Source organism: Emys orbicularis, chromosome 16, assembly GCF_028017835.1.
Source record: "Emys orbicularis isolate rEmyOrb1 chromosome 16, rEmyOrb1.hap1, whole genome shotgun sequence".
NCBI classification, from domain to species: domain Eukaryota; kingdom Metazoa; phylum Chordata; order Testudines; family Emydidae; genus Emys; species Emys orbicularis.
In genome coordinates, this window is record NC_088698.1 from 33704130 (window position 1) to 33847762 (window position 143633).

Genomic DNA, 143633 nt, shown 5'->3' on the forward strand with positions numbered 1-143633 from the left:
AAGCTGATTTTCTAAGGGCTGGTTAGAAGCAATACATCAGCATGGTTAACAGGACACAAGGGGACATCCACCAAGGAAGCGGTGGGTCTGGCACCTCATTAGGTCCTAAGCATGAATACAGGTAATGTAGCTAAATCCATTCCTGCTGAGTACAAAAATCCTTCCAGGGCCTACACCAATAGCCCCTTAATAATGAATAAATCCTACCCATTTCTCTAGCACTCGTTGTAATGAAAGATCTGAGCATGTTCTAGATATAGAAACCACCTCCTCCATCAATGCAATGTGGCTATCTTTGGGGGTGGAGCATGCATGCTCTACAACAGTTTAAACCAGCAAGTGAAGTTGAATGTCATTTTCAGTTGAATGCAGGTGGAATTTAGATAGGTAGAATGCAATTAGCCAAATTGGAGTTAGACCAGGACATTTACAGCTAACACTAACAATCTTATGAAAGTTTCAGGGCCACAAGCAGTCAGAAGTTTAGTTTTACATTTCCTCTGAAAGACACCACCTCAAACAGCATTGCACCATGCCAAGGGAGCACTTCACTGTGATTCAAAAGAGAGCGTGTAACATACAGAGTCACCACCACTACTTACTGCAGCCTGCTAGGTTTTCCTTTAGTGTTTTCCAGCTAAGTACTGACCAGGCCAAAATCTAATTTTTTTTGTCACAGCCTAATGAGGAATACCTGTATTTCTGGTGGCTGCAGTCCAAGCAGGTACGGAAATATAGGTTAGGTTCTTCTCCTTACTTCAAGGGAATTAAAAGCTTGAGGGTGTCCACTCCATGTCTGAGACTAGTGAGGTAGTATTATTTATCATTAAATAATCCAGAACTAGGCTCTAGTGGCAAGAGACCACACGTTCTCGATGTTACCATGATAGGCATCTACATGGTAGCCAATACATTCTACCCGACCAGCTGCATGAGAGTGGGGATTTAGTCTTTCCTCAGACTCAGTGCTATACCATTTTAGTTGTTCTTTGGCTGCACCATTTTGTGTAATTTGCTAGCCAAGAGTAAGTCTTAAAATGGATTTTATGCTCACTTTGGAGTTCGATTGGTGGCTTCTTGATAAGCTAAAGATTCTAGGAAACCCTTTGATTTCTCTGCTGAATCAGTGCATCCACTGCTCTGGCTTGGGAACTACTGGCAAGGAAAGATTTAGCTACTCTATACGTAACCTGAGAAGAGGCAAGTTAAATCTCTGTTCTGACATGCTTTTTTTTCATATTTTCCTCAGGTTTTATGGCCAGGACAAGAGAACATCCTCACTGATTCTTTGGTCATGAGACTATCCATCCATCATCCCAGTTTCTTATGGTGCTTTTGCCTTGTTGTGCCTGACCTAGTGCTAGCTATTTGTCTGTTTCTGTTTATCCTTATATGTGACACACACACCCCCCATCACCATAGAATCTGAGTGCTGACAGTGCTTTTATTCCCTTGCTGGCACATAGCAGGCTCAGGGTGGGTTGGCTGGTTGGATTTTAACATGTCAGTATGAAAGTGAGTGTTCTTCAGGAAATCCTGGGTGAAGAAGTGGGGCTTGCAGTTAGCTCTGAAAAAGGGATGCTGGACCATTCTTATTTCTTCTGGGTCTGCTCCTAAGAAAGTTCTTTCTCCTGTAGTCACTGGCCTCCCTTCTGGGTCAAGATTTTCATTGTTCCAGTGAAAAGTAACTATCATGGGAAGTCATGGTTATGGAGAAAAAGCGAGAGATGGTCTCTCAAATTGTTGAGACCAATTTTATGCAGTGCTTTGAAAATCAGGACAGCAACCTTAGGGAAGCAGCAGAGCCGGGGGGATGGGGGGGGGGAATGGTACATGAAGCATCTTAATAATGAGAAACTAGACTGATGGAGGGGAGGAAAATATGTAAACCAAGGTTTAAAAAACCCACTTGAAATTGGTACACTTGTTCAGAATAAAATAGAAGAAAAAGCTTGCCTCTGAAGCACTTTCCACATGGAAGGAAATATTCATTATCATAGATCAATATGTTTAACTGCTCAAGAGTATTTGCTAGGACAAGAAAATGGAGCGTCTGCATGACCTACTTACAGCTGTAACATCTGGGTCACTAGCTTTACCTTCTACTGCCAGTCTCTGACTTCCTACTGCTTTACTCTCCAGTATTGTTCTATACTAAAATGTGATAATTTGTTTCCTATCTTGGCTGGGATTAGGGATGAGGAGAAACTCCATTGTTTTGCTATGAATCTGTTCAAGAGGAACCTCTCTACTCAAGGCACAAGCACTGACTATTCAAATTATTTTATTTGGAAAACAGATGCTTGCTTTTATCCAAGCTGTTGATGTTTAAGAGTTAACAGGTGCAATTAACCAACCTTCTCCCTCTCGTTAATTTTTCAGGTACTTAAACTGCCTTTTCCAGAGACCTTCTAGCAGGCTCACTCAAGAAGGTACCAACTGTGCTCATTGCATTTCCCTTTTACTGGAAACAATCTGGTAATTACTGTCTTAAAGTCTTTTGGCACAGTATATTTATTATAGAATTATTATGACACTTCTGAGATCCATCTATGGCAAATAAACATCGCTCTTATGGCATCATCTGCAGGTTACATCTTTTGTCCACCCTGCAGAACAGTGAAATGTAAATCTCCCTCAGATTCGGGAACAGACTGCGACTAGGACTGAGTAAAGAGGAATTTCCTCTCCACTGTCAACTGAGTCATAGAGACTTTGTATTGCACTACCTCTCTTGTTTTCTAGCTCCTGCTATGCTCTGAAAAGCAGCTATTCTAGTTGATTTGTCCATCTTAAATTCTTTATTTATTAACCAAGATACAAAGTGACTGTGCATGCCCAACAGCTTCAGATCAGAGACAGAAACCATTTTAGCTTTGCCAGTTGGGTGAAGTAGATGAAATTGGCAAAACCACATTTCTGAAATCTCCTTAGCTTCCAGTTTGTTTTCCTTTTTGGCTGATGTTACAGGGCTCTCCAGCATATTGTCTCCATTCCTCAGATGATTACATCAAGGGCATAAAGTATGCCAAGATAGCAGTCCCCATAAGCAGTGACCTAAACTAACAGCCAGTATAGAAGAGCTAGGGCTGGGACTTCAGGTTTAAGTGTACCCCATTTTTCTGGCTTTCTGAAGTTCTATAGCCCTATTCTCCTACACGCCTAGTCCCTGGAGATCTGAACAAATGCTGCTCCTCAGTAGCTTCATTAATTAAAAAAAAGAAAAATCCAAACATTCACTAGGAAGCCCTGAGTAGCATAACTGATCCTTTTCTTTCCCCCATCCCTCAAATACAAGCCTGAGAGCATCAGCCTGTCTGGGACTTCAGCTTTTTTTCTAATTAAGGTACCTTCTGGTTTGATTAGGTGATCTCTTGCCATCCCCATTCACCATATCTCTCTGCAGGCTGTCTCTTCCCCTCCTTTTTGCAGCAGTTGGTTGATGCAGATAGAAATTCTTTTTAAGGGACCATCTGTGAACATGTCAATTTTTATGATATTTTCTTTTTGTGAAGCCTGGAGCAATTATTCTTTTCTTCTAACTGGAGATTAATTTAGAAGGGACTCACTGAATTCTGTTTCGGTTTGAGCTGCTGTTTGTTCAATAGTCTTCACTGTTGTGAGTCGTAGTTTCTTTTGGGGGTATTTTGAGTTGTTTTTTTCCCTCCTTGTAAGTGGATTGGTACCTGAATTTAGTAGGAGACGTGTCATATTATTTGGCTTGCAGTATGATACTCACAGGGAAAAAAACTATTTTCTTGGCTTTGCATTTGTTGCTGCATGAACCTACTTATACATTCTGGCCAATACAGTGACGCAGCAGTGTGAAAATATTTTGGGGAATGCACAGGAAAGGCCTGTTTCCACCATATACTAGAGTCCTTAGGTCCACTTTGCTCTGTTTGGAAGCAAACGATCAAAATTAATTACCCAAGGCAAGGCTGGTCAGCACAGAACTCTTAGTGAAATGAGCCCTCTCTCTCAGCTACTGTAAATTGTCACAGAACCAGTAAAGTCAATGGAGCTATGGTAACACACTTGTTGAGGCTCTGCCCCGCCATGTTCAGACTTTTCATGGTGTAGGAAATCATGTAACAAATGATTCCACAAAAGAGCCTCATTATCAAGAGGACACAGGCTGGTCTTCTTGTGGCTGGTGTTAAGCCCTTGTTTGTATGAAAGCATCATTCCTGCTGTTCTAGTGAGAAACCCAGTGTCCCTTTTGTAACTCTCCTGAAGACTATTCTTGGCCATGTCTTTGTCATTCACCTGGCTCTGAGGTTAGAGCATGGATTCTATGGCAGCGTCGAACCGCCCGTGGTGGAGGATGAGCATATGTTGATACAAATCCAAAGGCTTCTGGAACAAGATACTTTCTCCAATACTGCAGGGTATGAAGACAGCTGCACTGGTGTAATCCCCTCTCCTGGATCAAAAAAATTGGAGTGAGAACACTCTTGGCCTTGATATTGTTGGCAAGAACATTCAAAACCACCTTTAACCGAAAGCAGCAGCTGTCACTTGTCTTGGCCTCAATTTTGCTTTGTTTGGGTAGATTTCCTGAGGGGTTGGTGTTTGTCTCCAGTGTTTCTCCTCCTCATTCTGTTGTCTAACTGGAGCTCTTCTTTGCTTTGATTACTCACATTTATACACTGTCACCTCTTAATGGAGACAAAATCCAGCTGTCCCATCACTTCCTTGTGTAGTTCTGCAGTCTGGAATGCACAGCAAGGCAGCTTGATTTAGCGTTGGGGTAAGGATTGGCTGCCACTATCCTAATCCTGGCCTCATGATTGCTGGGAAGTTTGTGGTGCACTTGAAATATGATGTTGACAAGGTCACAATAGAAACAGGTGCAAAGGCTGGAAGCATCAAGGAGTCCCCTGTACAGGGAAGTGGAGCCTGCTGTCCAGACACTAGCACAGGAATGTGTGGGAGTCTCAAGCCCTGAGCTATGGAAACTATTGCTGCTTTTTTCAGCTGCTCTCATTGCAGCAACTCCATTTTTAAATGGCAGATGAGTTGCTGAAGCATTTATAATGCTTAAACCCACAAACCTCAAACACTCCAGGTTAAACACACCCTCCCAACCCTCAGGTTGCAGTACAAGTGTCCCAGAGGTTACAGCTGCACACATATATTCAGGCATCTAGAGGACAGCAGGTTTGTCTCTCTGTCACATACATTTCTATTTGGTCACCTCTCTCTCACTCACACATACACATGCCCCTTACTGTTCCTTCCAACCTTCTAGTCAATTGATACTGATAATGCCATGCAGTCATTTACCAACTATTACAGATCCATTGTTTCATCCCCACCTTTTGCTGCTGTCAGTGATATCTTTAACTTTTGTTGCAGGAAATCTTGATTGTCAGCCTTACCATCTGAAGCTCACTGACTTAACAGTTTGACTGAAAGGTCATAGCTTTGTTAGGCAGCCCGATGTTCACATCCAGACTCGATGCAGGGCATAAGAATGGTATAGGTTTGTCATGACATGTCTCTTGCTACTACAAGTGACCTCTTAGAAAACAATTAGTAGGCATGGTGGCTCAGACGCACAAACTTTAAACTCTAAACATCCCATGTCGACTCTGAACCAGTGAGCACCACCTATTTAATTTGTTTGTAGCGCAGGCTTTGTTGAGCATTTTTCTCCTAATTTTACCTTTGAGACCTGATTGGTTCTCTATATTTGTACTTCTGAAAAGAGGCCATCCAAAAATAACAGAACACTGGCTATTAGGCAGATACCTTTTCAAAGTCTGCGACTCCCTCACCTTTGTACATTGCCAGCTAGAAACATCTACAGCAGAGGCAACTCAGCACCTGCTGCTGCAGCAGCTGAAAAGATGGTGTCATTTATATTTGTGCTTAACTTTGAGCTTAAAATGCCCTAAACTATTACAGCAGTCAAAGCAGACCCAAAGCCCTGATCTCCACAGGGTTCCCACATTCATCTCGTTTTGTGGTGTGCGGGACACCTACTGTTTTAGAGATTCTGTTTCTATTTTAAGCGAAGTGGTTTAAGACCATATTTAGAAGGATGAGAGAGCTGACAAGCTCCAGATACTTCAAAATGGTTATAGCAGCTGGTTTTCCCATGTCTGGTGTGCACCATGGAACTCCAGAAAAGGTCTGTCCAGATCCTTTGGAAAACAAGGAGAAGATAGAGGAAAAGGATTATCCCCAATACACTTTGAATTGCAGGAGAATATTGTGTCTCATGGCGTAACTGGCACTTTAGTTTCCCACAAGGAGGTTGCAATCATCTTGTTGGCTCTTAAATTTTTTCTTGAAGATGGAGATGGAGGTGGATGGCTTGTAAAAAATACTCCAGATCTCTCCTGCAGTAGTTGCTTGGTGAGAATCCCCTATCTCAGCTGAAGGAGGTGCCTGATGAGATCTAAGAAACAGTTATTTTACAATTATAGTCTTAATAACATGCTAAATTGTTTGGCGAGCTGCTATTTAATTATCTTATGTGTATTACAGTATGTCTGCAGGCCCCAAATGATTCATAGATTCTAGGACTGGAAGGGACCTCGAGAGGTCATCAAGTCCAGTCCCCTGCCCTCGTGGCAGGACCAAATACTGTCTAGACCATCCCTGATAGACATTTATCTAACCTACTCTTAAATATCTCCAGAGATGGAGATTCCACAACCTCCCTAGGCAATTTATTCCAGTGTTTAACCACCCTGACAGTTAGGAACTTTTTCCTAATGTCCAACCTAAACCTCCCTTGCTGCAGTTTAAGCCCATTGCTTCTTGTTCTATCCTTAGATGCTAAGGTGAACAAGTTTTCTCCCTCCTCCTTATGACACCCTTTTAGATACCTGAAAACTGCTATCATGTCCCCTCTCAGTCTTCTCTTTTCCAAACTAAACAAACCCAATTCTTTCAGCCTTCCTTCATAGGTCATGTTCTCAAGACCTTTAATCATTCTTGTTGCTCTTCTCTGGACCCTCTCCAATTTCTCCACATCTTTCTTGAAATGCGGTGCCCAGAACTGGACACAATACTCCAATTGAGGCCTAACCAGCGCAGAGTAGAGCGGAAGAATGACTTCTCGTGTCTTGCTCACAACACACCTGTTAATACATCCCAGAATCATGTTTGCTTTTTTTGCAACAGCATCACACTGTTGACTCAGATTTAGCTTGTGGTCCACTATAACCCCTAGATCCCTTTCTGCCGTACTCCTTCCTAGACAGTCTCTTCCAATTCTGTATGTGTGAAACTGATTGTTCCTTCCTAAGTGGAGCACTTTGCATTTGTCTTTGTTAAACTTCATCCTGTTTACCTCAGACCATTTCTCCAATTTGTCCAGATCATTTTGAATTATGACCCTGTCCTCCAAAGCAGTTACCTCCCAGTTTGGTATCATCTGCAAACTTAATAAGCATACTTTCTATGCCAATATCTAAGTCGTTAATGAAGATATTGAACAGAGCCGGTCCCAAAACAGACCCCTGCGGAACCCCACTTGTTATGCCTTTCCAGCAGGATTGGGAACCATTAATAACAACTCTCTGAGTACAGTTATCCAGCCAGTTATGCACCCACCTTTTAGTAGCCGATAAGAATATCATGCGAGACTGTATCAAATGCCTTACTAAAGTCTAGGTATACCACATCCACAGCTTCTCCCTTATCCACAAGACTCGTTATCCTGTCAAAGAAAGCTATCAGATTGGTTTGACACGATTTGTTCTTTACAAATCCATGCTGGCTATTCCCTATCACCTTACCACCTTCCAAGTGTTTGCAGATGATTTCCTTAATTACTTGCTCCATTATCTTCCCTGGCACAGAAGTTAAACTAACTGGTCTGTAGTTTCCTGGATTGTTTTTATTTCCCTTTTTATAGATGGGCACTATATTTGCCCTTTTCCAGTCTTCTGGAATCTCTCCCGTCTCCCATGATTTTCCAAAGATAATAGCTAGAGGCTCAGATACCTCCTCTATTAGCTCCTTGAGTATTCTAGGATGCATTTCATCAGGCCCTGGTGACTTGCAGGCATCTAACTTTTCTAAGTGATTTTTAACTTGTTCTTTTTTTATTTTATCTGCTAAACCTACCCCCTTCCCATTAGCATTCACTATGTTAGGCATTCCTTCAGACTTCTCGGTGAAGACCGAAACAAAGAAGTCATTAAGCATCTCTGCCATTTCCAAGTCTCCTGTTACTGTTTCTCCCTCTTCACTGAGCAGTGGGCCTACCCTGTCTTTGGTCTTCCTCTTGCTTCTAATGTATTGATAAGAAGTCTTCTTGTTTCCCTTTATTCCTGTAGCTAGTTTGAGCTCATTTTGTGCCTTTGCCTTTCTAATCTTGCCCCTGCATTCCTGTGTTGTTTGCCTATATTCATCCTTTGTAATCTGTCCTAGTTTCCATTTTTTATATGACTCCTTTTTATTTTTTAGATCATGCAAGATCTCGTGGTTAAGCCAAGGTGGTCTTTTGCCACATTTTCTATCTTTCCTAACCAGCGGAATAGCTTGCTTTTGGGCCCTTAATAGTGTCCCTTTGAAAAACTGCCAACTCTCCTCAGTTGTTTTTCCCCTCAGTCTTGATTTCCATGGGACCTTACCTATCAGCTCTCTGAGCTTACCAAAATCCGCCTTCCTGAAATCCATTGTCTCTATTTTGCTGTACTCCCTTCTACCCTTCCTTAGAATTGCAAACTCTATGATTTCATGATCACTTTCACCCAAGCTGCCTTCTACTTTCAAATTCTCAATGAGTTCCTCCCTATTTGTTAAAATCAAGTCTAGAACAGCTTCCCCCCAGTAGCTTTTTCAACCTTCTGAAATAAAAAGTTGTCTGCAATGCAGTCCAAGAATTTGTTGGATAGTCTGTGACCCGCTGTGTTATTTTCCCAACATATATTTGGATAGTTGAAGTCCCCCATCACCACCAAATCTTGGGCTTTGGATGATTTTGTTAGTTGTTTAAAAAAAGCCTCATCCACCTCTTCCACCTGGTTAGGTGGCCTGTAGTAGACTCCTAGCATGACATCACCCTTGTTTTTTACCCCTTTTAGTCTAACCCAGAGACTCTCAACACTTCTGTCTCCTATGTCCATCTCCACCTCAGTCCAAGTGTGTACATTTTTAATATATAAGGCAACACCTCCTCCCTTTTTCCCCTGTCTATCCTTCCTGAGCAAGCTGTACCCATCCACACCAACATTCCACGTTGAGAATGAGACTGGGGCAGCATTATGCTAGGCACTATACACCACATAGTAAGAAACCATCCCCTGCCCCATATGGTTTACAATCTAAATAAACTAGACAGAACAGGATGAAAGGAGAAACAGAAGGCACAAAGAAGTGACATAATAAGGTCACAGCAAGAGCTGGGAAAAGACCCGAGGTCTTCTGAGTCCAAAGCCACTGCCTTGTCCACTCGACCATGCTGCATTATTACTAAACAACGATCTGAAATATAATTAAAGCACCATTAAAACAACGCTATAAAATTGCTAAAAGGCTAGCTATTTGGGGACTATTTAAAAATGGGGAGAGGGTTCTATTCAGGAGCTAATCAATGTTAATAATGAAAATGCCTCTTAAAAAAAGTGTGTTTACAGATGCTTTCTGGAATGTAGAATAAATTTTACATGCCATGAGCTGCCACAGCCAAAGTGCAGTCATCCAGTGATCCATGTGCAAAAGTGGAACACCTATCAATAAGGTGTCAGAGTGCTAATACCTGTCAGGATGAGGCTCAGATAGGAAGTCACATATTCAGGGCATTAAAAGCTAACAATGCAAACTTAAAAATCAATCTGCCACTTTACAGGCAGATAATGTAAAAAGGGTAGTACATTGTGATCCTCGGTGCTCCAACCTGTTTTTTGTACTAGTTGCAAGTGCTAGTGAATCCTAACAGAAAGTAAATTACAACAATTGTGCCTCATTGGCACAAGGACAGGTGTTGCTTTTGCAAAGTGATGATGAGAGCACATAAAGCAAACTGCAACTGAAAAATTTTCATGTTGCTTCTGAGACACACAGGACTTTCCTATTTTAATATAGCCAAATACAAGGTCATACCTCTAGGAACAAAAGATGTAGGACATACTTACAGGATGGTGGATCCATAAAGAACATTGGGGTTATGGTAAATGATCAGTTAAAAATGCACTCTCAGTGTGATACTTGTGGCTAAAAAAGTTACCATGAGCTTTGACTATATAAACAGAGGAATATCAAATGGGAGTAGGGAAGGGATAACATCGCTTCATGGTTTGGTAAGACCGCAACTGGAATTCTGTGTTCAGTTCTGGTTGCCACACATTGAAAAAGGATGTTGAAAAATTGGAGAAGATTCAAAGAAGTGCTACAAGATTGATTTGACTCTGGAAAAACACACATTATGGTGAGAAACTTAAGATCAATCTGTTTAGCTCACTAAAGAGAAGATTAAGAGGTGTCTCGATTGCAATCTAGTTCTACCTACATATGTAGAATGTATCGGACAGTGGAGGCCTCTTTAATCTAGCCGACATAAGCATAAAAAGGTCCACTGGCTGAAATTTGAGTCTAGAAAAATTAAAACTAGAAATAAAATGCACATTTTTACCAAGAGGGTAATTAACAATCACAGCAGATTAACCAGGTGTGTGGTAAACCCTTGCTCACTTGAAGTCTTCAGCTCAAGACCAGATGTCTTTCTAAAAGGTATATTCTAGTTAAGCCATAAATTAAAAGCTTGATGCAGGAATTAATGGACAAAATTCTATGGCCTGTGTTCTTCAGGAGGACAGACTAGATGATTGTAATAGTATCTTTTAGGCATAAAAAAATCTTTGCATCAATAGTGAGTGGTGGTCAAAAATAATAACCATGTTCTCAGCCTGGTGCACTAATTCTTTTCATGCCCCTATTGCTAGCGAGAACACAAACGAAGAGCGCTCTTTCTTGTACTAATGACCACTACCCAGTAGGAAGACTTCAGTGACTCTGAAAAAGACATGAGGATTGTGGTGGATAATCAGCTGAACATGATGATAATACAGCAGGGCACAGATTATCCAACAAGTTCTTGAAATGCATTGGAGACAGCTTTTATTATAGAAGGTAGAGAAAGAGACTAGAGGAGAGGGTATTCTGCATTTAATTCTGACAAACAGGGAGGAGCTAGTTAAGAATCTGAAAGTGGAAGGCAGCTTGGATGAAGTGACCATGAAATGATAGAGTTCATGATTCTAAGGAATAGTAGGAGGGAAAACAGCAGAATAAAGGCAATGAACTTGAAGAAGGCAGACTTTAGCAAACTCAGACAATTGGTAGGTAAGATCCTGTGGGAAGCAAGTCTAAGAGCATGTTTATACTTACCTCCGGAGTGATCAATCCAGCAGGGGTCGATTTATCGCGTCTAGTGAAGACGCGCTAAATCGACTGCCGAGCGCTCTCCCGTTGACTCCGGTACTCCACTGGAGCGAGAGGCGCAGGCAGAGTCGACGGGGGAGCGTCAGCAGTTGACTTACCGCAGTGAAGACACCGCGGTAAGTAGTTCTAAGTACGTCGACTTCAGCTACATTATTCACGTAGCTGAAGTTGTGTAACTTAAATTGATCCCCCCCTAGTGTAGACCAGGCCTAAGGGAAAAAAGAGTTCAGGAGAGCTGGCAGTTTTTTAGAGAGACATTATTAAGGGCAAAAGAGCAAATTATTCCAATGTGTAGGAAAGATAAAAAGTATGATAAGAGGCCACCCTGGCTTTGCCAAGAGATCTTCAATGACCCCAGACCCAAAAAAGAGTCATAGGTTAAATTACAAAGGATGAATATATTTAAAAAATCAACACAAGCATGTAAGGACAAAATTAGAAAGGTTAAGGCACAAAATGAGATTAAATAAGCTAGGGATAAAAAATGGTAACAGAGCATTTTACAAATATGTGGGAAACAAGAGGCAGACCAAGGATCAGGTAGGCCCATTACCAAATGAGGAGGGAAAAACAATAACAGATAATATAGCAATGGCCGAAGTATTAAATGCCTTTTTTGTTTCAAGTTTTCACCAAAAAGTTTGCAGGGATCTGACGATTAACATAGAGAACAGTGTAAATGGGGTAGAATCTGAGGCTAAAATAAGAAAAGAACAAGTTAAGAATGACTCACACAAGTTAGATGTCTTCACATCGGTAGGGCCTGATGAAATATGTCCTAGAATACTTAAGGACCTAACTGAAGACATCTCTGAGCCATTAGTGATTATCTTTGCGAATGTATGGAGAATGGGAGACATACCAGAGGGCTGGAAAAGGGACAAACATAGTACCTTTCTACAAAAAAGGGAATAAGGACAACCCAGGGAATTGTAGACCAGTCAGCATAACTTTGGTACCGGAAAGATAATGGAGAAAATAATCAAACAATTAATTTATAAGCACTTAGAAGATAATAAGGTAATAAGTAGCAGTCAACATGGATTTGTCAAGAACAAATCATATCGAACCAACCTAATATCCTTCTTTGACAGGGTGACAAGCCTTGTCAATAGGGGGAAGCAGTGAATGTGATATAGTTTGACTTTAATGCTTTTGCTACTGTCTCACATGACCGTCTCGTAAACATACAAGAAAAATACAGCCTAGATGGAGCTACAATAAGGTGAGTACACAACTGGCTGGAAAACTGCTCAGAGAGTAGTTATCATTGGCTCACAATTAAGCTAGAAGGCACATCAAGTGGGGTCCCGCAGGGATCGGTCCTGAGTCCAGTTCTATTGAATATCTTCATAAATGATTTGGATAATGGCATATAGAGTACACTTATAAAGCTTGTGAATGATACCAATCTGGGAGGGTTTGCAAGCTCTTTGGAGGACAGGATTAAAATTCAAAATGATCTTGACAAACTGGAGAAATAGTCTGAATTAAATAGGATGAAATTCAATAAGGACAAATACAAAATACTATACTTGGTCGGGAATAATCAACTGCACAAATACAAAATAGGTAATGACTGCCTATGATGGAGTACTGCAGAAAAGGATATGGGGTCAACAACATAAGACTCTTGCAAAAAAAAAAAAAAAAAAAGCGTGAGACACAAGAAGTAATTATTTCACTCTACTAAGCACTGATAAGGCCTCATCTGGAATATTGTGTCTAATTCTGGGCACCACACTTCAGGAAAACGTGGGCAAATTACAGAAAGTCCAGAAGAGAGCAACAAAAATGATTAAAGGTCTAGAAAACATGACCTACAAGGAAAGATTGAAAAAATTGGGCTTGTGACATGCTGGAGAAGAGAGGACTAAGATGAGACATTACAGTCTTCGAGTACATGAAAGGTTGTTATAAAGAGGAGGGTGAAAATTGTTCTCCTTCACTACTGAGGACAGAACAAGTAATGGGTTTAAATTGCAGCAAGGGAGATTTAGTTTAGACATTAGGAAAAACGTCCTACCTGTCCGTGTAGTTAAGCAATGGAACAAATTACCAAGTGAAGTTGTGGAATCTCCATCATTGGAGGTTTTTAAGAGCAGGTTGGACAAACATCTGTCAGGGATGGTCTAGATAATACTTAGTCCTGCCTCAGTGCAAGGGATTGGACTAGATTACCAGTCCTACATTTCTATGGTTCTATGAGCTCCAAAGTAATGCTGTGGCCAAAAGAGCTAATGCAATCCTGGGATGCATAAATAGGGGAACCTCAAATAGGAGTAGGAAGGTGATTTCACCTCTGTATTTGATACTGGTGGGACCTCTGCTAGAATGTTGTGTCCAGATCTGGTGCCCACCATTCAGGAAGGATGTTGGAAATACTTGACAAGGGCTCAGAGAAGAGCCCTAAGTATGCTTAAAAGATTGGAAAACACGCCTTATAGTGAAAGACTCAAGGACCTCAATATATTGAGTTTATCAAAGAGAAGATTAAGGGGTGATTTGATTACAGTCTATAAGTACCTATATGGGGAACAAATATTTAATAATGGACTCTTCAGTCTAGCAGAGAAAGGTGTAACACGATCCAATGGCTTGAAGTTTGACAAATTCAGAATGGAAATAAGGTATATATTTTTAACAGTGAGAGTAATAAACCATTAATTGACATAATTTACCAAGGTCATGGTGGAGTCTGCCTTACTGACAATTTTAAAATCCAGATTGGATGTTTTCTCTAAAAGATCTGCTCTAGGAATTATTTTGGGGCAGTTCTCTGGCCTATGTTATACTAAGGTCAAATGAGATGATCATAATGGTCCCTTCTGGCCTTAGAATCTATGAATGGCTGAAAGTTGAAGCCTGATAAATTCAGACTGAAATAAGGCACACATTTTTAACAGTGAGGGTAATTAATTGGAACAATTTATCAGCTGTGGCGGTGTCTCCCTCACTGGCAATTTTAAAAGCATGATATGCTCTAAGTCATACACAAATTATTTCAGAGACGTTCTATGGCAGAGGTGGGCAAACTACGGCCCACGGGCCACAACCGGACAGGGGGCAGTCAGGGGACAGGGAGCGGGGGTGTGTGGATGGGGCACGGGTCCCAGAGGGGCCGTCAGGGAACAGGGAGGTTGGATGGGGCAGGAGTCCGGGGGGGGGCCACAACCCCCCTCCCCTAACCGGCCCTCCATACAATTTATGAAATCCGATGCGGCCCTCAGGCCAAAAAGTTTGCCTGCCCCTGTTCTATGGCCTGTGTTATATAGGGGATCAGATTAGATTATCTCACAATGGCCCTGCTAGCCTCAAAATCGATGGCTGTGAGTATGCATTTATTAATAACTTTTAGACAGACATAAAATCATTTAAAATCTTCAAATGTTGGCGAATCCACAATGTCCCTAGATAGGTTGTTCCAATGGTTAATTACCCTCACTGTTATGGAATTACACCTTATTTCTAGTCTGAATGTGTCTAGTTTCAGCTTCCAACTATTGGATTTAGTTTGCCTTTTTCTGTTAGATTTAAAGAGCTGTCTACTATCAGAAACCTCTTCCATGTGTAGGTACTTGTAGACTAAAATCAAGTCACCGCTTAACTTTCTCTGTCAATTAGGTAAATAGATTGAGCATCTTAAATCTCTTGCTATGACACGGATTTTCAAGACTTTGAATCACTTTTGTGGCTCTTTGCTGCTGAAAAATTAGAATGGGTACAGAAGAGAGAAAGAATATAGACTAGCTGATTCATCGCTGATGGAATGGGCTGCTCTTTAACATTTCATTAATACTTTTTGCATTAAATATTAAAATAATCAGCCTTCCTCCCAACCATGCTGAAAATCTTTGTTTAATTTCTTCTCCTCTGTAATTTTAGTCTTTATGAGAATCCTCTCACCCCTGGTAACATGAATGTCCATAAAATAAAAACAAAAGGGATCCTTCAATTGCAAATTTCATTGTACAAAGAGTGGAAAGGTAGAGATGTGCTTTATCTGGCAAGTGATTGAGGAGACACTGAAAACACTATATAACCCATGTTATTGAACATAACTAGTCACACAGTATAAGAAGGTGAGAGTGGTTCCCTCCAGGACACAAAGAATTCCATGCATGAGCCTGAATCAATATGTCCCAGGTACACCCAGGAAAACTTAATCGTATACTTACTTCATTATGAAATGCAGAAGTATCTTTGCCAATATGGCTGAGACAGTTAGGATGAGGAGAGCTGTGAGGCCATATACTGTCCACTCTATGAAAAAGAAAAAGGCATATCTTCTAGCACATTAATTTGCTTATAGTTTTAAAATAATGTATGTGCTTTCTGTTTTAACACACTTACTCTTGGACACTCAATTGAAAGCTTCCATTTCAAACAATGTTTAAATTAGAGCAATTCAAGCTGAAAGAGATCTTTTACATTCCAACCAGCCCATTCCCACTTGGCTAGTGCAAGATAGTTCGTTATAAAATTTCAAACTTCAGAAATTTTAGAGTAAATATCAGGAACTATTTCCTTACAGAGATTTTAAAGCTGTGCAATTGTCCATCTTTGAAAAGGATGGAAGCACATTCCTAGGGAATTTTAAAAATAAACTGAACAATGCTTATGGGAATGTACCATAAGAATCAATTCTCCATTTGCAAGGAGATTGGCTGATCTCACATCAGCATTTGCCCTGTTCTTTTCCCATTGCAGATTCTGCTCAGTGTTTGATCTGTGTTGTACTGTCCTGCTCGGTCTCATTGCATTCCTTTAGATTGTTGGCTCTTGGACATTGCACCAGATCCTTGACCCCTCTTTAGTTCCCTTCATCATTCCAGCAGCACAAAGGGGATTCAAAAATGCCTTGAAGCAGCAGCTGAAGATACTCCTAGTACAAAAGAGTTCTAAACTAGTGCAGCACAAGTGCCTCCTGGCCTTTCCTCCACACTCAGGCTTCAGCATGTCATGGGTGGGATAGTATGGTGCAACATGCTCTGGCAATCATGGCTGATAGAACAGCCCCAAGGGGGGTCTTGTATTTGAAAATGCAAGTTAGAGAAGCTCTGAGGCCCTCAGCAGTCTCAAGTATCAGGGTAACACAGAGGTAGAGTAAAACCACCTAATGACCCTCTGCTTCTCCCCATGTGCATTTAGCACCACTTCGTGTCACTCTGTGATCTAGCCTACTCTTATTTGTTCAATGCACTGTCTCATACAGTAAATGTACATCACTAATGCAGCACACAGAGAATGAAAAGACAAAGTAAGCCATTTCATAATCTGTATATCAGTGCATTTTCCCTGTTGTTTCTGCCCATCAATTCCCTTTGGATATTACCAGGCATGATGCTAGGGGGATGACTCGGGCTGGTTGTGATGACATAAAGTATCTTTGAAGACTGGGCTGCATTAATACGGAGATTTGCTTGTTCAGTTATCACCTCAGTAAATTTCTGATCGACTGTAGTAATGTCCTGGTGTAGCTTTTCTTTGGTAGCTGAAAATACAAGAAGTTATACAAACAAGACCTTAATTTACTTATTTGGGCATAGTTTTTGACTTTGTATTTTGTTACACAAGAACTGCGACTCTGTCTGTCTTATACTGGGAACATATACAATTATTTAATGGCTGATGCTAGGAAAGTCTTATCAGTCACTATGCTGCAAACAGCATGGATTTTCTGAATGTTAATTGTTCATAAGAACTCTATTGGACCTATTCAAGGACCAAAATGTTTTCCTTCTAAAACCTTAGATGATAAATAGAGACATATATAAAGGAGAATGGGCCAGATTCTGGACCCAACCCATATACTCTGCTTTGGAGGCATATAAGGGCCATAAAAGGGCTGCAACAGCCCAGGGGCAATTTTCTCCAGCACAGGAGCTATGTGAAGCTGGCATATGCGGCCTTGTGCCAGTCCCCTTTGCAGCACCAACTGTAGGGGGCTCGCCAAAGTAGGAGAGAGTGTAGCAATAAGCACTCAGTGATACAGTCCTTCTGGGCTATACAGCAGCCCATTAACAGCTGTAGGGAAGCTACCATACATTAGAGCAACCCTAGGGGGCCAAAGCAGCTCCCAGCAGAGACAGACTCTGCTTCTAGACTGTGCCGCTCAGGAGGCACAACTCTAAATCTAGCCTAATAATTCCAGAGGGTGTTTCTCCAATAATCACAGGTACATGAAAAAGCCAAACTCTCGCCAGGTGCCTCCTTAGGGTTATTGAATTGTTTTGAAGAAAAAGGCTGTGGCCCAGAAAAAGACAGGAAGATCCATATCAGTTAGAATACTATCTAATGCTTGCTCCCTACGATGCTGAAAAGGAGACTCTTCTACCGGTCTATAAACTGAGGCCAAGCAGCAGGGAGTGGGAGTGTCAGAAAAAGGAGAGGTTTCAGAGTAGCAGCCGTGTTAGTCTGTATCCGCAAAAAGAACAGGAGTACTTGTGGCACCTTAGAGACTAACAAATCTATTAGCGCATAAGCTTTCGTGGGCTACAGCCCACTTCTTCGGATGCATATAGAGTGCATCCGAAGAAGTGGGCTGTAGCCCACAAAAGCTTATGTTCTAATAAATTTGTTAGTCTCTAAGGTGCCACAAGTACTCCTGTTCTTTTTGAGAAAAAGGAGAGAGACCTTGCTTATCTTGAAGGATCAGAGAAAAGCAGCTGCACTGTGTCTCAGAGGGATAATATACATTGTTTTGTAATTAGGACAACAGAATGGCTTCTCCAGATCTCAGGAGATGATGCTAAGGATTGCAGTTAAATATTCAGCGTCTTTTGTTTAGCATGTGTTTTCCTTTTGTACAACCTACTTGCTATTAAAAAATCTAGTTTGCTTAGTGAAACTTAAAGTCGTGGCTCTAGTTAATCTGTTTTGGGGACAACACATTGCTTGAAGAGTTGAAGCATTCTATGATAGTTTCATTGCGGACTGGTAAAATTAGAATGAGTGGCCATCTGGTTACCGGCTGTCACTGAGGAGAGGTCCAGGTCTCTATCTACAAGACATACAATTAGAAACTCTGAAGATACAAGAGATACACTGAACAACAAAGGTTGTGTCTACACTATCATTTTCCAGAGGTGCTGGAACAATTTGTATAGCAGGGGTGCAAAGAGCCCTTGAACCAAACTGTAAACTGTACATGATGGAAGCCACTTTGAGCCAGCGGGTACCACAACGCCTCCAGCACCTATGCCTTTTTCCCTAAAATTTTCTTACACCAATACAGCTTTGCTGGCACGAGCAATGGTGAGTGTTCTAGCATAGACAAGATGAAAATGATCTGAGCAAAATGACTTGAATGTAATTGGTACAGTCACAGAATCCCAGGACACTTTCTGTCTGAGTGGAACATACAGGGAGTTGGAAAGAGCTAAGAAAAAACAGAAGGTGCAGCTAGACTACTGGCACCATTTTATTTAAACTTCAGTCTTTCTTTCAGCTCCACCATGTCAGGTGTGGGGGAGGGGGACGAGGGGCATGGGCTTTTGGGTTAGCCCATAGTTATTTGAGAAACAGCTGAAGGGCAGACTACTAAATCAAGACAGAAGTTTGGGTGGGAGGCCTTACCCCCGGAACTCCAACTACACTAAATGGAGGACCCTTAGATGTACAACATCAGTTAAAATATGTGCTTTCTCTGTGTCTGTAGGGCAAGTCTTTATGTGGCCTAAACACTTTAGAAAAATGGCCCATTGGGAGCTAGGTATGGAGCATTAGCCTCTTACCTCTGTACACGACAGCAAATCCCTGGGCCTGATTGATTTGATCTGAGAAAAAATACAAAATGACAAAATCCAAAGAGACATTAAAAGAGATGGGAGGCTGGTTCCTGCCATCAAAACGAGCCAGCACATGATAGGTGTAGCCATCCAGCACCTCCACCATGTCTGTGGAGTCCTTGATGTCAAAGAGAGTGAAGTCGAACTGGATCTGAGATGCTCCTGGAATTTGTATGGTCCAGTAGCAGACCCTGCCTGTGGCATAGGTGTCAGGGAAATCTGGGGAATAGATCACAGATGTTGGGGAGGTGTAGTTCCCTCCACAGGCACCAATGAGGGCTGTGGGGAAAAAAAGAAGAAAAAGGAGTGAAAATCAAATTTGTATAGGCTGTACTTCCACAGCATGTTTCATCTAAGAATAAATCTCACACGCTACAAACATCAAGGGCTCAATTGTGGCTTTAAGCTCCAGGGAAGCTCCAGGAGGTACTATGTCTCAGACCAAAGCAAGATGCCTATGTGGGTACCTGGGAGCATGGCCGTTGTGCTACCCTCTTCCAGGGTGCAATGTGCGCTTCTTTCACAGGAGGCCAACTCCACTGATATGGTGCAGAAGTGGGAGGGGCCATCAACCACTCTCATTTCTTTCAGAAAGCCTAATGCCAGTCTAGGCTGCAATTGTGCCTAGATCTTGTGCAAAATTGTAGCCAGAAATTTGTGCCCTCTCCTCCCTTGAGCATCCCTCCAGGGCTGGGGATAATCTGGTCATAATGAGCTAACCACTAAGCCTCACCAACTCCCTTCCTACCCCTGTGAGGGTGGTACGTGTAATAACGACTCTTGCTTATGGGATATTTCTCCACTTCCCTATAATTAAAGTATTCTTAGCAGAGTTTTATCTTTTTTATGTAATTGTTTTAAAATTTCAAGTGTTTTGTTTTTGTACAATTAATAAGTAGGTCTGACACATGGATAAGTGGAATTACTTGGCTAAGAATAACGCCCTATCACAGGATCCTTTGCAAACACCTTATCCATCAAGCTGAAAAGTTTCCAACATATGTTTTGTATGCAGTAATGCTTGAGGCTACTTTATTATCTTTTGTTCAATGCTGCTCTGGTGCTCACTGCTATCATTTATGTAAACTAATACATCCTTCTGGTACGTGATTTTGTACAGAAAGAGTCCATGGACAGTATATTGGCTGATTTTCAAAGACATTAATGCAGCACTCCACGACTTTGGAGGAAAAAAAACCCAGAAGATAAAATTTGCAAAGTAGCTCAGCTATACTGTTCCAGCATTATTGTTGGTAACATTACAATCAGATGCACTAATTCTTTTAATGGTTGTGCATGTATGTGTTGCTTCACATGTTTAAAGCCATGTATAAACAATTAATCTGCACAAATGCCCTGGGAGGCAGATATGTAAATAGTGTTATACTGCACCCTATTAATAAAATAGAACCTTACTGTCACCTTGGTCCCCTCTAACTCAGCTCTTGTCTGTGGCCATTAGGCATTTCCCATGTTAAAGGACAATTGGCTAGCACAGCCCAACAGAGAACTACTCAACACTAAACTGCAGAGCAGTGTTGCCAATTCAGCTTTATTGAGATTAATGTGACTTTGGCTGCGAAGAGTCTCATGATGATACTAAAAGCTCTATTGGTGTGTGTTGGGAGGGGGAGGGCTCTGTTTCCATATAATGTCCTATAGCCTAGTGGAAAGTCCAATGAATTACAAGCCGAGATACCACGAATTCTAGTCCCAGCTCTTCGACTGACAATACTTCTGTGTCCTTCATAACCCATATTATGAACAAGATCTCACACATGTAACCAAGAACTTACCCATGGTGACTAGTAGAACTGGGAATAGAACAGAATCGCTGATATAACAGCATCAAGTCTCATCCACTTTGCCAAACTCTTTCCAAGGGACATATCAGTTTAAGTGATTCTGTAACCCACCATGACTCTGTTACTTTTTAGTTGCTAGACCACATATAGAGACTTGAGTCTGTTACTACTTCCATGCCGAGAGCACTCTAAGGGTTCTTTAGCTCAAGTGGTAGCTCTTCACATTTTTACATCCAGAGATCCCAGGTTCAGGGTCTCATATGACCCAAACGGGGGGTTGTTACTTTTGGCTATGCTGGCTGTAACCACAATGTGCTCCCACACCGTGCAGTATAAACCAAAAGGTCCTGATGCCCAGTGTTCCATGGCTGTTTCAGAAAGTATGGTGTCTCCCTGTATAGGCTGGTCCACTTAGAGCAGTGGTTCTCAACACAGAGGTCTCCCAGGGGGTAAATCAACTCATCTAGATATTTGCCTAGTTTTACAACAGGATACATAAAAAACACTAGCGAAGTCAGTACAAACTAAAATTTCATACAGACAATTACTTGTTTATATTGCTGTATAGCCTATACACTGAAATGTAAGCACAATATTTGTATTCCAATTGATGTATTTTATAATTATATGGTAAAAATGAGAATGTAAGCAATTTTTCAATAATGTGCAGTGACACTTTTGTATTTTTATGTCTGATTTTTGTAAGCAAGTAGTTTTTAAGTGGGGTGAAACTTTGGGTATACAAGACAAATCAGACTCCCGAAAGGGGTACAGTAGTCTGGAAAGGTTGAGAGCCACTGACTTAGAGGACAAAAGCATGCTTTTCACCTATCAGTTGCTCCTAGAGCTGTCTGTGTTGTGGAGCTGAAGATTGAGGATTGATGACCCATGTGGGAGTGGGAAAATTTATATATTATAAAAGTTGATGTACAGATCTTGATGCAATAGTTGGAATGATCTGAAATTGCAAAACATTGTATTTAGAAGTGAATTCAGATGTTGTGCCAATATTTGTTTTACCATTGCATTTTTATTATGTGTATTTGTAAGAATAGGTGTAGCAGACTGAGTAGTTTTGAGCCTGAGCAATGTGGGAGATGTTGTCTGTGTTCCAGAGGGTGGGAGAGCATGCCTGTGCAAGCTTCAAAAGGTCAGACCTGATTTAATAAATTTATCTTCCCAGAAAGCAGTCTCATTTTCAAAAATGTAACATCAGCACCTGTGCAGGATTAGCTGTCTCAGAGAATTGCAAAGGAGCTACAGAGCCTCTCCCCTGTTGGGCAGCAGTATGAATCTTGCCCAGCTCAACAGGGATTAAGATTTGTTCCCAACTCATGGAAGTTTGATGGCCCCTTTATGAGATGAGTATGATTCCCAGTTCCAGTTCCCACATCACAAACTCACTACTTTGCTTTGCACTAATTGTAATCTACACAGAGCAGAGACTGTCCCTCACTTAGGGCTTCTCTATATGAACAGTTAGTGTGCGGCAAGATAGGGTCTAAATCTACCTCACATTAGCCAGCCATGCACTAACTGTCCGTCCAGACCCTGCTCCCACACGCTAAAAGCTCCGTAGTGCACTTCGATCTACCCCACTTTGAAACGGGAGTAGATCAAAGCGCATACTTCCCAACATTTCAAGTGACTAAAGCAGGACACAGTGCCACTCAGGTTTGGCCTGTCTGCCACTCCATAGCTGGAGACAGAAGGGCAGACAGGCCAAACCCTGGGCAGTCCTGAATGCAGGAAATGTTCTGCTCATTCGTGACAAGAGGTTTTTGAGGTTCAAAGTGGGACAGTCCCGCAAACCCCAGGACTGTTGTTAGGTCTAAGCGCGCCTTAGTGAACTTTTAGTGCACAGCCGCAAGGTCCACATGGACAGTTAATACGCAGCTGGCAAGTGCCCCTGGACTAACTGTTTATATAGACTTAAACACTTAAGGCTTGTCTATCATAAAGAGGTCCCAATGTGCATTGGACCCTCTAGTGAAGGCTCCTGCAGCAGGTGCCAAAATTGTCTCACTCACTATAAATATAAGAGAGTTGGTAACACTAATTGTATGAGCACATTGAAGGGAGGGGGGAGTTCAAAAATCAGAAGACAAACCAAAAACACATTCAATTTTAAAAACAAGATCTCATTATAGTTGAGCCAATCTCATGATTTTGGAGGGGTTACATCTGACTCATGATATTTGACTCATGGCTGAGCACCTTTGCCTCCTGGAGCTAGATCTCCCATAGCATCCATTTTGAATCACTTGGAGGAGAGGAAGGTGATCAGGAACAGTCAACATGGATTCACCAAGGCCAAGTCATGCCTGACCAACTTGATTGCCTTCTATGATGAGATAGCTGGCTCTGTAGATATGGGGAAAGCAGTGGATGTGATATAACATGACATTAGCAGTATTCTTGCCAGCAAGTTAAAGAAGTATGGATTGGATGATGGACTATAAGGTGGATAGAAAGCTGGCTAGATTGTCGGGCTCAATGGGTAGTGATCAACGGCTTAATGTCTAGTTGGCAGCTGGTATCAAGTGGAGTGCCTCAGGGATCGGTCCTGGGGTGGGTTTTGTTCAACCTCTTCATTAATGATCTGTATGATGGGATGGATTGCACTCTCAGCAAGTTTGTGGATGACACTAAACTGGGTGGGAGGGAGAGGTAGATATGCTGGAGGGTAGGGATAGGGTCCAGAGTGACCTAGACAAATTGGAGGATTGGACCAAAAGAAATCTGACAAGGTTCAACAAGGACACGTGCAGAGCCCTGCACTTAGGACGGAAGAATCCCATGCACTGCTACAGGCTGGGGACTGACTGGTGAAGTGGCAGAAAAGGACCTGGGGATTACAGTGGATGAGAAGCTGAATATGAGTGAACAGTGTGCCTTTGTTGCCAAGAAGGCTAATGACATATTGGGCTGCATTAGTAGAAGCATTGCCAGCAGATCAAGGGAAGTGATTATTCCCCTCTATTCGGCACTGGTGAGGCCACATCTGGAGTATTGCATCCAGTTTTGGGCCCTCCACTACAGAAAGGATGTGGACAAACTGGAAACAGTCCAGCGGAGGGCAATGAAAATGATTAGGGGGCTGAAACACATGATTTATGAGGAGAGGCTGAGGGAACTGGGCTTATTTAGTCTGCAGAAGAGAAGAGTGAGAGGGGATTTGATAGTAGCCTTCAACTACCTGAAGAGAAGTTCCAAAGAGGATGGAGCTAAGCTGTTCTCATTGGTGACAGATGACAGAACAAGAAGCAATGGTCTCAAGTTGCAATGGGGGAGGTTTAGGTTGGATACTAGGAAAAACTATTTCACTAGGAGGGTGATGAAGCACTGGAATGGTTACCTAGGGAGTTGGTGGAATCTCCATCCTTAGAGGTTTTTAAGGCCTGGCTTGACAAAGCCCTGGCAGGGTTGATTTAGTTGGGGTTGGTCCTGATTTGAGCAGGGGGTTGGACTAGATGACCTCCTGAGGTCTCTTCCAACCCTAATCTTCTATGATAGTTAACACCACCCCTACATTCAGTGTTAGAGCAAACTGTGGACTTAGTAACTTTTCAAACCCATACTCTGAAGAGAAGCAACTGTGTGGAGGTTTGTCCTAAGGTTTGGTGTCATTGTGTAGATGAAGAAAAAGGTTGTACCTTATACTGCAGTTATACACAAATTGAAGAGTCATGTATTCAGGACAGAATTCAGACCTTGTTTAATTGGTGCAACTCCATTGAAGTCAATGATACTACAATGCATACTACAGGTCTTAATTTCACTCTTAGTCTGTAAGGTTACGCAACTGGAACTGGTATTTATAGGGAGAGAGTGCAAGCGAGGAGTCCTCTGGGTGTGTAGAGTGTTAAGGAAATATAACCGGGGTGAAAGTGAGCCGGTACGGGCCGCACCGGCCCATAACCAGCCCACATTAAAGTGCTGCCGTGGCAGCACTTTAAGGATGGTCCTTTGCTGCAGCAGCGCTTTAATGTTGCTGCACCCCCCAGTTGGTGGGGTTGCCGATGGACGCGAGGGGGGGGGGGGAAGCAACGTTAAAGCACTGCCGTGGCAAAGGACCCTGCAGTGCTTTAACCCCTACCCCTTTTGCCTCCCCCGGCCACTGACGGGCGGCGGGGGGGGGGGGGAGGGGCAAAGGGAGCAGCTGCCCTGGGGCCGGTGATTTAAAAGGGCCCCTACCACAGCAGCGGTGTCCGGCGCTCTGGGCCCTTTAAATCAACACGGGAGCCCCGGGCAGCGCAGTCCAAGTGTTGGCTGGGGGATGCTGACCCCCAGCCCTGCCCCTACTGCTTGAGGCCCTGCCCCTTCCGGGGGCCAGAGCCAACCCCCCCCCGTACCGGTAAGTGTCCTCAGTTACTTTCACCCCTGAATATAACTCATTCCTTTGATGTAACATGCTGCTACACTGACACGTCTACTACATTTTGTTGTCTTGTATATTTGACATCCTCTTTTATTATGTAGTTAGGTCTATGGTCAACTATTCTGTTTTTCCTTTACTCAAAAATTAGTAACTAGATTTATAATTACATCTAATTATTTTTAATGTAAAAGGTGGAACTCCCTCCTCTTCCCACAGCTCCAGGTAAATCTCTGTTGGGTTCCCCTTTCTCCTTTACCAGACTGAACATAACACTATTTAGTAAAAGTTGAGCTGATGTGTACCAATTATGATGTCTGATGGGATGACTGAAGATGATCACTTACCTTAGTTGCACATGCATTCATCAATTAAGGGCAGATCTGAAAGTGCCCTTCAGTGCTGTGTTGCTGTGTCGTGGATGACAGCCACTTGAGAGCCCTTTGTGGAAAAGGGCACCATAGTATCTGGAGCATGAAGCAGTTGTCTGAGCAAGTATCATTTATTGGAAGAGATATGCCAGTCCATTCACAGAATTGGAATGAAGGTTAATTAATTTTACTCTGAATTCAGGTTCTCATTGTTCTAAGCCATACAGGACCTCAGCTGCCCTACAGTTGAGCCCTACTGTGAGTCTTACATTGTTTTGTGTTCAGTAGTTCCCAAATTCCTTGACAACTCTTTCCCCTGATTTGCTAAGTATTTGAAGCCTCCCTTTCAGAGATGCTCAGGCCATTTCAATACTTACTGTCAAAGAGGATGACCCTGCCATCGCCACCACAGGGTTGGGTATGGTCGCCAAAACAGACACTGTTGCATTCTGTGCTGACTGCCTCCCCATAGCGCCAATAGTCAGGGTTATTCCCACAGAAACAGGCATAGCCTGACTCCATGCCTGCCAACTGTGATAACAAAGAGACTTTAGACAGGAAGGGCTGACATTTGGGGAACACAGATAGCAGGTTGTCAGGGCATAGAGAGGACAGCAAGGAGTGTACCATTTGGAGAATGATTAGGAGCAGGGCCAGGAGAAAGCTGGCAGGGTGTTCTGCAGATGACTGAGCTGCACGGGTGCCATTTAAGGCTGGTGAGAAAGCCGGTGCAGAGGGAGGGAAGGGTTGTTTCATTAATGAAGTGTAAGCATACAAAAGCATTCACATGTCTGCAGGCACCTCCTCCTGGCAGTTAAAATATAACTTTTTTGGCTTATACCCAAGCTATCTTGGATAGCAGGAGAAAGGCTGGACTCCCTAGAGTGGGAGGAAGTGAGAGGCTGGGTTTCCGGGGCAAGAAAAGAAGGCACCAGAAATACAGCAGAGAACGGTGTGTGTCATCCTGTCCCATTTAAAAAAAAAACCTCTCTGTAAATGGCGAGCAAAGAAATTACCTTGAACTGCTGATTTCGGCAGAAGCTGATGCAGGTTTGGATAGTGAGTTTGTTTGAGGTCTCACTGATGCCAGTAAGAGGTGGATCTCCATAGTCCTTGTAACAGCCAAGATTCCCAGGCACTGGAAAGAATTATGGAGAACAAATATTCTAGACCTGTGCCCATGAGTGTACACTTTGATACAAATAATTTCAAGTGTAACCTTGAGGCCCCTGCACAGCTTTTAGCATAGATCTCATATTAGCAAGCTCCAGCTGTATGACACTGGCCTTTAGAAAATATGAAAAAGACCCAGCAAACATAGCAGAGGACAAGGAGACAGGAAGTGAGGTGAGCTTCATTCCTGAATACATACACACCATATTTTATAATAAGGTTCTGATACTATGGTAATAGGGGCCACATAAGTACCTAAGATAGATAATTTCATTATTCAGCATTCCTGATGTCAGCAATAATAAACAGGAAGATTACACTAGGTTTGAGTGAGATCAGGGTAAATTTGGATTTGGAATGAATGATGTATGTTGTAATGAGGCATTGTTAAGAAATATGGCTTCTATTCAAACTATTTTATTGAGTATGGACATACCCAAAGTGGAGTCCATAGAGCCATTGGATCTATGCTATTTGCCAGGATACTTCATTGCCAGTAATCATAAGCGGGTGCTGGGAGTACAAAGAATTAAAGTTGATACCTTGTTATAATGCAGTTGGCGGGGGGTGGGGAGGGGAGGTTCAGAGGATAGAACCTCCTAGTCCTTATCACTCAAAGACTAAAACCTTTAATAGTACAGATATTAGTTTAATAATAGACACTAGTGTTTTTGGAAGAAGAAAGTTACATTCCCCATATGGCATGTGTGTGATTCATTGGCAAATGAGATGTATCTGTATTTTTGTGGCTCCAGTGTGACTATCACATGTAGAAGATCTAAGCTAATAGAGACTTCTTTTCATCTAACATCAGCAAAGATTTCATTCTCATCTGCAGTACTGTATAGTGAACATCACATTGGAGTCAGCTTAGTACTATACACTACTCTTCACCCAGGCAGGCCCAGGACTGAAATAATAGCACCAGGTTCTGTCTGAGATCTGGTTGAATTCAGGATTGAGGGATGTTGCACATGGCAGAAAGCTGAATAGCACCTGCCAGCATTAGACCTGGCTGTAGCTCCAGTATAGTTAGAGCCTAATGCATGAGCACAAAACTCATCCTAGTAATTGAGATTATGGACCATGTCAACGTGGGGTGGACAAGGGACAAACCCTGTGACACTGTTTCCCTTTTAATTCCCTTGCATCTATTCAAGGTGAGCAACATTTGCTAAAAGAGTTTGTGCTGGTGCCCAACAGAGAGAGGAGTCCCTCCACCTGGGATTCCCCCTGTATGATACTTTTGCAGAGTTGTCTGAAGGAGGCATGGAGAACCCAGACAACTTGTGTGTCTGTGGATAACATACTGTATTTTCCAAGACACGCTCAACATAGTGCACATGACCATCAATTAGCAGTTCCAGATACCAAAATAACAGCTAAAGGCTAGCTGGCACAGTGGGATAAATCATTCCCCTGCTGATAGTAATAGAGCTTGTAAATCCAAGTGCGCTGCTCCAAATGCCATGCTGTTTGTGCCCTTTGGTGCTAAAGGGGTCAGTTTATACCTTCATTATTTCCTTTCTATAACTAGTTTGGACCAAATTTTCAGAGGTCCTAACTATTTTTGATTGCCTCAATTTCAGGGAGTTCAGCTTAAAATACCGTAAAATCTATTTATCAGAATGCGCTCATTGAAATCAATTGGAGGTAATGGTGTCCACCACCTCTGAAAATCAGGCTTAAGATGTCTTATAGCCAAAATATTGAAGATCTTTAGATTTGAATAAGACCTCTTCATACAGATCCATGCCCACAGTCATGGCCATTCTAGCCATTTGGCTGTTAAATTAGCAATGTAGCTGTCTAATACTCTGTGAAGATTTATCAAGCTGCATGAGTGGCACTAAGAAGGGTATCAAGCTACAGAACAAGTTACTTGGTTTTCTAAGTAGGTTGGAAGGAAGCCTTCTGCTAACCTAAATTCCTCTTCCTCCATCTCCCCTTACTCATGCAGAGAACTCTCCCTCTGCTAACTCAAAGCCCTATCCTTCCCTGCATCACTTACAAATCGTATAGCTCAGGGAGAATTAATGTGGTTCACAACATATTTGTGAAAATGCTTCTTTGAGAGACTTGCTTGATATCTGTAGTAGCAAATGCAAGTAGCAGTGTCTGTAGTCGGCCAGATGGCTTAGTATGTTACGTTTATGAGAAGTCCCAGGTATAAACCCCAGCTGATCATTCACTGCTGGGTTGCTTCCTGTTCTTGTTTCATCTGAACCACATTCCTATGCACATCAGAGTGTTTACTGTTATTAATTATCTGTGCTGCATTAGGACCCAATAGTCGCAGGATGCTTTCTGACCCCGGTTACTGCCCTGGAGAGTACACAATCAAAAGGTGGCGGTAGTCTAATCTGGAGGTGATAAACATAGTGATATATCATCTGAGAGAAAAAATGCAGTTTTCTGGCCACTTGAAGATGGTATAAATCATTTCTCATCATTGATGCAAATGTGTCCAGGAGCAGCGAGGAGTCCAACAAGACCCTGAGGCTTTATATTGCCTTGACAATCAATGGTCAGATGTCTTCAGTCAAGTGTGAAATCAGTGCACCTGCAAGTTTTTTAATTATGTTCCATTCTCCTAGCAGCACCACTAGTTTCCCCATACTCAGTTACAACCACTGCTCTTCATCCATCCAGGCTTTTATTTCTACCACTGGAAAACTGAGAGTTCTCTAATCACCATCTCATATGAAGGCAAGCAAAGTGCAATAGGGCCCTGTAACTGGCATCATCAATGCTTCAGTCAATGGCTCCTTATTAGCCACCTGGAAACCTGCAATAGTCTGGCTGATTCTGCACAAGTCTGCACTTTATGCAGGAGGCCTTGCAAACTACCACTCTGTTTCCAGCCCCCTGCCTGAACAAAGTTATGGAAAAGGTAGTATCAGTCAAACAAGCTCCAGCAGCATTTAACTTCCTCCAGCATCCTGAGCCCCTCAGGTTAGGCTTGAAGTCAGGACATGGCAAAAGGCTGGCCCTCTGCTCTGATGGATGACTGTACTGATGGCCTTGATCTGGGGGCCACACCTCCACGTTCACAGCCTTGATATCTCAGCAGTCTTCAACACTGTCTATTGTGAAGTGCTACTCCCACTATAGAGGAACTAGCAGGAGTGGATGTAGCAATGTCCTTTCTCTGACAGTTCACACAGAACTGAGATGGAGCATCACAAATAAGACACCTCCCTTCAGCCAATTAGTCCTTTGGGAGAAGAATCCAAACTGGATTTCAGTGTCTGATTTATACTGACCCTGATTCTAATGCCTCTTACTCCAGATATTTTCTATTCAATCCACATCTTTAGATGGGACTTTCAAAAGGTAAATCTTTAGCTGGTACTGACTTCAGTAGAGCACAGCAGTACTCAGACCTAATCACGCCCACAGTATTGGCAGAGTAATACAGTAGAGTAGCCAGGGCCGGCTCTAGGTTTTTTGCCACCCCAAGCAAAGAAATGTTTGGCTGACCCCACCCCAGCCCTGGGCTCCCCCACACACACCCCTGCCGCCCCAGCTCTGGGCCTCCCCCCACCTGCACCCCCCCTGCTGTCCCAGTCCTGGGCTCCCCCTTCCCCACATACCACCCACACACCCCCTGCTGCCCCAGCTCTGGGCTCTCCCCCTCCTCCACCCACACCCCCTGCTGCCCCCACCAACTGCACCCTCCTTCCGCCCCAGCCCTGGGTCACTGGTAACTCGCTCCCAGGGCGGGTCATTCAGCAGGAATTTTAGATGTGCACAGAACACAAACAGGATTGGTTCCCATATGGTTACAGAACTGCAGTAAAGTGGAACAATTTTCAGCTTGTGTGATTGGAGGATATCTGGATGCATATTATAAGACTCCTCCATAAATGAGGAAAAGTTGAGGTGCCTTTATTATTTTTTTGTTCCACTCTTTGTTTCTATGGGGAATTTGCCAATGGAATATCACTGTCTTCCTTTTAAACAAATAAAACTAAAAAAAAAAAAAAAATGGCAATGGCTGTTGAAAATAGCAATTCCAGTCCTAATAGCCACTGGGAAGCATTTCTTGCTCAATTTTAGCCTACTTTTTCTACAGCAAGTTACAGTGGATCAGTATATTTGATTTGGGAGAAATGAGGTAACAGCTGCCCAAACTGAGTTTGAGCACTCCTGAATTTTGAGGGTGTTCAAATCTGGAAGGCAGGTGCTAGATTCCCTTTCTGAATATTAGCTAAATCTGGAAAGGAGAAGTTAATTTCTGCTTCCATGGCTCAGAAGTGGAAATCCTCCTACGTGCCTGGTACTGTATCTAAAGCTGCCCAGGTCCAGTAGAGCCTCCCCTCCCTTACTTTTCATTTTAAATTCTAGTGGGATCCATGTACCTCCCTTGCTAGGCTTCAGATAGAGAGGGGCACTGTCCATTTAGTCCACCCAATTCTTTCTTTGGGGGCTGCAAGGTGAGGTCACAGCAGTATCCCTAATCCAGGCTGGGGATGTCTTCTGAAGGGGATGTCTTCTGAAGGGGATATCTGGGCCAAAAGCCTTCTACTCCTTGGCACTTGTTCCCCATTGACAGTGCCACCCCGTTCTAGCATTCTTAAAACTACAATACCCACCTGCTGAAGTGAAAAAACAGATTGACAGAGCCAGACGAGTACCCAGAAGTCACCTCCTACAAGACAGGCCCAACAAAGAAAATAACAGAACACCACTAGCTGTCACCTTCAGCCCCCAACTAAAACCTCTCCAGCGCATCATCAGAGATCTACAACCTATCCTGAAAGATGATCCTTTACTCTCGCAGATCTTGGGAGACAGACCTGTCCTCGCTTACAGACAACCCCCCAACCTAAAGCAAATACTCACCAGCAACCACACATCACTGAACAAAAACACTGACCCAGGAACCTATCCTTGTAACAAAGCCCGATGCCAACTCTGTCCACATATCTATTCAAGTGACATCATCATAGGACCTAATCACATCAGCCATACCATCAGAGGCTCGTTCACCTGCACATCTACCAACGTGATATATGCCATCATGTGCCAGCAATGCCCCTCTGCCATGTACATTGGCCAAACCGGACAGTCTCTACGCAAAAGAATTAATGGACACAAATCTGACATCAGGAATCATAATACTCAAAAACCAGTGGGAGAACACTTTAACCTGTCTGGCCATTCAATGACAGACCTGCGGGTGGCTATCTTACAACAGAAAAACTTCAAAAACAGACTCCAACGAGAGACTGCTGAGCTGGAATTGATATGCAAACTAGATACAATCAACTCAGGATTGAATAAGGACTGGGAATGGCTGAGCCATTACAAACATTGAATCTATCTCCCCTTGTAAGTATTCTCACACTTCTTATCAAACTGTCTGTACTGAGCTATCTTGATTATCACTTCAAAAGTTTTTTTCTCTTACTTAATTGGCCTCTCAGAGTTGGTAAGACAACTCCCACCTGTTCATGCTCTCTGTATGTGTGTATATATATCTCCTCAATATATGTTCCACTCTATATGCATCCGAAGAAGTGGGCTGTAGCCCACGAAAGCTTATGCTCTAATAAATTTGTTAGTCTCTAAGGTGCCACAAGTACTCCTGTTCTTTTTGCGGATACAGACTAACACGGCTGCTACTCTGAAACCCATTCTAGCAGTGAGCTCTCCATTCGCAGCAAGCTGCAGCATGAGGTTTCAGCTACAATACTCCCTCCCCCTCCTTTTCCTGTTGATAGCGGCCAAGGCAATGCTGGGAAATGTAGTTCTTTCCCTGCTCCAGGGCTGGCTCTATAGGCAGTGAGCTAACCAAGGAACTATAGCTCCCAGGGCCCCCTGCTGGTTCTCAGCTCCCATGCTGGATCCCTGCCGGCTGCCGCCCCTGCAAATGGGCTGCCCCAAGCACCTGCTTGCTTTGCTGGTGCCTAAAGCCGCCCCTGAGAGTAGAGGCATTTGAGCCCTTCCATGACTTGGGAAAATGGTAACATGAGTTTCCATTGCAGCTGGAGCCATTGTTGCAAGAGTAATATACTAAAGAGAGACAAAGCCGGAGTAGAATAGAGATAAGTCAGTTCAATTTGTCTTTCGGAAGGGCTCATAAGTGCAGGTGTTTTTGTTTAACCCCTTAATGCCAGGAGTCTGACATTCCTGACACAAGGCCCAGACCTACCAGTACTATTAGATTAATGATAAAAAATGTCAGTGCTGGGCTGCACAATAGCTTTCTATGCTTTAAGGATGCTGATAGAGATAAATAGATACATAAGTTAGACTGAGCCCCAGTGTCCATGGTGCAGAGTTCTCTCTGCTGAAGAGTGGAACCCTCGTTTGTTGTTTGCATAATGTGCAGACAATAAGACATTTTTATTCTAGTTTTCTTGTTGCCATCTCAATGAGTCCAAAGAAACACTGATTCATCTACTTTACAAATCCCTTATAACAGGCCAAACTGGGAACAATATAGTTTTAGGATGCAGCTATAATACAGATTGATGCCTGGTTTCTTCATGGAGTTTTTAATATTCATTAGTAAAAGCAAAAAAAAAAAAAAAAAAAAAACAGATGAAAACATTCCAGGTCCCACAAAAACTGACAAGAGCATGTCAATCCAGTAATTATTCAGGTAACAAAACATTGAAACTTTATATTCTTTGGACCTGATCAAACACCAGACACAAAAGAGGCAGTATATAGTAAGTTTAATGCTGACACAAGCGGAGCAAAGCTACATGACAGTAAGGCAGAAAGGGATGAATACAAGTAAAAAACAGAAGGCAAAGGATGAACACTTCTTAATTTGTAGGGGCTGGTTTAGTGTAGCTGTTAGTGATTAATGAATATACTGAATTTTATATTGCCATATTCTTCACAAAAACAATTATGTCTATGTCTAGTATGTTTCACTATAGGAGAGAGATTAAGAAAACAGGAGATTTGGGGAGAAGAACATTCTAGTATGTATAGTTTTGTTTGAGTAATTAATGCTGCTCTGGTCTAGTGTTCATAAAAAATACTGTTTTAAGTCTTAAAATACAGCTAAAGTTTCCAGTGTTAATGCTGTATATAGATAAGTACACTAGCTAGGGCTATGAAGTACCATGCACCAATCAAGCTTGCAGCAATGAACATATAATTACTGAGACTTCAAGATACTGTCTGAATTAATGTATCATAGGTAATTTTCACCTGGAGCTCTTCTCCACCTGAGTCCAGATTGACAGAACACCTGCAGAGACCGCTCAAATTTCTGTAGGGTGCATTATTACATTGTCCAACAACTACTTTCTGTAATACCATCCTAGCCCACTTCACCCATGGGACTTTGGGAATTCCTAAAACAGCACATTAAAAATATGCTTTGAGTTAGCTTTAATGGTGGGACCCTCCCGGTTGGTAAATTATTAAATTCTCTAACTAAAAAACAAAAAACAAACATGCCACTAGGGTAACATTGTATAGCTAGGGAGCCCCCTGTAGGGTCCTATCATACCTCAGCACTCCAATCTCTGACAAACAAAAGGAATGTGATGGATTTGGAGCCAACTGTGGCTCATTGAGAGGCATCAATCTAGTCTAGGACTGGGCAGTTAATCCTAAATGAGGCTTCAATTCCTCAAGGTGCTGAGCATTCTGGCCCCAATCCAGCAAACCACTTAAGCATATTCTTAACTAGAAGCATGTGAGGAGTCTTACTGAATTCAGTGGGACTATCATTTGCTTCTCGTACACTGAAATGCTTTGGGATCTCAGTGCTCGGCCCTTTGAAGAACAGAGCCCTACGTGTCAAATATCATTTTAGTATGACCATCCAATCTATGGTTGTCATTGGGGTTCCCCCCCAGCCATAGGCTACCATTGAATTGCTGTGGTAGGGTCACCACAGAGTGTTCGATATGGAAATAACAACACACAAGGCTGTGTGTTTTCCCCTGGGGACTCTGATTTGGAAACAATGTTTTTTTACCAAATCTGTAGTGGCTAAGTGACAGATCACAGAACGTGGTTCTTAGTACAGTGTCTCTATTTTAGCAAATTGCAATTGTTTGAAAGTACCTTTTTAATATACACTTGTTTATATTGTATTGGGATGAAGTGGTGTGAGACTCCCAAGGTAAACACCAATATGTGACAGTTTTTCTGATGATCTAACATGCACTGACAGCTGCAAGCATAATGCAAAGAATTGCTTATATTGAGAAACACTGTAAAGTTATGCATCATTAATGAAGACCATCCCTGCATTGTGAGGCCCTAGCTACATTAGGGAATGGGTGGAAACTTTGCATCATTGCCCTAGTGTAGACAGGGCCTGAATGACTAAAGCAACTCAATTTCAGATGTTAAACAAGTGTCATTCTTAGTTCTTCCAGCATGAATTTGTGTCTCTACCAATTAGAGAAGCTAATAAATGTAATGGGAGGTCAAACTGGTCCACTTCTTTTACATAAGAATTAATTGGGACATCACAACAGACAACAACCAAACAGTGCTAGCTAAAAAGCAAATGTGGTTGATAAAATGACAGACAGACTACAGAGTCTTGACTTTTGGGATTTGTAGTCAGGCTCATTCACAGTAGGTATTACTGGTGGTACAAGACCATCAGATAAAGATTCATAGATTTTTAAGGCCAGACAGGACCATTATGCTAATCTAATGTGACCTCCTGCATAACACAGGCTACAGAAAGTCTGCATCAGGACCATAACTCCTGTTAGAGCAGGAGCATAGCTTTTAGAAAGATAGTCAGTCTTGATTTAAAGCGATACAAAATTCATCATGTTCCTAGGTAGGTTCCATGGGTTATTTACCCTCACCATTAAAAATTGGCATCTATTTTTAGTTTCAATTTGTCTAGTTTCCATGATTTCAGGATTGCGATGAGCCTTTTAGCCACAGCATTGGACTTGGAGCTCATGTTCAATTAACTATCTACCCTGACCCCTAAAAACATAAGAATGGTCATACTGGGTCAAACCAATGGTCCATCCAGCCAGTGGTCCCTCTAATTTTTCTCACCCATGTGCAGAATGAATTTTGTTATGTGCACCAATATGGAAGTAATGTGTGACACATTACTTCCATATTGGTGCACATAACAAAATTCATGTGGCGGGGTGGGGCCGAGACATTTGGAGTGTTGGAGGGGGCTCAGGGCTGGAACTGAGAGTTGGGGTGCAAAGGGATGAGGGCTCTGGCTTGGGGTGTGGGCTCTGGGGGTGGGGCTGGGCATAAGGGGATTGGGGTGCAGTGGGGCTCCCTGGGGCTACGATGGGGAGAGAGGACTCCTCCCCACCTCACTCTCCCTGCAGCAGCACCTGGGGGTAAGGCGCCTCTCCCCGCTGTGGCAGGTCTAGGTCAGGCTGGGTTGGGGGATGGGTGCCTGTCCCCTGGCCACGGCAGGTTCGGTGCTGGGCTGGGTCGGGGTAGGGGCGCTTGTCCCCCGGCCACAGCTGAGCTAGGTCGGGGACAGGGAGAGGGGCACCATGGCAGGTCTGGAGCTTGGGGAGCGGCATCTCTCCCTGCCGCAGCCCTGAGCGTCTGTGCAGCGCTTAATAGGCAGCTGCATGGCCGTGCAGCTTAGAGGGAACTGAGCATCCAGCCCCGTATCTCGTCTTCCGACAGTGGCCAATGCCAGATGCTTCAGAGGGAATGAACAAAACATGGCAATTATCAAATGATCCATCCCCTATCATTCAGTCCCAGCATCTGGCAATCAGAGGCTTAGGGACACCCAGAGCATGGGGTTGCATCCCTGACCATATTGGCTAATAGCCATTGATGGACCTATCATCCATGAACTTACCTAATTCTTTTTTGAACCCTGTTATAGCTGTGTTGACTGTGTCCCAACAAAACGTGTTCATCTATGTGTCTGATAATTCTGTTCTTTACTAAGTTTCAACCAGTTTGCCCGGTACTGAAGTCAGGCTTACTGGCCAGTAATTGCTGGGATCACCTCTGGAGCCCTTTTTAAAAATTGGCATCACATTAGCTATCCTTCAGTCATCTGGTACAGATGCTGATTTAAGTGATAGGTTACAAACCACAGTTAGTAGTGCTGCAATTTCATATTTGAGTTCCACTAGAACTCCTGAAAGAAGACCATCTGGTTCTGGTGACTTATTACTGTTTAATTTATCAATTTGCTCCAAAGCTTTCTCTACTGACACCTCAATCTGGGACAGTTCCTCAGATTTGTCACCTAAGAAGAATGGCTCAGGTGTGGGAGTCTCCCTCACATCCTCTGCAGTGAAGACCAATGTAAATAATTCATTTAGCTTCTCCGCAGTGACCTTGTCTTCTCTGACTGCTCCTTTTCAGTGTCACTGCATTACAGTATACTGTCTCACATCTTGTAAGTGTGGCCTACATTCTTTGTTCTTAGATGTTGCAGTGTTAAAATGCATGTTATTCAAATGAGCCCATCATACCAAGTGATCCATATCTGTCTATATAACTGACCTGTCCCACCATTATTCACCACTCCGCCAATTTCTGTGTTAGACTATGTGACACACACCAAGGAATTACATTTCCACCAATGAAATGAAACTGAGATGAGAAAAGCTGCCATGCTGTCCACGTGCTTTCTTCAGCAACAGTACCGGATTTACCATTTACCTCCCCCACCTCTTCCCCGGAGGGTGCTACATTCCCTCCCCTCCCCCTCTCCCTCTCCCTGCCGCCGATCAGCTGTTTGCTGGCAGGAGGGAGGGGGAAGAGCGGATACACAGCATGCTCGCCCTCTCCAGGGAGGAGAAGAGGCAGGGGCAGGGCCTTGGGGAAGGGGCTGGAATTGGGGCATACCCCCTCCAGCCCCTTGCCGTGAACACCCCCACAACCCCAGCCCATACCCCTAGCCCTCTGCCCACCCTGACCCCGGCACCCCCTCATGTACCCCCTGCCCTGATCCCTGCACCCCCACAGCCTTCTGCCCTGACTCCTGAACCCCCACACATACCCAGCCCCCTGCCCTGACCCCTGCACCCCCCTCACACACACTCAGCCCCCTGCCCTGACCCCTGCACCTCCCTCATACCTCCCCAGCCCTGACTCCTGCACCCCCCACATCCCCACCCCCATCCTAAGCACCAAACAGGAGCTGCCCCAGGTAAGCGCTCCACACCCCAACCTTCTGCCCCAACCCTGAGCTCCCTAGCTCCTGGCCAGACCCCGCACCCCAACATCTTTTTACAATATTTGGAAAGATCATTAAGTGGTCCATCGAGACCTTCTGTGATTTTCAAATGGTCTGTGGAAAAATAAGTTAGACTACAAGAACAATCAAGGTACCTCACTTTATTTTCATTTACTTGCTATTACTTATAGGAGGAGGATGAAGAAAAAAAGAATGAAAAAGGGGGTCTGGGGGAGATTAGAGAGAATGTTCTTTTTCTTGGCTGGGTCCCAAGGATGAAGCTGAGCACAGGGCCGGGGGGCCCCACTAACTCTAAATCCACCACTGGCTGTCACGTCACCTGGGCTGAGGATACTGTGTCAGCTGAGCCCCACAGTCGCCAACCTACCTGGGCAGTACAGCAGACATGGCCCTGCCCACTAGCGCCTCTCCACTCCCTAGCCCGCCCACCACTTGCTCCCCCTCCCCCCTTTAAGGCTTAGCCCTCTCACTTTTAAAAATGATTGTTTGCCCTCCCCCGCCCCCAAGCTTTTCTGGCAGCCCTGTTGCCAGGTGTCCAGTTTTAGACTGGAAACTCCAGTAGGAAACGGGAGCTGAGTGTCCGGTTAGAAGATCCTGTTTACCCCCTCCCCAGCCCTGCTGTGCTTGCAGTTTACCCCTGGCCCCTCCCTTGCTCCAGGAACCAACACTAGCTCCTGCCCCACTGTGCTTTTGCCCCTAGCCCCTTTTACAATCATTCCCCGGGGGAGGGGGAGGGGGGGCCACAAATATGTTTGGCACTGGGCCCACAAAAAGTTAATCCGGCCCTATTCAGCAACCCCATATATTTGGCGAGACGATTTGGAGGGATGGACTGAGGTGACCCCGATTTGGTTAACTAGTGTGATCTGCTGTAATTTGGTCTCTCTCTTGAATTTCATAGTAATTCTATTACCAAGGAGAAAGAAACACAATCAAGCTACTGCCACGTCAAAGCATATTGTCTGAAGGATTTAGAAGCAGTTACTATCTTCTCTCAGTTCTTCTCCATATGACAAGAACCTGTCCTTCCTTAAGCACTCACACAATTAACGCTGACATTTGCTCTTTTCTCCTTTGAATTAATCACACCAATTTCCAAGCCTCTTACAAGTTCATGCCATAATGAAGAGGTGGGGGATAGAGAGAGAGAGAGAGAGACCAGGCACACTCTGGAACCATCACTACTGCCATTTTTTACTATAAGCATTTATTTCCATTTAATAGTGCTGCTTCTATATGGCATACTTATGAATGTACCATATCAATACATACTTCTCCATGACACATGGTACTAACCATAAATATTGTTGGGCTTGAAATATTGTGTAATTATCTCCATGAAAAAACTGTAACAATAGATTTGGAATTAGTTATAGTGATCTGTAAATGGGAGTAATACTACACAAGTCCCTCCAAGCAATTACCAAGGCTTGATGTTGCCTGTATTCCACCTGTCCTAAGCTATGTTAAATCACACTACCAGAAATTCTTTGTCTCATCAGGCATTGAATACAGCTACACAGCTGGCTGCTTAAAACACAGGCTCATTAGTTTTCTAAAAATTGATCAATCAATAAGAATTTCCACATCCAATTTCTCTATCCCTCCACCAAGGTACCCAAATCCTGACGGTGTATTTTTCAAATCTAGTTGCAGTGTGCCTGAGACTTATCTTCAGGCCTGCTCAAAACAGAAAAAGGAGGGAAGAAACAAGCTCTTCCTCCTTAAACAACTGCACAAATCATCAGGTTTGCATTAAGACTTGGAGGGGCTTGCAATGTACGGTTTGTTCTAAATTGCTGCAATTCCTTTTTCTAGTATCTGGTTTCAATGCAAAGCTTGAAGCAGCTACTACTGGTCAAAAGGACATTTTGTAAATGTAAATCTGGGATTATCTGTGCAAATAAAAATGTCCAAATTTAAACCCTCTGTTCCCCACCACAGAGAAAATGACTGGGTCTAGTACTGAAAAGCTTTCTTTGTGTGGAACAAATGGGCAGAAAATTTGCTTTCCAACTTATTTTTTATTAGAGCCAAATCCAGATAATTTGCTAGGATCTATGGGCTTTAAAGAAAACACAGATGTCCCACTTTAAATCAAGAAAGTACCCTAAAATTCAGAGAGTCACTTTGAGCTGGAAGAGCTTCTGGTATCTTGGATAGGTGATGAGTAAAATCCACTATGGATCATGCATCGTGACTCTAAATTAGAAACTAAGAACAAAACTTTCATTCCTACTTTTCTGAAGTTAGGCTCCTAAATCCACACTTAGTCATCTAAATAAAAATGCCCTTTTACCTTAAGGGCAAATTTTTAAATTTAGTTGTCTAACCTGCATATACTATCCTCTCATACCTATAAGAGGTAGTGGTGAGCAAGATCCAAATCATATTGTACTCACATAGTTTTTACTCAGTCTCAAACTGGAAGTGTGTTTGAGTAAGGACAAAAGCTCTGAGCCTGCAAATACATAATGCACATGCTTAACATACTGTAGTGAGGCGTGGCTCCCCTCCGCCTCCGGCAGGGTAGAGCAGCTTCCATCCCCAGCGTGGGCGGAGCTTCCGGGTCCGGGGCCCGCCCCTCCGAGGTCACGGCCCCGACCCGGAAGTATAAAAACCCGCCACCAAAGCTCAGTAGGAGCCAGCCGCCCGGAGAGAGCAGACGTCCCGGACCGAGCTCCTGCCTGGGAGACACCGGCAGACCGCGAACCGCCTGCTAACGCCCCACGCCGGTCTAGCCTCCCTTTCACCAGGTACCCCGAGGAGGACTGGCCCAGCCTGCCCCGGACCTGTTACCCCGAGGAGGACTGGCCCAGCCTGCCCCGGACCCGGTACCCAGAAAAGGACTGGCCCAGCCGGCCCCGGACCAGCGGCCCCGAGGAGGAGTCAAGTCTGCCCCGTGCCAGCTATCCCGGGGAGGAGCTACCGAACCAGCCCTCCAGCCCCGCCACCGAGGAGCCGATGCTGGTGGACTGGCCTGAACCCAGCCCCACGGACGAGGTAGGCCCTGAGGGGGACCTTGGAAGTAGCCCGGGGGTAGCCGACCCCAGTCAGGCTACAGAGGCCTGTGAGCCCATGGCAGTGTGTTTCGGTCAGGATACCCCACTGACCGGCAGCGAGAGTCCTCGCTGCTAGGGCCCCGGGCTGGGACGCAGTGGAGTGGGTGGGCCTGCGTCCCCCCCTGCCACCCCTACACACGGGTGGCAGGCTTCCCCCTCACCCAAGGCTCAGGTAGGAACCTGGGCCCCCTTTGCCTACTTGCCTGCGCAGCCCCAGCTCCAAAGGGGGCTTGAGCTACTGCTGTTGGCCCAGCCCCTGCCACCGGGGGCCTGGGCTCCCTGAACTGCTGTTGGCCCAGCCCCTGCCACCGGGGGCCTGGGCTCCCTGAACTGCTGTTGGCCCAGCCCCTGCCACCGGGGGCCTGGGCTCCCTGAACTGCTGTTGGCCCAGCCCCTGCCACCGGGGGCCTGGGCTCCCTGAACTGCTGTTGGCCCAGCCCCTGCCACCGGGGGCCTGGGCTCCCTGAACTGACCGGCTATTGATTTCGACCGCAGTGAGTCGGCGTGGCTCCCCTCCGCCTCCGGCAGGGTAGAGGCCCGACTCACTCGATTACACATACACACATAAGTAGTCCCCTTGAAACCAGTGAGATTGCTCACATGTAAAGTTAAAACATCTATGCAGGATTGGTGCCTAAGGATTTGGCTGTAAGTACTTGTTAGCAAATGCATCTAGGGGATTTCAGTTCATAATTTAGCCAGAGAGTTTTGAAAATTTGGCTCTTAAGCACATAACTTTAGGCACTCAGGTATGAAAATTTTGGCGTGTGTTGACAGGCACTATGGAAAAACTCTCTCTAAGATAAGTACACTACATTAAGGACCGTGATAATGAACAGCTGTTTTTTAAATTTTTTTGTTTTTTGAACTTTTATACTTTCCTATTTGTTATTTAGTCACTTTTTATTTTTAATAAACAAACATTTCTACATTTATCGGAAACTAGTAGCACTTCATAAATTTGGAGCTAATCCCTGTACTGTATTTTACTGTAAATAACATAATTCAGTAGTTATGCCTGTGGATGGGGTATGGAGGGTGTAGTGAGTTTGCCTTTAGCTCTGCAGCACAGCATTGAAAATTTTGCTTAGGTCACAAGTGGATAAAAAAAGCTGTTTGATTTTATTCTAGATCCCATTAGTGAATGTTACTAAACCATCACCTACTGTCACGTGACTGTCAATCTCTACGGAAGAGTAAATCAGGCCTGGAATAATGTTTTCTCTTACTTCGGCAAGCTGGAATCTCACAGTATTTCCAATACACTCCATCCTCACACTCTGCAATGTAGCACCAGGGGCTGACATCTCCATCAGGGTTCCTATCAAGGGAAGGAGACACCAAAAATTTGTCAAACATTTTTGTGAACCACATACAGATCCTTCATTTTTCTTTTAAATCTAAGGCTTCATCGCTATCATTATTTTAATTTGTACTGCAGTGTTTCAGCTGGTCTGTCTTTCCAAGAAGAAAATAGTGGAGAATAGAATGGTAAGAACTACTGAGCTAATGGTGTACTGGGAAAACCAAAGGAATTTACACTGGCTGGTTTTTGGTAAATCAGAAAAAAGTAATAGTATTACAGTAAGATCCTCAAATTCCTGGTAAAGTCTGAGCTTAATGGTACAAACCATGGAAATGCTCAATACCATTTTACCCTCACTGCCAAACCACTGATCACCCTATAGCCCAAGGCAATACAGTAAAATTCCGCACTTCTGAGAGTTTCTGTGCCTTTGTTGGGTCAAAAGTATTAATGAATTCAGCTATAATGCTCAAGCACAGGAGATTCTTCAGGAGTGGTTGAGAGGACAACCCTGTCAGCAAATGTTTATGAAAGAAAACAAAAAGGGCCTTTTTACACACGATGCAGGGAAGCAGAGAATCAGTCCCAAAGGGACGGTAGGACTATTGAGAATTTACACCACCAAAAAAGGTACTTGTCCAGCTAACTTCCTAAAAATGATCGACTGATTCTTGAACTCTTAAAGATGCAGTACTGTTACTGGATGCTACTGAAAGAGAGGGTGCTGCCAGCAGGGTATCCTCTGTGAGAGTTCTGGGACTCTGGAACATGGTTCCTGCATTAATACAAAACAGCCCAAACTTGATGACTTTCTCGGCATGCTGCAAAATAAATTTATTTTACAGCATTTTGGGGAGTGTTTGGGTGGGTTAGGGAAGGGGGTCTGTTCTGCAGCTTTGATTTATTGCCTGGTTGGGCTAATTAATTATTTGTATATGATATTTTTGCTGCTGTATGGTATCACTTACAATTGCAAATCTAATTAATTGTTAGCTTTCTGTTTGGGCATTTAAAAAATTATTTTAATCTAAATGAAATAAGAGAAGACTAACAGAATAAGTTCATCAGGCATTAGCCTTTCACTCCTGGACGGTTAGGTTCAGACTTGCCCTCTGTCCAAAACCAAAGCCAGCTACTTATCTCTTCTTGGAGAACATTTGTCACTGTCAAAATTATCCTACAATTTGCCATGACCTGCCTTTTGTGTCTGAGACACGCTGGACTGAAGGAGCACATATGTTGCATGGTAAGGTTAGGGTGAACTAGCAAAGCTTTGTGGGAGATCCAGCATTAGAACTGCAAAGGGTATTGCAGCTAAAGAATGAGGAGCTAGAAACAATTGCCAGAATTAGGGGAACATGATAGTAATAGCAGGGTTGCTGCCAGTCAGGATCTGAGATGCATTGGTAGAGGTACTGGGGAAGGAAGGCCCAAGAATAGGATAGCAGAGGTTATTTTTTGTCAGGACTGAGGTATGGTGGCAGAGCTTGCTGGAGGCTGGTGGATGCGGAAATATATCAGCAAGGGGCTGTTCTAGTTGATAAAGGAGGTCCATTGGTGGAGCTGTGAGAGAGAAGCTTGTATTGTGATAATACAGTCTTTTTCTCACCTTAGCAGTTTTGGGAAGTGTTACTGTTGTACCTGCTATCTGGACATCAAATGCTTTTAATTAAATCATGCTAATAGGATTTAATGCAGAAACATCTTAAAATGCAAGGAAAGTGTAGACAGATGGTGGTTAATAGCTTTGGAAATCTTTGCCTTGGTTCCCAGTGGTTGCATGGAGACAAAGAAGAAATGAGTGTCCCTCAGGTCTTCAACTCTGCAGTCTGCCTAATTCTGTTATAGCAGAAATGAGGTTTTACAGAGCATTATGAGATATTTCAATTTCCTAACACAAAAAGTGTTGCAAACAACACAGAGGAATTCTATATTAGACCTAGTCTTGACAGATAAAGAGGAATTGATCACAGAACTAAAAATTAATGGTAGATTAGGTACAAATGATCATGACTTGATCACATTTGTAATGTGCAAAGAGAATACAGTCCAAACCAGTAATACATAGCTTAGGTGCTTTAAAAGTCCCAATTTTACAAAGCTCAAAATAATTATGAGCCAAATCAGTGTGGAGAAAGAATTCAATCAAAAAAATCTGAATGATAATGGGGAATTGTGTGGGGGAGATGGGGAAATTGAAAGTGATGAATATAAATCAGAAACTAGGAATTGTAGAAAATTGATAAAGAAAGCAAAGGGAAAAAGGCAAACTCCATAGCAAGCAGAGTTACGGACACTAAGGAGAAGTTTCCCTCCTTAGTCGTCTTTTTTCCAAGCTGAAAAGTCCCAGTCTTATTACTCTCTCCTCAGATGGCAGACGCTCCATACCCCTAATCATTTTTGTTGCCTTTTTCTGAACTTTTTCCAATTCTAATATATCTTTTTTGAGATGGGGCGACCACATCTGCATGCGGTATTCAAGATGTGGGCATACCATGGATTTATATAGCGGCAATATGATATTTTCTGTCTTATTATTTATCCCTTTCTTAATGATTCCCAACATTCTGTTCACTTTTTTGACTGCCACTGCACATTGAGTGGATGTTTTCAGAGAAAAATAGTAAGGAAATAGTAAGGTCTGTAAGAACATCTGGACAGCATCTTAAGGTATACAAGGTGAAGTGACCGGAATAGAGAAATTGCCAAAGAGCAAAGGGACTGTAAACCAGAAAGGAGCAGAAGGATAACTGTTCAGTCAAGAAGCCAACAGATCACATCAAGGAATAGATGTGTGTACTTATGCTGGAAATCAAAACAGTAAACAAAGATTGCACCAGAGTTGTCGCTCAAGATGTAACTAAACATCCTAAGAACTTTCCCTCCAAACTTTGCGCTTACAGAGGTTGGCAACCAAGAAACTGAAAAGGGAACTGTAGCGGGGCAGTCACCCCGCTCCGACCCTGAAGGGGTTAAAACAGCCCTGGGAAAGGACTGCCCCAGGGAGCCAATCATGGGCGGGCTTGAGGCAGCCAATCAGGGCCCGGCTGGGCCAGTATAAGAAGGACTTCTCGGGAGAAGGCAGGGAGTCGCTCTCAAGCTGTGGAGAGAGAAGGACCCGGCTGCCGGGGAGCTCAGGATACTGAGTAGAGCAGGGCTGGGGAAAGGCAAGAGGAGCTGGGGAGCTCCAGCCTGGCAAATCCCCAGGCTGCGGGCCTTGCTAAAGGCCAAAGCCAGTACAGGGGTTGCAGAGGTGCAGCCCGGGCTTAGGCAGAGGCAGCTGGTCCAACCCCCTTGCCAATCATGAATGGCCATTACAGACTGCAGTCTGCCCCAGGGAGCGGGGGCTAGATGATGACTGGAAGTAGCCACTGAGGCAAGATGGGTTTAGAGGGTTGGGGGTTCCCCTGGAAGGGGAGACCCAGAGCGTGGGGGTACTGCTGGGGCAGAACCCTGAGGTAAAGGGCACTGGAATACAGGAGGGACATGGGGCCAGCGGCAGGTGACGCACTGGCCAGCAGAGGGTGATCCAAAGCTGGGGTTGAGCTAATTCCCAGGACGACCAGCAGGAGGTGCCGCGCCAGTGAGTATCACTTTGCTACAGGAACATACAATGACAGGGTTTATGTTCTAGTGCATTGTATTTTCTAATTCAAAATTCTTTTATTTCATACATGTAAATTGTTACCTAGAAAGTGAATTTAATTAGGATAATAGTAGTTAATATACAGTAGATAACCTTACTAGTTTACAGTGTAAGATTAAGTAGTAGTTCCTCCTAAAACAACTAACTCTGATTTACTTGTGATTACTCATCACTTAACTAATTTCCGCTTTACCCCAACTGATTGAGATAAAACACAATTTGGCCTCTAGATGGCATCTGCCTCTCTTTAGTGCTCTGATTCAGACCAGCTCTCCATTGAGCTCATTATATCTACCTGGAGAACAGATCTCTGATAAGAGGGCTCTTCAGTCAAGCAAAGAAATGTGATCCAGTGGCTGGAAGTTGAAGCTAGACCGGGGTTCTCAAACTTCATTGCACTGTGACCCTTCTTCTGATAACAAAAATTGCTTCACAACCCCAGGTGGAGGGACCAAAGCCCAAGCCCAAGGGCTTCAGCCCCAGGTGGGGGGCCTGTGATCTGAGCCCCGCCACTAAGGGATGAAGTCCTTGGGCTTCGGACCCAGACAATGGGATTTAGGCTTCAGCTTTGACCCTGGGCAATGGGGCTCGGTCTTCAGCCCCCGACAGTGGGGCTTGGTCTTGGTCTTTGGCCCCTGACCTTAGCCCTGGCAACCCCATTAAAATGGGGTTGTGACCCACTTAGGGGTCTCGACCCACAGTTTGAGAACCACTGAGCTAGACCAATTCAGACTGGAAATACGGGATACTTTTTTAAAAGATAGAGTAATTAATCACTGGAACACTCTACTGAGGGGCATGGTGGATTCTCCATCAGTGATGAGTTTTTAAATTAAGATCAGAAGTTACGCCCTAGGAATTATTTGGGGGAAGTTGTGTGGCCTGTGCGATATAGTTGGTCAGACTAGATGACCACAATGGTCCCTTCTAGCCTTGGAATCCAAGAATTTCCATGTTATAAGGATACTGTGCAATGAAACCTCTTCTCTCTTTGTATACAAATAAAGTATGACAAATATTCCAGCTAGGGTATGATTGTGGGACCTAGCATCTTTCTGACTAAGGATATAATAAACCTTTTCATTTTTACAGCATCTCCCAGCCAAAGAACTCAAAACACTTCCCAAACATGAACGAATGTAACCTCAAAACACTCACATGAGGTAGGTTAGTGGGGGGAAGAAGTGATTTATCCATTGTCACCCAGCAAATAAGTGACAGAACAAGGAACAGAACTCAGGTATCCTGCGTCACAGTGATTGTCAAAGCTATTTACCAAGAGACTATAGTTTTCAAAAGAATCCATCAATCCTCCTTCAACATAGCTGAAAGGCTATTTCTCAGCATAGTGATCTAACCAGTGAAGAAAAATGGCTCTGATATTCCAGTCACACTCCATTGTGAGGAGGAAAGCCAGCAGCTGAGCAGGCTTTCGTACAAAAAGGCTGTATTTGGCAACTTAGTCAAATCCCTGGGGCTCACGTTCTAGATCACAGGGCTCTTTCTCTAACCATCACCAGAAGCTATTTTGGTGAGTAAGGTGAGATAGCAATTGATTATTAGAATCTTGCCCCATCAGTGTATCGCCTGTACTCTTCTAAGCTCTCTGAGAGGGTTCAAAACATTCACAACCTTACTTTGTACGTTACAGGACAAACGTCTCACCATTAGCATCCATGTCCTATAGCCAAAGGTGACTGCCAAAGCTGTTAATAAGAATCCACTGAGTGGGGCCTATAACAGTGTCATAGGCTATGTCTACACTATGAAATTAGGTTGCATTTATAGAAGTTGATTTTTTAGAAAGCGATTTTATACAGTCGATTGTGTGTGTCCCCACTAAGTGCATTAAGTCGGCGGAGTGCGTCCACAGTACCGAGGCTAGTGTCGACTTTCAGAGTATTGCACTGTGGGTAGCTATCCCACAGTTCCCGCAGTCTCCGCTGCCCATTGGAATTCTGGGTTGAGCTCCCAATGCCTGATGGGGCAAAAACATTGTCGTGGGTGGTTTTGCGTACATGTCATCAGTCGCCCCTCCCTCCGTGAAAACAACAGCAGACAATTGTTTCGCGCCTTTTTTCCGTGCGGGTGCCATACTGCTTTCAGCAGACGGTGCAGTAGGACTGCTAACCTTCACCATCAAACGATCGCTTCCGCTGCCACGCTGCTCTCCTGCTCTTGTCTCAATAGATAGCGAATTTCTCCATGTTGGCTGTCATGGGCTCCCGCTTCCGCTGCAACTCTGCTCTCATGAATCCACCTCACAGGCCCTCTCGTCATTCTCTATTCTCATGGCATCTCTCTATAAATATCTATTCTCGCGGCATCCATTGTCAGCCACCACTTCTGCTGCCACTCTGCTCTCCTGCAGACGCCATACCATGGCAAGCATGGAGCCTGCTCAGATCACCACGGCAGTTATGAGCATTGTAAACACCTCGCGCATTATCCTGCAGTATGTTCAGAACCAGCAAAAGCAGGCGAGGAGGCAACGGCAGCGCGGTGACGGGAGTGATGAGGACATGGACCAGACTTCTCTCAAAGTACGGGCCCCGGCAATTTGGACATCCTGGTGGCAATGGGGCAGGCTCATGCCGTGGAACGCCGATTCTGGGCCTGGGAAACAAGCACAGCCCGGTGGGACCGCATAGTGTTGCAGGTCTGGGATGATTCCCAGTGGCTGCGAAACTTTCGCATGCGTAAGGGCACTTTCATGGAACTTTGTGACTTGCTTTCCCCTGCCCTGAAGCGCAAGAATACCAAGATGAGAGCAGCCCTCACAGTTCACAAGCAAGTAGCGATAGCCCTCTGGAAGCTTGCAATGCCAGACAGCTACCGGTCAGTCGGGAATCAATTTGGAGTGGGCAAATCTACTGTGGGGGCTGCTGTGATCCAAGTAGCCAACGCAATCACTGAGCTGCTGCTATCAACGGTAGTGACTCTGGGAAATGTGCAGGTCATAGTGGATGGCTTTGCTGCAATGGGATTCCCTAACTATGGTGGGGCGATAGACGGAACGCATATCCCTATCTTGGGACTGGACCACCTTGGCAGCCAGTACATAAACCGCAAGGGGTACTTTTCAATGGTGCTACAAGCACTGGTGGATCACAAGGGACATTTCACTGACATCAACGTGGGATGGCTGGGAAAGGTACGTGACGCTTGCATCTTCAGGAACTCTGGTCTGTTTGAACAGCTGCAGGAAGGGACTTACTTCCCAGACCAGAAAATAACTGTTGGGGAACGTTGAAATGCCTATAGTTATCCTTGGGGACCCAGCCTACCCCTTAATGCCATGGCTCATGAAGCCATACACAGGCACCCTGGACAGTAGTAAGGAGCAGTTAAACTATAGGCTGAGCAAATGCAGAATGGTGGTAGAATGTGCATTTGGACATTTAAAAGCACATTGGCGCAGTTTACTGACTCGGTTAGACCTCAGCTAAACCAATATTCCCATTGTTATTGCTGCTTGCCATGTGCTCCACAATATCTGTGAGCGTAAGGAGGAGATGTTTATGGCGGGGTGGGAGGTTGAGGCAAATTGCCTGGCCGCTGATTACGCGCAGCCAGACACCAGGGCGGTTAGAAGAGCACAGCAGGGCATGCTGCGCATCAGAGAAGCTTTGAAAACCAGTTTCATGACTGGCTAGGCTACGGTGTGAGAGTTCTGATTGTTTCTCCTTGATGATAACCCGCCACCTTGATTCACTCTACTTCCCTGTAAGCCATCCGACCTCCCCCCTTTGATCACTGCTTGCAGAGGCAATAAAGTCATTGTTGTTTCAAAATCATGCATTCTTTATTAATTCCTCACACAAATAGGGGGATAACTGCCAAGGTAACCCGGGAGGGGTGGGGGAGGAGGGAAGGACAAGGCCACACTGCACTTCAAAACTTATTGAATGCCAGCCTTCTGTTGCTTGGGCAGTCCTCTGGGGTGGAGTGGTTGGATGCCTGGAGGGCCCCCCCGGCGTTCTTGGGCGTCTGGGTGAGGAGGCTATGGAACTTGGGGAGGACGGTGGGTGGTTACACAGGGGCTGCAGTGGCGGTCTGTGCTCCTGCTGCCTTTCCTGCAGCTGAACCATACACCGGAGCATATCAGTTTGATCCTCCAGTAGCCTCAGCATTGCATCCTGCCTCCTCTCCTCTTGCTCCCGCCACCTCTCCTCTTGCTCGTCCCTCCTGTCCTCGCATTTGTTTTCTGCTTTCCTGGACTCTGCCATTGTTTGCCTCCACACATTCTGCTGAGCTCTTTCAGTGCGGGAGCACTGCATGAGCTCAGAGAACATTTCATCGCGATTCCTTTTTTTTTTTTTTACTACTTATCTGCGCTAGCCTCTGGGACGGAGAAGATAGGGGGAGCATTGAAACATTTGCAGCTGCAGGAGGAAAAAAAGGGAGAGTATTCTTTAAAAAGACGCATTTTAGAGAACAATGGGTAGACTCTTTCACAGTGAACCAAGCTGTTAACATTACATAGCACATGTGCTTTCGGTACAAGGTCACATTTTGCCTCTTATATTGAGGATCTGCCTGTTTTCGGAGGGGCTTCGATTTTTGGGTTAACGTGCAGCACAAACCCAATTCTCTGGGATGATCACTTCACCCCTCCCCCCCACCGCTTGGCTAACAGCAGGGATGATTTCTTTTCAGCCACAGGCACACAGCCCAGCAGGAATGGCCACCTCTGAATGTCCCCTTAATAAAATTCCCCTATTTCAACCAGGTGACCATGAATGATATCACTCTCCTGAGGATAACACAGAGAGATAAAGAACCGATGTTGCTTGAATGCATTCCAGTAGCTGTACTGGCCGCGAATGCATCCCAAGTCTTCAGGGCAAATTAATCATTAAACACGCTTGCTTTTAAACCATGTATTATATTTACAAAGGTACACTCACCAGAGGTGCCTTCTCTGCCTTCAAAGTTTGGGAGCCCGCCTTGGGAGGGTTGGGAGGGTGTTGGCTCCAGGGTGATAAACAGTTCCTGGCTGTCGGGGAGAACAGTTTCTCCGCTTGCCTGCTGTGTGCTACCCTCCTCCTCCTCATCTTCCTCATCCACAAAATCCTCATCCCTGTTGCGTGAGACTCCCCCCTTGCAGGAGTCCATGAACAGGGGTGGGGTAGTGGTAGGGCACCCTCTAGAATTGCATGCAGCTCATCATAGAAGCGGTATGTCTGGGGGTCTGACCCAGAGCAGCCGTTTGCCTCTTTGTTTTTTCGGTAGGCTTGCCTGAGCTCCTTAAGTTTCACGCGGCACTGCTGCAGGTCCCTATTATAGCCTCTGTCCTTCATGCCCTTGGAGATTTTTTTCAAATATTTTGGCATTTCGTCTTTTAGAACGGAGTTCTGATAGCACGGATTTGTCTCCCACACAGCGATCAGATCCAGTACCTCCGGTCGGTCCATGCTGTAGCTCTTTTGCAATTCTGGGACTCCATGGTCACCTCTGCTGATGAGCTCTGCACGGTCACCTGTGCTGATCAGCTTGCCACGCTGGCCAAACAGGAAATGAAATTCAAAAGTTCGCGGGGCTTTTCCTGTCTACCTGGCTAGTGCATCTGAGTTGAGAGTGCTATCCAGAGCAGTCACAATGGAGCACTCTAGGATAGCTCCCGGAGGCCAATACTATTGAATTGCGTCCACACTACCCCAAATTCGACCCGGCGATGTCGATTTCAGCGCTAATCCCCTCATCGGGGAGGAGTACAGAAATCGATTTTAAGAACCCTTTAAGTCAACAAAAATGGCTTCGTCGTGTAGACGGGTGCAGGGTTAAATTGATCTAACGCTGCTAAATTCGACCTAAACTCGTAGTGTAGACCAGGGCATAGTTTCTGATTGTTTCTGTTATATTTCATGGCATACAGAGAAATTAGATAAAAACATAAATGACACCTGCTGGAAGGATGCAACATAGAGTGAGAGAGAGAGGCTGCTTCCTAAAATTGAGTCACAACTCACCAATGCAAACTCACTACCATACCATACTTCATTACACAGCCCCCTAGCATATAAGTGAGACCAAAGAGCCCACCCCCTTTTAAAATGATAGCCTACAATTCCAACAATATACCAACCCTTTGCACTGCAGATTTTTCAATAACCTCTCACCCTTTCTGGCTGTGTAGTAATCTGAGAAGTTGCCTCTCGCCCTGTCATGGAGAGGACTACGAGGATGCCACATGGAGTTTCTGGTGAATACTCAAAGCCTTTAGAGGCCACGCCCCCTGATAGTACACTAGTCTGACATTAGTGAGCTTGAAGGTACCTATGTTTAAGGGGTTTCTGGACTGTTTTGGGGACAGAACATCCAGGTTTTTATGGAGTCTTTTTGTTATTTCTTCCCCCCCCCATTCTTGTGAGATGCTGAGGTGATATAAAAATGAGTAAATGCATAATGTAACAATAATGCTTTCCACTTCAACAGTGCTTCTCTCAGAAGTGGTCAGAACACTTCACAGGTAACAGATGACTTGCATTTAAGAGGTTTAGAAGAGTTGGCCATAGAGTTCTCTGAACCATTAATGTTGATTTTCCACAACTCTTGGAACATAGAGAAGTTCCAGAAGACTGGAAGAAAGCTAATGTTGTGCCAATATTTTAAAAAGGCAAACAAAATGAGATTACCAGTTTGGTTGATAAAGGTAATAGTGTTGCTGCAACATACTAAGACTTCTGCAAGGCATTTGACTTGGTACTGCACAACTTTCTGATTAAAATCTAGAACGATACAAAATCAACAGTATACATTAAAAGGATTAAAAAGCTGGCTAACTGATAGGTCTCAAAATGTAATTGTAAACATGGAATCATCATTTAGCAGGTATGTTTCTAGTGAGGTCCTGAATAGATCAGTTCTTGACGCTATGATATGCTTTTTAACATTTTTATCAATGACCTGGAAGAAAGCATAAAATTATCACTGATAAAATTTGCAGATGACAAAGAAATTGGGGGAATGATAATGATGAGAACAGGTCCCTGATAAAGAGCAATCTGCATCACTTATTAAACTGGGTGAAAACAAATATGTGTGTTTTAATATGGCTAAATTTAAATGTATATATCTAGGAACAAAGGATGTAGGCCAAACTTACAGGGTGGGGGATTCTATCACAGGACATAGTGATGCTGAAAAAGATTTGAGGATAACCAGCTAAACAGGAGCTCCCAGTGCAATGATGGGGCTGAGACGGTAACGTGATTCTTGAATGTATAAACGGGAATCTCAAGTAGGAGTAAGGAGGTTATATTACCTCTGTATTGGGCACTGGTATTACTGCTACTGGAATACTGTGTGTAGTTATGGTGTCCACCATTCTAGAAGGATGCAGAAAAATTGAAGAGTTCAAAGAAGACCCATGAGAATAACTGAAGGATTAGCAAACCTGCATTATAGGATAGACTCAAGGAGCTCAATCTATTTAGTTTAAGAAAGAGGAGGTGAAGGGATAAACTTGATTACAGTCTATAAGTACCTATATGGGGAACAAATATTTAATAATGGGCTCTTCTCTCTAGCAGAAAAAGGTATAACACAGTCCAACAGCTGGAAGTTGAAGCTAGACAAATTCAGATGTGAAATAAGGCACACATTTTTAACAGTGAGGGTAATTAGCCAATAGAAGGATTTACCGAGGGTGTGGTGGATTCTCCATCACTGGCCATTTTAAAATCAAGACAGGATGTTTTTTAAAGATATGCTCTAGTTCAAACAGGAATTAATTCAGTGAAGTCTATGGCCTGTATTATACAGTTGGTTAGAGTAGAAGATCACAGTCGTCCCGTCTGGGCTTGTAATCTATGAAACAAGTACTCATGGCAGCACAAAAAAGACCTACCTCGTGGTGCTACCTCTGCCCTAGACAAAGGTATTGGATGTGAGTGTGGCTACCGCCCCTCCCCAGTCTCTATTGGGAATCTCCAACCACAACCCATTGAGCTTTCACATAAATCCATGATATTAGGAATGGGAGTATTTCTTCAATCTTTACTTATCTCTGCTATGTGTGTCACCATTTCTCTTATCTGTGCCTTTCTATCCTCCGCTTCCCACTGCCCCATTCCACCCTTCTCCTTTCCCATCACTCAGTCTGATTCTTCTCCCCACACCTTTTCTCTTTCCCCTAGGTCTAATCCACTCCTTGTCCACCCACATCCCTATTCAACATAAAATTATTGAAATTGTTTTCATTTTGTATTAATTTTTTTTGTTCGAAGACACATACACAACCTCAAGTAATGCCACTATCCTGTATTCATAACCCTGTTCATGTGCCTTCTCCCTATGTTTTTTGTTCCCTTGTCACAACTTGGTCTTATTAAAATTATAAGCTCTTTCAGAGAGCGAACTGTCTTTCTATTTGTCTGTGTAGTGCCCAAAAGTGTGCTGGGTGCTACAAAATAGTAAATAATAATGAATTAAGCCTCACCAATCTAAATAGCAGATATGAGATAGGTAAGAAAGATATAGGTAACTTCCCCCACCACTGAAATGCAATCACTACTGGGGGGATGGAATGCAGCAGACACATATAATGGCTATTTAGAAAAGGGATTGACTTGAAGTTAGCAGAATGTAATTACCCAAGGTGAAATTTGGTGAGGACATTGGGACTAACAGCCCCCACAACTTTCAAGTAGCCAAGCTCTTGGCTTTACATCTTACCTCTAAGATCCCTAACATCATGCAGGGAATTGTCTCAGTACTGATCAGTATTAAAAGCATTGAAAATCTTAAAAAACAAACAAACAAAATCTCAACAACTATGGCGTCACAAATAAAAAGAATATCTTTTGCTTTTAAGAAGCCAAAAACAAACATACCAAATCCCTAGCCAAGAGTCTCATTTTAAACACCAGCTCTATAGCTCACATACTAAATTAATGAGTGAGGACCACAGACTTTGGACCTTAGTCATTTTTGGAAAAAATGTTTTACATTCACTGAGCATCCAGCTGTCTCAAATAGTCTAAAAATATTTTTTTTCTCTTTCAGTCAACTGGCCCTGCTCCACTGGTAAGTCCCTGAAACCAGGCGTCAGAAGGTGTTTCAGGATTGTGTTGACGGGGAAGCTTTTGTATAGCTGTTTGCTCTACTATATAGTACATTGGGTGTAGTGCAGCCGGAATGCCATTTCAGCACTTTTGCAAGATCATACTGTACGGAGGATGCCATTTTGCCAGAGGTGAAAGTAAGACCGTCCGGTCCGGTATGGCGTACCGGCAAGAGCTGGTACACCGGGCCGGACCAGACCGGCTTCCCCAGGCTGGCGCTTTAAAGGGCCTGGGGCTCCCTGCAGTGGCTGGAGCCCCAGGCCCTTTAAATTGCCTCCCGAGCCCCGGGGCTCCGGCAGCCGGGCTGGGGCGGTGATTTAAAGGGCCCGGGGCTCCTGCCGCTGCGGGGAGCCCCAGGCCCTTTAAAGTGCCACCCCCCGAGCCCTGCTGCCGCTACACCGGGACTCAGGCAGCCGGGCTCAGGCGGCACTTTAAAGGGCCTGGGGCTTCTGCTGCTGCGGGGAGCCCTTTAAAGTGCCACCGGAGCCCTGCCGCCTACCCTGGGGCTCAGGCAACGGGGCTCGGGCAGTGCTTTAAAGGGCCTGGGGCTCCCCCTGGCCCTTTAAAGAACCCCCCTAGTCCTGCCGCCGCTACCCCAGGGCTCAGGCAGCCGGGCTCGGGCAGCGATTTAAAGGGCTCGGAGCTCCGCTGCGGTAGTGGTGGCCAGAGCCCTGGGGCTCCCAGCTGCCTCTGCAGCTGGTAGCTCCGGGGGTGATTTAAAGGCCCCGGGGCTCCCAGCCGCAGCCGGAGTGGGGCTTTTAAATCTGATTTAAAGGCCCTGCCTCTTCCGGTTGAGGCCACGACTCTTCTGGTTGAGGCCACGCCCCCGCTCAGGACTCCGGCGTACCGGTAAGTCCTCTAAGTTACTTTCACCCCTGCATTTTGCACTACAAACTGACTTTCTCCGTGACCTCACACCCACTGTGTGTGTGTGGTCACACCATTCCAGCAGTACTGGTACTTGCACATTTCAGACTACACCATTCTTAGCTTATCTATAGATATCAAAGGCACTTAATATGGCCCCTATTACCATAGTCTCAGAGTGCCTCGCAGTCTTTACTGTATTTATCCTCCACCCCCACCCCTGTGAGGGAGGGCAGTGCTATTAACCCCCTTTTAGAGATAGGAAACTGAGGCATACATGCACAAAGTAACTTGCCCAAGGGCACTCAGGAAATCTGTGGAAGAGCAGGAAATTGAATGTGGGTCTCCTGAACCCCAGACCAGCACTCTAAATACTGGACTTTAGATTTTAAAATGAAATTTAATCACAATTCTAATTCATTGAGAATGATTTAGTTTTCATAAACACAAGGGACTGAGGCATCGTGTCTAAGGGATCCAGGCATAAAGAGAACCAGGAGTGATGTTCAAACCATCCACCCCATGCTCTTTACGCCGGACATGAAGCAAGCTCTATTATTTTAGACACCTTTCTGAAGAGATGGCCAATCATTCTCTCTTATACCAGACTGTAGTTGGTTTGTGATGTGGACTGAAGAGCTATGCTGACATGCATCTTTACGCTAAAGCTGCTTGCACTTTCATGCTGAGGCCAGGGTAAAGGGAACAGAATCATAGAAGATTAGGTTTGGAAGAGACCTCAGGAGGTCATCTACTCCAACCCCCCTGCTCAAAGCAGCACCAACCCCAACAATTCTGATGGCCGGATCTAAACATGTCTGTTTAATTGCCATTACTTTGACAGTCAGGGCACCCACCATTGTATTCCATCAGCTTTTAAGTTTTATGTCAAAGGGCTAAAGAAACATTGGGCGTACAACGTTGGTAGCACTGAGACCACTCCTTACCTGCAGTAGTTGTGCTCTCCGAGCCCTCCCTCTCCATTGGGGTATTTCAGGGTATTGTAAGGATGCTGAAAAGTCTCATTCCAAAAGAGACAAGGTCTCCCCGCATGCAAGGAGGTTTGGTTCTGAGTGCCCCGATAGTCCGCCCCATTTGCTGTGTAACATTCTATAAAATGGAGAGAGAGAGCATGTATGTCATTTTCTGCAAAGGTTTGCCCCATTTTTCTTTTAATTAAACCTTTCTTGCATCAGTTCAGGCTGTTAAAGACACTGTCCAAGATGTAAGTGTTCCTTTGAGTTAAATTTAGCTTGATTGGCTTTCATATTAATGACAAGTACTTTTACTAAATATTCTATACACTATGCATTAGTATTCTCTGATGGATCCTGAAACCAAACTACACTTGTTAATTAAATGACCAGGCTACATTTTGTGATGTACTCTTGTTTTGTAAATGAATTTAAACCCTTACTTGATAATTTTTGCAAAATGTGTGAAATTCAGTGATGCTATGAGGCTCCCACTTATCTGTTCACATTACTGAGTTTTGATTGCATTTTGACTAAATTGATTAGTTTTTTTTTTTTTTAAAAATCCTTAATCGCTGTGTGAGTGAAAAAGATTCTGTGGGGCCAGGGAAAGTGCCACAGAGGATGCTGGAGGCTGGGCTGAGCATTAGCAGGGAATTGGGATGGGTGGCAGTGTGGAGGATGGGCAGCAGGAGGGAACAAGAGGCAGGCTGCCAGCAAATGTTGATATCATTTCAAGGATCCCTTTGTACAGTTTTGTTGGTTAAATATAACGTATCATTACAAAGCTTATAATCTACTGAGTGTCGTCATCCAATTTGTATAAATGTATCATTCTTGTATCTGAAACTAGAAATATGAAATATAACTCTGAGGTCCTATTGTAATTATGCAAAGTGTGGGCCATTAATGGTGGTTTGGAATCTTGATGGCTCCCATCAACTAGGACAATTGGTTGTAAATGGCTCCGTTTACTTGCAAGCCTTCCAGTGAGTCAGGCCAGGAAGAATGAAGGTTTGGGGTCTCACAGTACATGTGACCATGTCACCTGGGACTGGAATCCATCTTAAACCTGGTGCTTTTCCATTTAGAAGGAGGGGTGGGGATCCAGAGAGACAAAAGATTCCCACTTTTTGCCAAAGCTATATAAGGGAGTGGAACAGAACAAAGGGGCTGCAGTCATGAGAAATCCTCTAGCTACCACCTGAGCTGGAACAAGGACTGTACCAGGGGAAAGGATTGGGCCCAGACTAGAAAGGAGTCTAGTCTGTGAAAGAAGCTTATGGGAACATCTCTGAGGGTGAGATTTATCTGTAATCAGTTTCTTAATGTATTAGGCTTAGACTTGCATGTTTTTGTTTTATTTTGCTTGGTAACTTACTTTGTTCTGTCTGTTATTACTTGGAACCACTTAAATCCTCCTTTTTATATTTAATAAAATCACTTTTGCTTATAAATTAACTCAAAGTAATTAATACCTGGGGGAGCAAACAGCTGTGCATATCTCTCTATCAGTGTTATGGGGCAGATAATTTATGAGTTTAACCTGTATAAGCTTTATACGGAGTAAAACGGATTTATTTGGGGTTTGGATTCCATTGGAAGCTGGGTGTCTGGGTGCTAGAGACAGGAGCACTTCTTAAGCTGTTTTCAGTTAAGTCTGAAGCTTTGGGGTGCGTGGTTCAGACCATGGGTCTGTGTTGGAGCAGACTGGTGTGTCTGGCTCAAAAAGGCAGGGTTCTGGAGGCCGACCTGGCAGAGAAAATGGGCTCAGAGGTAGTCTCAGCACATCAGGTGACAGTCCCAAGGGGGTTTCTGTGACCGAACCCATCACAAGCATTTTGGATTACTTAGTCTCCAATCATATGCTTTCCAGGCCTCTAGTCATTTTCACTGCCCCTCTCTGGCTTCCTCCTTTTGAGAGATGGAGCAACCAGAACTGTACATTGAATTCAATGTGATGTATTACAGCATTTGATATTCCCAGAGAAAAACTATGTTAAGAGTATATATCAGTAACCAAAACTGAAGAATTAAAAACCCAGGAAATTCAGAGTTAAATATAAAAGTAATCCAAACATGTCAAAGTTTTGGAGGAAGTTCTGAGGTCTGTGCTACACAGGATGTCAGACTAGATGATCAAAGTGGCCCCTTCCGACCTTGGAATCTATGAAAAGTATGGAAATGTCATGGAAAAATATGGACAGTTGCCCTCAGGGAAGATGTTGGCCCCTATGCTGTGAGGAGGCAGAAACACTCAGTCGTATGAAGAGCTTTCTCAAAATGTCCTCCAGCTGAACGGAGTTGGGGCTTCTCTCCCACTGAGAATAATGGGAGATGGCAGACATATTAAAAGAAGGCAGCTCTTTATAGAATCTTCTGTAATAGACTATTCTTCAGCCTCTGGTGAAGAGGAACTTAAGCTATGAAGAGTAATGGAGAAACCTGAACAATAATCCTAAAACAAATTCTTCAGATCTAGCTGATGCATAAGATTTTAGTGCATTTTAGCTATACAGGAAGTTTGAAGAGTCTGTAATACTGTATTCTGTTACTGAGATCATTAAGGGTGGAAAAACACCCTCTGACACTGCATGTTAAATATCTTAATGGATCCATGTTTAATTATTCTTAATTCCTAAACTAATTAACAGCTTTACTTGTTAGCTCTCAGAAAAGTCATTTTATACTTAGAGTACATGCTGTAATTTCAGGGGATGATAAACTATATACACCTCTACCCCGATATAACGCGACACAATATAACACGAATTCGGATATAACGCGGTAAAGCAGCGCTCCAGGGGGGCGGGGCTACGCACTCCGGCGGATCAAAGCAAGTTCGATATAACAGTTTCACCTATAACGCAGTAAAAAATTTTGGCTCCCGAGGACAGCGTTATATCGGGGTAGAGGTGTATTTCATACATAACAAAGAAGTGAATCCCCAGATTAGGTACAAATCTTAATTGAGTCTTAAATATGGAACCACAACTAGTGCCTTCATTATAATGGCCTTTTAATACTTTCAGCATTATTTTGTCTCTGATTCCTTATGCAGACTGACACTTTATTTCCTTTTCTCATTGTCACTGCACACTGAAGAGGGGTTTTCATTGTCTTATGGCAGCTCCCTGCTCAGCTTGCTGGTTTCTGTGAATCCCTTGTTTAAGTGCCCTGCTCTCCCTATATATTGTATAGAGCCTGTCGGTGGCTAACTCAGGGTTGTGAATTCCACCAGGTAGCAGGGCACCTACAAGTTTGGCAACTGCCAGACTTCAGGTCCAAGTAACTTATCATTTGATTTAGACAATCCTTTTCAAGCTTGTATTGGTACAAATTAAAAGCAATGGAAAAAGTTAATCAGGCATTTCATAGCCTTCAACAAAATTTGATTTGGTTTCAGTTCCAGAAATGGGCAAAAATTGTCATTTCCCCAAACTAGTTTACATGTCCCTTTGTGGACAGCAGGAGACAAACACCTCCTCTAAGATCAGAGTGGTTATCAGTCCAAAATATCATCTGCTCAGCACATTTTAGGTTACCTGAATATTTCAGTGTTGCAGGTGAACCTTTTGGATACACCTAAAAATGCAAATCAGGTTTTTCCATCATTCAAACAAGCCACAAAGATTTGTATAATCATGTGAAATAGATTTAAGGTCACCAGAATGTTGCCTTCTCCTCAATTCCCCCTTCCATCTTACTGATAACTTTTCCATATAATCTTAGAGAAGGATAATGAGATAAATTTGACAGAAAAGAGAGAGGAAAAATGCAGAGCCAAAAACGACTGACAAAATAATATAGAAGCAAGTTGAATAATGGCAGTTACCAGGAATAATGTGCACTCCCCCAGTAAAGGTCTTTCCTGCAATTTAGTGCTTTAACTTTTTTTTAATCAGAAGGTACATTAGCCGAAGACTGCTCAGAAATTAAAGGAATGCTGCACTATTAGCACTATCTGACTATAAACTGACACAAAGATTAAACTAAAGATAAATACCAGCCTGTCATAGATTTGCTAAAACTGCCTCACATTTTAACTCACATTATTAGCTACCTTTCATTTTAACATTTTCCCATCTCAATCTGTATTAGTTCTCCCCTGGCTTTAAATTCCATTGCATCAGAATTTGCAGGACATCCTCTTACAGGGGAGGGAGAGTCAGAACTGTCACCATCCCTCCAAGCTATTATAGCTGCAGCAAGATATTATCCAAATAATGTGAGCCTATGCCCTTGAGAGCTGTGACAGATTCTCTGCTTTTGTTTCACACTAAAAAGAGATTTGGGGCAATTTCATAGAAAATCTGCAGTTTGGTACAACTCAAGGTCTTCATTAGCATCTAGATGATGAATGCTACAGGCAGGAAAACTGCATGCAGTAAACATACAGATTAGTCCAGCAAAATTTAAGTTACAAATTTAATAAAATTTAGCAATTTTTTACCAAGTTAAAATAATGGGACACACATTTTGTTGCACAGCAGAGACTTTCTAAAATAAGACAGTTTAATTTTTGCTAGTGAAAAACTCTATTTTTGCCATAGCAATATTGTACAGATTTTTCAAACAAATCTTATTTTAACATTTTTAATCAAAGCCCCAATCTTGCAAAAAACCCAAACCAAACTAAAACGAAAAACTTAGTTACATACTGTACTTAACTTTATTAAATGTAACTAGAGAGACAAGATGGGTGAGGTAATACCTTTTATTGGACTTCACCCACTTTGTGTCTAATATCCCAGCCTGACACAGCTACAATTTAACTGTAAGTAGCCATATTAAAGATCAATAGGACTATTCACAATGTATTAATTTAGCCATAGGTGTAAATGTTTATAGGATTGGGGCTTTAATGGAAACAGGGCTTTTCATTGCATTTCCCAGTATTTTGGATTGTTTTGTGCAGCTCTGACCACTAATGAATCTGTAGGACTTAGTCAGTAATAGCGCCTGAGTCATTATGTCTGTAAATTATTTAAAATTTGATGGACAATATGCTGTTTATTTAGAACCATTGTGCAGATATGACTTGCGTTAATCATTTTCCAATATTTTATTGAATTTTCTAACAACAGTCTTGGGAGGTGTTACTTCATAATTCTGAAAAAATCAATATAATTTGTCAAATTGATTCAAAACCAAAAACTTCTCAATAATGCTATTACATTTTTTTAAAACTACTTATGATCAAAAGGTATTTCTAATTTTCCATAATAAATATATTAATTTTAACCATTAAAAACTCCAAAGCAGAAAACTCCACGCTTAAAGATGCAGAATGCACCTATGAATTATCATTCACAAAAATATTTTTTGGATAAATAAAATATCAAATTTGAAGTGAGTCAACAAATGTTTAACTAAACTCTATATTAATAAAAACAGTTTAATACAGGTTGCTAAAAAATTGGAAAACTGATATATAAAGTGGGACAACACTCTTGTTCAGGGGTAGGCAACCTATGGCACGCGTGCCAAAGGCGGCACACGAGCTGATTTTCAGTGGCACTCACACTGCCCGGGTCCTGGCCACTGGTCTGGGGGCTCTGCATTTTAATATCTCAGCTGCCATGATGAGCATGACATTAGCCCTAATGGCTTCACTCTGTATCTAGTATTCAGAATACAGATAGAGACGTGAAAGTTCCCCCATGTCATGCATGGACCATTGTCTTCCACAGTTTGTTTGATGCACACCGTCCCCATAACAGGAAGTGACTGTTTTGATGGTCTGCTCTCTAAAGCCAAAAGAGCCTGAGAAATTCCAGAGAGCATCACTCTACTGATGGACTGGTAGAAATATACTACAGCCCTTTTAGTTCTCCACCATTGTGACAGCGGTGCCTAAAAAGGTGGTTTTGTCAAGTCAGTATGGTTTACAGATGGCCTGCAAAAAGTGAAAGGAGAGGGGAGGTGAATCAATGCCATTGGCAGAAGTCCTCGGATTAATCTGATCATTTCCACCATAAAGAATTCTCAATAGTGCATCATGGCTGTGTAGGCAGCAAAGAAATTATTTTCCCTCTAGTCTGCACAGCAGACCTGTTCCAGGCAGTTGACGGCTTGGTGGATCTGGTCTGCTTCTTCTCAGTTAGAGAGCTGTGTTTTTCTCATTGTAAAGAGCTTTTGTTACTTTGAGGACAAAAATTACTGAGACTGCGAACTAATTAGCAACAGAGAAATGGCTTGAAGGGACTAATGTTCATTCTGTTTGAATTTCAGCCAGTCTTGCTCCCTGAGGTTTTGGAGAACTTAAGTTTGCTTTGTGTCAAAACCTGTGAATTGGAGCCATGTCCTTTGTGGCTGTTGAAGGCCAGCAGAGAAGTAATGAACTTTTTGTGGTGGACAATTGTCAGTGCCTCTCTTAAAAAGAAAGAAAGAAAGACAGAAAGAGGGCAGAATGCCCACCATCCTTAAGGAAGACATTGTTGGCTCCTGCTTAAGAAATCATTGCTTGACTTCTATCAAAGTGTCAGTTTTTGGAGAAAGTTCATTGAGAAGGCTGTGGCAAATCAACTCTGGAAATTTCTGTAGTCCTCATATTTCCTGGATCCTTGTCTGCTAGGTTTCAGGCCTAGGTTTGAAGTTGAAACTGCACTGGTTGCAGAGCATCATCTATGGGTGGATGAGAATAACGTGTCAATGCTGATAATATTAGATCCATCAGCTGTCTTTTGATACCTTTGCCCATGGTATTTTATTGGGGTGTATACAGTCACTATTAGGTATGGATGGAATTACTTGAGTGGTTCTGATCATTCACAGCTGGAAGATCTGTTCAATGTGTATATGAAACTTCTAGGCAAGTCAGTGAAAAAACACGGGTGAAGTGTGCAGTGTACTGATAGCACTCAGCTCTGTTTTCATCATATCCAACCATCCTAGTACAGTGGAACAAGCAACCTGCTTTATATTTACGAAGTCTGAGAGTGGATAAGGGTAAGCTGGTTAAGGCTTAATCCAGATAAGCTAAAAAGGTATTGGTAGGTCAGGAGGGGAAAAATCAAAAGAGAGTGTAGTGATAGCTGTACCTCATGTAGGGAGAGAGTGCCTGCTTTATGTGATTCAGGTTCAAAATTAAGAGTTTTATTAGAGCCAGAGCTGCTTTTGGAAGATCAAATAGCAGCTGAAGCCAGTAAAAGTTTTTTCCATATGTCTTCGATTAGACATGTGTGACCTTTCTTCTCCGATGTGGGGACCTTACTACCAATATCCAGGCCTCTGTCACCCTGGGTCTAGATGGCTGCCCTGTGCTCCACATGGGATTACTCATTAGGACCACTTGGAAACTTAAGGTAGCAAAGAATGTAGCTGCCTGCCCATTGCAAAGTGTGTGACACAGAGAGCATATAGCAGTGATATTCCAAGAGCAGCATTGGTTCTCAATAAGTTTCTGGGTGGAGTTCAAGGTATTGGTTTTAATTTAAATCCACCTGGTGCAAGACCCCATTACCTAGGATAGTGTTTCTCTCCCCATCCCACACTACCACTTCTTAGATCAGTGGAGGCACTTGAGCTAGAGCCCCTTCTATATAAGGGAGAGGGAGCAGTAAACAGGGTGCTTTATTTGAAGACATTCCTAACTGTCGAACTTGTGTCTCTCCCTTATCAACAAATGTGAGATTTTGTAAACCTTATGAGCATGCTGCAACATTTATCGTTAAATAAATACCTGCAAGAATGGATGTCAAGGCTCATGGATGGAAGGGCTGAAGGTTGCAGAATGAACTAAGTCAAGTCTTAGAGTGAAATAGGGAAGAGTGTGTCTAGTTTTTGTGGGACACTTAATTAGAAAATTTAGAATTGGAAACTTGCTGATTCAAAGTATTTTACTGAAAAGTGTTCAAATTTATAGTGTTTTGTTTTAATTTGAGGAAGGTACCAAGAATTCTGGATTGATGCCAGATAATTTATTCTAAAAAAACAGGGTGTGTAGAGAATAGCTCCAGCCAAGTTTATTGGTTTTTAACATCAGCCAGTCAGCAATGGTTATGGTATAGAGGGCAGTAAGAGAGAGAGAGAGAGTGAGTGAGTAAGGAAGCTGATATCTCCATCTTAGATTTCAGTACAATAGTAGTGCAATGTCTATATAACATTAGCCTGTAAGAGCCCCCATGGGGCAAGGACAGAGCATGTAGGATCCTACATTTCCCACAGATGAATTGACAGTTTTGGTGGTGGTTTGTTCTTATTAAAATTGTTCAGTAAAGTTTGTGAAGGGAATAACACAGGGACAGCAGCTTTCTAAAAGCAGGAAGTGAGATCCTGGAGCCAATTTACATTCTAGAGGGACTGGTCTGGCAACTGGTGGCCAGATACTTAGTGCAGATTTAGTGCTTGGACTCCTTCGGCATGTGCACGTGTGTATATGTACGTGGCAGCTAAAGCCTCCTGCTGAACAGGATGAGAGGGTACTGTATATCACTCTTGCAAACATCACAGCAAGCAGGGCATCTCCCAGAGACTTTGAAAAAGTTCCTTTTAAGTTACCCACCACTCAAACTAAACTGTTTCTAAACTGCAATTTGGAACTTGAGCAATCCTCCTTAAATGAAAAGAGCTTTATCTAGGTGCAGATGGCAACAGTTACAGGCATTAACCAGATGTTGCAGTCTCTAATTTGATTGAAAGGATATAATTAAACAACAAACATTTAATGAAACAGTAAAATAATGGAGAGAAGGACTGAAACCATTTAACTGATGCCAAGACATCCCAATAGTAATAGAGGTTGGGGCCCAGGAATTGAAGGGCCAGAACACCAACTTTCCTTCCTGAGAGGAGAGCCTGGTTGTTGCCTTGTGAATAGGGAACAGGGGTTTTGTTATTGTAGATTTCCACTGTATTTTATGTGGGAACACTGATTAAAACCAGAAGATGCTTCAGGAGATCAAACAGACAAATATGGCTTCTGTGGTCATTATTAAAAAGATTTTTACCAGACCAATAATTTTCTTTGAAGATTCAGTTTTATAGATTGAATACCAGCAGGTCATTTGCATATTATGAGTGGATTGGTTAAAAGTTTTGCATTGCATATTGTGTTATGATACAGGCAAACTAGCCTATGAGCACAGGAGGCATTTTAGATGTTAAAATTAAAAATTAAAGTATTTTGCAAACATTGTTTTTTAATCTATAATGCATAAAAAGTGCTGTAGCAGCTCTGGTTTTGCACCTCTTGGCTGATGTTCAACCTCAAGGTGATAGATTCATTCAGATGTGCTTTGTGATTCTTTGGACTAGAAGTAGGGGAGATATCACTTTGACACAGAACACATCTTTAGGTAAAGTTGAGTAATCTCTTTGCTGCTTTTTAACATAGCATTGTTTTCAAATATAGTTCCACTGTCCAAGTGTGGTGGAAAACCAGGAAACTCGACCCCTTGGAAATTGTGCCAGTAACATGTAGATTTTTATTTACCTGCCCCTTGCGCTGATGTACAAGTGTGCTGTGCTGAAGTATCTTCGTTGAATACTTCGCCATCTCTCAAGGTGGTTAGAAATGCTGTATTGAGTCTAAACAGAGTATTTCCCCATTCACTGCAGGGATGAAAGGCTGTGAGAGAAGGAGTAAGAAAATAAGGCAAAAAAGATCAGGAGATTCAAGTGGGAGGAAAACTGGAAGCTGCCAATTCCAGCATTGTTAAGTGGAGTGGGACTAGAGAAAGGAAAAATAGGCCAAATCTGGCAACAGGAAGGGCAGAAATGATAGCATCCTTATAAATCATATAGACCTAAGATGGAGAAATTGAAAATGAATATTAAAAATACAGATGCAAGAGGCCACATTCCATTTGGCATTAACAGGCTTTCATACTGAATATAAGGGGGAAGTGAATAAGTCCTGAGTCCTCTGGCCTTGGGATATTAAACTGCAATAAATGCAGCTCTTCCCTTGACATTAAGTAGCATGAGTTCACTCATCCCAATTTCAAATTCAATTTGTGAATTTTGGTTGTGAATCATTGTGGTTGGATTCAAATTTTAATCTTATTGGATTAAACGTTTGTCTTAGAAGAGACTGTGTAGAGCAGAGAAGGGAAGAAAAATAATAAATTAAAATAAACAGCACTAAATTAAAAAAGCAATTGTTACTGCACTGACAGTTGTCACATGAAGTATTTCATATCATGAAATTCCCAAAGTGAAGGTTTCTCCCACATCATCAGCTCAGCCATGATGCATATGCTCTGTATTCTATAGTTTTGTATTTATTGCAGTGATGTATGAAAATTTATATTTAACAAAGAAAAGAAATATAAATTAGCAAAAATGTGCCATACGCCAACTTACAAACATAAATGTTTCTCCTGCAGTGTAATTTCATGACTTTGAAGTACTATACTCCTAACCCTAATTGTTCTTACAGGCCCTAGTTTGTCACATTTAATTTCTCTGGGATTTAATGTTAAAAATAAAAACCAAGAGGTGCAGTTTAAAAACTCCGCAGACTTTGCTGGTGCAGCAGGTTCTGAAGGTCCTTGCTGGAGAGTTAATATACTTGCCAAGCTGCCAAAGTGTTGTAATCTCCTTTGTCAGAACCTAAGCAACTTGCTGTGCTTAAAAGATCCATCACCCTTTGCTATGAATCCTCTCAAGTTTACAGTAACCTCCTGCTTCAGCAGCGAGAGTGTACATGTCTATAACTAAATAGTTGCCCACTTAACTACCTACTCTTGCATGTGTGCCTATCCATCTTTAAAGTCTCTAGTGAATGAAGCCAGATGTTGGGCAGACGTGTCAAGGTGTGTGTGGGAATAGAATCCTCCCCCCGGGCCATGAAGTAACTGTCTACTGGCTCACATGCAATCCTCCTGTAGGAAGAAGTTCTGACATAATATGGATCTTCTGATCCCAATTCCCCTCAGGGAGTTTGAATGAAGTAGCACTCCACGCCACTCAGGGATGAAACACCTGCTTTGTGCACCAATGATTCCACAGCCAAAGGGCACTCAGGCTAGATTTCCCCCCTCTGTGCAGCTGTCAGCCCATCCCATATTTTCAATGATCTATGATTGTTATTTGGAAACATACGTGCTCACATTCTGCTCCTTGGAAGTCAAAAATATCAACTGCAGGTAGAGGCCAAGTCTGCACAAATTTCAGCCTAAAAACTGATTGCGGGGGGGGGGGGGGGGTGAAGTTGCATGCAAATAAAAACAGGGGACTGTCATGGAAACTATTTTGTAACCTTAACTCTAGCAGTCATCTTTGCATCAAAGCAAAGTCTTTGCTGGTTAGATGAGTTCACAGCTAAAGTAAATAAGCCAATTTCTCCACTCAGTTTAAGGGCAGCAAGTGTGAGTGTAGAATTCATCCCATTATCTGCTGTGTGTGACATCAGTTAGTTCCTGTAGAGATGATTTTATGCCAGCACAAACAGTATAATGATCTCAGGTGGGGAATAAGAACCAGGAATGATTATAAAAAGAAAATGAAACACTGCAGCAAAATGACCTTTAAGCAGAAAATTCATCATGTACCCAGTAGCTCTGACAGTTGTCAGTAACAGGAAGCTAATAGCCTGCATGCCCTATTGCCTTTGAGGAACAGGTCTCTCTCATGTTAACAAGACACTGGCAAAATGGGGCTTGAGGCGACACCTCACTCTGTCTGTGCAGCAGGACCCAGACTGTAAGAAAAAAATGTGGCACTAATTATTTCTCGAAACAAACATTTCTCCCTCTGCCCACAGGCAGGCTTTCCCAACCAACCCAAATAAGAGGGGAGTCTGGTAAAAGCATCCATAACTCCCCAGCCTCACATAATCAGCTATAACGCCTTCCTCAATTCAAGCACACCTGTAAAGAAGTTATATAGTGACATAAGTGTAGGCATGTAACCTGAAGGGAAGCCCAGGGCATACATAGCCTTCTCGATGGAGAATCCCACAAAACATCCACAGGCTGAGGTGATGGGATCTTGTAGCTGGAGACCTTTGGGAGCTGGAAAAATGCTTGCTTACCACTTGACCGTCATAAGCAAGGAGCTTTTAAGGTATTTAAAACATTTACACTTCACTTATTGATGTCAATGAAATTACAAATGTTTTGGCTAATTCTTAGAGTAACGATAAAGAACTAATTAGTAAATGCTGAGGCTATAGCGATGTCAGGACGGTGGGTGGGATAAGAACCTGAACACAACAAAGCATTTACAGAAACAGCAGATTCAACCATCACTCTTCAGGAAGAGGAATGCCTGATACCTCCCAAAGGCTGGCTCTGCTGGTCTGACACAGCCCTAGATTAATGTCATTTGTCTCATTTCCTACGGATTAGCTGCTACTACCACTCAGCGTGTTCCTCATTCCCTACAGATACCCCTAGCTGTGCGGAGTTGGGAGCAGACTCATGTTGCATTCGTTTGCTCACTTAACATTTCTTCAGCCTCAGAGCCAAATGCAGCACTTTCAGTATCTCTCATTTCTGTTTCTCTCTCTGTATATACACCACACAAACTCTCCTGTCTCGGACCGATTCTTTACATAATGCCCACACTCAATGCAAGAGGGTTTGCAATCTGCCAAGTGCAGCGAATAGCCATGAAAAAATACCTCCCAGCTGCAAACAAATTAGTCCGAGCTATGTATGAAGTCTGCGGGGGCGGGGGGCAATAGCTCCGGGACCCTGGAGCTGAGCGCATCCCGGGTGCAGGTACAGCGCGACCCGGCCCAAAGGGGCAAAGTCGCCCTCCGGAGCCGCTGGGTGAGCTAGAACAGCCAGCCAGGTCCAGCTTTACAACAGCGACCTTTCCCGAGCCGCCGCGTGAAAGAGCCCGGTCCCTCGGCTACTCCCAGTCCGTGCGGGACATTCCGGGCGCAGCCCCCAGGGCGCTGCCAAATGCCACTCACCGGAATAGAGCCGCTCAAAGCAGAAAGTCAGCGCCAGTCCCGACAGGGCGAGTGCCACGGTGGCTGCGGGACACTCCATGGGCGAGGGCAGGCAGCAGGTCCCGGCTCAGCTCCTTCATCCAGCGCAGCAGGGAACGGAGCCTCCTGCCTCGGGTGCTTCTGTGCAGGGGACTGGGGTCCAGGGAAGGGGAAATGCAGCGATAGCAGAGACACCCTACAGCATCTGCTCTGCAACTGCAGCCCCCGGCAGAGCGAGTGGCAGAGCGAGGGATCCAATTACGGGCCATGTGACAGGAAAGAACAGAAAACCAGTACCCCAACCTGCTGCAGCTCCTTGGCCCAGCCTGATCCTCCTTATTTTTTCCCGTTCGGAAACAAGCTGGAAGCTGGGACTCGAATTCCCTAAGGACATAAGGAAGGTTTCACAGAGATGGACATAATTTCTAGCTCAGAAAAGCCTCCTCTCCTTTCCCATTAGCGCAACAGGGAGCTTCTGTCGCCCCTTTTCAGTGTTAAAAATTCTAAATTAATCATTTACCGTATTCCACAAATCTTCCTTCTCTTACCTCTCTTTATCCTCCCCGCTCTGGTTCGGTTTTATTGGGCAATTCACTAAAGTTAGAAATGCACAGCCATCAAATCCATCAGATTAGCTGAACGTCCTCGTTGTTTCTTTGAAACCCGATACTTCTCTGCGTTCCAGCTGTCAGCGATACCTGAGCTCCTGTGTTTGCTCCCTCGAGCCAAGTGAAATTTCAGTTGAGTTCAGAGAGAGTTTGACACAAAGCACATGGTATTTTCCCACAAGATGATGGGAATAAGTACAGACAAAGCCTCTTTTTCTTGACAAAAATTCAGCTGCTTAACTCCATATAATTAAAACATACACCCCCCTGCTACGCTTCCATACTCTCTCTGCTGATCTATTGCCCCCATACACACGCACATCTTTTGTTTACATGGAGTGCATACACACTGTAGCATAGCAATATGTGCACATTGTTTTGAATGCCCTCTAGCAGTAATTCTAATTATAATAATTCCTGGGACAGGAAAATGCTTGTTGAACTAGACTATTCAGAATCCTTTACAAGAAGCAGGGTGTGTCTGGAGAATGAAATCATAGTAGCTTGTCAGCAGCCCAACTCAAGGTATCTGCCTTTCCATTTGCCTTTTTAAAAAACAAAACAAAAAAGCCAGGGTTTTAATATATATCTTTGGAGCATTATACAGTAAGTCAGTTCTAAATTTGATCTTCTGGACCCTATTGCACCATGGAACCATTTCCCCTTTTGATTCCCCGACCACGTTTATTTCAATATGTCAAATACTTATTGCACTTATGGAAATTTAACTTGAGTAAGGACTACGTAAGTACTTTAGTTCTGAAATATTGTGTTCAGTTTGGGGCACCACATTATTATCTTGAGGTCCCTTCCAGCTCTAGATTTCTACAATTATCAGAGAGATCCAAACAAAATGCAGGGAATTCAGATCAGGAGAACAGAAATGATCAGGCTGCTGGAAGAATTGACTCATGCAGAAAAATTAAAAGGATTTTATCTGTATTGGGTGGCTAAGAGATGACTTTGGGGGATATCCACTAATCTATTTTAGGTATTTCTCAGGTGTCCATCACAGTAGTATCAAAGGATTGATTATAACATTCTACAACTATTGGTAATAAACACCACTAATAAAGAATATGCCTCATGGTTTGGCCTGAGCTGCAGCAGCACCCAAACAATATGAGGAGAGATTACCTGCGAATTGTGGAGGTGAATGCGTGGTTACGCAGGTGGTGTTGGAGAGAGGGCTTTGGATTCTTTGACCATGGGATGTTGTTCCGGGAAGAAGGAATGCTAGGAAGAGATTGGATTCACCTAACAAAGGCCTGGTCTACACTACGAGTTTAGGTCGACTTTAGCAGTGTTAAATCGAATTAAGCCTGGACACGTTCACACGACGAAGCCCTTTCTTTCGACTTAAAGGGCCCTTTAAACCGGTTTCTTTACTCCACCTCCGACGAGGGGCTTAGCAATAAAATCGGCCTTAGCGGGTCGGAATTGGGGTAGTGTGGACAGAATTCGACGTTATTGGCCTCCGGGAGCTATCCCACAGTGCTTCATTGTGACCGCTCTGGACAGCACTCTCAACTCAGATGCACTGACCAGGTAGACAGGAAAAGCCCCGTGAATGTTTGAATTTCATTTCCTGTTTGCTCAGCATGGAGAGCACAGGTGACCACACAGAGCTCATCAGCACAGGTAACCGTGATGGAGTCCCAGGATCGCAAAAGAGCTCCATCATGGACCGAACGGGAGGTACGGGATCTGCTCGCCATATGGGGAGATGAATCAGTGCTAGCTGAACTCCGTAGCAGTAAACGAAATGGCAAAATACTAGAAAAGGTCTCCAAGGCCATGAAGGACAGAGGCCATAACAGGGACGCACAGCAGTGCCGCGTGAAAATTAAGGAGCTAAGGCAAGCCTACCACAAAGCCAGAGAGGCAAACGGAAGGTCCGGGGCTGAGCCGCAAACATGCCGCTTCTACGCGGAGCTGCATGCCATGCTAGGGGGTGCAGCCACCACTACCCCAACCGTGTGCTATGACTCCCTCACTGGAGAAACACACAGGGAAGCGGGTTCGGGGTACGAGGAAGATGAGGATGAAGATAATGTAGATAGCTCACACCAGCAAGGAAGCGGAGAAACCGGTTTCCCGAACAGCCAGGATATGTTTATCACCCTGGACCTGGAACCAGTAACCCCCGAACTCACCCAAGGCGTGCTCCCAGACCCTGAGGGCACACAGGGGACCTCTGGTGAGTGTACCTTTGTAAATATTACACATGGTTTAAAAGCAAGCGTGTTTAATGATTAATGATTAATTTGCCCTGGCAATCGTGGCCAGTACAGCTACTGGAAAAGTCTGTTAATGTGTATGGGGATGGAGCGGAAATCCTCCAGGGACATCTCCAGAAAGCTCTCCTTCATGTACTCCCAAAGCCTTTGCAAAAGGTTTCTGGGGAGGGCTGCCTTATCCCGTCCGCCATGGTAGGACACTTTACCATGCCAGGCCAGTAGCACGTAGTCTGGAATCATTGCATAACAAAGCATGGCAGCGTATGGTCCCAGTGTTTGCTGGCATGCAGACAACATCCATTCCTTATCGCTCTTTGTTATCCTCAGGAGAGTGATATCATTCACGGTCACCTGGTTGAAATGGGGCGATTTTATCAAGGGGACATTCAGAGGTGCCCCTTCCTGCTCTGCTGAACAGAAATGTTCCCCGCTGTTAGCCACGCGGTGGGGGGGAGGGGTGAAGTGATCATCCCCGATAATTGGGTGTGGGGGGGAGGGGGGTTAGTTGGGTTTGTGCTGCATGTTAACCCGAAAACCGCAGCCCCTCCTTTTACATTGCAAACCCATTTTAAATGGCCAACCCAACGGGTGCTTGGTATGGGAAATGAGGGCGCTACTGTTTGAAACCATTCCCACATGTTAAGAAGGTTAAAAAAGCCAAAAGACTGTGGCTTACCATGGCTGCCTGCAAGCCGAAATCTGTTGCCTGGCACTGCGTGAGTGATCTCTCACACCCAACCGGCAGGCCCTCAATATAAGAGGAAAAATGCGACCTTGTAACGAAAGCACATGTGCTGTGTAATGTGAACAGCAAAATTTAACGTGAAAGAGTGTACCCATTGTTCTCTAAAATGTGTCTTTTTTAACCACCTCTCCCTTCTCCTCCACCAGCTGCAAATGTTTCTCCTTCACAGAGGCTAGTGAAGATTAGAAGGAGAAAACGTCGGACTCGGGATGATATGTTCACGGAGCTCCAGATGTCCTCCCACGCTGAAAGAGCACAGCAGAATGCGTGGAGGCAGTCAATGTCAGACTACAGAAAAGCACAGTATGAACGAGAGGAGAGGTGGTGGGCTGAATCGCGGGATGAACAGAGCAAGTGGCGGGCTGAAGATGATAGGTGGCGTCAGCTTGCAGACAGAAGGCAAGAGTCGATGCTCAGGCTGCTGGAGCATCAAACTGATATGCTCCAGCGTATGGTTGAGCTGCAGGAAAGGCAGCAGGAGCAGAGACCGCCGCTACAGCCCCTGTGTAACCAACAGCCCTCCTCCCCAAGTTCCATAGCCTCCTCACCCAGACGCCCAAGAACACGGTGGGGGGGCCTCCGGCCACCCAGTCACTCCACCCCAGATGATTGCCCGAGCATCAGAAGGCTGGCCTTCAATAAGAGTTAAAGTTTTAAACTGCAGTGTGTCCTATTCCTTCCCTCCTCCCCCACCCATCCTGGGCTACCTTGGCAATTATCCCCCTAGTTGTGTGATGAATTAATAAAGAATGCATGAATGTGAAGAAACAATGACTTTATTGCCTCTGCAAGTGGTGCTCAAAGGGGGGAGGGGAGGGTGGGGTGGTTGGTTTACAGGGAAGTAGAGTGAACCGGGTGGGGGGGGGGGCGGAGGGTTCATCAAGGAGAAACAAACAGAAATTTCACACCGTAGCCTGGCCAGTCACAAAACTCGTTTTCAAAGCTTCTCTGATGTGCACCGCGCCCTGCTGTGCTCTTCTAACCGCCCTGGTGTCTGGCTGCGCGTAATCAGCGGCCAGGCGATTTGCCTCAACCTCCCACCCCACCATAAATGTCTCCCCCTTACTCTCACAGATATTGTGGAGCGCACAGCAAGCAGCAATAACAATGGGGATATTATTTTTGCTGAGGTCTGAGCGAGTCAGTAAGCTGCGCCAGCGCGCTTTTAAACGTCCAAATGCACATTCCACCACCATTCGGCACTTGCTCAGCCTGTAGTTGAACAGGTCCTGACTACTGTCCAGGCTGCCTGTGTACGGCTTCATGAGCCATGGCATTAAGGGGTAGGCTGGGTCCCCAAGGATCACGATAGGCATGTCAACATCCCCAACGGTTATTTTCTGGTCCGGGAAGAAAGTCCCTTCCTCCAGCTTTCGAAACAGACCAGAGTGCCTGAAGACGCGAGCATCATGTACCTTTCCCGGCCATCCCACGTTGATGTTGGTGAAACATCCCTTGTAATCCACCAGGGCTTGCAGCAGCATTGAAAAGTACCTCTTGCGGTTTATGTACTCGGTGGCTTGGTACTCCAGTGACAAGATAGGGATATGGGTTCCGTCTATCGCCCCACCACAGTTTGGGAATCCCATTGCAGCAAAGCCATCCACTATGGCCTGCATGTTTCCCAGAGTCACTACCCTTGATATCACCAGGTCTTTGATTGTCCTGGCAACTTGGATCACAGCAGCCCCCACAGTAGATTTGCCCACTCCAAATTGATTTCCGACTGACTGTCTGGCGTTGCAAGCTTCCACAGGGCTATCGCCACTCACTTCTCAACTGTGAGGGCTGCTCTCATCCTGGTATTCTGGCGCTTCAGGGCAGGGGAAAGCAAGTCACAAAGTTCCATGAAAGTGCCCTTACGCATGCGAAAGTTTCGCAGCCACTGGGAATCGTCCCACACCTGCAGCACGATGCGGTCCCACCAGTCTGTGCTTGTTTCCCGGGCCCAGAATCGGCGTTCCACGGCATGAACCTGCCCCAGTAACACCATGATTTCCACATTGCTGGGGCCTGTGCCTTGTGAGAGGTCTATGTCCATGTCAATTTCCTCATCACTCTCGTCGCCGCGCTGCAATCGCCTCCTCGGCTGGTCCTGGTTTTGCTTTGGCATGTCCTGGCTCTGCATATACTCCAGGACAATGCGCGTGGTGTTCATAGTGTTCATAATTGCCGCGGTGATCTGAGCGGGCTCCATGATCCCAGTGCTAGCTATGGCATCTGGTCTGAAAAAAGGCGCGAAACTAGTATCTGATGGACGGAGGGAGGGAGGGAGGGGCGAGTGACGACATGGCGTACAGGTACAGGGAATTAAAATCAACAAAAGTGGCTGTGCATCAGGGAGAAACACAAACAACTGTCACACAGAATGGCCCCCCCCAAAGATTGAACTCAAAACCCTGGGTTTAGGAGGCTGTTGATTTCACGGAGGGAGGGGGAAGCAAATGAATACAGAACAAATCTATTTTTTACATCTTAAGCTGGCAGATGACGGTGCAGCATGACTGATAGCCCTCGGCATCTTCTGGGTGCTTGGCAGAAAATACTGGGCGCTTGGCAGAAAATAGTATACTACGACTGATAGCCATCATTGTCAAGACAGTTCGATAGGACTGAGCATGTCTGCCCAGGTGCCCATGATTGACAGCCACTGCAGTACAATGACGACGGATACCAATCGTAATATACCATCTTCTACCAAAAGGCAAGGTGCTGCTGCTGTGTGCAATGCAGCCCCACATCTGCCAGCCCCACGTCTGCCAGCACTCAGATCGCCGATGAAGGCTACCAGTCATACTGCACCGTCTACTGCCAAAAGGCAATTAGCTGCTGCTGTGTAGCAATGCAGTACCACGTCTGCCGGCACCCAGAGGACATATGGTGACGGTGAGCTGAGCTGAGCTGAGCGGGCTCCATGCTTGGCGTGGTATGTTGTCTGCACAGGTAACCCAGGTAAAAAGGCGTGAATCGATTGTCTACCGTTGCTCTGACGGAGGGGGAGGTGCCTGATGACATGTACCCAGAACCCCCCGCGACACTGTTTTGCATCATTCAGGCATTGGGATCTCAACCCAGAATTCCAATGGGCGGCGGAGACTGCGGGAACTGTGGGATAGCTACCCACAGTGCAACGCTCCGGAAGTCGACGCTAGCCTCGGTACTGTGGATGCGGTCCGCCGACTTAATGCACTTAGAGCATTTTATGTGGGGACACACACAATCAGCTGTATACAACCGATTTCTATAAAACCGGCTTCTATAAATTCGACCTAATTTCGTAGTGTAGACATACCCAAAGAGAGGCAAGAGCATCTTTGCAGGCAGGCTTGCTAACCTAGTGAGAAGGGCTTTAAACTAGCTTCGCCAGGGGATGGTGACCTAAGCCCAGAGGTAAGTGGGGAAGTGGGATATCGGGAGGAAACACAAGGAAGAAGGTACAAGACGGGAAGCCTCCTGATTCATACTGAGAAAGTAGGGCAATTGGCTAGTTATCTTAGGTGCATGTACACTAACGCAAGAAGCCTGGGAAACAAGCAGGAAGAATTGGAAGTCCTGGCACAATCAAGGAATTATGATGTGATTGGAATAGGGTGACTAGATGTCCCGATTTTATAGGGACAGTCCCGATTTGTGGGTCTTTTTCTTATATAGGCTCCTATTACCCCCCACCCCGTCCCGATTTTTCACATTTGCTGTCTGGTCACCCTAGATTGAAATAACAGAAACTTGGTGGGGCAGTTCACATGACTGGAGCACTGTCATGGATGGGTACAAACTGTTCAGTAAGGACAGGTACAGGAGGAAAGGTGGAGGAGTTGCATCGTATGTAAGAGAGCAGTATGATTGTTCAGAGCTCCAGTATGAAACTGGAAAAAAGCCTGTTGAGAGTCTTTGGGTTAAATTTAGAGGCGAGAGCAACAAGGGTGATGTCGTGGTGGGCGTCCCCCGCAGCCCCGCGCAGGCGCTGAACAAGTCCTTATAAAGCCTTTTTGGCGGGAAGAGTTCTGAGGTGATGGAACGCTTCTGAGGTGATGGAACACTGAGGGCTGGTCTTGGCGGGAAAAACCGGTTCTGACTGGTTTAAGCTAGAATCTTTGTAGTAAACAAGTCCCCTCTCAAAGATGGAGTTCAGAGTTCATATACTCCATTTTGAATTTCAGTTTAAAGTCTGTGATTCACTTAACAGTATTTTAAAAACATCTTATTAATGGCTAATTGAAACAGTACATTTCATCTAACAAGGAGGATGACTCCAGGTGGCGAGTTGCTTGCCTTCCTCTCATGTTTGTCTATCTTCTTTAGGGTGTTGGCCAACTCTCTCTCTCTCTCTGTCTCAATCGATCTGTCCTTGCCTTTCCTTGTGCTGTGTCCCTTCACAGTACACGGGCAGGCGTGCTCGGTGTACATCCCCACAGGTTAGGTCATGGGATAAAAACCATGCGGGACAGTGGCCGCTAAAGTGGAGCAGTGACTGTTGGTGTTAACTCGGTCTCTGTTCATCGAGTGGGGCTGATGTAGATGGGATGGAAGAGGGAGGCAAGGATGAGGGCAAGATTTCAAGTACCATTAGAGCTGTGTGTAGTGATGGCTCATGCTTCGCTTTTGCAGCTGCGCTGGCAGAGGAATTGTCTAGGAGTCCCAGCTGGAGCAGAAACTGGCAGAGGTGGATCTGAGCAGCTTGGATATCCTTCTAAGGAGACATGAACACTACTCAGCTTTCTGAATTCTGAATAACTGGCTGTGAGTAAGAGGTCAGTGCTTTCAATTCCTCATCTCTACTCGCTGTAGTTTTCTACACAGGCAGTGTGCTTCCTCGTTGGGTATGAAGCTCTGGGATTAAGGCTGGGGAATGGACAAGAGTCTCCTGAGCAAAGTGACTATTTTGGGTGCAGTTACAATGGGTCCCTTCTAGTTGCAGGCGTAAAGTAGTAATGGGAGATGGGTTGAGGGCAGAGCCGTTGGATACGGGAGCTGTGAAATGAAGAGATTACACGACATTGCAGACGGAGATGCTAATTTACTTTGTTCTTCTCCCCTCTGCTGGGTTTAGTACCAAGGAAAAAGAAGTCACACGTCAGAGTCTACTGCCCTCATGCGATGGAAAGTGAGTGAGAGCAGCGAGCCTGTGAGCATTGTTCATGCCAGGCAAGAGCCGTCCATCTGGGAGCCGAGCAGACACCACTGTCACTGAGATAAGTGTCCGTTTTCCTGAGGGTTCTGCTCATGGCCCATCTGACTCCAGGTAGGGACACCCCGTCAGCTGGGGCTGGGTTTGTAAGAAAAGGTTCCTGACTAGCTGTGGTTTTGAGGGAGACAAGGTCCCCGGATCAGTGTGTCCTCCGCAGGAGAAGGTTAAATCCATGAGGATGACTCCAGGTGGTGAGTTGCTTGCCTTTCTCCTGTGTTTCTCTTTCTCTTCTCTACTGTGTTGGCCAACACACACTCTCTCTCTCTCTCTGTCCTTTCCTTTCCTTGTCCTGTGTCCCTTCATGGCAGGCGTGCTAGGTGTGCATCCCCACAGGCTCGGTCTTGGGAGTTATGAAGAAGTAGGAGGGGATGAAAATCATGTGGGGTAGCGGGAGCGAGAGTGGAGTGGAGACTGTCGGTGTTGACTCGGTCTCTGTTCATCGAGTGGGGCTGATGTAGATGGAATGGGAGAGGGAGGCAGGGATGAGGGCAAGATTTCATGCACTTTCAGAGCGTTGTGTAATACTGGCTTATGCATGGCTTTTGCAGCTGCGCTGGCAGAGAAATTGTCCAGGAACCCTACCCAGAGGAGAGACTCTCAGAAGCAGACCTGATCAGCCTGAACATCCTTCTAAGCAGACATGAACAGTCCTCAGCTTTTTCCCTCCTGCATAACTGGCTGTGAGTAAACGGTCCGTGCTTGGAATTCCTCCTCTGTACTCGCTGTAATTTTCTTCAGAGACCATGTGCTTCCTCGTTGAGTATGGGGCTCTGTAGGATTAAGGCTAGGGAAGGGACCAGAGTCACAGTTGCCAACTTTCACTGGGTAAATAAGCACCCCGACTTTCACAATAGGCCAAAAATCAAGCTAATCCCATTTCAAAACAAGGCCAAAACAAGCCAATCCCTAAGAACCCCAACACTCTATGTGACTAGATTTATACTGGCATGGAGTCTGGGACTGTGGTGGGCCCACTGTGGACCCCTGACTCTCTTCCCCTCTTTGCCTCTGTTTGCCCCCGATTGCCGGGAGCCGATCAAAAAAAAAAAAAAAAGCACAAAGCTACAACAAGCAACAACCTACAAGCCAAACACTAGCCAACAAGCAACTCTCAAGCCAATTAAGCCAAAAGCAAGACCAATTTCTACATATTTTTCTGCGGGTTTGGCATTTCTGTCCAGAGTCTGCAGTGCAGAGTGGCTTTTTCGGTTGTCGTTGCAAGGGATGCTTTCTACTTTTTGTCCTAAATGTATAATGGGAAGAGGGTTGAAGGCAGAGCCCCACCGTGCGGGAGAGGCGGAGGGAAGAGCCTACAAGACGTTGCCAACTGAGATGGTAACCGATTTGTTTTCCCCCCTTGTACTGTTTAGTACCAAGGAAAAAGAAGTCACTCGTCAGTCTACTGCCCTCAAACAATGGAAAGCGAGCGAGAGCAACGAGACTGCGAGCGTTGTTGATGCGACGCTAAAGCCGTCCATCTGGGAGCGGAACAGCCACTGCTGTCAGTGAGATAAGTGTCTGGTTTGGTGATTGCTCTGCTCACGGCCCACCTGGCTCCAGGTAGGGATGCCCAATTAGCTAGGGCTGGGTTTGTAAGAAAAGGTTTCTCATTAGCTGTGGTTACGAGGGAGACAAGGTCCCCATTTCAAGGGGTTGCTCATTATTCTGTGTCCTCTGCAGCAGAAGGTTGGATCCAGGAGGATGACACCAGGTGGTGAGTTGCTTGCCTTCCTTCCGTGTTTCTCTCTCTCTTCTCTACTGTGTTGGCCAACACATTCACACTCTCTCTCTCTCTCTCTCTGTCCTTCGCTTTCCTTGTGCTGTCTCCTTTCGTAGGACACAGGCAGGCGTGTTAGGTGTGCATCCCCACAGACTATGTCTCGGGCACCATGAAGAAGTAGGAGGGGATGAAAATCATGCAGGGCTGTGGGTGTGAGAGTGGAGGCAGGTATTGGAAGATTTCGTGCACCTATAGTGTTTTTGGCAGTGATGGCTGTTCTATCGGTTATTTGCTGTTCTTGCAGAGGCCTGCTCAAGGCCAGTGGAGCAGCACCAGACAGAGGAGCCGCATCTGGAGGAAGTGGACCTGCTCAATCTAGACGTTTCACCTGGCAGTGGAGCTTAAGAGCCCTCTCGTGATTTTGGAGGAGCAGGTGTGTGTGTTTGTGAAATATTTCTCTATCCGGTATCTGCATAGTGAGGTGCCTCCTTGAGAGCAGAGAGATACTTCACATTTCTATAGGATGGGTACTCGGGAAGTTAGAGCTCTGCCTGTGGCTGGTAGTGGTCTGGGATTGTCCCTTTCCTGGAGGGCTGTAGCTCCTTAGGAGTGAACATCCTTCTAAGCAGACATGAACAGTCCTCAGCTTTCTGCCTCCTGCATAACTGGCTGTGAGTAAGCGGTCAGTGCTTGGGATTCCTCATCTGTATTCGCTGTAATTTTCTTCACAGGCCGTTTGCTTCCTTGCTGGGTATGGGGCTCTGTGGGATTAAGGCTGGGGAAGGGACCAGAGTCACAGTTGCCAACTTTCACTGGGTAAATAAGCACCCCGACTTTCATAATAAGCCAAAAATCAAGCTAATCCCATTTCAAAACAAGGCCAAAAGAAGCCAATTCCTAAGAACCCCAACACTGGGCCGTATAAGTAGGGGCATTGCCAGCAGATCGAGGGACGTGATCATTCCCCTCTACTCGACATTGGTGAAGCCTCATCTGGAGTACTGTGTCCAGTTTTGGGCCCCACACTACAAGAAGGATGTGGAAAAATTGGAAAGAGTCCAGCGGAGGGCAACAAAAATGATTAGGGGGCTGGAGCACATGACTTATGAGGAGAGGCTGAGGGAACTGGGATTGTTTAGTCTGCAGAAGAAAAGAGTGAGAGGGGATTTGATAGCTGCTTTCAACTACCTGAAAGGGGGTTCCAAAGAGGATGGATCTAGACTGTTCTCAGTGGTACCTGATGACAGAACAAGGAGTAATGGTCTCAAGTTGCAGTGGGGGAGGTTTAGGTTGGATATTAGGAAAAACTTTTTCACTAGGAGGGTGGTGAAGCACTGGAATGAGTTACCTAGAGAGGTGGTGGAATCTCCTTCCTTGGAGGTTTTTAAGGTCAGGCTTGACAAAGCCCCGGCTGGGATGATTTAGTTGGGATTTGGTCCTGCTTTGAGCAGGGGGTTGGACTAGATGACCTCCTGAGGTCCCTTCCAACCCTGATATTGTATGATTCTATGAACAGTACCTCAGCTTTCTGCCTCCCGTTTAACTGGCTGTGAGTAAGCAGTCAGTGCTTTGAATTCCTCATCTGTACTCGCTGCAATATTCTTCACAGGCAGTGTGCTTCCTCGCTGGGTATGGGGCTCTGTGGTATTAACGCTGGGGAGGGGCCAGGGCTGTTTTTTGGTGGTAATGCTAAAGGTGTAATGGGAAGAGGATTGAGGGCGGAGCCCCGCCGTGTGGGAGTGGCGAAAAGAAGAGCCTACGAGACGTTGCCGACTGAGATGGTAACTTGTTTGTTTTTTCCCATTGTCCTGGGTTTAGTACCAAGGGAAAAGAAGTCACACGTCAGAGTCTACTGCCCTCATGCGATGGAAAGCGAGCGAGAGCGATGGGACCACGAGAATTATTGATGCCACGGAAGAGCCGTCCAATTGGGAGCGGAGCAGCCACCACTGTCAGTGAGATAAGTTTCTGGTTTGGTGAGGGTTCTGCTCAAGGCCCACCTTGTTCCTGGTAAGGACGCCCCATTTGCTGGGGCTGTGTTTGTAAGAAAATGTTTTTGACTAGCTGTGGTTATAAGAGAGACAAGGTCCCCATTTTCAGGGGCTGCTCAGTTCTGTGGCCAAGACTGGTGTATCCTATGCAGCAGAAGGTCTGTTCCAGGAGGATGACTCCAGGTGGTGAATTCCTTGCCTTCCTCCCATGTTTCTCTCTCTCTCTCTCTTCTCTAGTATGTTGGCCAACACACACCCTCTCTCTATCCTTGCCTGTCCTTGTGCTGTCTCCCTTCATAGCACACGGGCAGGAGTGCTAGGTGTGCATTTCCCCCAGAGTATGTCTCAGGAGCCATGAACAAGTAGGAGGGGACGAAAATCATGCCGAGCAGTGGGCGCTAGAGTGGAGCAGTGACTGTGGGTGTTGACTGTCTCTATTGAAGTGGGGCCGACGTAGATGGGATGGGAGAGGGAGGCAGGCAAGATTTCATGCACCAATAGAGCTTTGTGTAGTCATAGCTCATGGTTGGCGCTTTCAGAGGAATTGTCCAGGAGCAGCAGCTGATGGAGAAACTGGCAGAAGTGGACCTGATCAGCCTGGACATCCTTCTAAGGAGACATGAAAGTCCTCAGCTTTTTGCCTCTCACATAACTGGCTGTAAGTAAGCCGTCAGTGCTTGGAATTCCTCATCTGTATTGGCTGTAGTTCTCTTCACAGGCCGTGTGCTTCCTCGTTTGCTACGGGGCTCTGTGGGATTAAGGCTGGAACTCCTCGCCAGAGAATGTTGTGAAGGCCAAGACTAAAATGGGGTTCAAAAAAGAAGTAGACAAATTAATGGGGGATAGGTCCATCAATGGTTATTAGTCAGGACAAGCAGGTATAGTGTCCCTAGCCCCTTCAGCTTTTCAGGCTGCTTACCCTCTCTCCCCTTGGATAGGGTTTCCCTCAGTCCTTTGTGCCAGGGAGTCCCTCTGCTCTGCTTGGGCAGGGTTCCCCAGGTCCTCTAGCTAACAGCAATACTTCTCCAAACTCTAGTCAGCTCCTCTTCCCTCTCCCTGTCTGACTGAAGCAGGGGTATTTTATTAGGTCTTGGGTGGGGCCTGAATTGGCTCCAGGTGCTCCAATTACCCTGTAGTAACCTTTCCCTAGGCCACAGGGAATAAAGCCTTGATCATCCTAGGTCTTATATACCTCTGTGACGTTATTGACTTGAACTGGGACCATATAGAACATGGTTGCAACCAAAGTCCTGTAGTGGCACCAAATCTTGTATAAAGGGGGTCAAATGAGGTGTCTAAGACCAGGTTATGGGTTGATGGTTATGATTATGTTCTCTATATGTGTGTATCAATTTTGTAGTTGAAGTTATGAATATTGGCTCTATACTGTCGGTATTTTAAACTTATGCTATGCTTCTGGGTGACATCCCAGACAAGTTGGTGTTAGCTCTGCCTAGCCTGCTTGATGGCCCATCAGCTATACAATTGACCCATTGAGAGAAGGCAGATATGCCTTGCAACTCAGCAAAGTATGCAGGACTGGCCCATGTAACTCCAGACTCCATTTTGTTGTAATTTTCCACAGTGAGAACAAAAAGGTGTTCTTACACCTGGAAAAGACTATAAAAGGCTGATGCCTCATCTCCATCTTGTCTTCAATCCTGCTTCATACCTCTGGAGGGACTTTGCTACAAATGGAAGCTCTACACAAAGGACTGATGACCCATCCCAGCTGGGGATGTACTCCAGAGACTTGATTTGAACCTGCAGTTTATTCTATCACTGCTACAAGCCTGAACTAAGAACTTGGCCATTACTGTATGTAATTGATTCCATTTAACCAATTCTAGCTCTCATCTCTATCTTTTTCCTTTTATGAATAAACCTTTAGATTCTAAATGATTGGCAACAGCGTGATTTGTGGGTAAGTTCTGATTTGTATATTGACCTGGGTCTGGGGCTTGGTCCTATGGGATCAGGAGAATCTTTTTTCTTTTACTGGGGTATTGGTTTTCATAACCATTTGTCCCCATAATGAGTGGCACTGGTGGCGATACTGGGAAACTGGAGTGTCTTAGGGAATTGCTTGTGTGACTTGTGGTTAGCCAGTGGAGTGAGACCAAAGTCCTCTCTGTCTGGCTGGTTTGGTTTTCCTTAGAGGTGGAAAAACCTTTAAGCGATTTGTCCTGAATTGGCACTTTCAGTTGGGTCCCGCCAGAACCAGCACCGTTACAGTGGCGTAGTCATGCTTGGATCCACAGAACCAGGTCAATTAAGCTTTGGGTCAGAACCCCACGCTATCCAAATTTGAATTTTGGGATTGAGTTTGTTGGTTAAAGATCAATGACCATGAGCCAAAAAGCAACAGCAGAAGCAATGAAACTGCAAGCCCTGATGGACAGCCTGCAATTTGATCATGAACAAAAACTGGCAGAAATTTAAATGAAAGAGAAGCAAGCCATGGCCCAGTTAGAAAAAGAGGCTGTTGAGAGAAAGAAAGAAGCTGCTGAGAGAAAGAAGGAGGCTGATGAGAGAGAAAAAAAGAGCTTGTAAGGGGCGTCTGGAGCTGCTGGCTGCTGAACAGGAGACAGCTAGACTCCAGCTCCAAGTCAAAAAGGCAATGGAAGAACAGCAGAAACTATATCCTCTTGAAAATCCAGTGTATAACTATGTTGATATGTGGTATTACTCTGGGCAGTTTTCTGTGTTTAACCAGTTTTGCTATGGCCAGGGAGAGGGGAGTTCTAACCTGGTGGGTAATAGCTGTTTGTCTGTGTAAGAAAGCAGTGTGTCTGTGAATGGAGTTTCTGAGTGTCTATCTAATGTCTCAGAAGTGAATCTGGAATTAGATCCAGCACAGAAAGTTTTCATTGATCAGGAAAATGTTTCTCAGGAGCAGATTAAAGTAAATGGTCAGACTAAAGCCCTAACTGAGGAAGGAAAGGGTAGATTTTGGATGGGTAATGGATTGTTGGCTAGTACAGCTTGTAAAAGTGAACCTGAAATGGGTAACTATGATTTGCTGGAAGTAGCTCAGTGTAGTAAGAAGTGCAGCAGTTTATCTGTTGGGAGTGGCAATGTGCCTGGTAAGGAAGCTGCCCCACTCTCTCAGTATTTTGCTGTAACCAGCCCTGTGTGCTGGGACAAAGGAGAGGAAGGCAGGGAAAGTTTAGATGAGCCTAGGCAGCCTGGTGAGCTGATGGCTTTATCTAGTCAGCAGTTTGGGAAGGCAAGAATAGTGGAAGATAAGTGTCCTGTTTCCTGTGTGGAGAATTGTGACAGTGAAGGAAATGTGCCTGTGGCTGTCAGGGGTATTGACTTACCTATGGAGGAAGCTACCTCGGTCTCCAAGCAGCTGTCTGTGAACAGCCCTGTGTGCTGGGACAAGGGAAATGAAATCCCAAGCTGTGTGTCTGGTAAAGGAGAATGTGTCTCCGGCTCGTCTTTGTCTGTGGAGCAGACAGAAGGTGCCTTTCAGCCTGTGATGGTTGAGAATAGTGCAGTTGTCTCAGAGTTGGTTCTGGATTCAACTAAAGCCCAGGAAGGGAATGGTCCTAAGTTTGTGTCTGCTGGGGAGAATGGCACTGTAACTAGGGTTGCATCCAGTTAGTGTCTTAGCAAAATCCCAGAGACCAGACAATTCTGGTGCTTGTATTTTGCCTGTTGCTAATGTGTGGTTGGAAAAGGATGTAGAGCAGAAAGGTGATTTGATTGTGTTACCTACTGATGGTGTGAAAACTTGTAGCAAGAAGGAAAAAATTCCTGAACTTCTGTGTGGCAAAGGAAGGGAGAATGCTTCTAACCTTTTATCTAGTGAGTCTACCTACCCAGAGGAGCCAATGCTGGTGGAGACCACCGATGCCACTAGGACGGCCCAGGTACCATACGACGGGGAGTGTGGAAGTAGCCCGGGGGCAGCTGACCCCAGTCTGGCTGCTGCACTGCCAGAGCTGATGTCAGTGTTTTGCGGCCAGGATCCCCACTGACAGCAGCGAACGGCCGTTGCTGCTAGGGCCCCGGGCTGGGACGCAGTGGAGTGGGAGGGCCTGCGTCCCCCCTGCCACCCACTCCTTGGGTGGCAGACTCCCCCTTGTTCCCCTGGCCTAGAGAGGCGGGGCTGCTGTTTGACTATTTGTTTGCTGCCCCGCCCTGACCTAGGGCCTGCGCTGCCCCAAACTGACCCAGCCCCTGCTACAAGGCCTGGGCCGCTGTTTGACTATTTGTTTGCTGCCCCGCCCTGACCTAGGGCCTGGGCTGCCCCAAACTGACCCAGCACCTCCTACAAGGCCTGGGCCGCTGTTTGACTATTTGTTTGCTGCCCCGCCCTGACCTAGAGCCTGGGCTGCCCCAAACTTACCCAGCCCCTGCTACAAGGCCTGGGCCACTGATTGACTATTTGTTTGCTGCCCGCCCTGACCTAGGGCCTGGGCTGCTATAGACTTTGCCTCAGCCCTGGCTTAAGGGCCTGGGTTCTGACCTCTTGGCTCAGCCCCTGCTACGGGCCGGAGGCCCTAACGGTGTGCCTGTTGTCCCAGGCTGCCGCCGGACCAGAGCAAGGCGGTGGGATACCCCACAGCCCCGCTGACGGCCAAACCTCGGCCGAACACTACTACACCCTGTCATAAAGTGATCCATTCCCTGTCATCATTCCCAGCTTTTGGCAAACAGGCTAGGGACAGCATCCCTGCCCATCCTGGCTAACAGCCATTGATGGACCTGTCCTCCATTAATTTATCGAGTTCTTTTTTTAACCCTGTTATAGTCTTGGCCTTCACAACATTCCAACGCCACATGTGGCAGCTGGGAACTACAGGGTCCATCTGCAATGGCATGAGGCTGCGGCTTTTCCCGCCACCCATAGTGACTGGGAACTCCAGGGTCTGCCTGCAGTGGCTGGGAGCTGGGGGCTCCCTCGGTTGCCTGCAGCGGCTCAGTGCTGCCTGTGGCGTCTGGGAGCTCTGGGGTCTGCTTGCAGCAGCGGGGAGCTGCGGGGTCCATCTGCAGTGGCATGGCCCTGTGGGGGCCCCCCCGCCACCCATGGCTGCTGGGAGCTCCAGGGTCTGAAAAACTGCGGGGTCTAGTTGTAATGATGCAGGGCTGCGGGGTCCCCAAGCCATCAATGGCTGTTTGGAACTCCTGGGTCCACCTGCAGCGGCTGGGAGCTCTGGGGTCCACTTGCAGCAGCTGGGAGCTGCAGGGTCCATATGCAGTGGTGTGGGCCTGGGGGGGCTCCCCCATCACCCATGGCTGCTGGGAGCTCCAGGGTCTGCCTGTGGGAGCTGTGAGGTTCCCCCGCTGTCTGCAGCAGCTGAAGCTGTGGGGCCCTGCCCCCACCCACAGTGGCTGGGCGCTCCTGGGTCCCTCTGCCACATGTGGCAAACGGGAGCTCTAGGGTCCGCCTGTGATGGCTGGGAGCTACGGGGTCCATCTGCAATGGCATTGGGCTGCGGAACTCCAGAGTCTGCCCGCGGCGGCTGGGAGCTGCAGCCACCCGTGGCTGCTCGGAATTCCAGGGTTTTCCTGTCCCCCAGTTGCCTGCAGCGGCTGAGGGCTGCCTGTGGCAGCTGGGAGCTCCAGGATCCCTCTGTCACATGTGGTGGCTGGGAGCTCTGGGGGGCCCCCGCTGCTCACAGTAGCTGGGAGATGTGGGTTCCATCTGTTGTGGCATGGGCCTGTGGGAGCTCCCCCGTCACCCATGGCTGCCGGGGGCTGCAGGGGGCTCCTGCTGCCACCGGTGGCTGATAGCTACGGGGTCCCCACCGGCTGACAGTTCCAGTCTCACTGCCCCAGGGCTGAGGCGGAAAATTTCACTGAGATCTCTGGAAGTCACGAATTCTGTGATCTCTGTGACATAATCTTAGCCTTAATCATTGTTGACTCTCTCTTAATCTAGGTCTGCTCTAGCGTGGATGAGACCGGGAAGAAGAAGCTCAGACCCCCGCACAGGTTTGGGCAGCGATGGCTCTTGGGTTATTTGCTGTGCTTGCAGAGGACTTGTCCAGGCCAGTGGAGCAGCCCAGCCAGATGAGGAGCTGGAAGAAGAGGACCGGAGCAGCCCGGACATCCAACTTGGCAGGAGCTGAGGAGCCAGAGAGTTCTGTCTGATGATGGAGGAAGAGCAGCTTTGTAAATGATGTCTCTCTATCTAGTGTCTGAGTAGCCAGGTACCTCCCTGAGAGCAGAGAGATGCTTCTTGTTTGCGTAGGATGGGTCCTGGGGAGGTTGGAGCCCTGCATTTGGCTGTTAATGGGATAGAAGCATCACCCTGCTCCCCCAAAACTGAATGTGAAGGCGGAAAACCTGCCTGCAACTAGGGATGCTCTGTTATTCATGGTCTGTCCTTCCAAGTCACTGGGTGTGAGTCACTGGACACAATATCGAGTACAGCCAAAGAAAACCATCTTTTGTTCCTTCAAAGGACCTGAGCATCCTGGCCAGGGATGGGATGGGGGTAGCGAGAGACCTGATCACGTCATGCGCTGGCTATGCTGGAGGGGACTAGGGAAGGGGGCTCCAGGAAGCAGAAGCCAGGTGGCCTGCCTGCCCGTGTCTGTCTTCCACACGCCAGTGCTGGCCTACGTTCTCTTTTCAGTTCCTAATGACATTGGGCAGATGAGAGAATGGTCCACCTGGAGGAGAGACCAGGAGAAGGAGCAGCCACCAGGAGCCCATTCAGAGGGATGGAAACCAGACAGCGAGCTGTGGCGTAGGTGTAAATGGAAATTTACTTAAACTAAGTATTGAAAGAGAGCTGCAAACACTCTTGTCTATGGAGAGAAACGTGTTATGTTACCATGGGGTGGGTCCATGAGAAAAAAGTCCTTGAATATAACTGGGGCTTGTGAAGGTTGGGGGAGCCCTGGCTTCCCACTCAGTGTTGTCAGGGCCCCGGGAACGGAAAGCATTAGTTTTCTTGAATTACGGTTATCTTCCAGGAGGCAAATTGCCTGTAACCAGAGATGCTCGGGCCTCAACTCTCTTCCTTCCACATCACTGGGTGTGAATAATTGGTCACTGCACTCTGCTTCTTGTCTGTACTGACTCTAGATTCTTTCAGAGGACATGAGCATTCTGGTTAGGTACAGACCTCTTTGGGATAAAGGCAAGGGGAAGGGACAATAGTCTGCTGTGCAGTGTGATTGCTTTGGGTGCAGGAGCAGCCAGATGCCTCTTCAGTTAGCTGTTACTGTCTCAAGGGGTGTAGAAAAAATCCCTCTGGAATAGCAAGAGCCAGAGCTAAATACCATTGCTGTCTCTGCCACTAACTTTTTCTTCTTGGGTTGTGTTTTCTGCAAGGGAACACTTGTGGCGGATTAGTTCAGCTCCGTCCTGAGGTGGAGAGCAAAACTAGCCTGGCCTCAAGACAGAAGCCAGGCAAGACCAGCAGGGAGCAAAGCAGCTGTTGTTGTCACTAAGTGTTTGTCTCCTAATGGCTATGGTGACAGCTCAGATGACTACAGAGAGTACTTCCCTTTGGCTGGGGCTAATATTCAATAAAAGGTTCCCAACTAGCTTTAGGGGGAGGTAGAGAATTTCTCCATCTTGAGAGCTGCTGATCTTCCTTGGCAACATCTAATGTGTATTTCTAGTGCAGCTCCCCACCAGGCCCTGATACCTCATGGGAGTTGTTGTCTTCTCTGGCCTGTGTTTCTAGATTGTGGCGACCTGGGCACTGCTTGGTGCAGCTGGATGTCTGTTCAGTGATTGATCAGTAGGATGGGGTTTGTGTGTCTGTGTGTGTCTGGGGCGGGGGGTTGTAACTTTGCTTTTGCAAAGACTCCAGTCAGGCCTAGAAGTTACCCTAGGCTCCTCCCATCCCATCCCTGTTGCAGCAGCCTAATCCCCAGTAGGAAGAATTAGCTTAATGAATACTTGACTTTAAGTGAATTTTGTGTGGTGGCTACAGTAGAAACTCTAGAGTTACGAACACCAGAGTTACATACTGACACATCAAACACACACCTCATTTGGAACAGGAAATATGTAATCAGGCAGCAGCAGAGATAACAACAACCAAAAAAAAAAAAAAAAGGGGGGGGGGCAAATAGAGTACAGTAGGGTTACCATATTTCAACACTGAAAAAAGAGGACACTCCACAGGGGCCCTGGCCCTGCCCCAACTCCGCCCCTTCCCCACCCCCGGCCCTGCCTCAACCCCGCCCCTTCCCCGCCCCCATTCCAACCCCTTCGCCAAAGTCCTTGCCCCAACTCTGCCCCCTCCTCTGAGCACCCTGCATTCCCCCTCCTCCCTCCCACTCTGATCTTGGTTGGGGGTTGCTAAGTGCTTCCCTGCTCCCCACTCGCCCTGCAGCCTCTGTGACCCCTGCTCCCCACTCGCCCTGCAGCCCCTGCACACACACCCCGCCCCTGCAGCCTCTATGCCCCTGCCTGCCCTGCTCCTCCTTGCCCTGCAGCCTCTGCGCCCCCCGCCTGCCCTGCCCCTGCACCCCCTGCCCCTGCAGCCTCTATGCCCCTGCCTGCCCTGCTCCTCCTTGCCCTGCAGCCTCTGCGCCCCCCGCCTGCCCTGCCCCTGCACCCCCTGCCCCTGCAGCCTCTATGCCCCTGCCTGCCCTGCTCCTCCTCGCCCTGCAGCCTCTGCACCCCCCCCGCCTCCCCTGCTCCCCCGCTCACCCGGCAGCCTCTGCCTGGTGGGGGCTTCAGACGCTCAGCGGCGACCGGGGCAGCGCGGGTCCCTGCAGCCCCGGCACACGCCGCACTCCCCGCCCCGTGCCGCAGCCTCCTTCCTGCCGCCGCCGAGCACGGGGCCGCAGGAAGGGTCCCCCAGTGGCCGGGGGGTCCCCGCCCGCGAGGGAAGCCTGAGCCGCTGGCTGGGCCCGGCCTCCCCGTGGTCCTGCGGGCTTGGCTGGGGCACGCGGTCTGCCCGGCCTGCGGGAGCAGCAGCAGCCCCTCTGCCGCCTTCTGCGGCTGCACCCCCCCTTCCCTCGCCGGAGCTCGCTACAATGTAGCTGGGGCGGCTGGGCTGCGCTGCCTCCCTATTTCCCCAGACATGTCCAGCTTTTTGGCAATTCTCCCCGGACGGGGATTTAAGTACCAAAAAGCTGGACATGTCCGAGGAAATCCGGACGTATGGTAACCCTAGAGTACAGCAGTGTATTAAATGTGAACTATTTTTAAAAAAGGGAAAGTTTAAAAAAAAGGTTTGAAAAGGTAAGGAAACTGTTTCTGTGCTTGTTTTCATTTAAATTAAGAGGGTTAAAAGCAGTATTTTTCTTCTGCATAGTAAAGTTTTAAAGCTGTATATAATCTATGTTCAGTTGTAAACTTTTGAAAGAACCATAACATTTTGTTCAGAGTTATGAACGACCTCCATTCCTGGGGTATTTGTAACGCTGAGGTTCTACTGTAATTGCTGGGGATGGTCCTGTGCCTGCAAACATTCAAAGTGTCATAGAAATTTTTGTCCGTTCCAGCTGAGGAATAAGGAGAGACAGACACAGCTAATCAAGCAAGGAGCCCCAGAAGGGGCGATCCGTTTATTTCAATTGCAATTGGGTTCGAGCTCATAAGTCAGCAAGAACAAAGAAAACACTTACACCAAAGCATTATATGCAGTTGCTTATGATAATTTATTGCTCTATGATTGGCCAAAATTTGCCATCATTACCATACATAATTAGCAAGCTACATGTATCTGCCCCTTTGATGAACAATAAGGGGTCATATATTTGCCCCCTCCTCCTTTGCTTATTTTGCAAACTAAGCGGTTAGCTATCTACAGGACGCAGGCACAGAAAGGTCCATTGTCTCCAGGTTTGGAGTTTGGCTACATTTCCTCTTGAAGGAACTTCCTGACTACCTATAGCTGACCCTGCATTTTGTCCTTCTTCTTTTTCCCATGTGTACGTGACAAATTTGCCCCCTCGCAGTTAAGTAGAATAATTTTATATCAAAAGGATATGCGTCTAATGTTACGCACATGCATAAGTGTCTGCAGGATTAGGGCCAGTCCCTCCATGGACTCAGTTACATAAAGGAGACAGACCTTTGCTCCAGAGTTAGACTTTCTCTTCAAGCTCATTTTTAAAAACTCCAGTTTATAAAGTCTTCAGTATAAACAAGTTTTCCAGTGAAATGTCGTTAAATTAGTATTTGATGTTTTTAAGAGCAGCAAGAGCAGTAGCCTTGAAAGTGTGACCCCAATGGGGGTCATTATATGTTATCAGTCAGGCTACATTAGCTGCTCTGGAGGTTTTTTCATGCAGAGATCGAAAGGAAAGAGGCTATAATCCTCAGCATTTTACAAATGGGGAAACAAACACATTTGCAGTCCTTCTCCCGGGAGTAACAATGTACAAAAATAAAATAATAAAATATAATGTAGTTGTCTTTGTGTTAAAACCTCCTTATTCACTTTCTCCACACAGTTCATGATTTTATAGACCTCTATCATATCCCCCCTTAGTCATCTATTTTCTAAACTGAACAGTGCCATTATTTTTAATCTCTCCTCCTATGAAAGTTTCATAATCATTGCTGTTGCCCTTCGCTGCACCTTTTCCAATTGTTATACATCTGTTTTGAGATAGGGCGACCAAAACTGCACGCAGTAGTCAATATGTGGGCATACCATGGATTCATATAGTGGCATTATGATATTTTCTGTCTCGTCTATCCCTTTACTAATGGTTCCGAACCTTCTGTTAGATCACTGTGCAGTGGCAGTCCAAAATGTATGTGAGGGCCTTCCATTACATACCACAGTTAGCAGTTATGCAATTTCGTATATGAGTTCCTTCAGAACTCTTGGGTGAATACTATCAGATCCTGGTAACTTATTACTATTTAATTAAATGTAATTAATCAATTTGTTCCAAAACATCCTCTGTTGACACCTCAGTCTGGGACAGTTCCTCAGATTTGTCACCTAGCAGGAATGGCTCAGATGAGGGTGTGACACGTTGGGTCACAGAAACCCCCTTGGGAGCTGCCACCTGATGTGCTGGGACTACCTCTGAGCCTGTTTTCCCTGGCAGCTTGGGACTTCAGTGCCGTGCCTTGTTGTGCCAGACACACTAGCCTGCTACAAACACAGACCTAATTTGTCTAGGTCCCTCTGTATCCTATCCCTACCCTCCAGCATATCTACCACTCTTCCCAGTTTGGTGTCATCTGCAGACTTGCTGAGAGTGCAGTCACCCCATCCTCCAGCTCATTAATGAAGATATTGAACAAAACCGGCCCCAGGACCGACCCTTGGGGCACTCCGCTTGAAACGGGCTGCCAACTAGACATGGAGCCGTTGGTCAATACCTGTTGAGTCCAACGATCTAGCCAGCTTTCTATCTACCGTATAGTCCATTCATCCAGCCCATACTTCTTTAACTTGCTGGCAAGAATACTGTGGGAGACCGTATCAAAAGCTTTGCTAAAGTCAAGGAATAACACATCCACTGCTTTCCCCTCATCCACAGACCCAGTTATCTCTTCATAGAAGGCAATTAGGTTAGTCAGGCATGACTTGCCCTTGGTGAATCCATGCTGACTGTTCCTGATCACTTTCCTCTCCTCTAAGTGCTTCAGATGTGTTTTAGCAAAGTTCTGGGTTCCTGGTCCCTGGGTGCCTGAAAACATGTTGGGGTGTAGTAATGTTAACAGAATGCAGATAGCAACATCGGTTAAAGTGTAGGAGTCTTGGCATTTAGCCATCAATGCCATGAGGCCGTGTGTCTCAGTTTCCCCTTCCACACAGCAGTGTAGGCCTGTTCTGCTTTTGCTGCTGTGCCAAGCTTCCATCCTGTTTACAGGTATAAGCTGAAAAGCAACATGCTTATGGGACTGCAGAAAGTCTGCAGCAGAATCAAGTTTTCCAGTAACTGTTAATTAATATTTAATACTTCTAACTGCACCAAGGCAGCTAGCCTTCAAAGGTGTGTGTGTGGGAATTGGGGTCATGTGCTAGCATAATCAAAATGGCTGCCCCTGTGGAGGGCTTTTCATTCACAGATTCAAAGGAAAGTGTGTTGTCATCCCCAATTATAAATTAGGAATCAGAGAATCTTTTCCACTAGTTATTTACTAGTAGGTTGTGTGTGAGATGGAGGTTTTACGGAGCAGGTAGCTACTGCACTGCCTCATGCTGTTTGCTTTTCTTTTTCAATAGCCTTATTCCTGTGGCAAAGCTTACAACTGCTCTATAAGAACGTACAATCACTTGTTTCATAGTGAATATATGAATATGCAGCGAAAAATCCTCATTATTCAGGATAATGTAGAAAGTGAAGATGCTGGCTTTGATTGTTAATTATTCATGCCCCAATTAATAAAACTTTCAGGGAAGCTCCAAGTTATTAATCAATTGTTTATAAAATGCATGTCAAATTTAACTTGTTTTCAAGCAATAACCAAAGCTCTTTAATGTCTGTAAATCTCAAACAGTAATTATCCTATATTTAACTGGCATCCAATGTGGAGCTTTGTACCTATTGGGGTGTCCACCCCACCCAGGACTGGAAGGGGTTTAGGTGGCTAGCCAGGTCTATTAACTCCACAGGCTGCACCTGGAGGAAGAGCCAGGGAGCAGGGAATTGATTGCAAGCAGGCTCAGCTGGGCAGGGCCTATAAAGCTGGCAACAGGAAGAGGCTGACTCCTTGGCAAGAGGGAGGAGTGCTTGGAGGCTGCTCCTGGGTAAGGAGAGTTGTTACTAGGGAGGAGAGCTTGGAACTGGTACTCCCAGGGTGGGGTGCAGGAATTGTAGAAAGTAGTCTAGGGAAAGAGCAGTGAGGGCTGGGAGAGTAAAGCCCAGAACTGCTGGGTTGAGGGTCCCTGGACTGGAACCTGGACTAGAGGGTAGACCCAGGTTCCCTTACTGTCTGCTGGGGAAGTGGCACTATCAGGGCAGTACAGGAGATGACTTCCTGAGACTCTTTGCATAGAAGGACTTTGGGTAACACTGGGAGGGGGAAACATGGATGATGACCTGGCTGGAGGACCTGGTCATGAAGAGGCAGCTGCAGTTCCTGGAGTGAGACCGGTCCCCAGGGTGAGAGACACACCAGGTGAGGAGGACATGGCAACTGTAGAGCTAATCCCCCAGAGTGGCCAGGAAGAGGCACCATTAGCAGTGAGTGCACCTTGTCTGTGATGGGATCCCCAGGGGTGCAGCCTGGGACTGTGCCCCCTGAACTCTCACCAGTCTGGGCTGCCTCTCACAATGCCTTGCTAGTGACCAGCAGCAAGCTCTACAGGAGTTGGGATCACTCAGCACAACTGCATGTGGAGCCCCACACCCAGCTAGATTGCATGGATGCTCCCAGAGAAAGGCACTAGCCATATCCCCCCAGTTCCCAGCACTGTACCCCAGGAATATACCATCTTGCCCTGCTCAAGATGAGCAGTGCAAATGTATTAATTGGTTCACCACTTCAACAATGGAAAGTGGCCCTACACCAACCTTTGCAAACCTCAGCAGATTTGCCCCACACTTTGTACAAACTCACTATTAAAGATAAACAATAAACAAGTTTGACTATAAAAGGTAGATTTTAAATGATAGGCAGAAAGTCAGTTAGTTACCAAAAGAAATAAAATATAAGCATGCAGTCTAAACTCTCAACTCCATTAGACTGGGCAGCAACTAGATTAAGCAGTTTTTCTCACCCCACTGGATACTGCAGTCCTTAATATACAGGTTTGTTCCTTAAACCTGGGCCAATCTCCTGTGTTGGAGTCTTGTTGTCTTCTCGGTGTCTTGGTTGCTTGCAGCATAGGTGGGGGCAGGAGAAGGGCCCATGATGTATCCACTCTGTCTGTTTTATACCCCCAGCACAAGTCAAGGCATGTCTGGGAGGCATTGCTGAGTCTCTCCAAGCAAGGTTGAGCAATTCCTCTGGTGTGGCCTCATGCAGATGAGTCATTACATTGTAGCTCCCTTGCTGGACGATGGGTTGTTTGACACCCCACCTGGGCATTGGTTACTTTCCTTGCTGTTGCCTCTGGGGAGCTATCTAGTTGATTTCCCCAACTTACAGCATGTTTTAGTGACCACCATACAACATGATTCTCATAACTTCATATGCATTAATGATACACATATATGGATAGAGAAATGTCTTCCAGCAGATCATAACCTTTCCCCTGATAGCTTACAAGGCATGCTTTATATGTAAGATCATGATTATATGATAATGAGAAATATGGGGGTTACAGTATGCTCCCCAAGGTATAGAATGTCTCACTGTCTCAGGCTTAAAATATGTGAATTAAAAAGCTTGTCTAATATGTAACTGTAACATATTTTTCTCTTCCGACAAGGTTAAACATCTTTATCTAGGAAGATGACTGAAGCTGGTCATTGCGGAGCTACATTTACTGTCTGTTTACCTTGCACAACATGATTGCTTTGTTACTATTAGGCCCATCCCTGGAGATGGTTATATGTGGAAGTGCTGTTACCCACATGTAGGATCAGACCCATAGCTGGAAAAATTAAGGTTCGTGTGAGACAAGTTAAGCTTTCCTCTCCAGATGGGGAGGGCAAATAAGAATTGAGGAGGTCTTGTGACTAACTCAGGAGAGACCTGGGGAAATAAGGGAGGAGGGGACAGGTTCCTGGGATAGTCCCTGGGGAAGGGAGCTCTGGTGGGAGCCTGGGCTCAGGCAGGGCAGATGCCTGAGAACCTGTAGCAGGAGTGAGGAAGTAGCTGCAGGTGTGTGCTGCAAGGAGCAAGACTGGCTCTTGGAGGGAGGAAAGGAACAGAACCCATTTCTGGGAATGAGAGCTGGGGGCTCCAGATACTGGGAGGGAGAGTTCACTGAACCCAGCTCTGGGAAGGAGGGCTGGGGACTCTTGACTCAAGGAGAGAGGAGTGTTACTCCTAGGGGAATTGTGCCAAAAAAATAAAAATTCTGCAATAAAAAATTCTGTGCACAATATTTTAAAATTCTGCAAAATTCTGCATATTTTGTTTGTCAAAATAACACAATATAATCACACCAGTTTCAATTTTTTGGTCATTTATTTCAAAATACCTGTTGGCAAGTATGTCTAATACAGACAAATAATTCCTTACTAGGCATATTAATACAGAACTGTGAGTAATTGATATAAACTTGTGAGGGTGCTGCCCGTGGGAGCCAGCCGAGGTCACTTAATCAGGGTGAACTGCAAACAAAACGGGGCAGACAAACCCCAAACGCTGGTGGATATTTTAATACTTAGATTTACCAAGCCAGCACAGAACAGCTTTTATAGTACTTTACTGGTTACTTAGAAGTTTAAACAACGCAGTTTCCTTAAAGTACCCAGCCTCAGGCCTTCGTCCAGACACACACATTAGATATGATGATGATTACTGAAAATCTTACCTTATTATATAAAAGAAATTTTTTTTCCAATTCCAAAGGATCAGCCACACACCCAGGTTTAATTATAACTTAGATTTTACCCAAAATACACACTTATAGCCAATTTTATTAACTAAACTAAAAGATTTAAAAAAAGGAGAGTGTGGGTTAAAAGATTAATATACATACAGACTTGAATTTAATTTTTGAGGTTCAGATACATAGCAGAGGTGAGCTTGTAGTTGCCAAAAGTTTTTTTAGGTATAGTCCATAGGTTATAGTTTAATGTTTATATTCAGGGTGACTCCAGTGAGTGACTGGGGATCTCAATCCTTGTGGCTTAAGGTTTTCCCCTTTTGAAACCCAAAACAGGTCTGAGATGCAGAAGGATTGCGTCCCAAGGTTTTTATTTATTTTCAGCAGCCTTTTGGCCTGAGAAAATAGGCTCAACTTTCCTTCTTCTAAACATCATGGCAATTAGCACAAGATCATTTATCCAGTAAACAGTTTAGATATAGGTTACCACAACCTTCAAAGAGACATATAGACAATAATGCTATTTTACTTAAGTAAATTATAAATAATTATAAATGTTAATATTTCTTTCTTGATCTTTGAATTAAAACTATAGCAATAGACAAGACTTGTTTGCTTACATTACAAGCCCTGAGCAAACATCCACCCTTTTACCTCTAACAATGCAGACTTACATTTTAAAGCTCTATTCATTTACCTGTCTTCCTAGCCAGTCTCTAAAGTTCACCCATGGGTCAGGTCAGTCGGTGAGTTAATTAACTTTTTCTCGCCCTGTCATCTTTCAATGATATATTACACTCATAATGTCACAAAACTACAATATGGAACCGTATTTCCCGCATCCCTCAGAAGCAGTGGAAAGGCATGGGGAAGTCAGGAGTAATGGTGGAGCTGAGGGAGAGGGAAGTAATTGCTGGGAAGGAGCCTGGATGTGAACTTGGAGGGATGTTGAGTATGTGTGGGAAAAAGTATGGAACAGGGTGTGTTTGTTTTTTGTTTTGGTTTTTTTTTGGAGGGGAAACTGTTAGGGAGCTTCCCCCATGCAGACTGTGGCTGACCCCTAGCCTCTCCCATTCAGTGAGGCAGATCTGCCCCTGCACCCCCATGTTTCTGTGCACCCCTACTCAGACACCCACTCCCCCGTCCCCATGTGTCCTTGCACCCCCTTTCCACATGTCACTCACCCCCACTCTCACATCCACTCCCCCCATCTGGACCCCCCCGGACACCCAGCGGGCCGCAACCTTCTCTAACCCGCCCCCCCCAGCCAGCCCCCCGCACCCCTAGCCCGCTGCAACCCCCCCGTCCCCCCACACCCCCAGCCTGCCGCGATCTTCCTCGTCCCCCCCGCACCTCCAGTCCGCTGCGACCTTCCTCGCCCCCAGCGTGCTGCGACCTTCCTCGCCCCCAGCACGCCCCCGTCCCGCCGCACCCCCAGCCCGACAAGACCTTCCACGTCCCCCCCGCACACCATCCCCCCACACTCCCAGCCCGCCCCAACCTGGTCCCCAACCCAACTGCGTGCCCCCCCCCCACGCCTGCAATCATCTCCAACCCGCACCCCCGTTCCTCCAGCCCAAACCAACCCGCTCCCATCTATCCCCCCATCCGTTGGGCCCCTCAGTCCTCCTTTCTTCTCCCTCTGACACCTCCTAGGCCACCGTAAACTGCACCCCATCCCTACCTTTCCCCCATCCATGACTCCTCCCATAGCGCCCTCAGCCCCCCTCCCTCCCCAAGACCCCCCAGCCTGCAACAACCTTCCCCAACCCACACGCATGGATCCCTTAGTTCATTCCTCCACTCATGGGACTCCTCAGCCCCCATCTCTCTCCAACATCCTCCCAGCTCACAACAACCTGCGTCTCCATCCATGCTTCCACCCGTAGGGACTACGCAGCCCCCCTTCCTTCCCAACGGCCTCCCCCAGTTCATCCCCGCATCTGTTGGGCCCCTCAGCCCCTTTTCTTCTCCCTCCCAACACCCCCAGCCCAACGCAACCTGCACCCCACTCTGTCCCTAGATATGTGGGCCCCCCAGTGCCCTTTTCTCCTTTCTCCAACATTCCCCAACCTGCATCCCCATCCCTACCCTGCACCCCAGTCCCAACCACCACCCATGGGGCACCTCAGCCCTTCTCTCTTCTTCCTCCCCAACACGAACCCTTCGTAGGACACGGTCAGGCATGCTTGGCGTACATTCCCACAGGCCAGGTCTTGGGAGCCATAGAGAAGTAGGAGGGGACGAAAATCATGCATGGGAGTGGGTGCGAGAGTGGAGGGTGACTGTCGGTGTTAACTCGGTCTCTGTTCATTGAGCGGGGCCGATGTAGATGGGACTGGAGAGGGAGGCAGGGCTGAGGGCAAGATTTCCAGCACCAATAGAGCTCTGTGTAGTGATGGTTCTTGCTTGGCTTTATTAGTTTGCAGAGGAATCGTCCAGGAGCCCTAGCCGCACAAGAATATGGCGGAAGTGGACCTGAGCAGCCTGGACATCCTTCTAAGGAGACATGAATAGTCCTCATGTTTCTGCCTTCTGCATCGCTGGCTATGAGTAAGAGGTCAGTGCTTTGAATTCCTCATCTGTACTCGCTGTAGTTTTCTTCACAGGCCGTGTGCTTCCTCGTTAGTTACGAGGCTCTGGGATTAAGGCTGGGGAAGGGACAAGAGTCTCCTGAGCAAAGTGAGTATTTTGGGTGCCGTTACAATGGGTGCCTTCTAGTTGCAGTTGTAATGTAGTAATGGGAGATGGGTTGAGGGTGGAGCCGTGGGATATGGGAGATGTGAAATGAAGGAGACTACGCGACATTGCAGACGAAGATGCTAATTTTTTTGGTTTCCCCCCTCCCGCTGGGTTTAGTACCAAGGGAAACGAAGTCACGCGTCAGAGTCTACTGCCCTCATGCGATGGAAAGCGAGCGAGAGCGTCGAGACTCTGAGCATTGTTGATGCCACGCAAAAGCCGTCCATCTGGGAGCCGAGGAGACGCTGCTGTCAGTGAGATAAGTGTCTGGTTTCATGAGGGCTCTGCTCACGCCCAACCTGAGTCCAGGTAGGGAAACCCAGTACGGTAGGGCTGGGTTTGTATGAAAAGGTTCCTGACTAGCTGTGGTCACGAGGGAGAAAAGGTCCCTATTTTGAGAGGTTGCTCATTTCTCTGGTCAGGAACGGTGTCTCCTCCGCAGCAGAAGGTTGGATCCAGGAGGATGACTCCAGGTGGTGAGTGCTTGCTTTCCTCCGATGTTTTCCTTTCTCTCTCTCTCTCTCTCTCTTCTCTAGTACGTTGGCCAACACACACCCTCTAGCTCTCTCTGTGTGTCCTTGCCTTTCCTCGTGTTGTCTCCCTTCGTAAGACACGGGCAGGCGTGCTACGTGTGCATCCCCACAGGCTTTGTCTCGGGAGCCATGGAGAAGTAGGAGGGGACGAAAATCATGCATGGGAGTGGTGCGAGAGTGGAGCGGTGACTGTCGGTGTTAACTCGGTCTCTGTTCATTGAGTGGGGCTGATGTAGATGGGACTGGAGAGGGAGGCAGGGATGAGGGCAAGACTCGACGCACCAATAGAGTTCTGTGTAGTGATAGTTCTTGCTTGGCTTTATTAGTTTGCAGAGGAATCGTCCAGGAGCCCTAGCCGCACAAGAATATGGCAGAAGTGGACCTGAGCAGCCTGGACGTCCTTCTAAGGAGACATGAATAGTCCTCATGTTTCTGCCTTCTGCATCGCTGGCTGTGAGTAAGAGGTCAGTGCTTTGAATTCCTCATCTGTAGTCGCTGTAGTTTTCTTCACAGGCCGTGTGCTTCCTCGTTGGGTATGAGGCTCTGGGATTAAAGCTGGGCAAGGGACAAGAGTCTCCTGAGGAAAGCGAGTATTTTGGGTGCCGTTACAATGGGTGCCTTCTAGTTGCAGGTGTAACGTAGTAATGGGAGATGGGTTGAGGGTGGAGCCGTGGGATATGGGAGATGTGAAATGAAGAGACTACGCGACATTGCAGACGGAGATGCTAATTTTTTTGGTTTTCCCCCCCTCTGTTAGGTTTAGTATCAAGGAAAAAGAAGTCACGCGTCAGAGTCTACTACCCTGATGCGATGGAAAGCGAGCGAGAGCGTTGAAACTCAGCATTGTTGATGCCACGCAAAAGCCGTCCATCTGGGTGCCGAGGAGACGCCGCTGTCCGTGAGATAAGTGTCTGGTTTGGTGAGGGCTCTGCTCACGCCCAACCTGAGTCCAGGTAGGGAAGCCCAGTACGGTAGGGCTGGGTTTGTATGAAACTATTCCTGACTAGCTGTGGTTACGAGGGAGAAAAGGTCCCTACTTTGAGAGGTTGCTCATTTCTCTGGTCAGGAACGGTGTCTTCTCCGCATCAGAAGGTTGCATCCAGGAGGATGACTCCAGGTGGTGAGTTCCTTGCTTTCCTCCCATGTTTTTATTTCTCTTTGTCTGTCTGTCTGTCTCTCTCTCTCGTACGTTGGCCAACACACACCCTCTATCTCTCTCTCTCTGTCTGTCCTTGCCATTCCTTGTGCTGTCTCCCTTTGTAGGACACGGGCAGGCGTGCTAGGTGTGCATCCCCATAGGCCAGGTCTCGGTAGCCATGGAGAAGTAGGAGGGGAGGAAAATCATGCAGGGCTGTAACTGTCGGTGTTATCTCTGTCTCTGTTCGTCGAGTGGGGCTGACGTAGATGGGATTGGAGAGCGAGGCCAGGATGAGGGCAAGATTTGAAGCAACAAATAGAGGTTTGTGTAGTGTTGGCTCATGCTTGGCTTTTGCAGCTGCGCTTCCAGAGGAATTTTCCAGGAGCCCCAGCCCGAGGAGAAAGTGGCAGAAGTGGACATGAGCAGACGGGACATCCTTGTCAGCAGACATGAACTGTCCTCAGCTTTCTGACTCCTGCATAACTGGCTGTGAGTAAGCGGTCAGTGCTTTGAATTGCTCATCTGTGCTCGCTGTAGTATTCTTCACAGGCCGTGTGCTTTCTCATTCGGAACGGGGCTCTGTGAGATTACGGCTGGGGAGGGGCCAGAGTCTGCTGTGCAGAGTGACTGTCGGGTGCCGTTGCAAGGGGTGCTTTTTGGTTGTAATGATAAAGGTGTAATGGGAAGATGTTTGAGGGAGGAGCCCCGCCGTGAGGGAGAGGCGAAAGGGAGAGCCTATGAGACATTGCCAACTGAGATGGTAACGGATTTGTTTTTTCCCCTTGTGCTGGGTTTAGGACCGAGGGAAAAGAAGTCACGCCTCAGAGTCTCAAGCCCTCATGCGATGGAAAGCGAGCCAGAGCGACGAGACCGCGAGCATTGTTGATGCCAGGCAAGAGTCGTCTATCTGGGATGCGAGCACACGCCACTCTCAGTGAGATAAATGTCTGGTTTGGTGATTGCTGTGCTCACGGCCCACCTTGCTCCTGCTAGGGACGCCACGTTAGCTGGGGCTGGGTTTGTAAGAAATGGTTCCTGACCAGCTGTGCTTACGAGAGAGACAAGGTCCCCATTTTCAGGGTCTGCTCATTTCTCTGGCCAGGAGCGGTGTCTCCTGCGCAGCGGAAGGTTGCATCTAGGAGGATGACTCCAGGTGGTGAGTTGCTTGCCTCCCTCCCATGTCTGTCTCTCTCTCTCTCTTCTCTAGTGTGTTGGCCAACTTTCTCACTGTCTCGCCTCTCCTCTCCTCTCCTCTCCTCTCCTTGTGCCATCTCCCTTCGTAGGACACGGGCAGGCGTGCTAGGTGTGCATCCCCAGAGGCCAGATCTCTGGAGTCGCGGACGAAAATCATGCGGGGCAGTGGGTGCGAGAGTGGAGCGGTGACTGTCGGTGTTAACTCGGTCTCTGTTCATTGAGCGGGGCCGATGTAGATGGGACTGGAGAGGGAGGCAGGGCTGAGGGCAAGATTTCCAGCACCAATAGAGCTCTGTGTAGTGATGGTTCTTGCTTGGCTTTATTAGTTTGCAGAGGAATCGTCCAGGAGCCCTAGCCGCACAAGAATATGGCGGAAGTGGACCTGAGCAGCCTGGACATCCTTCTAAGGAGACATGAATAGTCCTCATGTTTCTGCCTTCTGCATCGCTGGCTATGAGTAAGAGGTCAGTGCTTTGAATTCCTCATCTGTACTCGCTGTAGTTTTCTTCACAGGCCGTGTGCTTCCTCGTTAGTTACGAGGCTCTGGGATTAAGGCTGGGGAAGGGACAAGAGTCTCCTGAGCAAAGTGAGTATTTTGGGTGCCGTTACAATGGGTGCCTTCTAGTTGCAGTTGTAATGTAGTAATGGGAGATGGGTTGAGGGTGGAGCCGTGGGATATGGGAGATGTGAAATGAAGGAGACTACGCGACATTGCAGACGAAGATGCTAATTTTTTTGGTTTCCCCCCTCCCGCTGGGTTTAGTACCAAGGGAAACGAAGTCACGCGTCAGAGTCTACTGCCCTCATGCGATGGAAAGCGAGCGAGAGCGTCGAGACTCTGAGCATTGTTGATGCCACGCAAAAGCCGTCCATCTGGGAGCCGAGGAGACGCTGCTGTCAGTGAGATAAGTGTCTGGTTTCATGAGGGCTCTGCTCACGCCCAACCTGAGTCCAGGTAGGGAAACCCAGTACGGTAGGGCTGGGTTTGTATGAAAAGATTCCTGACTAGCTGTGGTCACGAGGGAGAAAAGGTCCCTATTTTGAGAGGTTGCTCATTTCTCTGGTCAGGAACGGTGTCTCCTCCGCAGCAGAAGGTTGGATCCAGGAGGATGACTCCAGGTGGTGAGTGCTTGCTTTCCTCCGATGTTTTCCTTTCTCTCTCTCTCTCTCTCTCTCTTCTCTAGTACGTTGGCCAACACACACCCTCTAGCTCTCTCTGTGTGTCCTTGCCTTTCCTCGTGTTGTCTCCCTTCATAAGACACGGGCAGGCGTGCTACGTGTGCATCCCCACAGGCTTTGTCTCGGGAGCCATGGAGAAGTAGGAGGGGACGAAAATCATGCATGGGAGTGGGTGCGAGAGTGGAGCGGTGACTGTCGGTGTTAACTCGGTCTCTGTTCATTGAGTGGGGCTGATGTAGATGAGACTGGAGAGGGAGGCAGGGATGAGGGCAAGACTCGACGCACCAATAGAGTTCTGTGTAGTGATAGTTCTTGCTTGGCTTTATTAGTTTGCAGAGGAATCGTCCAGGAGCCCTAGCCGCACAAGAATATGGCAGAAGTGGACCTGAGCAGCCTGGACGTCCTTCTAAGGAGACATGAATAGTCCCCATGTTTCTGCCTTCTGCGTCGCTGGCTGTGAGTAAGAGGTCAGTGCTTTGAATTCCTCATCTGTACTCGCTGTAGTTTTCTTCACAGGCCGTGTGCTTCCTCGTTGGGTATGAGGCTCTGGGATTAAAGCTGGGCAAGGGACAAGAGTCTCCTGAGGAAAGTGAGTATTTTGGGTGCCGTTACAATGGGTGCCTTCTAGTTGCAGGTGTAACGTAGTAATGGGAGATGGGTTGAGGGTGGAGCCATGGGATATGGGAGATGTGAAATGAAGAGACTACGCGACATTGCAGACGGAGATGCTAATTTTTTTGGTTTCCCCCCCCTCTGTTAGGTTTAGTATCAAGGAAAAAGAAGTCACGCGTCAGAGTCTACTACCCTGATGCGATGGAAAGCGAGCGAGAGCGTTGAAACTCTGAGCATTGTTGATGCCACGCAAAAGCCGTCCATCTGGGAGCTGAGGAGACGCCGCTGTCAGTGAGATAAGTGTCTGGTTTGGTGAGGGCTCTGCTCACGCCCAACCTGAGTCCAGGTTGGGAAACCCACTAAGTTAGGGCTGGGTTTGTATGAAAAAGTTCCTGACTAGCTGTCGTTACGAGGGGAAAAGGTCCGTATTTTCAGAGGTTGCTCATTTCTCTGGTCAGGAACGGTGTCTCCTCCGCATCAGAAGGTTGGATTCAGGAGGATGACTCCAGGTGATCAGTTGCTTGCTTTCCTCCCATTTTTCTCTCTCTCTCTCTCTCTCTCTCTCTCTCTCTCTCTCTCTCTCTCTCTCTCTCTCTCTCTCTCTCCTCTTGTGTGTTGGCCAACTTTCTCACTCTTTCCTCTCCTGTTCTCGTGCCGTCTCCCTTCGTAGGACACGGGCATGCGTGCTAGGTGTGCATCCCTGCAGGCCAGGTCTTGGGAGCCATGGAGAAGTAGGAGGGGGCGAAAACCATGCAGGGCTGTGACTGTCGGTGTTAACTCGGTCTCTGTTCATCGAGTGGGGCTGATGTAGATGGGATTGGAGAGGGAGGCCAGGATGAGGGCAAGATTTGAAGCAACAAATAGAGCTTTAAGGAGTGATGGCTCATGCTTGGCTTTTGCAGCTTCGCTTCCAGAGGAATTTTCCAAGAGCCCTAGCCCGAGGAGAAAGTGGCACTAGTGGACATGAGCAGACGGGACATCCTTGTCAGCAGACATGAACAGTCCTCAGCTTTCTGACTCCCGCATAACTGGCTGTGAGTAAGCGGTCAGTGCTTTGAATTGCTCATCTGTGCTCGCTGTAGTATTCTTCACAGGCCATGTGCTTTCTCATTCGGAACGGGGCTCTGTGAGATTACGGCTGGGGAGGGGCCAGAGTCTGCTGTGCAGAGTGACTGTCGGGTGCCGTTGCAAGGGGTGCTTTTTGGTTGTAATGATAAAGGTGTAATGGGAAGATGTTTGAGGGAGGAGCCCCGCCGTGAGGGAGAGGCGAAAGGGAGAGCCTATGAGACATTGCCAACTGAGATGGTAACGGATTTGTTTTTTCCCCTTGTGCTGGGTTTAGGACCGAGGGAAAAGAAGTCACGCCTCAGAGTCTCAAGCCCTCATGCGATGGAAAGCGAGCCAGAGCGACGAGACCGCGAGCATTGTTGATGCCAGGCAAGAGTCGTCTATCTGGGATGCGAGCACACGCCACTCTCAGTGAGATAAGTGTCTGGTTTGGTGATTGCTGTGCTCACGGCCCACCTTGCTCCTGCTAGGGACGCCACGTTAGCTGGGGCTGGGTTTGTAAGAAATGGTTCCTGACCAGCTGTGCTTACGAGAGAGACAAGGTCCCCATTTTCAGGGTCTGCTCATTTCTCTGGCCAGGAGCGGTGTCTCCTGCGCAGCGGAAGGTTGCATCTAGGAGGATGACTCCAGGTGGTGAGTTGCTTGCCTCCCTCCCATGTCTGTCTCTCTCTCTCTCTTCTCTAGTGTGTTGGCCAACTTTCTCACTGTCTCGCCTCTCCTCTCCTCTCCTCTCCTCTCCTTGTGCCGTCTCCCTTCGTAGGACACGGGCAGGCGTGCTAGGTGTGCATCCCCAGAGGCCAGATCTCTGGAGTCTCGGACGAAAATCATGCGGGGCAGTGGGTGCGAGAGTGGAGCGGTGACTGTCGGTGTTAACTCGGTCTCTGTTCATTGAGCGGGGCCGATGTAGATGGGACTGGAGAGGGAGGCAGGGCTGAGGGCAAGATTTCCAGCACCAATAGAGCTCTGTGTAGTGATGGTTCTTGCTTGGCTTGATTAGTTTGCAGAGGAATCGTCCAGGAGCCCTAGCCGCACAAGAATATGGCGGAAGTGGACCTGAGCAGCCTGGATATCCTTCTAAGGAGACATGAATAGTCCTCATGTTTCTGCCTTCTGCATCGCTGGCTATGAGTAAGAGGTCAGTGCTTTGAATTCCTCATCTGTACTCGCTGTAGTTTTCTTCACAGGCCGTGTGCTTCCTCGTTAGTTACGAGGCTCTGGGATTAAGGCTGCGGAAGGGACAAGAGTCTCCTGAGCAAAGTGAGTATTTTGGGTGCCGTTACAATGGGTGCCTTCTAGTTGCAGTTGTAATGTAGTAATGGGAGATGGGTTGAGGGTGGAGCCGTGGGATATGGGAGATGTGAAATGAAGGAGACTACGCGACATTGCAGACGAAGATGCTAATTTTTTTGGTTTCCCCCCTCCCGCTGGGTTTAGTACCAAGGGAAACAAAGTCACGCGTCAGAGTCTACTGCCCTCATGCGATGGAAAGCGAGCGAGAGCGTCGAGACTCTGAGCATTGTTGATGCCACGCAAAAGCCGTCCATCTGGGAGCCGAGGAGACGCTGCTGTCAGTGAGATAAGTGTCTGGTTTCATGAGGGCTCTGCTCACGCCCAACCTGAGTCCAGGTAGGGAAACCCAGTACGGTAGGGCTGGGTTTGTATGAAAAGGTTCCTGACTAGCTGTGGTCACGAGGGAGAAAAGGTCCCTATTTTGAGAGGTTGCTCATTTCTCTGGTCAGGAACGGTGTCTCCTCCGCAGCAGAAGGTTGGATCCAGGAGGATGACTCCAGGTGGTGAGTGCTTGCTTTCCTCCGATGTTTTCCTTTCTCTCTCTCTCTCTCTCTCTTCTCTAGTACGTTGGCCAACACACACCCTCTAGCTCTCTCTGTGTGTCCTTGCCTTTCCTCGTGTTGTCTCCCTTCGTAAGACACGGGCAGGCGTGCTACGTGTGCATCCCCACAGGCTTTGTCTCGGGAGCCATGGAGAAGTAGGAGGGGACGAAAATCATGCATGGGAGTGGTGCGAGAGTGGAGCGGTGACTGTCGGTGTTAACTCGGTCTCTGTTCATTGAGTGGGGCTGATGTAGATGGGACTGGAGAGGGAGGCAGGGATGAGGGCAAGACTCGACGCACCAATAGAGTTCTGTGTAGTGATAGTTCTTGCTTGGCTTTATTAGTTTGCAGAGGAATCGTCCAGGAGCCCTAGCCGCACAAGAATATGGCAGAAGTGGACCTGAGCAGCCTGGACGTCCTTCTAAGGAGACATGAATAGTCCTCATGTTTCTGCCTTCTGCATCGCTGGCTGTGAGTAAGAGGTCAGTGCTTTGAATTCCTCATCTGTAGTCGCTGTAGTTTTCTTCACAGGCCGTGTGCTTCCTCGTTGGGTATGAGGCTCTGGGATTAAAGCTGGGCAAGGGACAAGAGTCTCCTGAGGAAAGCGAGTATTTTGGGTGCCGTTACAATGGGTGCCTTCTAGTTGCAGGTGTAACGTAGTAATGGGAGATGGGTTGAGGGTGGAGCCGTGGGATATGGGAGATGTGAAATGAAGAGACTACGCGACATTGCAGACGGAGATGCTAATTTTTTTGGTTTTCCCCCCCTCTGTTAGGTTTAGTATCAAGGAAAAAGAAGTCACGCGTCAGAGTCTACTACCCTGATGCGATGGAAAGCGAGCGAGAGCGTTGAAACTCAGCATTGTTGATGCCACGCAAAAGCCGTCCATCTGGGTGCCGAGGAGACGCCGCTGTCCGTGAGATAAGTGTCTGGTTTGGTGAGGGCTCTGCTCACGCCCAACCTGAGTCCAGGTAGGGAAGCCCAGTACGGTAGGGCTGGGTTTGTATGAAAAGATTCCTGACTAGCTGTGGTTACGAGGGAGAAAAGGTCCCTACTTTGAGAGGTTGCTCATTTCTCTGGTCAGGAACGGTGTCTTCTCCGCATCAGAAGGTTGCATCCAGGAGGATGACTCCAGGTGGTGAGTTCCTTGCTTTCCTCCCATGTTTTTATTTCTCTTTGTCTGTCTGTCTGTCTCTCTCTCTCGTACGTTGGCCAACACACACCCTCTATCTCTCTCTCTCTGTCTGTCCTTGCCATTCCTTGTGCTGTCTCCCTTTGTAGGACACGGGCAGGCGTGCTAGGTGTGCATCCCCATAGGCCAGGTCTCGGTAGCCATGGAGAAGTAGGAGGGGAGGAAAATCATGCAGGGCTGTAACTGTCGGTGTTATCTCTGTCTCTGTTCGTCGAGTGGGGCTGACGTAGATGGGATTGGAGAGCGAGGCCAGGATGAGGGCAAGATTTGAAGCAACAAATAGAGGTTTGTGTAGTGTTGGCTCATGCTTGGCTTTTGCAGCTGCGCTTCCAGAGGAATTTTCCAGGAGCCCCAGCCCGAGGAGAAAGTGGCAGAAGTGGACATGAGCAGACGGGACATCCTTGTCAGCAGACATGAACTGTCCTCAGCTTTCTGACTCCTGCATAACTGGCTGTGAGTAAGCGGTCAGTGCTTTGAATTGCTCATCTGTGCTCGCTGTAGTATTCTTCACAGGCCGTGTGCTTTCTCATTCGGAACGGGGCTCTGTGAGATTACGGCTGGGGAGGGGCCAGAGTCTGCTGTGCAGAGTGACTGTCGGGTGCCGTTGCAAGGGGTGCTTTTTGGTTGTAATGATAAAGGTGTAATGGGAAGATGTTTGAGGGAGGAGCCCCGCCGTGAGGGAGAGGCGAAAGGGAGAGCCTATGAGACATTGCCAACTGAGATGGTAACGGATTTGTTTTTTCCCCTTGTGCTGGGTTTAGGACCGAGGGAAAAGAAGTCACGCCTCAGAGTCTCAAGCCCTCATGCGATGGAAAGCGAGCCAGAGCGACGAGACCGCGAGCATTGTTGATGCCAGGCAAGAGTCGTCTATCTGGGATGCGAGCACACGCCACTCTCAGTGAGATAAATGTCTGGTTTGGTGATTGCTGTGCTCACGGCCCACCTTGCTCCTGCTAGGGACGCCACGTTAGCTGGGGCTGGGTTTGTAAGAAATGGTTCCTGACCAGCTGTGCTTACGAGAGAGACAAGGTCCCCATTTTCAGGGTCTGCTCATTTCTCTGGCCAGGAGCGGTGTCTCCTGCGCAGCGGAAGGTTGCATCTAGGAGGATGACTCCAGGTGGTGAGTTGCTTGCCTCCCTCCCATGTCTGTCTCTCTCTCTCTCTTCTCTAGTGTGTTGGCCAACTTTCTCACTGTCTCGCCTCTCCTCTCCTCTCCTCTCCTCTCCTTGTGCCATCTCCCTTCGTAGGACACGGGCAGGCGTGCTAGGTGTGCATCCCCAGAGGCCAGATCTCTGGAGTCGCGGACGAAAATCATGCGGGGCAGTGGGTGCGAGAGTGGAGCGGTGACTGTCGGTGTTAACTCGGTCTCTGTTCATTGAGCGGGGCCGATGTAGATGGGACTGGAGAGGGAGGCAGGGCTGAGGGCAAGATTTCCAGCACCAATAGAGCTCTGTGTAGTGATGGTTCTTGCTTGGCTTTATTAGTTTGCAGAGGAATCGTCCAGGAGCCCTAGCCGCACAAGAATATGGCGGAAGTGGACCTGAGCAGCCTGGACATCCTTCTAAGGAGACATGAATAGTCCTCATGTTTCTGCCTTCTGCATCGCTGGCTATGAGTAAGAGGTCAGTGCTTTGAATTCCTCATCTGTACTCGCTGTAGTTTTCTTCACAGGCCGTGTGCTTCCTCGTTAGTTACGAGGCTCTGGGATTAAGGCTGGGGAAGGGACAAGAGTCTCCTGAGCAAAGTGAGTATTTTGGGTGCCGTTACAATGGGTGCCTTCTAGTTGCAGTTGTAATGTAGTAATGGGAGATGGGTTGAGGGTGGAGCCGTGGGATATGGGAGATGTGAAATGAAAGAGACTACGCGACATTGCAGACGAAGATGCTAATTTTTTTGGTTTCCCCCCTCCCGCTGGGTTTAGTACCAAGGGAAACGAAGTCACGCGTCAGAGTCTACTGCCCTCATGCGATGGAAAGCGAGCGAGAGCGTCGAGACTCTGAGCATTGTTGATGCCACGCAAAAGCCGTCCATCTGGGAGCCGAGGAGACGCTGCTGTCAGTGAGATAAGTGTCTGGTTTCATGAGGGCTCTGCTCACGCCCAACCTGAGTCCAGGTAGGGAAACCCAGTACGGTAGGGCTGGGTTTGTATGAAAAGATTCCTGACTAGCTGTGGTCACGAGGGAGAAAAGGTCCCTATTTTGAGAGGTTGCTCATTTCTCTGGTCAGGAACGGTGTCTCCTCCGCAGCAGAAGGTTGGATCCAGGAGGATGACTCCAGGTGGTGAGTGCTTGCTTTCCTCCGATGTTTTCCTTTCTCTCTCTCTCTCTCTCTCTCTCTCTCTCTCTCTCTTCTCTAGTACGTTGGCCAACACACACCCTCTAGCTCTCTCTGTGTGTCCTTGCCTTTCCTCGTGTTGTCTCCCTTCATAAGACACGGGCAGGCGTGCTACGTGTGCATCCCCACAGGCTTTGTCTCGGGAGCCATGGAGAAGTAGGAGGGGACGAAAATCATGCATGGGAGTGGGTGCGAGAGTGGAGCGGTGACTGTCGGTGTTAACTCGGTCTCTGTTCATTGAGTGGGGCTGATGTAGATGGGACTGGAGAGGGAGGCAGGGATGAGGGCAAGACTCGACGCACCAATAGAGTTCTGTGTAGTGATAGTTCTTGCTTGGCTTTATTAGTTTGCAGAGGAATCGTCCAGGAGCCCTAGCCGCACAAGAATATGGCAGAAGTGGACCTGAGCAGCCTGGACGTCATAGAATCATAGAATCATAGAATATCAGGGTTGGAAGGGACCTCAAGAGGTCATCTAGTCCAACCCCCTGCTCAAAGCAGGACCAATTCCCAACTAAATCATCCCAGCCAGGGCTTTGTCAAGCCGGGCCTTAAAAACCTCCAAGGAAGGAGACTCCACCACCTCCCTAGGTAACGCATTCCAGTGCTTCACCACCCTCCTAGTGAAATAGTGTTTCCTAATATCCAACCTGGACCTCCCCCACTGCAACTTGAGACCATTGCTCCTTGTTCTGTCATCTGCCACCACTGAGAACAGCCGAACTCCATCCTCTTTGGAACCTCCCTTCAGGTAGTTGAAGGCTGCTATCAAATCCCCCCTCATTCTTCTCTTCTGGAGACTAAACAATCCCAGTTCCCTCAGCCTCTCCTCATAAGTCATGTGCTCCAGACCCCTAATCATTTTTGTTGCCCTCCGCTGGACTCTTTCCAATTTTTCCACATCCTTCTTGTAGTGTGGGGCCCAAAATTGGACACAGTATTCCAGATGAGGCCTCACCAATGTCGAATAAAGGGGAACGATCACGTTCCTCGATCTGCTGGCAATGCCCCTACTTATACAGCCCAAAATGCCGTTAGCCTTCTTGGCAACAAGAGCACACTGTTGACTCATATCCAGCTTCTCGTCCACTGTGACCCCTAGGTCCTTTTCTGCAGAACTGCTACCTAGCCATTCGGTCCCTAGTCTGTAGCAGTGCATGGGATTCTTCCGTCCTAAGTGCAGGACTCTGCACTTATCCTTGTTGAACCTCATCAGGTTTTTTTTGGCCCAATCCTCTAATTTGTCTAGGTCCCTCTGTATCCGATCCCTACCCTCTAGTGTATCTACCACGCCTCCTAGTTTAGTGTCATCTGCAAACTTGCTGAGAGTGCAGTCCACACCATCCTCCAGATCATTAATAAAGATATTAAACAAAACCGGCCCCAGGACCGACCCTTGGGGCACTCCGCTTGAAACCGGCTGCCAACTAGACATGGAGCCATTGATCACTACCCGTTGAGCCCGACGATCTAGCCAGCTTTCTATCCACCTTACAGTCCATTCATCCAGCCCATATTTCTTTAACTTGGCGGCAAGAATACTGTGGGAGACTGTGTCAAAAGCTTTGCTAAAGTCAAGGAATAACACATCCACTGCTTTCCCCTCATCCACAGAGCCAGTTATCTCATCATAGAAGGCAATTAGGTTAGTCAGGCACGACTTCCCCTTGGTGAATCCATGCTGACTGTTCCTGATCACTTTCCTCTCCTCTAAGTGTTTCATAATTGATTCCTTGAGGACCTGTTCCATGATTTTTCCAGGGACTGAGGTGAGGCTGACTGGCCTGTAGTTCCCCGGATCCTCCTTCTTCCCTTTTTTAAAGATGGGCACTACATTAGCCTTTTTCCAGTCATCCGGGACCTCCCCCGATCGCCATGAGTTTTCAAAAATAATGGCTAATGGCTCTGCAATCTCATCCGCCAACTCCTTTAGCACCCTCGGATGCAGCGCATCCGGCCCCATGGACTTGTGCACATCCAGTTTTTCTAAATAGTCCCGAACCACTTCTTTCTCCACATAGGGCTGGTCACCTTCTCCCCATATTGTGCTGCCCAGTGCAGCAGTCTGGGAGCTGACCTTGTTTGTGAAGACAGAGGCAAAAAAATCATTGAGTACATTAGCTTTTTCCACATCCTCGGTCACTAGGTTGCCTCCCACATTCAGTAAGGGGCCCACACTTTCCTTGACTTTCTTCTTGTTGCTAACATACCTGAAGAAACCTTTCTTGTTACTCTTAACATCTCTTGCTAGCTGCAACTCCAAGTGTGATTTGGCCTTCCTGATTTCATTCCTGCATGCCTGAGCAATAGTTTTATACTCCTCCCTGGTCATTTGTCCAATCTTCCACTTCTTGTAAGCTTCTTTTTTGCGTTTAAGTTCAGCAAGGATTTCACTGTTTAGCCAAGCTGGTCGCCTGCCATATTTACTATTCTTTCTACACATCGGGATGTTTTTTTCCTGCAACCGCAATAAGGATTCTTTAAAATACAGCCAGCTCTCCTGGACCCCTTTGCCCTTCATGTTATTCTCCCAGGGGATCCTGCCCATCTGTTCCCTGAGGGAGTCAAAGTCTGCTTTTCTGAAGTCCAGGGTCCGTATTCTGCTGCTCTCCTTTCTTCCTTGTGTCAGGATCCTGAACTCGACCATCTCATGGTCACTGCCTCCCAGGTTCCCATCCACTTTTGCTTCCCCTACTAATTCTTCCCTGTTTGTGAGCAGCAGGTCAAGAAAAGCTCTGCCCCTAGTTGGTTCCTCCAGGACTTGCACCAGGAAATTGTCCCCTACACTTTCCAAAAACTTCCTGGATTGTCTGTGCACCGCTGTATTGCTCTCCCAGCAGATATCAGGGTGATTAAAGTCTCCCATGAGAACCAGGGCCTGCGATCTAGCAACTTCTGCTAGTTTCCAGAAGAAAGCCTCATCCACCTCATCCCCCTGGTCTGGTGGTCTATAGCAGACTCCAACCACGACATCACCCTTGTTGCTCACACTTCTCAACTTTATCCAGAGACTCTCAGGTTTTTCTGCAGTTTCATATCGGAGCTCTGAGCAGTCATACTCCTCTCTTACATACAACGCAACTCCCCCACCTTTTCTGCCCTGCCTGTCCTTCCTGAACAGTTTATATCCATCCATGACAGTACTCCAGTCATGTGAGTTATCCCACCAAGTCTCTGTTATTCCAATCGCATCATAGTTCCCTGATTGTGCCAGGACTTCCAGTTCTCCCTGCTTGTTTCCCAGGCTTCTTGCATTTGTGTATAGGCACTTAAGATAACTCATCGATCGTCCCTCTTTCTCAGCATGAGACGTCCTTCTAAGGAGACATGAATAGTCCCCATGTTTCTGCCTTCTGCGTCGCTGGCTGTGAGTAAGAGGTCAGTGCTTTGAATTCCTCATCTGTACTCGCTGTAGTTTTCTTCACAGGCCGTGTGCTTCCTCGTTGGGTATGAGGCTCTGGGATTAAAGCTGGGCAAGGGACAAGAGTCTCCTGAGGAAAGTGAGTATTTTGGGTGCCGTTACAATGGGTGCCTTCTAGTTGCAGGTGTAACGTAGTAATGGGAGATGGGTTGAGGGTGGAGCCGTGGGATATGGGAGATGTGAAATGAAGAGACTACGCGACATTGCAGATGGAGATGCTAATTTTTTTGGTTTTCCCCCCCCTCTGTTAGGTTTAGTATCAAGGAAAAAGAAGTCACGCGTCAGAGTCTACTACCCTGATGCGATGGAAAGCGAGCGAGAGCGTTGAAACTCTGAGCATTGTTGATGCCACGCAAAAGCCGTCCATCTGGGAGCTGAGGAGACGCCGCTGTCAGTGAGATAAGTGTCTGGTTTGGTGAGGGCTCTGCTCACGCCCAACCTGAGTCCAGGTTGGGAAGCCCACTAAGTTAGGGCTGGGTTTGTATGAAAAAGTTCCTGACTAGCTGTCGTTACGAGGGGAAAAGGTCCGTATTTTCAGAGGTTGCTCATTTCTCTGGTCAGGAACGGTGTCTCCTCCGCATCAGAAGGTTGGATTCAGGAGGATGACTCCAGGTGATCAGTTGCTTGCTTTCCTCCCATTTCTCTCTCTCTCTCTCTCTCTCTCTCTCTCTCTCTCTCCTCTTGTGTGTTGGCCAACTTTCTCACTCTTTCCTCTCCTGTTCTCGTGCCGTCTCCCTTCGTAGGACACGGGCATGCGTGCTAGGTGTGCATCCCTGCAGGCCAGGTCTTGGGAGCCATGGAGAAGTAGGAGGGGGCGAAAACCATGCAGGGCTGTGACTGTCGGTGTTAACTCGGTCTCTGTTCATCGAGTGGGGCTGATGTAGATGGGATTGGAGAGGGAGGCCAGGATGAGGGCAAGATTTGAAGCAACAAATAGAGCTTTAAGGAGTGATGGCTCATGCTTGGCTTTTGCAGCTTCGCTTCCAGTTGAATTTTCCAGGAGCCCCAGCCCGAGGAGAAAGTGGCAGAAGTGGACATGAGCAGACGGGACATCCTTGTCAGCAGACATGAACTGTCCTCAGCTTTCTGACTCCTGCATAACTGGCTGTGAGTAAGCGGTCAGTGCTTTGAATTGATCATCTGTGCTCGCTGTAGTATTCTTCACAGGCCGTGTGCTTTCTCATTCGGAACGGGGCTCTGTGAGATTACGTCTGGGGAGGGGCCAGAGTCTGCTGTGCAGAGTGACTGTCGGGTGCCGTTGCAAGGGGTGCTTTTTGGTTGTAATGATAAAGGTGTAATGGGAAGATGTTTGAGGGAGGAGCCCCGCCGTGAGGGAGAGGCGAAAGGGAGAGCCTATGAGACATTGCCAACTGAGATGGTAACGGATTTGTTTTTTCCCCTTGTGCTGGGTTTAGGACCGAGGGAAAAGAAGTCACGCCTCAGAGTCTCAAGCCCTCATGCGATGGAAAGCGAGCCAGAGCGACGAGACCGCGAGCATTGTTGATGCCAGGCAAGAGTCGTCTATCTGGGATGCGAGCACACGCCACTCTCAGTGAGATAAGTGTCTGGTTTGGTGATTGCTGTGCTCACGGCCCACCTTGCTCCTGCTAGGGACGCCACGTTAGCTGGGGCTGGGTTTGTAAGAAATGGTTCCTGACCAGCTGTGCTTACGAGAGAGACAAGGTCCCCATTTTCAGGGTCTGCTCATTTCTCTGGCCAGGAGCGGTGTCTCCTGCGCAGCGGAAGGTTGCATCTAGGAGGATGACTCCAGGTGGTGAGTTGCTTGCCTCCCTCCCATGTCTGTCTGTCTCTCTTCTCTAGTGTGTTGGCCAACTTTCTCACTGTCTCGCCTCTCCTCTCCTCTCCTCTCCTGGTGCCATCTCCCTTCGTAGGACACGGGCAGGCGTGCTAGGTGTGCATCCCCAGAGGCCAGATCTCTGGAGTCGCGGACGAAAATCATGCGGGGCAGTGGGTGCGAGAGTGGAGCGGTGACTGTCGGTGTTAACTCGGTCTCTGTTCATTGAGCGGGGCCGATGTAGATGGGACTGGAGAGGGAGGCAGGGCTGAGGGCAAGATTTCCAGCACCAATAGAGCTCTGTGTAGTGATGGTTCTTGCTTGGCTTTATTAGTTTGCAGAGGAATCGTCCAGGAGCCCTAGCCGCACAAGAATATGGCGGAAGTGGACCTGAGCAGCCTGGACATCCTTCTAAGGAGACATGAATAGTCCTCATGTTTCTGCCTTCTGCATCGCTGGCTATGAGTAAGAGGTCAGTGCTTTGAATTCCTCATCTGTACTCGCTGTAGTTTTCTTCACAGGCCGTGTGCTTCCTCGTTAGTTACGAGGCTCTGGGATTAAGGCTGGGGAAGGGACAAGAGTCTCCTGAGCAAAGTGAGTATTTTGGGTGCCGTTACAATGGGTGCCTTCTAGTTGCAGTTGTAATGTAGTAATGGGAGATGGGTTGAGGGTGGAGCCGTGGGATATGGGAGATGTGAAATGAAGGAGACTACGCGACATTGCAGACGAAGATGCTAATTTTTTTGGTTTCCCCCCTCCCGCTGGGTTTAGTACCAAGGGAAACGAAGTCACGCGTCAGAGTCTACTGCCCTCATGCGATGGAAAGCGAGCGAGAGCGTCGAGACTCTGAGCATTGTTGATGCCACGCAAAAGCCGTCCATCTGGGAGCCGAGGAGACGCTGCTGTCAGTGAGATAAGTGTCTGGTTTCATGAGGGCTCTGCTCACGCCCAACCTGAGTCCAGGTAGGGAAACCCAGTACGGTAGGGCTGGGTTTGTATGAAAAGATTCCTGACTAGCTGTGGTCACGAGGGAGAAAAGGTCCCTATTTTGAGAGGTTGCTCATTTCTCTGGTCAGGAACGGTGTCTCCTCCGCAGCAGAAGGTTGGATCCAGGAGGATGACTCCAGGTGGTGAGTGCTTGCTTTCCTCCGATGTTTTCCTTTCTCTCTCTCTCTCTCTCTCTCTCTCTTCTCTAGTACGTTGGCCAACACACACCCTCTAGCTCTCTCTGTGTGTCCTTGCCTTTCCTCGTGTTGTCTCCCTTCATAAGACACGGGCAGGCGTGCTACGTGTGCATCCCCACAGGCTTTGTATCGGGAGCCATGGAGAAGTAGGAGGGGACGAAAATCATGCATGGGAGTGGGTGCGAGAGTGGAGCGGTGACTGTCGGTGTTAACTCGGTCTCTGTTCATTGAGTGGGGCTGATGTAGATGGGACTGGAGAGGGAGGCAGGGATGAGGGCAAGACTCGACGCACCAATAGAGTTCTGTGTAGTGATAGTTCTTGCTTGGCTTTATTAGTTTGCAGAGGAATCGTCCAGGAGCCCTAGCCGCACAAGAATATGGCAGAAGTGGACCTGAGCAGCCTGGACGTCCTTCTAAGGAGACATGAATAGTCCCCATGTTTCTGCCTTCTGCGTCGCTGGCTGTGAGTAAGAGGTCAGTGCTTTGAATTCCTCATCTGTACTCGCTGTAGTTTTCTTCACAGGCCGTGTGCTTCCTCATTGGGTATGAGGCTCTGGGATTAAAGCTGGGCAAGGGACAAGAGTCTCCTGAGGAAAGTGAGTATTTTGGGTGCCGTTACAATGGGTGCCTTCTAGTTGCAGGTGTAACGTAGTAATGGGAGATGGGTTGAGGGTGGAGCCGTGGGATATGGGAGATGTGAAATGAAGAGACTACGCGACATTGCAGACGGAGATGCTAATTTTTTTGGTTTCCCCCCCCTCTGTTAGGTTTAGTATCAAGGAAAAAGAAGTCACGCGTCAGAGTCTACTACCCTGATGCGATGGAAAGCGAGCGAGAGCGTTGAAACTCTGAGCATTGTTGATGCCACGCAAAAGCCGTCCATCTGGGAGCTGAGGAGACGCCGCTGTCAGTGAGATAAGTGTCTGGTTTGGTGAGGGCTCTGCTCACGCCCAACCTGAGTCCAGGTTGGGAAGCCCACTAAGTTAGGGCTGGGTTTGTATGAAAAAGTTCCTGACTAGCTGTCGTTACGAGGGGAAAAGGTCCGTATTTTCAGAGGTTGCTCATTTCTCTGGTCAGGAACGGTGTCTCCTCCGCATCAGAAGGTTGGATTCAGGAGGATGACTCCAGGTGATCAGTTGCTTGCTTTCCTCCCATTTCTCTCTCTCTCTCTCTCTCTCTCTCTCTCTCTCTCTCTCTCTCTCTCCTCTTGTGTGTTGGCCAACTTTCTCACTCTTTCCTCTCCTGTTCTTGTGCCGTCTCCCTTCGTAGGACACGGGCATGCGTGCTAGGTGTGCATCCCTGCAGGCCAGGTCTTGGGAGCCATGGAGAAGTAGGAGGGGGCGAAAACCATGCAGGGCTGTGACTGTCGGTGTTAACTCGGTCTCTGTTCATCGAGTGGGGCTGATGTAGATGGGATTGGAGAGGGAGGCCAGGATGAGGGCAAGATTTGAAGCAACAAATAGAGCTTTAAGGAGTGATGGCTCATGCTTGGCTTTTGCAGCTTCGCTTCCAGAGGAATTTTCCAAGAGCCCTAGCCCGAGGAGAAAGTGGCACTAGTGGACATGAGCAGACGGGACATCCTTGTCAGCAGACATGAACAGTCCTCAGCTTTCTGACTCCCGCATAACTGGCTGTGAGTAAGCGGTCAGTGCTTTGAATTGCTCATCTGTGCTCGCTGTAGTATTCTTCACAGGCCGTGTGCTTTCTCATTCGGAACGGGACTCTGTGAGATTACGGCTGGGGAGGGGCCAGAGTCTGCTGTGCAGAGTGACTGTCGGGTGCCGTTGCAAGGGGTGCTTTTTGGTTGTAATGATAAAGGTGTAATGGGAAGATGTTTGAGGGAGGAGCCCCGCCGTGAGGGAGAGGCGAAAGGGAGAGCCTATGAGACATTGCCAACTGAGATGGTAACGGATTTGTTTTTTCCCCTTGTGCTGGGTTTAGGACCGAGGGAAAAGAAGTCACGCCTCAGAGTCTCAAGCCCTCATGCGATGGAAAGCGAGCCAGAGCGACGAGACCGCGAGCATTGTTGATGCCAGGCAAGAGTCGTCTATCTGGGATGCGAGCACACGCCACTCTCAGTGAGATAAGTGTCTGGTTTGGTGATTGCTGTGCTCACGGCCCACCTTGCTCCTGCTAGGGACGCCACGTTAGCTGGGGCTGGGTTTGTAAGAAATGGTTCCTGACCAGCTGTGCTTACGAGAGAGACAAGGTCCCCATTTTCAGGGTCTGCTCATTTCTCTGGCCAGGAGTGGTGTCTCCTGCGCAGCGGAAGGTTGCATCTAGGAGGATGACTCCAGGTGGTGAGTTGCTTGCCTCCCTCCCATGTCTGTCTCTCTCTCTCTCTTCTCTAGTGTGTTGGCCAACTTTCTCACTGTCTCGCCTCTCCTCTCCTCTCCTCTCCTCTCCTTGTGCCGTCTCCCTTCGTAGGACACGGGCAGGCGTGCTAGGTGTGCATCCCCAGAGGCCAGATCTCTGGAGTCTCGGACGAAAATCATGCGGGGCAGTGGGTGCGAGAGTGGAGCGGTGACTGTCGGTGTTAACTCGGTCTCTGTTCATTGAGCGGGGCCGATGTAGATGGGACTGGAGAGGGAGGCAGGGCTGAGGGCAAGATTTCCAGCACCAATAGAGCTCTGTGTAGTGATGGTTCTTGCTTGGCTTGATTAGTTTGCAGAGGAATCGTCCAGGAGCCCTAGCCGCACAAGAATATGGCGGAAGTGGACCTGAGCAGCCTGGACATCCTTCTAAGGAGACACGAATAGTCCTCATGTTTCTGCCTTCTGCATCGCTGGCTATGAGTAAGAGGTCAGTGCTTTGAATTCCTCATCTGTACTCGCTGTAGTTTTCTTCACAGGCCGTGTGCTTCCTCGTTAGTTACGAGGCTCTGGGATTAAGGCTGGGGAAGGGACAAGAGTCTCCTGAGCAAAGTGAGTATTTTGGGTGCCGTTACAATGGGTGCCTTCTAGTTGCAGTTGTAATGTAGTAATGGGAGATGGGTTGAGGGTGGAGCCGTGGGATATGGGAGATGTGAAATGAAGGAGACTACGCGACATTGCAGACGAAGATGCTAATTTTTTTGGTTTCCCCCCTCCCGCTGGGTTTAGTACCAAGGGAAACGAAGTCACGCGTCAGAGTCTACTGCCCTCATGCGATGGAAAGCGAGCGAGAGCGTCGAGACTCTGAGCATTGTTGATGCCACGCAAAAGCCGTCCATCTGGGAGCCGAGGAGACGCTGCTGTCAGTGAGAAGTGTCTGGTTTCATGAGGGCTCTGCTCACGCCCAACCTGAGTCCAGGTAGGGAAACCCAGTACGGTAGGGCTGGGTTTGTATGAAAAGGTTCCTGACTAGCTGTGGTCACGAGGGAGAAAAGGTCCCTATTTTGAGAGGTTGCTCATTTCTCTGGTCAGGAACGGTGTCTCCTCCGCAGCAGAAGGTTGGATCCAGGAGGATGACTCCAGGTGGTGAGTGCTTGCTTTCCTCCGATGTTTTCCTTTCTCTCTCTCTCTCTTCTCTAGTACGTTGGCCAACACACACCCTCTAGCTCTCTCTGTGTGTCCTTGCCTTTCCTCGTGTTGTCTCCCTTCGTAAGACACGGGCAGGCGTGCTACGTGTGCATCCCCACAGGCTTTGTCTCGGGAGCCATGGAGAAGTAGGAGGGGACGAAAATCATGCATGGGAGTGGGTGCGAGAGTGGAGCGGTGACTGTCGGTGTTAACTCGGTCTCTGTTCATTGAGTGGGGCTGATGTAGATGGGACTGGAGAGGGAGGCAGGGATGAGGGCAAGACTCGACGCACCAATAGAGTTCTGTGTAGTGATAGTTCTTGCTTGGCTTTATTAGTTTGCAGAGGAATCGTCCAGGAGCCCTAGCCGCACAAGAATATGGCAGAAGTGGACCTGAGCAGCCTGGACGTCCTTCTAAGGAGACATGAATAGTCCCCATGTTTCTGCCTTCTGCGTCGCTGGCTGTGAGTAAGAGGTCAGTGCTTTGAATTCCTCATCTGTACTCGCTGTAGTTTTCTTCACAGGCCGTGTGCTTCCTCGTTGGGTATGAGGCTCTGGGATTAAAGCTGGGCAAGGGACAAGAGTCTCCTGAGGAAAGTGAGTATTTTGGGTGCCGTTACAATGGGTGCCTTCTAGTTGCAGGTGTAACGTAGTAATGGGAGATGGGTTGAGGGTGGAGCCGTGGGATATGGGAGATGTGAAATGAAGAGACTACGCGACATTGCAGACGGAGATGCTAATTTTTTTGGTTTCCCCCCCCCTCTGTTAGGTTTAGTATCAAGGAAAAAGAAGTCACGCGTCAGAGTCTACTACCCTGATGCGATGGAAAGCGAGCGAGAGCGTTGAAACTCTGAGCATTGTTGATGCCACGCAAAAGCCGTCCATCTGGGAGCTGAGGAGACGCCGCTGTCAGTGAGATAAGTGTCTGGTTTGGTGAGGGCTCTGCTCACGCCCAACCTGAGTCCAGGTTGGGAAGCCCACTAAGTTAGGGCTGGGTTTGTATGAAAAAGTTCCTGACTAGCTGTCGTTACGAGGGGAAAAGGTCCGTATTTTCAGAGGTTGCTCATTTCTCTGGTCAGGAACGGTGTCTCCTCCGCATCAGAAGGTTGGATTCAGGAGGATGACTCCAGGTGATCAGTTGCTTGCTTTCCTCCCATTTTTCTCTCTCTCTCTCTCTCTCTCCTCTTGTGTGTTGGCCAACTTTCTCACTCTTTCCTCTCCTGTTCTCGTGCCGTCTCCCTTCGTAGGACACGGGCATGCGTGCTAGGTGTGCATCCCTGCAGGCCAGGTCTTGGGAGCCATGGAGAAGTAGGAGGGGGCGAAAACCATGCAGGGCTGTGACTGTCGGTGTTAACTCGGTCTCTGTTCATCGAGTGGGGCTGATGTAGATGGGATTGGAGAGGGAGGCCAGGATGAGGGCAAGATTTGAAGCAACAAATAGAGCTTTAAGGAGTGATGGCTCATGCTTGGCTTTTGCAGCTTCGCTTCCAGAGGAATTTTCCAAGAGCCCCAGCCCGAGGAGAAAGTGGCAGAAGTGGACATGAGCAGACGGGACATCCTTGTCAGCAGACATGAACTGTCCTCAGCTTTCTGACTCCTGCATAACTGGCTGTGAGTAAGCGGTCAGTGCTTTGAATTGCTCATCTGTGCTCGCTGTAGTATTCTTCACAGGCCGTGTGCTTTCTCATTCGGAACGGGGCTCTGTGAGATTACGGCTGGGGAGGGGCCAGAGTCTGCTGTGCAGAGTGACTGTCGGGTGCCGTTGCAAGGGGTGCTTTTTGGTTGTAATGACAAAGGTGTAATGGGAAGATGTTTGAGGGAGGAGCCCCGCCGTGAGGGAGAGGCAAAAGGAAGAGCCTATGAGACATTGCCAACTGAGATGGTAACGGATTTGTTTTTTCCCCTTGTGCTGGGTTTAGGACCGAGGGAAAAGAAGTCACGCCTCAGAGTCTCAAGCCCTCATGCGATGGAAAGCGAGCCAGAGCGACGAGACCGCGAGCATTGTTGATGCCAGGCAAGAGTCGTCTATCTGGGATGCGAGCACACGCCACTCTCAGTGAGATAAGTGTCTGGTTTGGTGATTGCTGTGCTCACGGCCCACCTTGCTCCTGCTAGGGACGCCACGTTAGCTGGGGCTGGGTTTGTAAGAAATGGTTCCTGACCAGCTGTGCTTACGAGAGAGACAAGGTCCCCATTTTCAGGGTCTGCTCATTTCTCTGGCCAGGAGCGGTGTCTCCTGCGCAGCGGAAGGTTGCATCTAGGAGGATGACTCCAGGTGGTGAGTTGCTTGCCTCCCTCCCATGTCTGTCTCTCTCTCTTCTCTAGTGTGTTGGCCAACTTTCTCACTGTCTCGCCTCTCCTCTCCTCTCCTCTCCTTGTTCCATCTCCCTTCGTAGGACACGGGCAGGCGTGCTAGGTGTGCATCCCCAGAGGCCAGATCTCTGGAGTCGCGGACGAAAATCATGCGGGGCAGTGGGTGCGAGAGTGGAGCGGTGACTGTCGGTGTTAACTCGGTCTCTGTTCATTGAGCGGGGCCGATGTAGATGGGACTGGAGAGGGAGGCAGGGCTGAGGGCAAGATTTCCAGCACCAATAGAGCTCTGTGTAGTGATGGTTCTTGCTTGGCTTTATTAGTTTGCAGAGGAATCGTCCAGGAGCCCTAGCCGCACAAGAATATGGCGGAAGTGGACCTGAGCAGCCTGGACATCCTTCTAAGGAGACATGAATAGTCCTCATGTTTCTGCCTTCTGCATCGCTGGCTATGAGTAAGAGGTCAGTGCTTTGAATTCCTCATCTGTACTCGCTGTAGTTTTCTTCACAGGCCGTGTGCTTCCTCGTTAGTTACGAGGCTCTGGGATTAAGGCTGGGGAAGGGACAAGAGTCTCCTGAGCAAAGTGAGTATTTTGGGTGCCGTTACAATGGGTGCCTTCTAGTTGCAGTTGTAATGTAGTAATGGGAGATGGGTTGAGGGTGGAGCCGTGGGATATGGGAGATGTGAAATGAAGGAGACTACGCGACATTGCAGACGAAGATGCTAACTTTTTTGGTTTCCCCCCTCCCGCTGGGTTTAGTACCAAGGGAAACGAAGTCACGCGTCAGAGTCTACTGCCCTCATGCGATGGAAAGCGAGCGAGAGCGTCGAGACTCTGAGCATTGTTGATGCCACGCAAAAGCCGTCCATCTGGGAGCCGAGGAGACGCTGCTGTCAGTGAGATAAGTGTCTGGTTTCATGAGGGCTCTGCTCACGCCCAACCTGAGTCCAGGTAGGGAAACCCAGTACGGTAGGGCTGGGTTTGTATGAAAAGATTCCTGACTAGCTGTGGTCACGAGGGAGAAAAGGTCCCTATTTTGAGAGGTTGCTCATTTCTCTGGTCAGGAACGGTGTCTCCTCCGCAGCAGAAGGTTGGATCCAGGAGGATGACTCCAGGTGGTGAGTGCTTGATTTCCTCCGATGTTTTCCTTTCTCTCTCTCTCTCTCTCTCTCTCTCTTCTCTAGTACGTTGGCCAACACACACCCTCTAGCTCTCTCTGTGTGTCCTTGCCTTTCCTCGTGTTGTCTCCCTTCGTAAGACACGGGCAGGCGTGCTACGTGTGCATCCCCACAGGCTTTGTCTCGGGAGCCATGGAGAAGTAGGAGGGGACGAAAATCATGCATGGGAGTGGGTGCGAGAGTGGAGCGGTGACTGTCGGTGTTAACTCGGTCTCTGTTCATTGAGTGGGGCTGATGTAGATGGGACTGGAGAGGGAGGCAGGGATGAGGGCAAGACTCGACGCACCAATAGAGTTCTGTGTAGTGATAGTTCTTGCTTGGCTTTATTAGTTTGCAGAGGAATCGTCCAGGAGCCCTAGCCGCACAAGAATATGGCAGAAGTGGACCTGAGCAGCCTGGACGTCCTTCTAAGGAGACATGAATAGTCCCCATGTTTCTGCCTTCTGCGTCGCTGGCTGTGAGTAAGAGGTCAGTGCTTTGAATTCCTCATCTGTACTCGCTGTAGTTTTCTTCACAGGCCGTGTGCTTCCTCGTTGGGTATGAGGCTCTGGGATTAAAGCTGGGCAAGGGACAAGAGTCTCCTGAGGAAAGTGAGTATTTTGGGTGCCGTTACAATGGGTGCCTTCTAGTTGCAGGTGTAACGTAGTAATGGGAGATGGGTTGAGGGTGGAGCCGTGGGATATGGGAGATGTGAAATGAAGAGACTACGCGACATTGCAGACGGAGATGCTAATTTTTTTGGTTTCCCCCCCCCTCTGTTAGGTTTAGTATCAAGGAAAAAGAAGTCACGCGTCAGAGTCTACTACCCTGATGCGATGGAAAGCGAGCGAGAGCGTTGAAACTCTGAGCATTGTTGATGCCACGCAAAAGCCGTCCATCTGGGAGCTGAGGAGACGCCGCTGTCAGTGAGATAAGTGTCTGGTTTGGTGAGGGCTCTGCTCACGCCCAACCTGAGTCCAGGTTGGGAAGCCCACTAAGTTAGGGCTGGGTTTGTATGAAAAAGTTCCTGACTAGCTGTCGTTACGAGGGGAAAAGGTCCGTATTTTCAGAGGTTGCTCATTTCTCTGGTCAGGAACGGTGTCTCCTCCGCATCAGAAGGTTGGATTCAGGAGGATGACTCCAGGTGATCAGTTGCTTGCTTTCCTCCCATTTTTCTCTCTCTCTCTCTCTCTCTCTCTCCTCTTGTGTGTTGGCCAACTTTCTCACTCTTTCCTCTCCTGTTCTCGTGCCGTCTCCCTTCGTAGGACACGGGCATGCGTGCTAGGTGTGCATCCCTGCAGGCCAGGTCTTGGGAGCCATGGAGAAGTAGGAGGGGGCGAAAACCATGCAGGGCTGTGACTGTCGGTGTTAACTCGGTCTCTGTTCATCGAGTGGGGCTGATGTAGATGGGATTGGAGAGGGAGGCCAGGATGAGGGCAAGATTTGAAGCAACAAATAGAGCTTTAAGGAGTGATGGCTCATGCTTGGCTTTTGCAGCTTCGCTTCCAGAGGAATTTTCCAGGAGCCCCAGCCCGAGGAGAAAGTGGCAGAAGTGGACATGAGCAGACGGGACATCCTTGTCAGCAGACATGAACTGTCCTCAGCTTTCTGACTCCTGCATAACTGGCTGTGAGTAAGCGGTCAGTGCTTTGAATTGCTCATCTGTGCTCGCTGTAGTATTCTTCACAGGCCGTGTGCTTTCTCATTCGGAACGGGGCTCTGTGAGATTACGGCTGGGGAGGGGCCAGAGTCTGCTGTGCAGAGTGACTGTCGGGTGCCGTTGCAAGGGGTGCTTTTTGGTTGTAATGATAAAGGTGTAATGGGAAGATGTTTGAGGGAGGAGCCCCGCCGTGAGGGAGAGGCGAAAGGGAGAGCCTATGAGACATTGCCAACTGAGATGGTAACGGATTTGTTTTTTCCCCTTGTGCTGGGTTTAGGACCGAGGGAAAAGAAGTCACGCCTCAGAGTCTCAAGCCCTCATGCGATGGAAAGCGAGCCAGAGCGACGAGACCGCGAGCATTGTTGATGCCGGGCAAGAGTCGTCTATCTGGGATGCGAGCACACGCCACTCTCAGTGAGATAAGTGTCTGGTTTGGTGATTGCTGTTCTCACGGCCCACCTTGCTCCTGCTAGGGACGCCACGTTAGCTGGGGCTGGGTTTGTAAGAAATGGTTCCTGACCAGCTGTGCTTACGAGAGAGACAAGGTCCCCATTTTCAGGGTCTGCTCATTTCTCTGGCCAGGAGCGGTGTCTCCTGCGCAGCGGAAGGTTGCATCTAGGAGGATGACTCCAGGTGGTGAGTTGCTTGCCTCCCTCCCATGTCTGTCTGTCTCTCTTCTCTAGTGTGTTGGCCAACTTTCTCACTGTCTCGCCTCTCCTCTCCTCTCCTCTCCTCTCCTTGTGCCATCTCCCTTCGTAGGACACGGGCAGGCGTGCTAGGTGTGCATCCCCAGAGGCCAGATCTCTGGAGTCGCGGACGAAAATCATGCGGGGCAGTGGGTGCGAGAGTGGAGCGGTGACTGTCGGTGTTAACTCGGTCTCTGTTCATTGAGCGGGGCCGATGTAGATGGGACTGGAGAGGGAGGCAGGGCTGAGGGCAAGATTTCCAGCACCAATAGAGCTCTGTGTAGTGATGGTTCTTGCTTGGCTTTATTAGTTTGCAGAGGAATCGTCCAGGAGCCCTAGCCGCACAAGAATATGGCGGAAGTGGACCTGAGCAGCCTGGACATCCTTCTAAGGAGACATGAATAGTCCTCATGTTTCTGCCTTCTGCATCGCTGGCTATGAGTAAGAGGTCAGTGCTTTGAATTCCTCATCTGTACTCGCTGTAGTTTTCTTCACAGGCCGTGTGCTTCCTCGTTAGTTACGAGGCTCTGGGATTAAGGCTGGGGAAGGGACAAGAGTCTCCTGAGCAAAGTGAGTATTTTGGGTGCCGTTACAATGGGTGCCTTCTAGTTGCAGTTGTAATGTAGTAATGGGAGATGGGTTGAGGGTGGAGCCGTGGGATATGGGAGATGTGAAATGAAGGAGACTACGCGACATTGCAGACGAAGATGCTAATTTTTTTGGTTTCCCCCCTCCCGCTGGGTTTAGTACCAAGGGAAACGAAGTCACGCGTCAGAGTCTACTGCCCTCATGCGATGGAAAGTGAGCGAGAGCGTCGAGACTCTGAGCATTGTTGATGCCACGCAAAAGCCGTCCATCTGGGAGCCGAGGAGACGCTGCTGTCAGTGAGATAAGTGTCTGGTTTCATGAGGGCTCTGCTCACGCCCAACCTGAGTCCAGGTAGGGAAACCCAGTACGGTAGGGCTGGGTTTGTATGAAAAGATTCCTGACTAGCTGTGGTCACGAGGGAGAAAAGGTCCCTATTTTGAGAGGTTGCTCATTTCTCTGGTCAGGAACGGTGTCTCCTCCGCAGCAGAAGGTTGGATCCAGGAGGATGACTCCAGGTGGTGAGTGCTTGCTTTCCTCCGATGTTTTCCTTTCTCTCTCTCTCTCTCTCTCTCTCTCTTCTCTAGTATGTTGGCCAACACACACCCTCTAGCTCTCTCTGTGTGTCCTTGCCTTTCCTCGTGTTGTCTCCCTTCATAAGACACGGGCAGGCGTGCTACGTGTGCATCCCCACAGGCTTTGTCTCGGGAGCCATGGAGAAGTAGGAGGGGACGAAAATCATGCATGGGAGTGGGTGCGAGAGTGGAGCGGTGACTGTCGGTGTTAACTCGGTCTCTGTTCATTGAGTGGGGCTGATGTAGATGGGACTGGAGAGGGAGGCAGGGATGAGGGCAAGACTCGACGCACCAATAGAGTTCTGTGTAGTGATAGTTCTTGCTTGGCTTTATTAGTTTGCAGAGGAATCGTCCAGGAGCCCTAGCCGCACAAGAATATGGCAGAAGTGGACCTGAGCAGCCTGGACGTCCTTCTAAGGAGACATGAATAGTCCCCATGTTTCTGCCTTCTGCGTCGCTGGCTGTGAGTAAGAGGTCAGTGCTTTGAATTCCTCATCTGTACTCGCTGTAGTTTTCTTCACAGGCCGTGTGCTTCCTCGTTGGGTATGAGGCTCTGGGATTAAAGCTGGGCAAGGGACAAGAGTCTCCTGAGGAAAGTGAGTATTTTGGGTGCCGTTACAATGGGTGCCTTCTAGTTGCAGGTGTAACGTAGTAATGGGAGATGGGTTGAGGGTGGAGCCGTGGGATATGGGAGATGTGAAATGAAGAGACTACGCGACATTGCAGACGGAGATGCTAATTTTTTTGGTTTCCCCCCCCCTCTGTTAGGTTTAGTATCAAGGAAAAAGAAGTCACGCGTCAGAGTCTACTACCCTGATGCGATGGAAAGCGAGCGAGAGCGTTGAAACTCTGAGCATTGTTGATGCCACGCAAAAGCCGTCCATCTGGGAGCTGAGGAGACGCCGCTGTCAGTGAGATAAGTGTCTGGTTTGGTGAGGGCTCTGCTCACGCCCAACCTGAGTCCAGGTTGGGAAGCCCACTAAGTTAGGGCTGGGTTTGTATGAAAAAGTTCCTGACTAGCTGTCGTTACGAGGGGAAAAGGTCCGTATTTTCAGAGGTTGCTCATTTCTCTGGTCAGGAACGGTGTCTCCTCCGCATCAGAAGGTTGGATTCAGGAGGATGACTCCAGGTGATCAGTTGCTTGCTTTCCTCCCATTTTTCTCTCTCTCTCTCTCTCTCTCTCTCCTCTTGTGTGTTGGCCAACTTTCTCACTCTTTCCTCTCCTGTTCTCGTGCCGTCTCCCTTCGTAGGACACGGGCATGCGTGCTAGGTGTGCATCCCTGCAGGCCAGGTCTTGGGAGCCATGGAGAAGTAGGAGGGGGCGAAAACCATGCAGGGCTGTGACTGTCGGTGTTAACTCGGTCTCTGTTCATCGAGTGGGGCTGATGTAGATGGGATTGGAGAGGGAGGCCAGGATGAGGGCAAGATTTGAAGCAACAAATAGAGCTTTAAGGAGTGATGGCTCATGCTTGGCTTTTGCAGCTTCGCTTCCAGAGGAATTTTCCAGGAGCCCCAGCCCGAGGAGAAAGTGGCAGAAGTGGACATGAGCAGACGGGACATCCTTGTCAGCAGACATGAACTGTCCTCAGCTTTCTGACTCCTGCATAACTGGCTGTGAGTAAGCGGTCAGTGCTTTGAATTGCTCATCTGTGCTCGCTGTAGTATTCTTCACAGGCCGTGTGCTTTCTCATTCGGAACGGGGCTCTGTGAGATTACGGCTGGGGAGGGGCCAGAGTCTGCTGTGCAGAGTGACTGTCGGGTGCCGTTGCAAGGGGTGCTTTTTGGTTGTAATGATAAAGGTGTAATGGGAAGATGTTTGAGGGAGGAGCCCCGCCGTGAGGGAGAGGCGAAAGGGAGAGCCTATGAGACATTGCCAACTGAGATGGTAACGGATTTGTTTTTTCCCCTTGTGCTGGGTTTAGGACCGAGGGAAAAGAAGTCACGCCTCAGAGTCTCAAGCCCTCATGCGATGGAAAGCGAGCCAGAGCGACGAGACCGCGAGCATTGTTGATGCCGGGCAAGAGTCGTCTATCTGGGATGCGAGCACACGCCACTCTCAGTGAGATAAGTGTCTGGTTTGGTGATTGCTGTTCTCACGGCCCACCTTGCTCCTGCTAGGGACGCCACGTTAGCTGGGGCTGGGTTTGTAAGAAATGGTTCCTGACCAGCTGTGCTTACGAGAGAGACAAGGTCCCCATTTTCAGGGTCTGCTCATTTCTCTGGCCAGGAGCGGTGTCTCCTGCGCAGCGGAAGGTTGCATCTAGGAGGATGACTCCAGGTGGTGAGTTGCTTGCCTCCCTCCCATGTCTGTCTGTCTCTCTTCTCTAGTGTGTTGGCCAACTTTCTCACTGTCTCGCCTCTCCTCTCCTCTCCTCTCCTCTCCTTGTGCCATCTCCCTTCGTAGGACACGGGCAGGCGTGCTAGGTGTGCATCCCCAGAGGCCAGATCTCTGGAGTCGCGGACGAAAATCATGCGGGGCAGTGGGTGCGAGAGTGGAGCGGTGACTGTCGGTGTTAACTCGGTCTCTGTTCATTGAGCGGGGCCGATGTAGATGGGACTGGAGAGGGAGGCAGGGCTGAGGGCAAGATTTCCAGCACCAATAGAGCTCTGTGTAGTGATGGTTCTTGCTTGGCTTTATTAGTTTGCAGAGGAATCGTCCAGGAGCCCTAGCCGCACAAGAATATGGCGGAAGTGGACCTGAGCAGCCTGGACATCCTTCTAAGGAGACATGAATAGTCCTCATGTTTCTGCCTTCTGCATCGCTGGCTATGAGTAAGAGGTCAGTGCTTTGAATTCCTCATCTGTACTCGCTGTAGTTTTCTTCACAGGCCGTGTGCTTCCTCGTTAGTTACGAGGCTCTGGGATTAAGGCTGGGGAAGGGACAAGAGTCTCCTGAGCAAAGTGAGTATTTTGGGTGCCGTTACAATGGGTGCCTTCTAGTTGCAGTTGTAATGTAGTAATGGGAGATGGGTTGAGGGTGGAGCCGTGGGATATGGGAGATGTGAAATGAAGGAGACTACGCGACATTGCAGACGAAGATGCTAATTTTTTTGGTTTCCCCCCTCCCGCTGGGTTTAGTACCAAGGGAAACGAAGTCACGCGTCAGAGTCTACTGCCCTCATGCGATGGAAAGCGAGCGAGAGCGTCGAGACTCTGAGCATTGTTGATGCCACGCAAAAGCCGTCCATCTGGGAGCCGAGGAGACGCTGCTGTCAGTGAGATAAGTGTCTGGTTTCATGAGGGCTCTGCTCACGCCCAACCTGAGTCCAGGTAGGGAAACCCAGTACGGTAGGGCTGGGTTTGTATGAAAAGATTCCTGACTAGCTGTGGTCACGAGGGAGAAAAGGTCCCTATTTTGAGAGGTTGCTCATTTCTCTGGTCAGGAACGGTGTCTCCTCCGCAGCAGAAGGTTGGATCCAGGAGGATGACTCCAGGTGGTGAGTGCTTGATTTCCTCCGATGTTTTCCTTTCTCTCTCTCTCTCTCTCTCTCTCTTCTCTAGTACGTTGGCCAACACACACCCTCTAGCTCTCTCTGTGTGTCCTTGCCTTTCCTCGTGTTGTCTCCCTTCGTAAGACACGGGCAGGCGTGCTACGTGTGCATCCCCACAGGCTTTGTCTCGGGAGCCATGGAGAAGTAGGAGGGGACGAAAATCATGCATGGGAGTGGGTGCGAGAGTGGAGCGGTGACTGTCGGTGTTAACTCGGTCTCTGTTCATTGAGTGGGGCTGATGTAGATGGGACTGGAGAGGGAGGCAGGGATGAGGGCAAGACTCGACGCACCAATAGAGTTCTGTGTAGTGATAGTTCTTGCTTGGCTTTATTAGTTTGCAGAGGAATCGTCCAGGAGCCCTAGCCGCACAAGAATATGGCAGAAGTGGACCTGAGCAGCCTGGACGTCCTTCTAAGGAGACATGAATAGTCCCCATGTTTCTGCCTTCTGCGTCGCTGGCTGTGAGTAAGAGGTCAGTGCTTTGAATTCCTCATCTGTACTCGCTGTAGTTTTCTTCACAGGCCGTGTGCTTCCTCGTTGGGTATGAGGCTCTGGGATTAAAGCTGGGCAAGGGACAAGAGTCTCCTGAGGAAAGTGAGTATTTTGGGTGCCGTTACAATGGGTGCCTTCTAGTTGCAGGTGTAACGTAGTAATGGGAGATGGGTTGAGGGTGGAGCCGTGGGATATGGGAGATGTGAAATGAAGAGACTACGCGACATTGCAGACGGAGATGCTAATTTTTTTGGTTTCCCCCCCCTCTGTTAGGTTTAGTATCAAGGAAAAAGAAGTCACGCGTCAGAGTCTACTACCCTGATGCGATGGAAAGCGAGCGAGAGCGTTGAAACTCTGAGCATTGTTGATGCCACGCAAAAGCCGTCCATCTGGGAGCTGAGGAGACGCCGCTGTCAGTGAGATAAGTGTCTGGTTTGGTGAGGGCTCTGCTCACGCCCAACCTGAGTCCAGGTTGGGAAGCCCACTAAGTTAGGGCTGGGTTTGTATGAAAAGGTTCCTGACTAGCTGTCGTTACGAGGGGAAAAGGTCCGTATTTTCAGAGGTTGCTCATTTCTCTGGTCAGGAACGGTGTCTCCTCCGCATCAGAAGGTTGGATTCAGGAGGATGACTCCAGGTGATCAGTTGCTTGCTTTCCTCCCATTTTTCTCTCTCTCTCTCTCTCTCTCTCTCTCTCTCCTCTTGTGTGTTGGCCAACTTTCTCACTCTTTCCTCTCCTGTTCTCGTGCCGTCTCCCTTCGTAGGACACGGGCATGCGTGCTAGGTGTGCATCCCTGCAGGCCAGGTCTTGGGAGCCATGGAGAAGTAGGAGGGGGCGAAAACCATGCAGGGCTGTGACTGTCGGTGTTAACTCGGTCTCTGTTCATCGAGTGGGGCTGATGTAGATGGGATTGGAGAGGGAGGCCAGGATGAGGGCAAGATTTGAAGCAACAAATAGAGCTTTAAGGAGTGATGGCTCATGCTTGGCTTTTGCAGCTTCGCTTCCAGAGGAATTTTCCAAGAGCCCTAGCCCGAGGAGAAAGTGGCACTAGTGGACATGAGCAGACGGGACATCCTTGTCAGCAGACATGAACAGTCCTCAGCTTTCTGACTCCCGCATAACTGGCTGTGAGTAAGCGGTCAGTGCTTTGAATTGCTCATCTGTGCTCGCTGTAGTATTCTTCACAGGCCGTGTGCTTTCTCATTCGGAACGGGGCTCTGTGAGATTACGGCTGGGGAGGGGCCAGAGTCTGCTGTGCAGAGTGACTGTCGGGTGCCGTTGCAAGGGGTGCTTTTTGGTTGTAATGATAAAGGTGTAATGGGAAGATGTTTGAGGGAGGAGCCCCGCCGTGAGGGAGAGGCGAAAGGAAGAGCCTATGAGACATTGCCAACTGAGATGGTAACGGATTTGTTTTTTCCCCTTGTGCTGGGTTTAGGACCGAGGGAAAAGAAGTCACGCCTCAGAGTCTCAAGCCCTCATGCGATGGAAAGCGAGCCAGAGCGACGAGACCGCGAGCATTGTTGATGCCAGGCAAGAGTCGTCTATCTGGGATGCGAGCACACGCCACTCTCAGTGAGATAAGTGTCTGGTTTGGTGATTGCTGTGCTCACGGCCCACCTTGCTCCTGCTAGGGACGCCACGTTAGCTGGGGCTGGGTTTGTAAGAAATGGTTCCTGACCAGCTGTGCTTACGAGAGAGACAAGGTCCCCATTTTCAGGGTCTGCTCATTTCTCTGGCCAGGAGCGGTGTCTCCTGCGCAGTGGAAGGTTGCATCTAGGAGGATGACTCCAGGTGGTGAGTTGCTTGCCTCCCTCCCGTGTCTGTCTCTCTCTCTTCTCTAGTGTGTTGGCCAACTTTCTCACTGTCTCGCCTCTCCTCTCCTCTCCTCTCCTTGTGCCATCTCCCTTCGTAGGACACGGGCAGGCGTGCTAGGTGTGCATCCCCAGAGGCCAGATCTCTGGAGTCGCGGACGAAAATCATGCGGGGCAGTGGGTGCGAGAGTGGAGCGGTGACTGTCGGTGTTAACTCGGTCTCTGTTCATTGAGCGGGGCCGATGTAGAAGGGACTGGAGAGGGAGGCAGGGCTGAGGGCAAGATTTCCAGCACCAATAGAGCTCTGTGTAGTGATGGTTCTTGCTTGGCTTTATTAGTTTGCAGAGAAGACTTCTTGCGTGTCTCCTCCGCAGCAGAAGGTTGGATCCAGGAGGATGACTCCAGGTGGTGAGTTCCTTGCTTTCCTCACATGTTTTTATTTCTCTTTGTCTGTCTGTCTGTCTGTCTCTCTCTCTCTCTCGTACGTTGGCCAACACACACCCTCTATCTCTCTCTCTCTGTCTGTCCTTGCCATTCCTTGTGCTGTCTCCCTTTGTAGGACACGGGCAGGCGTGCTAGGTGTGCATCCCCATAGGCCAGGTCTCGGTAGCCATGGAGAAGTAGGAGGGGAGGAAAATCATGCAGGGCTGTAACTGTCGGTGTTATCTCTGTCTCTGTTCGTCGAGTGGGGCTGAAGTAGATGGGATTGGAGAGCGAGGCCAGGATGAGGGCAAGATTTGAAGCAACAAATAGAGGTTTGTGTAGTGTTGGCTCATGCTTGGCTTTTGCAGCTGCGCTTCCAGAGGAATTTTCCAGGAGCCCCAGCCCGAGGAGAAAGTGGCACTAGTGGACATGAGCAGACGGGACATCCTTGTCAGCAGACATGAACTGTCCTCAGCTTTCTGACTCCCGCATAACTGGCTGTGAGTAAGCGGTCAGTGCTTTGAATTGCTCATCTGTGCTCGCTGTAGTATTCTTCACAGGCCGTGTGCTTTCTCATTCGGAACGGGGCTCTGTGAGATTACGGCTGGGGAGGGGCCAGAGTCTGCTGTGCAGAGTGACTGTCGGGTGCCGTTGCAAGGGGTGCTTTTTGGTTGTAATGATAAAGGTGTAATGGGAAGATGTTTGAGGGAGGAGCCCCGCCGTGAGGGAGAGGCGAAAGGAAGAGCCTATGAGACATTGCCAACTGAGATGGTAACGGATTTGTTTTTTCCCCTTGTGCTGGGTTTAGGACCGAGGGAAAAGAAGTCACGCCTCAGAGTCTCAAGCCCTCATGCGATGGAAAGCGAGCCAGAGCGACGAGACCGCGAGCATTGTTGATGCCAGGCAAGAGTCGTCTATCTGGGATGCGAGCACACGCCACTCTCAGTGAGATAAGTGTCTGGTTTGGTGATTGCTGTGCTCACGGCCCACCTTGCTCCTGCTAGGGACGCCACGTTAGCTGGGGCTGGGTTTGTAAGAAATGGTTCCTGACCAGCTGTGCTTACGAGAGAGACAAGGTCCCCATTTTCAGGGTCTGCTCATTTCTCTGGCCAGGAGCGGTGTCTCCTGCGCAGCGGAAGGTTGCATCTAGGAGGATGACTCCAGGTGGTGAGTTGCTTGCCTCCCTCCCGTGTCTGTCTCTCTCTCTTCTCTAGTGTGTTGGCCAACTTTCTCACTGTCTCGCCTCTCCTCTCCTCTCCTCTCCTTGTGCCGTCTCCCTTTGTAGGACACGGGCAGGCGTGCTAGGTGTGCATCCCCAGAGGCCAGATCTCTGGAGTCGCGGACGAAAATCATGCGGGGCAGTGGGTGCGAGAGTGGAGCGGTGACTGTCGGTGTTAACTCGGTCTCTGTTCATTGAGCGGGGCCGATGTAGATGGGACTGGAGAGGGAGGCAGGGCTGAGGGCAAGATTTCCAGCACCAATAGAGCTCTGTGTAGTGATGGTTCTTGCTTGGCTTTATTAGTTTGCAGAGAAGACTTCTTGCGTGTCTCCTCCGCAGCAGAAGGTTGGATCCAGGAGGATGACTCCAGGTGGTGAGTTCCTTGCTTTCCTCACATGTTTTTATTTCTCTTTGTCTGTCTGTCTGTCTGTCTCTCTCTCTCTCTCGTACGTTGGCCAACACACACCCTCTATCTCTCTCTCTCTGTCTGTCCTTGCCATTCCTTGTGCTGTCTCCCTTTGTAGGACACGGGCAGGCGTGCTAGGTGTGCATCCCCATAGGCCAGGTCTCGGTAGCCATGGAGAAGTAGGAGGGGAGGAAAATCATGCAGGGCTGTAACTGTCGGTGTTATCTCTGTCTCTGTTCGTCGAGTGGGGCTGAAGTAGATGGGATTGGAGAGCGAGGCCAGGATGAGGGCAAGATTTGAAGCAACAAATAGAGGTTTGTGTAGTGTTGGCTCATGCTTGGCTTTTGCAGCTGCGCTTCCAGAGGAATTTTCCAGGAGCCCCAGCCCGAGGAGAAAGTGGCACTAGTGGACATGAGCAGACGGGACATCCTTGTCAGCAGACATGAACTGTCCTCAGCTTTCTGACTCCCGCATAACTGGCTGTGAGTAAGCGGTCAGTGCTTTGAATTGCTCATCTGTGCTCGCTGTAGTATTCTTCACAGGCCGTGTGCTTTCTCATTCGGAACGGGGCTCTGTGAGATTACGGCTGGGGAGGGGCCAGAGTCTGCTGTGCAGAGTGACTGTCGGGTGCCGTTGCAAGGGGTGCTTTTTGGTTGTAATGATAAAGGTGTAATGGGAAGATGTTTGAGGGAGGAGCCCCGCCGTGAGGGAGAGGCGAAAGGAAGAGCCTATGAGACATTGCCAACTGAGATGGTAACGGATTTGTTTTTTCCCCTTGTGCTGGGTTTAGGACCGAGGGAAAAGAAGTCACGCCTCAGAGTCTCAAGCCCTCATGCGATGGAAAGCGAGCCAGAGCGACGAGACCGCGAGCATTGTTGATGCCAGGCAAGAGTCGTCTATCTGGGATGCGAGCACACGCCACTCTCAGTGAGATAAGTGTCTGGTTTGGTGATTGCTGTGCTCACGGCCCACCTTGCTCCTGCTAGGGACGCCACGTTAGCTGGGGCTGGGTTTGTAAGAAATGGTTCCTGACCAGCTGTGCTTACGAGAGAGACAAGGTCCCCATTTTCAGGGTCTGCTCATTTCTCTGGCCAGGAGCGGTGTCTCCTGCGCAGCGGAAGGTTGCATCTAGGAGGATGACTCCAGGTGGTGAGTTGCTTGCCTCCCTCCCGTGTCTGTCTCTCTCTCTTCTCTAGTGTGTTGGCCAACTTTCTCACTGTCTCGCCTCTCCTCTCCTCTCCTCTCCTTGTGCCGTCTCCCTTTGTAGGACACGGGCAGGCGTGCTAGGTGTGCATCCCCAGAGGCCAGATCTCTGGAGTCGCGGACGAAAATCATGCGGGGCAGTGGGTGCGAGAGTGGAGCGGTGACTGTCGGTGTTAACTCGGTCTCTGTTCATTGAGCGGGGCCGATGTAGATGGGACTGGAGAGGGAGGCAGGGCTGAGGGCAAGATTTCCAGCACCAATAGAGCTCTGTGTAGTGATGGTTCTTGCTTGGCTTTATTAGTTTGCAGAGGAATCGTCCAGGAGCCCTAGCCGCACAAGAATATGGCGGAAGTGGACCTGAGCAGCCTGGACATCCTTCTAAGGAGACATGAATAGTCCTCATGTTTCTGCCTTCTGCATCGCTGGCTATGAGTAAGAGGTCAGTGCTTTGAATTCCTCATCTGTACTCGCTGTAGTTTTCTTCACAGGCCGTGTGCTTCCTCGTTAGTTACGAGGCTCTGGGATTAAGGCTGGGGAAGGGACAAGAGTCTCCTGAGCAAAGTGAGTATTTTGGGTGCCGTTACAATGGGTGCCTTCTAGTTGCAGTTGTAATGTAGTAATGGGAGATGGGTTGAGGGTGGAGCCGTGGGATATGGGAGATGTGAAATGAAGGAGACTACGCGACATTGCAGACGAAGATGCTAATTTTTTTGGTTTCCCCCCTCCCGCTGGGTTTAGTACCAAGGGAAACGAAGTCACGCGTCAGAGTTTACTGCCCTCATGCGATGGAAAGCGAGCGAGAGCGTCGAGACTCTGAGCATTGTTGATGCCACGCAAAAGCCGTCCATCTGGGAGCCGAGGAGACGCTGCTGTCAGTGAGATAAGTGTCTGGTTTCATGAGGGCTCTGCTCACGCCCAACCTGAGTCCAGGTAGGGAAACCCAGTATGGTAGGGCTGGGTTTGTATGAAAAGGTTCCTGACTAGCTGTGGTCACGAGGGAGAAAAGGTCCCTATTTTGAGAGGTTGCTCATTTCTCTGGTCAGGAACGGTGTCTCCTCCGCAGCAGAAGGTTGGATCCAGGAGGATGACTCCAGGTGGTGAGTGCTTGCTTTCCTCCGATGTTTTCCTTTCTCTCTCTCTCTCTCTCTCTTCTCTAGTACGTTGGCCAACACACACCCTCTAGCTCTCTCTGTGTGTCCTTGCCTTTCCTCGTGTTGTCTCCCTTCATAAGACACGGGCAGGCGTGCTACGTGTGCATCCCCACAGGCTTTGTCTCGGGAGCCATGGAGAAGTAGGAGGGGACGAAAATCATGCATGGGAGTGGGTGCGAGAGTGGAGCGGTGACTGTCGGTGTTAACTCGGTCTCTGTTCATTGAGTGGGGCTGATGTAGATGGGACTGGAGAGGGAGGCAGGGATGAGGGCAAGACTCGACGCACCAATAGAGTTCTGTGTAGTGATAGTTCTTGCTTGGCTTTATTAGTTTGCAGAGGAATCGTCCAGGAGCCCTAGCCGCACAAGAATATGGAAGAAGTGGACCTGAGCAGCCTGGACGTCCTTCTAAGGAGACATGAATAGTCCCCATGTTTCTGCCTTCTGCGTCGCTGGCTGTGAGTAAGAGGTCAGTGCTTTGAATTCCTCATCTGTACTCGCTGTAGTTTTCTTCACAGGCCGTGTGCTTCCTCATTGGGTATGAGGCTCTGGGATTAAAGCTGGGCAAGGGACAAGAGTCTCCTGAGGAAAGTGAGTATTTTGGGTGCCGTTACAATGGGTGGCTTCTAGTTGCAGGTGTAACGTAGTAATGGGAGATGGGTTGAGGGTGGAGCCGTGGGATATGGGAGATGTGAAATGAAGAGACTACGCGACATTGCAGACGGAGATGCTAATTTTTTTGGTTTTCCCCCCCTCTGTTAGGTTTAGTATCAAGGAAAAAGAAGTCACGCGTCAGAGTCTACTACCCTGATGCGATGGAAAGCGAGCGAGAGCGTTGAAACTCTGAGCATTGTTGATGCCACGCAAAAGCCGTCCATCTGGGAGCCGAGGAGACGCCGCTGTCAGTGAGATAAGTGTCTGGTTTGGTGAGGGCTCTGCTCACGCCCAACCTGAGTCCAGGTTGGGAAGCCCACTAAGTTAGGGCTGGGTTAGTATGAAAAGGTTCCTGACTAGCTGTCGTTACGAGGGGAAAAGGTCCGTATTTTCAGAGGTTGCTCATTTCTCTGGTCAGGAACGGTGTCTCCTCCGCATCAGAAGGTTGGATTCAGGAGGATGACTCCAGGTGATCAGTTGCTTGCTTTCCTCCCATTTTTCTCTCTCTCTCTCTCTCTCTCTCCTCTTGTGTGTTGGCCAACTTTCTCACTCTTTCCTCTCCTGTTCTCGTGCCGTCTCCCTTCGTAGGACACGGGCATGCGTGCTAGGTGTGCATCCCTGCAGGCCAGGTCTTGGGAGCCATGGAGAAGTAGGAGGGGGCGAAAACCATGCAGGGCTGTGACTGTCGGTGTTAACTCGGTCTCTGTTCATCGAGTGGGGCTGATGTAGATGGGATTGGAGAGGGAGGCCAGGATGAGGGCAAGATTTGAAGCAACAAATAGAGCTTTAAGGAGTGTTGGCTCATGCTTGGCTTTTGCAGCTGCGCTTCCAGAGGAATTTTCCAGGAGCCCCAGCCCGAGGAGAAAGTGGCAGAAGTGGACATGAGCAGACGGGACATCCTTGTCAGCAGACATGAACTGTCCTCAGCTTTCTGACTCCCGCATAACTGGCTGTGAGTAAGCGGTCAGTGCTTTGAATTGCTCATCTGTGCTCGCTGTAGTATTCTTCACAGGCCGTGTGCTTTCTCATTCGGTACGGGGCTCTGTGAGATTATGGCTGGGGAGGGGCCAGAGTCTGCTGTGCAGAGTGATTATTTCGGGTGCCGTTGCAAGGGGTGCTTTTTGGTTGTAATGCTAAAGGTGGAATGGAGAGGGTTGAGGGCGGAGGACTGCCCTGTCACCATTTGCTACACCCACAATTTCCCATTTCTGGGTCTATGGGGAAGGGAGTTGTGACAGATGGGTTGGACTTTGTCAGAGTTTCAACCAGTGTTCCCTCTAATTTTTCCCACTCATGTGTGGAAGGAATTTTGTTATGTGCACCAATATGGAGGTGATGTGTCACACATTACCTCCATATTGGTGCACGTAACAAAATTCATGTGGCGGGTGTGGGGCCGAGGCGTTCGGAGTGTGGGACGGGGCTCAGGGCTGGGGCAGAGTGTTGAGGTGCGGGGGAGTGAGGGCTCCATCTGGGGGTGTGGTCTCAGGGCTGGGGATGAGGGGTTTGGGGTCCAGGCTGCCCTGAGACTACAGGAAGGGGGGGAGAGGACTCCCCGCAGCTCTCACTCCCCGCAGCAGCACCTGGGCTGGGGGGAGAGGCACCTTTTTTTAATAATTAATTAATGGAGATATCCCATCTCCTAGAACTGGAAGGGACCTTGAAAGGTCATCGAGTCCAGCCCCCTGCCTTCACTAGCAGGACCAATTTTGATTTTGCCCCAGATCCCTAAGTGGCCCCCTCAAGGATTGAACTCACAACCCTGGGTTTAGCAGGCCAATGCTCAAACCACTGAGCTATCCCTCCCCCCAACCACTGAGCTATCCCTCCCCACCTCTCCCTAATGCGGCAGCTCCAGGGCTGGGGCCACAGGATAGGTGCCTCTTCCCCGGCCACAGCAGGTCCGGGGCTGGGGGAGAGGCATGTCTCCGCGCCACAGCCCTGAGTTCCTGCACAGTGCTTAATATGCTGCTGCGCAGCTTAGAGGGAACTTAGGTTTCAACGTGTGTGAAATCACTATTTTAATACATTTTTTTCTAAATTAGCAAAATCTTGTTTTACTTGTGTGTAAATTTTAAAAAGAGGTTTCACAGGAGCAACGGCTGTCCACCCCCCCTTGGTCTAGAGGTAGCCATTCCGGCCAACCAGCAATTCAAGCACCAGTGAAGTCATGTGATCATAAAAATAGACTTGATAATGTTTTGTTTTTTAATAATGTATTAAATATGGTAAATGAGAGTCACAATAAAACCCTAGGAAGTGTTATTAGAAGATATGAAGGTTTCTTGAAAAGTAAAGAATTAAACGGTATGAAACTCCATTTCCTGGAGGTAATGGGAAAGGGTGGCCAGTTCAGGGAATCGGAACAGCTGAGCAGACCAATTTGTGAACATCTCTGTGCAGATGTCACTTGTATGTAAACACCTGAAGGAAGACTGTGAGTATTTAAAGAGCAGGGTGTATGGGGGGGAGAGGGAAGGTGTCAAACTCACTACATCATTTCAGAGAGGGAAGAGCAGCCTTGTCTAGACCTTCCCCGCCCCCCCACACACACACCTTCCTTTTGCCCCTGTTACTGTACATGGTCAGCTTGCTCCAGCATCCTCAACAGCAAAGTAACAGATTCTGCTGGGGAGTGTTTTATAACACTACAACAGCTGGGGGGGGCTCTTGCTGTGGCCCCGGTATGATGTTCCAGGCTGTAATCCTGACCAGTGTGGGGCTATGTCACCTGACCTGCAACGGGGGGGTGCCTCACCGTGCTTCTCTGTTATAGCTCTGACTTGGGTAGCTCACAAACAGCCTGTCAGCGTGATGCTCCCTCTTCCCCCCCCCCCCAAGTGTCTGTGTATGGCTACGACTCTGATCCCAGAGCTTGTCAGCACTCACCAGTCACACTTTGGCTTCCATCAGACCTGGGCTACCACATGCAGGGTGACCCCAACACACTCCCTGTCCTGAATTTTACCCCAAAAACGTGTTGTGCACTGTCCAGCCTTCTCCTGGACAGGCCAGATAGATTAGGTCTGTTGTACCTCTAGGAGGTCAATATACAAAAATCTGCCACCTTGTGGATAATTCCATTTACAGTTCACAACACTGGATTAGTTTTGGTTCAAGAATAAAACAAGTTTATTTAACTACATAGAGAGGTTTTAAGTGAACAAAAGTAATAAGGCATTAAAGAAGAAATGGTTACAAGAAAAAATAAAGATAAAATGCTTTCTAAACTTAACAAACTAGGCTTGTGAAGTCCCTTCCCACAGGTTCCAGTAATATTGCTGCCCAAACTCTCAGGCCAGCATCTGCTTCCAGAGTCCAGCAGCTGTTTCTCTGATCATCTTAGGTGAAAGGGAGATGGGGAGGGAGAGAGAACTTGGGTGTTTTTGCCCTTCACTTTTATAGCTCGGTCACCATTTGAAAAACATTTTCCTGAGTGTTCACCTTAGGTAAAGTTCTTTCTTGCTGAGAGCAAGGAGACATGGAGTTTGGTGGAAGAAGGAGGCTTTGTGCTGTTTCTGTTCATCTGTGTATACTGCTTCTTTCTTCCCCCTCTTGTCCTCTGTGGAATCTGTTTACAGCTGAAATGCAAATTGAGGCAAACGCACATCCCTTTCTTTAGGACAGGTGTGCTTGACCACTTCCACCTAATCAGGCTATGTGAATTGGAACTTGTGCTTTTAATACCCTATAGGTGGAATTTCATAACTTTACACAGACTGTTGCTACAGCCATTTCACCAAAATAGTATTGATCACTGAGTTTCAAATGCTACCTCACAAGGCATATTTTGTCCAAAGATTGTTACAAGAGTGTGTAGGGTGTGAATACAGGGGTGCATTTGGTCACAGTGGGCTGGGAATTATCCATTTGTGGAGGGCTCTCTAACCTTACCCTTCCCTGGAAATTGCCAGACAATGAAGGGAAGTGGAGAATTCTTGCTCCAATCCCGAATTGCTGGAAATCCCAGGCTCGCTGGAGCTGGTTTGATTTCCAAGTGGAGTCAGTTTTTCTCCCTGGTGGATTATGATTTTCCCCATTGTAGTTAGTTGCAATTTATCTACTTCCCCACAGCCCCTCACTAGGTTCTCTAGGCGGCATCTCATTGCTTCACATTAAAGCTGCTGCCCTTTGGGTCTGTATGTTCTGGGGTATTTGCTGTCATGAGTGACTGCGCCGGCTTGGGCAGGTGCTGGGCAAGGTGAGGGTTGTAAATTTCTGATGAAGAATGCTTTGTGTTAAATAAAATTACCCTGTGACAAACAGTGGCATTTGGCTCTTTTCTTAAAGTGTGAAATAGCAACCAGGGGTCACTGCCCAAATGGGGGGAGGGGGATGGACGGATACACATGGCACTGTCCCACCTGCGACACC

The 143633-nt window shown here is 47.5% G+C and overlaps 1 protein-coding gene across 1 annotated transcript; it reads right to left on the reverse strand.

Annotated features, from left to right (window-relative positions):
• Positions 1 to 6246: 6246 nt before the first annotated feature.
• Positions 6247 to 69945, reverse strand: KREMEN1 (kringle containing transmembrane protein 1). The gene is made up of 9 exons (XM_065417885.1): positions 69867 to 69945; positions 56972 to 57134; positions 42367 to 42458; positions 26767 to 26888; positions 26128 to 26281; positions 19143 to 19475; positions 16742 to 16900; positions 15585 to 15669; positions 6247 to 6409 (listed from the first exon to the last, which is right to left on the reverse strand). The coding sequence occupies exons 1-9, from the start codon at positions 69943 to 69945 to the stop codon at positions 6247 to 6249; spliced, it is 1350 nt and encodes a 449-aa protein (XP_065273957.1).
• Positions 69946 to 143633: the final 73688 nt, after the last annotated feature.

What these genes read in the sequence shown, in the direction of transcription:
- KREMEN1 (XM_065417885.1), bottom strand. Translation starts at nt 69,945, where the DNA reads ATGGAGTGTCCCGCAGCCACCGTGGCACTCGCCCTGTCGGGACTGGCG. An exon ending in GCCGAAATCAGCAGTTCAAG is followed by an intron (nt 26,282 to 26,766) that starts GTAATTTCTTTG and finishes TTGTTATCACAG; the next exon opens with TTGGCAGGCATGGAGTCAGG. An exon ending in ATTTGCTGTCGTGTACAGAG is followed by an intron (nt 16,901 to 19,142) that starts GTAAGAGGCTAA and finishes TTGTATTTTCAG; the next exon opens with CTACCAAAGAAAAGCTACAC.